The sequence below is a fragment of the Phacochoerus africanus genome, chromosome 12 (genome assembly GCF_016906955.1).
Source record: "Phacochoerus africanus isolate WHEZ1 chromosome 12, ROS_Pafr_v1, whole genome shotgun sequence".
NCBI classification, from domain to species: Eukaryota; Metazoa; Chordata; class Mammalia; order Artiodactyla; family Suidae; genus Phacochoerus; species Phacochoerus africanus.
Genome location: NC_062555.1, coordinates 29,014,725 through 29,127,500, shown reverse-complemented (window position 1 = coordinate 29,127,500; position 112,776 = coordinate 29,014,725). Strand labels below are relative to the sequence as shown.

The 112,776-nt window shown below is 58.0% G+C and overlaps 3 protein-coding genes across 4 annotated transcripts; all 3 read left to right on the top strand.

Moving 5' to 3' along the window:
* The first annotated feature begins 6,471 nt into the window (after positions 1-6,471).
* Positions 6,472-25,167, top strand: TMEM9 (transmembrane protein 9). 2 transcript variants are annotated; one of them, XM_047755012.1, is made up of 6 exons: positions 6,472-6,539; positions 12,078-12,180; positions 13,425-13,516; positions 16,800-16,908; positions 18,894-19,025; positions 24,293-25,167. In XM_047755012.1, exons 2-6 carry the CDS (start codon positions 12,115-12,117, stop codon positions 24,437-24,439), a joined length of 546 nt encoding a protein of 181 aa, XP_047610968.1. In that variant the 5' UTR covers positions 6,472-6,539; positions 12,078-12,114; the 3' UTR covers positions 24,440-25,167. The 2 variants fall into 2 exon arrangements, with proteins under 2 accessions (XP_047610968.1, XP_047610967.1); XM_047755011.1 differs by lacking the exon at positions 6,472-6,539 and adding an exon at positions 11,578-11,649.
* A 16,904-nt stretch (positions 25,168-42,071) lies between these two features.
* On the top strand, positions 42,072-42,724 carry ASCL5 (achaete-scute family bHLH transcription factor 5). Its single transcript, XM_047754501.1, has one exon. It carries the CDS (start codon positions 42,072-42,074, stop codon positions 42,606-42,608), a length of 537 nt encoding a protein of 178 aa, XP_047610457.1. The 3' UTR covers positions 42,609-42,724.
* Positions 42,725-44,049: 1,325 nt separating this feature from the next.
* CACNA1S (calcium voltage-gated channel subunit alpha1 S) lies at positions 44,050-108,917 on the top strand. The gene is given in 46 exon segments (XM_047755042.1): positions 44,050-44,353; positions 45,885-45,990; positions 60,343-60,482; positions 62,708-62,850; positions 62,967-63,119; positions 63,973-64,178; positions 65,381-65,484; positions 67,995-68,140; positions 68,556-68,637; positions 69,835-69,995; positions 73,196-73,421; positions 73,952-74,159; positions 75,382-75,502; positions 76,181-76,295; positions 77,076-77,169; positions 77,796-77,865; positions 78,420-78,552; positions 79,455-79,584; positions 80,904-80,963; positions 82,154-82,260; positions 82,681-82,768; positions 83,131-83,238; positions 85,164-85,216; positions 85,459-85,605; positions 86,006-86,171; positions 86,173-86,208; positions 86,578-86,736; positions 88,987-89,097; positions 90,012-90,066; positions 90,069-90,094; positions 95,993-96,049; positions 96,861-96,989; positions 97,193-97,258; positions 97,870-97,961; positions 98,511-98,670; positions 99,642-99,769; positions 100,979-101,075; positions 101,448-101,550; positions 102,681-102,782; positions 103,020-103,144; positions 104,548-104,676; positions 105,291-105,541; positions 107,071-107,156; positions 107,866-107,957; positions 108,144-108,284; positions 108,386-108,917. Coding segments are annotated over 46 exon segments (5,628 nt in total). The 5' UTR covers positions 44,050-44,201; the 3' UTR covers positions 108,650-108,917.
* Positions 108,918-112,776: the final 3,859 nt, after the last annotated feature.

The following is a 112,776-nucleotide window of genomic DNA, read 5'->3' as shown; positions in this document are numbered from 1 at the left end:
AAACAGCCAAGCACTTTCCCTTTCATATCATCTATGGCAGTTTGTGTGTGACAACAGCAGAATTGAGTGGCTGGGATGGAACTTGTGTGGCCTGCATAAAACTGCCCCTACCTGGCTCTCTGCAGACCCCTGGGCTAGATGAGCAGAATACTTTAAACCCCTGGCTGGTCAGTGGTTCTGGCCTTGTCGCTGCTCTGGCTCAGGTCGCCACCATGGCTCGCCAGATTGGATCCTTGGCCTGGGAAATTCCGCATGCTGCTGGTGAGGCCAAAGAAGGAATAACTAACCATCTAACTAACTAACTAACTAATCCCTGTATGTGTCCCAAATTCCTGGAAATCCCGTCTCACCTGGCCGTGGCCTCATAACTTTGTCAAGGATGACATGTGTTGACACAGAGCATGAGGAATCTCCTTGGATGTGGGTTTTTTGTGTTTGTTTTTTGCTTTTTAGGTCCGCCCCCACAGCATATGGAGGTTCCCAGGTTAGGGGTTGAATTGGAGCTGTATCTGCCAGCCTACGCCAGAGCCACAGCAACATGGGATCCAAGCCACATCTGGGACCTACCCCACAGCTCACAGCAACACTGGATCCTTAACCCACTGAGCGAGGCCAGGGATCGAACCTGAAACTTCATGGTTCTTAGTCGGATTCGTTTCCACCGCACCACAGTGGGAACTCCCCAGGATGGAGATTTTTAAGAAGAGCTTCGGGAGGGCAAGGAGGGGGACGTGTCCTCTGAGAGGAGGTGGTGGGCTTCTGAACCCTCGGCCCTCGGTGGGGCGGAGGCCAGATAGCAGGGCTAACCTGGAGGTGGAGGGTCTGACCACCACGCGTGAAGACAGCAGCTGTGAAGTGGGGGAGGGAAGCAGAAGAGCTGGGTCAGGGGAGGCCAGGCTGCGGGCGGGCGCGGGGAGAGGGCTCTGTGCTCGGCCCTTGCGAGGGTGAAATGGAGAGGCCTGTCAAGCGATCCTCTTCCCTGGCGGCCGCCTTGTCCATCAGCACCCCTAATCTCACAGGGGTTTGCACGCTCCTCCGCTGGCCCCACAACGACAGCTGACATCCATCGGTGGCCTGGACCAGCCTGGGGATGGTGCAGACAGAAAGCAAGTGAGATCAGAGAGCAGGGAATTCTCCAGGGAGCGTGAGGCTGTCACAGGTATGGAGGGCTCCCGAGGTCACCCAGACCTGCGCTCTCCAGGGAGGGCTGCATGCACCGGCTGGAGGGGCCCTTGGGGCGAGGCCTGAGCCTGTCAGCACCTGCTGGCAGCTTCTCCAAGCCCATCCTCTCTGGGTGGTTGAAGCGGGGGCCCCTGGAGCCGGACAGCCTGGGTGTGAAACCCAGCTCTTCCACTTCCTTGCTCTGGGACTTTAATCAAATCACTGAAGCTCTCTCCGCCTCGGTGTCCACGCTTGCAAAATGAGGATAAGGTCACACCTGCTCTGCAGGATTGTTGGGAATTGTGAGATGATATTTGAAGAATGCAGAGCAGAGTGGCTGGCGAGGCAAAATCCATGCATGCGGGGGCTGGAGATGCAAGTGTTGCAATCCTTTCCCCTAATTTATGTCCGCTTGCACTTATTTTAGATTCAAGCATTGAAAAGAAGCAGTTGGCAAAAAACAGCAGATACACCCCCTCTGATTTAGACCTTCAGGGGCCATGGTGGCTCCGTGTTTGGCTATAGGGCCAACTGGGTAGAACATTCGGGGAACAGGTGGGCTGGCCTTCCCACCCCCTCTGCACTGAGCTGCCTAGGACTCTGGCTAGAGGCCCGGAAGTCTGGTCCACCTGAGTCCTGGTCTCAACCCTAATATGCCCAAGAGGGTCCAGAGTCTCCAATCAGGCCTTTTGGATGTCTGGGGCTCAGAGCAGAGTGGGCCCGGAGGCCCTGGGAAGAGATGCTGACACCTGAAGCCCACCTAGCAGAGCCCTGGGGTCCCTTCACATTCCCCTGCTCCCCCCCGCCCCAGCACCGTTCAGGGAAGAACCTGGCCTGCACTGAGTAGCCGCTTCTCCTGCCTTGAGGTATCTGCCGTCGGGTCAGCAGCTGAAACCCCCAAAACCTCTCCCTCCCTCTCTCCTGATGGTGGGCAAAGCCTCCCTCATGCCAGGCTCCTTGGTACCGAGTATGTCCTGAATGTGCCAGGCACAGCACTTGGGGCGGGGGGGGAACCCTGCTGCAAAGAGGGAGAGCTGTTATGGGTGCTGATGTCCTCACATTAGGCGCTTGTCCCCTGCCTCCCTCCTGGGACTGGTTTTCAGCCTGGGGGGGGGGGGTGGCTGAAGGAGGACGCCTGTGTCCTCCTGTTGTGGCGGGCCAGCCAGCTGCAGTTGGCTGTGATGGATGGCCTCTATTAACAGCAGGCTGTAAACTGATCGAGCCCTCAGTGCCACGTGGCTCTCACCCTGCTGAATCCCACACCCAGGGACACTCCAGCCCCGAAGCTTCCTGTCCCTCAGCACGAGGACAGAGGGTCAGAGAACGCCTCTACCTGAGGAGCTGAAAGCACTTTGGAAGCAGGAAACAACTCCACGACCACCTCCGGATAGAAGGGCCCAAACCCTGGAAACTGGCTTCTCCTAGAGGGTGGAGGCGGGAGGGGGCAAGCTGGGCAGGGAAGACAGGCCAGAGCTGTGTGTCCTCGGGCAGGTCACATGCCCTGTCTGGGCCTCAGTCTCCTGCTGTGTCCAGGGGCCTCCTGCTCTAATGTGACTCACCCAGGGCTCTGACCACAGGGACAATTTACACAGTCACCCTCCCTGCCCTCCTGCCGGGACTTCCTCCCTGAGGATCCCTGCAAATAAGAAGCCCTCTGTGAGCTAGCTGCCACCGGCCTCACCTCCCACCTTCTCTAACCAGTTAGGCTGGTTTCCTTCAAGTCCAGTTATAGACTTTTTGGGGCTGCACCCAAGGCATACAGAAGTTCCCTGGCCAGGGGGCAAACCCACACCATAGCAGCGACCTGAGCCACAGCAGCAACCTGAGCTGCTGCAGTGACAATGCTGGATCATTAACCCACTGGGCTGCTAGGGAACTCCCAGAATTTTGAAAAAGGAAATTAGCTGGTGTGCCAGAGAAGGGCGTGAGAGTCCTGGGCAGGAAAAACCTCTCCCCTCCTGAGGTTTTTTTCCATGTTCCAACATTCTGTGGAATCTCTTTTACCTTAAAAGGCAGTGAGATGCATTGGGTTTGGTTCCACCCATTGAACAGGTGAGAAAACTGAGTCCAGAGAGTGGCTGTGATCTGGAGCCAGTGGATGCTCCGAGATCAGAGTCAGAGCCCCTGGCGCCCCTCGCCCTCCCCCAGGTTCTGTCCCACAGGCCCCCACCCTGGGAACATGAGCCCAAATCCTCTAAAATCTCTGATCCCTCCACTATGAGAGGAACTTGAGGTGTGTATGGAACAGTGAGTATCTCATGTGAAGTGATTACGTGTAAAAGCAGCGGATTAGTGTCGCTGTGCCACCGTGTTCCCTGGGATGGGCAGGATCCACCGGAACGGTGACCTCAGGGCCCAGTAAGTCAGGCTGGCGCCAGAGTCTGTGGCCAGTGCCCCCTGCTGTGCCCATCTAGCTTTCCAACTTGAGTGTCTGTTTCTAGCAGCTGGCGGGCAGGGAGCCAGGGCTGGAGCCTGGGACCCCCACTGGACCATGTGAGCCCCCTGCCAGTGCTCCAGCATTTGGGGGAGACCCCCAGCCCCTAGATTTCTCCTCTGAGCCAGCCAGACCCAGGCCCCGCCTGGCGGGGAGGGCCTGGGGATGCGCGGCCGCCGCAGGGCAGGGCCCGGGATTTGTCACATTTTTCCCAGGTTAATTACTTCGGGATGGAATCGGAGCTGAGCCCGTCTGGGCACGACAATCTCAGTTTTTCTCAGGTGACAGCTGCTGGCCCCGGAAAGAACTGTCCTTATTCTGGGGACGCCACCTCCTCAGGGGACCCCAGCTGTGCAGGGCGGAACCTCCCAGGCGGCGTATGGGGATTGGACGTGAGGGTGTGCGGGGCCCATGGGCGGGGCGGGACCCAGGCCTGAAAGGCGTCCCCTCGGGCGGCTCGCCCCGGCTTAGCCCCGAGCGCTGCCCTTGCCCTTTGCGTCTGCAAGGGGTAAATATGTAACCTTTCCATTTTTGCCCCGGCTTAAAGGCTCGGTGTCCAGCACAGCACTGGACACTCAGCAGGCACCTGACACCGCTGAGGATGGTGAGGCCACCGGCCCGTCTGTCTCCCAGGGGAGTCATGTTCCCAGGCTCCTTGGCACCCTCCCCCCCTCCCCCGAAAGTGAGGACGTGTCACATGTGCTGCTGGTGAAAACTCAGGCATCCAGATGGATGCATTTTTCACTTGCAAAGATAAGCCAGAACAGATTGAGGATTATTCCTGATGAAATATATCAAATACTCACCCCCGGATCTCAGCGGGAGAGAAGAGGGTGGCATCCGTGGGGGACACGTGATTGTCCCTTCCCGGGCTATGGCTTCTTTTTTTTTTTTTTTTCCTTTCAGCCACCCCAGCGGCACATGGAAGTTCCTGGACCAGAGATCGAATCCGAGCTGGAGCTGTGACCTCTGCCACACCTGTGGCAACACCAGATCACTAATCCATTGCTCCAGCCGGGGGATCGAACCAGCGCCTCTGCAGAGAGGTAAGCTGGATCATGAACTCACTGCACCACAGCAGGAACTCACTCCATCAGGTTATGACTTCTGATTTCAATTTGGTGGCTGACCTTGGGCTGACCTTTCTTGCCAAGGGGCAGACATGAGAGTTGGTTGATGGACGAACTGAGTCCCTCTTCGTGGCCCAAGGACGAGGGGAGCCCACCAGCTGCCAGTTCACCCCGCGGCCTGCCATGGGGGTGCTCTAGCTTTTGCCCTCTTACACCTGTTCTTCAGCCATCTCTCAGATTTGATGGAGTCCCCCTCTGAAGATTGCGTCTATCCCCCCCCCCCCCCCCCCCCCCGCAAATGCACCTCTGTAATCCGACAAGATTTTATGTGACAGGCCTGGGGCAAGGACACAGGTCATCTGGAAGCCTCATACCCTGATGGGGGGGAATTGACACATCCAATTTGTCGAAGTGGTAGTATTTTTTATTTTTATTTAATTTATTTATTTTGCCTGCACTTGAGGCATATGGAAGTTTCCGGGCATATGGAGTTCCCGTCGTGGCTCAGTGGTTAACAAACCCGATGAGTAACCATGAGCACGGGGGTTTCGATCCCTGGCCTTGCTCAGTGGGTTAAGGATCGGGCATTGCCGAGGGGCTGTGGTGTAGGTCTCAGAGTCAGCTTGGATCTGGTGTTGCTGTGGCTGCGGTGTAGGCCGGCAGCTACAGCTCCGATTCGACCCCTAGCCTGGGAACGTCCATATGCCACAGGTGCAGCCCTAACCCCGCCCCCCAAAAAAGAAGAAAAAAGAAAAAAAGGACCTCCTGCGCACATGAAAGCTGCAACCCCAGCACAGCTGAAGCAACGCCAAATCCTCTAACCACGCCCAGCAGATCTTCTAACCACGCCCAGCAGATCCTCTAACCACGCCCAGATGGCGATTGGACACCTCCCCCCACCCCGCCCCGCCCCGCAGGAACTCCAAGCTGGAAGGAAGTATGGACTGAAGTTAAATGTGTGAAGTCTCCACAGCCCTGCAGCTCCACTCCCAGGCCCGTGACCGGGATAGAGGAGAGCACCGGTCCCCTGAGACTTCTGCCGTCATTGCGGCTCTGCTCCCGACAGCTCCCATCAGGAAGCACCCCAAATTCTCACCTACAACAGAATGGATAGGCAAATTGTGGAATATTCTATGATGCAATGCTATTTGGCAACGCAAGTGAATGAAGTAAAAAGAATTCCCGGAGTTCCTGTCGTGGCTCAGTGGTTAAGGAATCCGACTGGGAACCATGGGGTTTCGGGTTCCATCCCTGGCCTTGCTTGGTGGGTTGGGGATCCCGCGTTGCCCTGAGCTGTGGTGTAGGTCACAGACGGCGGCTCGGATCCTGCGTTCCTGGGGCTGTGGCGTAGGCCGGCGGCTACAGCTCGGATTGGTGCAGCCCTTTTAGAAATGACAAAAAAAAAAGAATTCCCTTCAGCAGAAACTACAGGCTGTGTCTGAGGCTCTGCTCCCTCCTTGCATGTCTGCTGTGAGCATCACACACGTGGCCCCCAGGGCAGGCCTGTTCCTCCCTCCATCTCTAAGGTACACATACAACTTTATGAAAGAGGCCTTTTGAGAAGTGTGGCAGACCTCAGGCTGATCAGGACTTCCGTCTTTCCTAAATATTACAGTGGTAGTAATGACTACATGTATTTTCTCTCAAGAAGTGATCAAATGTGACCCATGTTTATTAAAGGAAAAAAAATTAAACAAGAAAATTTACTTTTAGAGTTCCTGCTGTGGCACATGGGTTAAGGATCCAACTACGGTGACTCATCGGGTTAAGAACTCGACGTGGTCTCCTTGAGGATACAGGGTCGACCCCTGGCCTCGCTCAGTGGGTTAAGGATCCGGCGTTGCCTTGATCGGCTCTTAATGTGAGCTTCCCAGGTATGTGAGTTAATATAGTCCTCTTGTTTTACGTTAAGCCTTGTGAAATTGTCATTTTTTTTGTTTGTTTGTTTGTCTTTTTGCCATTTCTTGGGCCGCTCCCATGGCATATGGAGGTTCCCAGGCTAGGGGTCGAATTGGAGCTGTAGCCACCAGCCTACACCAGAGCCACAGCAATGAGGGATCCAAGCTGCGTCTGCAACCTACACCACAGCTCACAGCAGCGCCGGATCCTTAAACCACTGAGCAAGGCCAGGGATCGAACCCGCAACCTCACGGTTCCTAGTTGGATTCGTTAACCACTGCACCACGATGGGAACTCCGAAACTGTCATTCTTTAGGCCCAAAGCAGTCATATATTGGCCACTTTATATGATGTAGCTTACTAATTTAAGCACATTTGAGTTACATTTCTAATATATATTTTGTTAGCATCTTGACTAATTCAAGTGGGCTTTTTTTTTTTTAAAAAATGAAGCTTTCTGTTTGGAGATAAGTAGATTCCTGTGTCCTGTGTCATTATAAGAAATAATACACAGAGACCCACTACACTTTTTATGCAGTTTCCTGCATTGCTAGCATCTTATGAAACAACAATACACTATCACACCTGAGATGCTAGCCTTGGAGTTCCCGTCATGGCTCAGCGGAAACGAATCTGACTAGCAGCCATGAGGATGCAGGTTCGATCCCTGGCCTCGCTCAGTGGGTTAAAGATCCAGTGTTGCCCTGAGCTGTGCAGTAGGTCGCAGACCCGGCTCAGATCTCCTGTTGCTGTGGCTGTGGTGTCGGCCAGCAGCAGCAGCTCCGAATGGACCCCCTAGCCTGGGAACTTCCCTATGCTGCAGGTGTGGCCCTAAAAAGACCAAAAACAGACAAAAAACAAAAAAAGATGTTAACCTTAATGCATTGACACCGAAATTGTCACGGAACATTTTCACCCCTGGAAGGACCCCTCAGGTTGCCTCCTACCGACACGCCCTCCTTAATACCTGGAAATCACCAATCCCTTCTCCATTTCTTTTTTTTTGGTCTTTTTGCTATTTCTTTGGGCTGCTCCCATGGCATATGGAGGTTCCCAGGCTAGGGGTCGAATCGGAGCTGTAGCCGCCGGCCTACACCAGAGCCACAGCAATGAGGGATCCAAGCTGCGTCTGCAACCTACACCGCAGCTCACAGCAACGCCGGATCCTTAACCCACTGAGCAAGGGCAGGGACCGAACCCGCAACCTCATCGTTCCTAGTCGGATTCGTTAACCACTGCGCCACGACGGGAACTCCCCTTCTCCATTTCTATAATTTGGCCATTTCAAGAGTGTTCTGTAAATGGAACCACACAGGATGCAACCCTTCGGGGGTTGCTTGTCAAGTTCAAGGTAATGGCTGGGGATCTTATGCACCTTTCCAGGGACTGGTCTGCCATCTGTACCCCCGGCTCAGAGCGATCTGTCTCCTTCCCTTCTGCCCATCTTCTAACTGGATTTTTTTTTTTTTTTTTTACTCTGAGGCTTGGACATTCTTGATATATTCCAGATACTAGTCCTTTGTTGGAGAAGTGATTTGCACATCTTTGCTTTTCGTTCCCTTAACAGAGTCTTTAGCAGAGCATACGTTTTTATTTTGATGAAGTCCAGTTTCATCATTTTTTTCTTTTTCTTGTTGGTCTTTTTAGGGCCGCACCCGAGGCATATGGAGGTTCCCAGGCTAGGGGTCGAATCGGAGCTACAGCTGCTGGCTGACACCACAGCCACAGCACGCAGGATCCAAGCATCGTCTGCGACCTACCCCACAGCTCATGGCAACACTGGATCCTTAACCTACTGAGCAAGGCCAGGGATGGAACCCCCGTCCTCATGGATGCTAGACGGGTTTGATAACCCCTGAGCCATGATGGGAACTCCCATCATTTTTTCTTTGACATATTCTGCCTTTGGGGCCAAGCTTCTGAGTGCTTTTTTTAGCCCTAGAGTCTAATAGTTTTTCTTGTAACTTTTGTTTTTCTAAAATAGTGTCGTTTTGGAGTTCCTTTTGTGGCTCAGTGGGTTAAGAACCTGACTAGTATCCCTGGCCTCGATCAGTGGGTTAAGGATCCAGCGTTGCTAGAACCTGTAGCGTAGGTCATTGATGCGGATTGGATGGGGTGATGCTGTGGCTGTGGTGTAGGCTGGCGGCTATAGCTCTGATTCGACTCCTAGCCTGGGAACTTCCATATGCCGCGGGTACAGCCCTAAAAAAATAAGAAATAAAAAATAAATAAAGACTCGTCTTGTTAGACTGGGCCCACCCAGAAAACCCAGAATCTTCTCACCATCCCAACAGCTTGCACTGAATCACTCCTACAGAAGTCCTTTTTGCCACTTAAGTTGACACATTCACAGGTTCCAGGTTTAGGATAAGCACATGCAGGGGGGTTGGGAAGACGACACATTATTCTGCCCCACACTGGCCCAGCTCAGGTAGCCCCCTCATTTCTTTCTTTCTTTCTTTCTTTCTTTCTTTCTTTCTTTCTTTCTTTCTTTCTTTCTTTCTTTCTTTTTTTCTTTCTTTCTTTTTTTATGGCCACACCTGCGGCACATGAAGTTCCTGGGCTGCAGGTCGAATCTGAAGCCGCATCAGCTATGCAGCTTGTGACAACACCGGATCCTTAACCCACTGAGAGAGGCCAGGGATGGAACCCACATCCTCACAGACACTATGTCAGGTTCTTAACCTTCTGAACCCCAAGGGAAACTCCAGCCTCCACAACCCTCAAGGCGTTCTCTCTACCACCTGGGCTGCCCTCGCCCTTGGTCTGGGTTTCTAGCACCCTGCATCGTAACTGTTTGTTGATGTGCCATTTTCCTGTGATAACTTCAAGTTTCACAACAGCAGGGACAGAGTCTGTCTTGTCCACCAATACGTCCTAGCAATTAGCACAGTGTGGGGTGCAGAGGGCCCCCAAGACATTTTAGTGAGGAAACTTCTCTATGATGCATCAGTGTATTCAATTCCATTTTGGCCACATGTCTTCTCTATAAGACACCTCGTGAAAGCAGGGTTCCCATGTGGCTTGTTTACTGTGGGCCCCTGGGAGCATCTGGACAGCACCCACTTGTGGAACTGGATTGAATAAAGAGGTTCAGACTCATCTCAATGGCACACCTCTTAAACACAGGGCATATGGAGCAGGTGTGGGAACAAGGCGCCCTGGGACAGGTAGAGCTACTTGGGAAAAGTATCTGGAAGAGAAGTGCTTGGGGCACAGACTGGAAAGAATGCAGGCTGAGAGGGTGACAACGTCCTGCCAGAGGACTGGAGGAGCAAAGCCAAATGCGGGGGATGCAGAGATGGGGCAGAGATGGCAGCCAGGTCTCAGGTGCCCGGCCGAGGCGTCCAGAGTTGATGGGACAGGGCGCTCCCAGGGTTAGAGAGCAGTGATCGACCACGTGCTGAAGACAGAATTGGAAGACGGGGATGGAAGCAGAGGACAGTGGAGTGCAGGATGCTGGCAGGGTGATGACCGCTGTCCCTGGGGGTCACTGGGATAGACTAGATGTGCAGAAAGGAGACAGCAGAGTCAGAGATAATTTGACACAGTCTGGGACCTGAGAAATGCAGGATGATGGCCAGAGAGGAACCTGGGAGGCCTGGCTTCCATTTGATGGGGAAGGTGGTGAGACAGGCCCTGGTACCTTGAGCCCTGGGTGTCAGAGGACTGTACACTGGAGGTGACCGAGACTCAGCCCCATGCTTCTGTCCCTAAGAAAATCCCCACCTTCACATGGGAGGTGGATGGGGGGGGGAGGAGGGTCTTTTTCCAGTGTCTGAACTGCCCCTTCTGCCCCAGCCTGCTCCCCAAATCAGTCACTCTAACCTCCAAAATGAGGTAAGGTCTCCATTGATAGACGCCCCCCCCCCCAGTGGTCCAGGTGCTTTGGTCACATCATACCCATTTATGGGTGTGGAAACTGAGGCTCCCTAAAGGATAAGCCAACCACCCAAATTCTCACAACTAGGAAGGGAGGAGCCAGGCTTGGTGCCCTGGCCATCCTAGCTCCAAAGCCCGTGAGCTTGTGTCACACTGTGGTCCTCCCCCCACCTCCTGCCCATCCTTCCGCCCGGCTGACTCTAATTCCGCAGGGACTCTGCAGGTGATGAGGGTACAGGGAAGGAGACACATCAGTAGGAAGGCCCAACACAAGCCCAATCATGCCCACAGGAAGTGCCCACCACTGGCCACTGGCCACTGGCCCCATGAGGGCTGCAGGCCATGTCAAGCCCCCACCTCACCCCAGGGATCCCGGAGTATGGACTGAAAGGGACCGCAGCATCCAGCCAACTCATTTCACAGACAAGGAAATGGGGACAGAACAGGGGAGGTGTCTTTTCCAGGCAACACCACTGCTTAATGGCAGAGCAGGACCAAAGCCCATGTGGCCTCACCGGGTCGAAGCCCTGAAGACTCTTTCATTTGCAGCTGTAACGAGCTCGCTCCTGCCTCTCAGCGACCCGGACAGCCCCCGCCGCCCCGCACATCCTGCCCCTACCAGACCAGCACCCAGGCAGGGGGACCAGGCTGGGCCTGCAGGGTTGCACCCTTTAGGGGCCCCTAACCGCCCCTATTCCTCCTCCTGGCGGCCGGGGTTGGGGTGGGGGGTTGGGGGGAGGTGGAGCCGCCCTCTGCAGCAAAGATCTGACACCAAATAACATTTTCACATTATGAATGAGGACAGAGCCCTTTAGTCTGCTTTTATCGTGTTGTCGTTATCGGCTTTATTGTTTACCAAGTGCTTTCTCTTTAAAAAGACAAGATTGACTAGCTTAGGCTCCCTCCGAAACCCTGGGTTTTAAATATGAGGAGGGGGCGAGCTTCGCAGTGGGGTTCTGCAGCCGCACGGAAACCAGACCCTCCCTACCGGTTTTTCGCTCGCTTGGCTGACGCTCCCTTTTCCCGTCTGGTGGGGTTGAGAAATACCTCCCTCTCCCTTGCGCGGAGCCTCGGCGCCCTCGCGGAGGCGGGCCTCGTTGCCCTGGCAACAACCAGGTAGCGCTGAGCGGCCGCTCCGGCAACCAATAGAAGCGGGAGGGGCGGGGCCAGTCGGGTCTTGTGCTGCTGCGGCGGGGATCGCAGGTTAGCGACGTGCGTTGGGGGAGGGGTGCAGGGGTCTTGGGGGTCGCGGGGGCTCTGGGATCCATCGCGACCTGGCGGTGGGGTCGAGGTTCCTGGACTCCGCGCCCCGAGTTCTCCTAGGCCCGAGCTGGAGGAACTGCGGGCGGCTATGGCGGAGGGCGGAGGGACGCGAGGCGGGGGTCTCAGGCTCGTTTCGGGTACCCAGGGCCCATGGCCCCGCCCAGGAGGTCCCGCTGCCGGGCGTTCCATGTGGGCAGTGGGAGCCCGAGGTCTAGGGTAGATGGAAGCGGTCTTCGCCGACCGGGCTAGGAAGGCTCTGGACCCCGGGCCCAGCTCCCACCGCCTTCCTGCACCGGAGCGGGGCGGTTTGGGGCTGAGTGTGCCGCGTGGCCATCCGCCCCTTCTCCGCTTCCGTATTTCTTTTCCAGGTGTGCAGTCTTGCCGGCCCCCCCAGGCCTGAGAAGCATGAAGCTCCTGTGTTTGGTGGCGGTGGTCGCGAGCCTGCTGGTTCCCCAAGCCCAAGCCAACAAGGTGTGTGGGGGGCAAGGAGCCGCCATGGGGGGAGGTGCTGCTGCTTCCCGGCCTCTCACTCCCCAGTGGGCCCTGTTGGGGGTATTCTGGCGGCCCTAGACTGCAGGCCTCCCAGAGTGCCGAGTCGGGGAGAGGGGTGGTCTGCTGCACGCTGGTCTGATTTGACCCGCCCATGCCCCAGGTAGAATTCCAGCCTGGGTTCTGTGTTTGGGGAAGTCGTCTAAGTTTTCCTTACCTTCCTTTGCTTCTGAGTGACCTAGGGGTGGTGAGCTTTGAGCAGTGTAAGAAGTGCATGGCTGTGACTGGGGGTGAGGTCTGCATGGATCCAGGATGGGGGGGGGGCTTCCCTGGAGATACTTCTTTGCCTTAGTTTCCTGTAAATGGCCAGGAGCTGCATGTGGGCAGGTCTGTGGAATTCAAGATTCTGAAGACCTTCAAGACCGCATCAGACTGAGTCTAAAGATTGGCTTCCACTTCCTCTGAGGAATTCCTAATTGGAATGGAAGTTTTGTCTTAACTGACCCTTCCCCAGAGGGAGGACTTCCAGAGGGTGTCCATGGAAACGTCCACATTTTCGGGTTCACCCCCACCTTTTCTTTCCCTGATGCTAACCTAGGAAGTTGGAGGTAGGGTTGGGGGACAAGGCTAGCCACCAAGACTGCTAGATCCAGGGACACACAGCAGTGTGAGGCCCAGGGCCGAGGACTGTCACCTCGCTTGCCCTTCCCCCAGCACCCTCTACCTGAACATGGCAGCCCTTGTAGTCAGCTTTCCCTGAGACTCATTTTCCCTGCTGGACAGTTTCTACAGGACCCTATGAGGTAGCATCCTTCCTACAGGGGTTATTCCAGCTGAACTTGGGGATGGACAAAGGTCACGATCATTCATATGGGGAGTTGTCTTTGTGGCTCAGCCATTAGCGAACCCGACTAGGATCCATGAGGATGCAGGTTCAATCCCTGGCCTCGCTCCGTGGCTAAAGGATCCAGCATTGCCGTGAGCATGGTGTAGGTTGCAGACACGGCTCGGATCCTGTATTGCTGTGGCTGTGGTGTAAGCCAAGAGCTGTAGCTCCTATTTGACCCCTAGCCTGGGAACCTCCGTATGCCTTGGGTGCAGCCCTAAAAGGCAGAAAAAAAAGATCATTCATATGGTCAGCTTGTGAAACAGAGAACCGAAAGTTGAGTCTTGCTAGAGCTTGTATCCTGGGGCCCCGGCTACCTGACCGGTGCTTTCTCTTGCAGAGTTCTGAAGATATCCGGTGCAAATGCATCTGCCCACCGTATAGGAACATCAGTGGACACATTTATAACCAGAATGTGTCACAGAAGGACTGGTAAGACATTGCCCAGACTGGCCCTTGAAGTTGTGGGTGTTGACGGGGGTTCTTGGACCTCTGCAGGTTAAGCTTACTCTCCCGTTTCCATGGAGAATCTTACAAAAGAATATTTTGTCCCTAGTCACACAACCAATTAGAAATAGGATCCAGATGTTCTGAATACCAGCTTAGGGGTTCCTGGTCCGAGGAATGGGTTTTGTACTTTTGCTTTGACTCGGGTGTTTGTTCACATCCGCAAAAGGGCACCAGAGAAGTCGGGAGAGGTGGGTATGAGGGCCACATACCGTGGGAGCTTCTGCTTACTTGACACTTTGGCAAAGCTCCATTCCACGTGTCAGTTTGGTGCCAACCTCACAACCACCTTGTAAGGCAGTGGGATGGGCTGTGGTCCCATTTTATAAGTGCAGAGACTGAGGCCCAAAGAGAATTTCAATTATACTCCTGGAGTCCCAAATTCATTTCCGAATGCCTCGCTTCACAGGAGAGAGAAACATTCAAAAAATTCATTCAGGGAAAGGAGATCAGCTTGCCCAAGGGCAGCGTCAACATGCTTTCCTGGAAGGAATGGTCTAAGGAACAGTCGTCTGAAAAGGAGAGGGCTTGGGGGCACAGGGGAGAGGGGCTGGCGCGCCGGGAGGTGCCCACCCTGTGTGGTTTGGGTGTAGGATTGGGGCCAGTGGGTGCGAGCTCCAGGCAGACAGATGTGTGAGTGAAACAGGTACTTTCCAGGCTGTTTCAGGAGCCGGGGCACCTCGTCCTTGGAAGGGTCTGAGCACAGGCGGGGTGTAGCCCAAACTGGTCACTGTGGGTAGGTTAGCCTCCCATGCGGGGGGGAGGGGGACCCAGTCAGTGTTGCCTCTGCTCTCGTGAGATCAGGATCACCAGGTGAGCTTTGAGATAAGAGTCTCCCATGATTTGGGGGTTCTTCTTGTTGTCTTCCCCAGCTTTATTGAGATACATTACAGGTAACATCGTGTAAGATTAGGGTAGACGGTGCAATGACTGACGCATGTGTGTGTTGTGGAGTCGGGTTAGTTACTAGCTCCATCGCCTTATGTAGTTACCCGGTGGGTGTGCGGTGGTGAGAACGTTACCGTCTACTCTGTTAGCAGCTTTCAGATGTGTGATGCACATTGTTAACTGCGGTCAGCACACTGTACATTAGGTCCCCTCTCCTCCAAGATTTTGATTCAGTTGGGGTGGTGGGGGGCACGGCAGCATCCTTTTTCTTTTTCTGTTTTTGTAGGGCCGCGCCCTTGGCGTATGGAGGTTCCCAGGCTAGGGGTGGAATCAGAGCTGCAGCTGCTGGCCTACACCACAGCCACAGCAGCAGGGGATCAGAGCCACATCTGTGACCTCCACCACAGCTCACGGCCATGCCGGATCCTTAACCTACTGAGTGAGGCCAGGGATCAAACCTGTGTCCTCATGGATGCTAGTCAGATTCGTTTCCTCTGAGCCACGATGGGAACTCCCAGTACCCTTTTCTTAAATAAGTGATTCTGAGGCTGTTGGTCCAGAGCAGCACTTGGGGGGTTTTTGAACTTGTCCGACTCTGAGATAGTCTGAGGGTGTGATTTCCAAGAGCCGGTCTGGTTAGTTGCAGACTCCGGATCTGGCTTGCCTGGCTTCACATCTGGCTTCACATCTGGCTTTGTGCCTCATTCCTTGTGACACAGGTTACTTAATCCTCAGTGTGTTCAGTTTGCTCATCTGTAAAATAGCAGCAGTATTTTGAGTATGAAATAAGTGTGTGCATGTGCAATGCACGCTTGTGCAACGCCCGTGCAGGTGAGCATAGTACTTGGAACAGTTCCTGGCATGGAGCCAGAGCTGCATAAACATCAGCCAATGTTACTAGTTATGTGCACGATTACGCCTGATTAGAAGCCGGCTTACATCGCAGCCCTGAATGCTCGCTTGGGCTCCCCCACAGCACTCCCTCTGTCTTTGCCAGTCCTGATGGGGTCACAGAGCCCTAATACTTGGGGTCTTGTGAGTGACCTCCTTGTACCTTGTGGTTATAGTTTAGACAGCTCAGGAAGAAGGTGATGGGTGGGCTGTCCCAGCCACACACCAGGTAACAGGGCCATATCCCACAGCATCAGCACCCCCCCCCCACCCCACCCGCACTGTCTGCATCCTGCAGCATCAGCACCCTTTCCCCGCACTGTCTACACCGGCAGCATCAGCTCGCTTTCCCTGCACTGTCTATGTCCTGCAGCATCAGCATAGTTTGCCCACACTGTCTCTGCCCTGGGGTTAGACTCAGATCTGACAGCCCAGGCACAGAGGTGGGTGGACGCAGCCCTACCCCGGCCTCTCAGGCTGTGCTTTACCGCCTTCTGAGAGGGCAGTGTTAGGGCACTGGCTGATGAATGGTTCCATTAAGGGCAGCAGATAGAAACAGCCTGGGACCTAAAACCCCCAGACCCAGTGACTGCCCAACAGGGAGGGGAGGCATCGCAGGCCGCCTGGGGCCCCTTAGGGGACAGGTGTGGCCCTACTATCTTGACCTTGGTGCCAGGCCCCACAGAGACCAGCCGCGTCCTCAGGCTTCTTCCCCATGGCCCCGCAACTTTGGGGTGAAGCCAGGGCAGCTGAGCACACAGGTCCTGTTCCCGTGTTGCAGGGCTTCTGCCATCACGTACACGTGCCTGTGAAGGACAGGAACCCTGAGACCTTCACCCTGATGGTGGGTCCCCTGAGGAGATGAGCTACAGAGATGATCCCAGAGCAGGAAAATGCCCAGCCAGAGGGGCCCTGGGGCATCTGAATGATTTCAGGGATTCGGGTCAGAGCTGGAGGGGCTGGAGGGGCTGGAGGGTCATCTGGCACCACCCCTGCAGCTTGCAGAGGAGACAGGCCAGGCGCAGGGCCTCGGCCAGGACCGCCAAGAAACAAGGACAGTGGGCTGCAGAACCAGCTGAGAGGAGGGCGGGGTCAGAGATGGTTCCGCGAGACCTGGTCACAGGAGGGGACGGTCGCGCCCGACTGGGGTGGGCAGGGTGGAGCTCGAGACTGTGGGGCTCACTTGGGTGGGTCAGGCCAGGACGGAGGGGAGGAGGGGTCCTGACTAGAGTCGCTCCCCTAAGACTTCTGCATGGACTCTGAGTAGATGAGGCACGGAGGGCGGGGGGCAGGCAGCTGAGGGCAGGACTTGGGGGCCTTGTGGGTGCAGTTTGCAAGTTTTGCAGGGTGGGGCAAGGGGGTGGAGGGTCAGGCCCTCCCCTCCTTGGGGAGCCTCCAGCCCACCTCCACAGCCCTCTCTCTGTTGCAGCAACTGCCTGCATGTGGTGGAGCCCATGCCGGTGCCCGGCCACGACGTGGAGGCCTACTGTCTGCTGTGCGAGTGCAAGTACGAGGAGCGGAGCACCACCACCATCAAGGTGCCCGGGCGCCCCGCCCCTCGCCCCGCCCCCGCCCCGCCCCCTCGCCCTGCAGGGGTGTGGCCTGTACAGCCCCGCCCTACTCCGCCGTCCTGCACCATTACTTGTGGCTTATGCGGCTGGCTCAGAGGCTGGCTTGGGCACCCACAGGGACCCTCTTCCCGCCCCCTCTTGGAGCCGCCCTCCCCTGACATCCTCCCACTTGTAGGGGAAACCTGGAAGGCGAGCTGGAGACCCCTTTCCTCCGCTTTGCCTTTTTTGCGCTCCCCTCTGTCCTGACTGTTTTGGTGCTGTGTTCCTGGCACTGTGCAGGATGCTGGGAGCTCAGGTCGCCTGCCCTCTGGAGCTTCCAGTCTGGTAAAAGCTTCCAGAGCGACACCAGACTCCCATGAGATGCTGTGCAGAGTTGCAGGCCTGGCCGGACGGGTGTCCCCCCTTTCCTTGCCCTGAGCCTTGTTCCCAGGATCTTCATGGGGTGACTTTCAGCGGAGGTGGTAGGATGGGCACCAGCATGGAGTGAGGATGGGAGGGGCCTAATCCCTCCAGCAGGGCTCGCCTGGGCCACACTCTAGCAGGTTGTCCCCCCCGTGTCCTCTAATCACGGTGAGCAGGCTGTGCTTACTGATGTCGAACAGAAGCCCTTCCTGGTCCAGCTTTTAAGCTTGTTTCTGCGTGTCCTGTGAAGAAGGGTCTGGAAAGAACTCCCAGGAATTTAGTGCCACTGCTGAACCCATGGCCCGGCTTCCTTTTCGAGGCTGTTTGGAGGGGCTTTGGTCCTCAACACTGTCCCCCCTGCCTGGGCTAAGGAGCTGGCACTCACTTGTCCCAGGGTGGTCCACACTCCCCGCCGAGGTAGAAGCGCTTGCCTGTGTCCACCCCCCCCATCCCCTCCTCGGGGGGACCAGGTGCCCAAGTCCTTAAATTCTGAGCCAGATGTTGCCTCACCCATTTGGCAGGGAAGGGGCTTCCCACCCTGAGGCCCTCATCAGACACACTTCCTAACCCCCAGGTTCCCTCAGGTCCTCCCCCCAAGACCCCTCCCCCGCCACCGGATTCCCCCCGCCACCTCCTAGGGTGCAGGAAAGAGGTCTGATCCTTTCCCCTGTCTAAAGATGCTGCAATCACGGGGGACATGGTCCTAGCTAGACTTGGCTGTGGCCTGAGCTTGTCCTACGTCACAGTCAGATCCACGCCAAGCGAGGATCAAAAGCCAGGGATGGTCAGGTTTGGGGGAGCAGAAAAGGCATTGGTGGTGTTGCCGGCAAATCTGAGTTCAAGGCACATCCACCGCTTAGTGTCCTTGGTGTGGCATCAGGGACCTCGGAGATGGACGGAGGAGCATCTTTGGCCTCAGTTACTGAGGTGTGTTTCTGGCCACCGAGGCTGAAGTCCTAGAAAATCCTACCTCAGGTGCCTGGAGGCCGCACGTGGAGGAATATCCAATTAGCCTCCTGGACGTGGCTTTTTCTGTAAAACAGAAACAACTCCTTGTAGGGCCGTCTGGGTATATAAGAGATGGGTGACATTGTCCTTCTGCCCCTGGCTGGCCTCCTGCTGATGACTGATGGAAGGGACTGTGGCCACCTGCCGGTCCCTCTCTGCCCAGGGATGGTGACATGCCTTCTCAGGACTGAAACTCCCACCCCGTCCTGCCCTCAGTCGGGTTCAGTGTTTAAATGGCCCCTGGGGGCATCTTGTGGTGTCTGGACCAGGCGTCTTCCTTCCTTGTCTGCCGTCTTTATGCTGCCAGAGAACTGATGGTTCCTGTGCGGGGGCGGGGGGGGGGGTGTGTCCCCGGGGGGGGGGCAGGGGGTCCCCTCCTTCCAGGGCAGTCAATGCACAAGGTACAGGCTGACGCTGCCCTCCCTGGCGCTCTTGCTGCGCCTGTGGTCTTCCTGGCCCAGCCGCTCGCTGTGGATAGCCGGCCCGGGGAGGAGCCGTCAGGGGTGGGTCTGCAGGGCACGCTGCATCTCTTCCGCACGCAGATTATCATCGTCATCTACCTGTCAGTGGTGGGCGCCCTCCTGCTCTACATGGCCTTCCTGATGCTGGTGGACCCGCTGATTCGAAAGCCGGACGCCTATACTGAGAGACTGCACAACGAGGAGGAGAACGAGGTACCGGCACCAGGTGCAACCCCGCCAGTCCCTCTGCCCATGCACGGAATCCTTGGGCGCCGAGCGGGGCCCGCGTCCCCCTCCCCCCTGCTCCAGGTCGCTCTCCTGTTTGGTGTCCAACACGTCACCCCTGTGTTTCCTCAGCGGGAGCTACCTTGTGCCCTCCCGGGTGCCTGGGCATGGCCTGAGTTGTCCCCCACCTGGCGGCAGGCAGCCCCGGCGCACAGGCTGGGGACTCATCTCCCTGTGACTGCTGCATTCCAAGCAGAGGGGAGGTGAGCCCGCCAGGAGCCACACCCTCAGGAGCTCGGCCCTCAGGGTCAGGTTGGCAGTGTACTTGGAGAGGCACCTGGAATGTTGGGGTTGCCCTGCAGGGGAGGCTAGGGTGGGACAGAGGAGTGGAGACAGCGTTTCGTGGGAGTGAGAGGTGGCACGCACCAGGCAGCAGGGCCCCCAGGCCAGCGGTGGTGGCAGTGTCAGGGGCTCCTGGCCCCACGCCTTGAGCCCACCCCTCAAGTAACCATATGAGCCCCACACAGCAGTGAGCAAGGAGGGTCACCCCAAAACTCCATATCTTCAGGCAGGCGGGGCTCAGCACACCTCCTGCCTTGGGGACGGGCCCCACACAGGACAGAGGGCACCGGCGCCTGCCCGCCGCAAGGATATGCTTCAGTTTATCCATGGAGGGAGGACAAAACAGCTGGACTGGATTTTCCAGTGGTATCTGGGCGTGGAGTGTCTTACCAAGTCTGGAGAGAATTTGTTGAAGAGACTGAAGGATGTTTAGTTTAAAAGAAAAAAAATCCAGCCCCCGAAGGTGCATGGTAGTTACCTTCTAGTGCCTGTAGGGGGAGCTTAGCCTCACCCGCTCTACGCACGGGGGTGAGGTGGGGGGGGGCAGAAGGACCACAGCCAGGAGTGGGGTGAGAGGGTGTGGTTGTTAAGGGAGGGAGGTTTAGCAGAGGCACAGGGAGCAAGGAGGGAAATGTGTTCCTTGGTGAGATGGTGAGTAGTCACTAGGGCACCAGGCTCAGGCTGTCAGCCCCAGGAGCATGCCACACGGTGGGCACGGCTGGGAAGGGCAGGTTCCTGCCAGGAAGAGGGTCCGGGGCTCAGCCCTCAGCTGAAGCACCTAGCTGTGAGGGGCAGGCCTGCGGGCAACCGGGGAGAGAGGGGGCCTGGCCCGTCCATGGCCCCTTGGCCCCTGTGGGGTGTGCGCCTCCAGCCCCCTGCTGACAGGCGCTTGGCCAGAGGTGGAGTAGAGCTGGGCCGGGAGGTGGTGGGGCTGGAGAGTGGGTGGTCTGTGTCCAAGAGGAAACCTTGAGTCCTACCCAGTTATTAAGGTGCGGTAATAGCAGCTCTGATGGGGGGAGCGGCCTGCTGAGTGCTGGGCGATGAGGGGAGGTGGTAATTGCAGCCCTGGCTGGGGAGTGGCTGCAGTAGCGATGATTACGTGGAGCCCGGGGGGCCGGGGGGGGGGCAGTGCGTGTGGTTCTGTGTGGCCCCCGTGTCTCTTCCTCCCTCGGGACTCAGAGCTGGGGATGCAGGGGGTCGGGTGGGTGTTAGGAGACGGTGGGGGAGCTGGATGCCTGGGGGCTCCTTCCCAGACACAAGGTGGGGACTTGCTCTTCCCTGGGTACCCCTATGTGGGGAGGAAAGTGGGGGTGGCCTCTCAGGGCTGAAGAACACAGAGAGAGAGGCATGGGGCACTGGCCGGGGCCGGGGGAGGAGCCCCTGACAGGCTAAGGCCACGGCTCTGGGCGCACAGTGGTTGTGAGGGCATTCCCCCCAAGAAGGATGGGCTCCCCCCCCACCCAGCTCTCACCCCAAGAGGAAGAAAGTCAGGCCCTGGGCCTGTGCAACTGTGTGAACTTGAGGAGAGAGCTCCCCCCACCCTAGGAGTCAGGGTCAGAGGTGAGATCCGGGGGTCATCACAGTCACATCCCTGGCTGGAGGCCCCTTGGCCCCATCCCCAGACCCGCAGCCCGGAGCTGCCACCCTGGGACCAAGGACCGAGGCAGTGGGGGGCCTCGCCCTCCCTGGGGAGGGAGATGAAAGCCTTGCAGCCTTTGAAGGCGCGCAGGCCTCGGTGGGCCGAGCGCTGGGCACCGCCTCCCCCGGGATTCCAGCAGCATTAGGACTAATCCCTGGGCTCAGACGCCCTTTGAAAGGAGGAAGCCAGCGTGTTTGCTGGGGCAGAGACGGCAAACAGGGCTGTTGGATGTTGGAGGCGTGGCGCCCTTTGAAGACGGGAGGAAGGGTTTCCATGAGGCTCTGGCTGTCTCTGCCCCTCACGCCAGGCCTGAGGAGGGGGTCCCCAGACCACAGCCCATCAGGCGGGGGTGGGGACGGAGGGGATGTGGGACAGTTCCCATGTCCCCTCTGAGCCCAGGGCAGGAGGGTGCAGAAGCTCGTGGCTGGGGTGTGGTGGTTCTGGGCTGAGGTCCCCACGCCACACCTGCCGTCCTGCTGTTGAGTTTAGTCTGAGTTCTAAGCTCAGTGTAGTTGCAGTGAAGCCTGGTGTGCAGCTTTACAAGTGTTTGCTCAGCTTTAAGAATGAGAGCTTTCTATGGGGCCCTGACCATCGGAGGAGGCAAGGCCAGGCACGGCGGGCGGCCCCTGGCAGAGTGAGACCAGAGGCTGGGATGCACGGCTCAGCTGTCCCCGGAGGCTTGAGTGCCAGGCAGGCTCGAGAGACACGGGTTCACATCCTAGCAGCGGGTGGTTGGTCTCCCGGAACCTGAATGTACGCATCACCAATGAGGGTGATGTAGCCATGAACCTGGGAATGACCCAGGTGAGGCGCCCTCAGGGCACCTGGGCAGGGGATGCTTCTCCTTATGCTGCTCTGGCCAGCGGTGTCCAGGGCTTTCCTCCTGCTCGGCGGGGGCTCCACCCATCCCACTGCCCAGGGGCTCAGCTCGGAGGGTTGGAAGTAGTGGTCCTGCAGTGGAGCCGGTCAGACGAGGCTTCTCTGGGCGTCCCTAATTCCCGTTAATCAGACTATTAGCGATGGGACTCGGAGCCTCTCAGCCGCAGCTTTGCCCCACTTAGGAGCTGTTTGTCAAGACTTTACGCAAAGGAAGAACAAGCGCTACCGCAGTGATGTGGTGCATCTCGGCCTCCCCGAATCTCACTGCCCGCGGCTCCTTCTGCAGCCAGTGCACAGGAGGAGTGGGGCCGCTTTCCCACCACCTCCAGGCCTGCACCCCTGGTCCCAGGAGGGGTAGGAGCTGGGATGGGCAGGGAGAGAAGCCCCCACCCCCACCCCCCAGACCCCAGGTAGCTTAGTCCTGAAGGGCGGCAGCTTCCCACGTGGGCCGCCTAGACGGCCATGCAGGGCTGCCTGAGCCAGAAGGAGCGGGCCTGAAAAGGGGGTGACGCCAGCACACCCCTCATCCTGCTGGAAGCTCCCAGCGCCGGCCTTCCGCTGACAGTTGCTGCTGTGAACTGAGCACTCACTGCATGCCAGGCGCCACGAAACACTAAGTGCTCAACGTCCCTGGAGGAGGTGTTCCTGCAGGCTCCATCTGGGTAGGGAAGCAGGTCCACAGGACAGGTGACATCCGGGGTCGTGCCCCGGTGGGTGTCAGATGCCGAGTCAGGTTCGTTTGATTCCACGGCCGCCTTCCCACCGTGCTGAGTTGCCAGGGAGGAAGGGGACGGAGCGCTCGTGGGCACCGCCGACTCTGACAGCCGGTGCATGAGGACTTTACGCATGTGCTCTGTTTAAGCCTGTCCTCCTCATAAAGCAAATGTTTTCACGTTGTGGGCCTCACCTGTTGGGTCAGGAAGTCACCATTGTGAGTCAGGACCAGCCCTGAGAAAATGAAATGGAGCGGAGAGAGTTGACCTGTATCATCACCTTGAGTGTCATCTGAAGCATGTTTTTTTTTTTTTTTTTAAATCTTTTTATTTTATTTTTTAATACGGCCACACACCCACAGCATATGGAGGTTCCCAGGCTAGGGGTCAAGTCGGAGCTGTAGCTGCCAGCCTATGCCACAGCCACGGCAACGCCAGATCTGAGCTGCGTTCTGCGACCTACACCACAGCTCACGGCAACACTGGATCCTTAACCCACTGAGCGAGGCCCAGGATCGAACTTGTATCCTCATGGTTACTTGTCAGGTTTGTTACCACTGAGCCACAACCTGAAGTGTTTTTAGTGTGCGTTTCTGGCCAGATCATCTGGTAAATGTAATTCCTGCTGACGGTACAGTGGAAAAAGTCTAAGAAGACTGGCTTTTTTAAATTGGAGCCTGGAGAAAGAGTCACCTCTCAGGGACATGGCTGCTGGGGGGCCCAGGCCAGGAGAAGGTGGCCCCCACAGCCCAGGTGAGAACCCGGGGGTCTCTGACTTGGTGCCCCCGCCTGACGCTGCTTCTGGCACCTGCCTTCAGGCTGTCGCTGTGGTCCTCACCAGCCCAACAGAGCAGCATCCGCCAACAGTGGGCTCCCGGGGGGCAGAGCTCCGGGCGACAGTGAGCTGCCTGCCAGCCTCCCCTCGCCTCGCCATCCTGGCAGCTGCATGGCGACAGAAGCCGTGCCAGCTCGGGGCATTAGAAGCAGAGTTGCATTTACTGGGCGGCTCTGGGCTTAGAGAGGTGTGCTAATCCCTTAAGAGGTATGTGGCAGGAGATGAGAGGCAGGGAGAGCTGCGGAGGAAATCCCCGGGCTGTGGGCCTGGCCCCCCGGCTCTAATTCCCCCCGAAGATCAGGTTCGGGTCCTGCAGGAAATGCATGGGCTCTGGAGCTTCAGAGGCAGAGAAGTGGTAATTAGGGAGCGGGCGGGAGTGGGAGGTGAATTAGCCTGAGGGGTTCCGAGAGCGGGCTCTAGGATGGGGGCGAGGGGCAAGCTCTCTGCTCTGTCCCAGCAGCTCTTCTTCCAGGCCCCAGGGTCTCCCTGCTGTCCTGGGTGGTGGCGGGCAGGGCCGGGGACATCTGCAGCCTGGTACCAGCCCTGGGAGCAGTGGGTCTATTTCCCCAGACAGCATCATTGAGCCCTGTTTGCTGACCAGAGAGGCCGGGGGCTGACCCTCCCTGTGCTCCTCTCGAGGGTCAGAAATGGACCAGACAGAGCACCCCCTTTCCAGGCTCCCGCCCCATCCTGTGAGTCTGGGGCCTGAGCCTCTAGCTGCCAGGCGCCCAGTGCCGGGTGGGCCCTGGTGTGTGTGGGGGGGCAGCCTTTGGGGTTGCTCTCCTGGCACCTTTTCGATGTCAGGTGTTTGAGACCCCGGGTTTCCTTCTTTCTCTTCCCACAACAGGACGCTCGCTCTGTGGCGGCCGCCGCCTCCTTCGGGCCCCGGGCGAACACGGTCCTGGAGCGTGTGGAGGGCGCTCAGCAGCGGTGGAAGCTGCAGGTGCAGGAGCAGCGGAAGACGGTCTTCGATCGGCACAAGATGCTCAGCTAAGTGGCCGGCGCAGCCAAGTCATGGTCAAGGCCAGGGCCGGATGGCGCTGGGGCCACCCTCCCGCTCAGTGCCACCTCTGGGTCTTCCCTTTAAAGCCCGAGGCATTTTTTCTTCTCCCTTATTTAGAAATGAGCTCAGCCAGTTAACCTGGGACGCGTGCTGGGTCCCTGGTCTCAGTTTGCCTGCTTGGGGGTTTGGGGGAGGGGGGTGCCACAGGCCAGGAGGTGGGGGGGGGGCGCTCCGACTGTCTCCTTGCTGTTCCCGTCACCACTTTCCCGGCTCCAGATCTTGGGAAGTGAGTGTGTGAGAGGAAGGCACCACCACCAGCCTCCTGCCGACACGACTCCTCAGCCCAGCTTGGCCGCATTCCAGCCCTCACCGGCTCTGCCGGCAGGGCAGATGCCACAGCCCTGCTGTGGCCCTCAGGGCACACCTGGATGCTGTTCCAGCTTCCCTTCCCTACCCTTTGCTCCTGCTGCCGCCGCTGTGGGCAGAGCCCAGGACCTTGCTCAGTTCAGGAAGCCAGAGGTGCCCCTGCCCCGGCTGGCAGCTGCTGAGCATTGGTGGGACAACAGGCCCCCGAGGCTGAGGTGGCTCTGAGCACCTGGGCCCCTGTCCTGGGTCACACTTGTCCCTGCATTTCGTTGTACCAGTGCATGCAGAGAAATGTCATCCTTCCATCACCTGTGAATCAAGGAAGCGTCATTAAATTGTCTTTATTTCTCTCACTTTGTGGGTTTCAAGAGATTTAGGGAACTGAGAGTGTTTCACAAGCGACTGGTAAGTGTGGCCCCGAGAGGGCACGAGACCTCAGCTAAGCAGTGTCCTTGACGGGACAGTGTCTGATGTCAGTATCTTATAGATAAGCCAGGGGGTACTTACTGTCAAACCCACGCGTTCCTCAAATGAAACTAGCAGGTGCTCTGGGGGTGGGGGGCACAGCAGGAGAAGCTTCAAGGCCCCCCCCCCGGGAACCCAGTGCTGTCACCCCCTTCTGTCCCAGCAGTCCAGTGAGCACTGCGTCCAGGACCCAGGCAGAAACAAGGACCTGGGGCCCAGTTGGATCTGACTGAGTTTCTGGCCCTGGGGTTTTGTCCGAATCACTGGGGTGGGAGTGGAGTCCCTGTGTGGAGCCCCAAGCCAGGGTCTTTCCACTTTGCAAAGATGTGCCCAAGTTCACAGCCGAGGGCAGGTACTGAGGGGCATGAGAGGAACAGAGATGGGGTTGACAGCGGAGAGGGGGCTGGGTTGACCGGGGGATCCGGGGCCGGCGTGAGGCAGGTGGCTTAGCAGGGGCTGCGCGGGCCGGGCGGGCCGGGCAGAGGAACCGGCACTGGCTCTGTTCCCACCCTCTCGGTTTGCCAAGCTACATGCTGCCTCGATGCTTTGGGGGGCCTGTGGGTTCCACAGTGGGGTGCTGGATGAGATGTGGCCTTTGCCCAGGTGGGCAGAAGGGCACGTTAGCTTATCAAGATAACCGAACCCCAAACTGGTGTCCAGAACTGCCAGCTACCCCTCTAAAACCACACCACCTGGGGGTAGTTTGGTGGTGTGAATTCCAGAATCTCCATCTCCCAGCCCCAGAATGTCTGCCTGGCTCTCAACTGGACCCTTTCCCCTCCCCCAGGTGCCCCAGAGCCTGTCAAAATCGGCACATCCAATAATAAACTCATCCTTGCTCAAAAATGGGCTTTTTTCTGTTTCTTTTCTCTGCATTGGTGGTGCCTCCACCCGACAGTCCCGAGGCCTTGGAGGTTGGCCGGTCTTGATTCTTCCCGAAGTCCCACCAGCAGCTAGGCCTCTGTCCCCTCCCCTCTGCCAGCAATACTGCCCAGTTCACTTCTCACGGGGTCCTGGGAGAGCTTGCTTTACTCCAAGACTCCAGGGCCCTAAGGCCTAGGTTCTCTATTGAGGTTGCTAGCCACCTGCTCCTCTGGCCTTAGACCCCAGAAGCATTGGCTGTGGTTACTGGTGGGCCCTGTGGGGCCTTGGAGGGCACTGATGGGCCCCCAGACATGGCTCCCTGGTGGGGGGGAGGGTGCCAGTCGAGGTGCCCATGGGGCCTTGTGGCCCCAGTAGGAGGCCCTGGGGGGGGGGGCATTGCCTCCCCACCCAGCTGCCATGGGTCACCGCCCTGCCCTAGGAGACAGAGGGCTGAAGAGGGCAGAGCTAGAAGGTGACTGAGGGGCAGAAGTGAGCTGCCTGGGCCTGGCTTCACTGTCCAGTGCCCAGCATGTGGTCTCCATGCCAGGTGACTCCCACAGGCCCCAGAGCCAGCAGGGTGGGTGGGCAGTGCCAGCCTTAAAGCGTGATGGCCTGGCCTCTGGACTGCTCGGCCTCCCAGGCCCTTGGTGTCCGAGCTAGTCTGCTTGTCCATGATGACACCGGGGCCCCGCCTATGGTGAGTGCTCATCAGGGGGTGCGGGGACTCCAGCTCCTGAAGGCCAGCCCTGTATCAAGTGAAGCAGGTGCAGCAGCCTGGGGCAGGTCCCCGCTCTGCCTGTCACCCCACGGACCCTGGAGGCCATGACTGCGCTGCCCTGAGCTGTGGGAGGAACCAGTTGTTACTGTGCCTGAAACACTTAAAAGCACCCTGGCTGTGTGCTGGCTGTTCTCACTGTCACAGCGTAGCCCCGCCTTGTGAGGCAAGGGTCTGGGGGCTCCACTGGGAGTCCTCCTCTGAGATGGGGGACCCTCAGGGCTCCAGAAACCCCGATCCTTTAGCCACATGCCACCTTGTAGAAGTTCTGTCCCCAGCTTCTGGGGGTGATCACTCCTGTACCCCCCACACCAGGGCCCTGGGCCTCAGACTCCTGGGACTCCTGCATGGGAAAGACTGGGGGGCGGGCACCACCTGGCCCTCTGCTCCTGCCGCCAAGGGACAGCTGCTGTGTGTCGGGGCATAGCTGGCTCCTCTCCAGATAGGACATGAAACCAGCCAATGTCCCCAGAGTGCGGCCCACATGTGCAAGGGGACTTGACGCGGTGCCTGAAAGAACGCTTTTTATTCTGGTAGTTCTGTGGTTATCCTGATGTGCCTTAGAACCAAATGCAATTAACACATAAACTGTGTGATTTTGTAGCGATTGACGTGAGGACCACGTATAAAGGGGGAAGTGGGTGCATGGAAGGGAAACTCTCAGGAAACACTGGGTACGAGGGATGTTCTGAAATGGCAGAAGTTTTGGAAGGAGTTGCATGCCAGGGGTGCTGGTTTGGGACCCCTGTGCCTGCTGGTGTCTGGGGTCCCGTCAGCCCGCTGTGGGCCACTTGAGCTCCTCTAGATTTCAGCCTCCCCAGTGGCCTAACGGGGGGACGGTACTGAGAGGGGTCTCACCCTGGCTCTGCAGGCACGATGGCACAGCGTGGCTGAGACCAGGCTCCAGATGGACCCCGGCCCGGAAACCCCGGGCTCTCCAGACCAGAAAGGGTCTCTCATGTATCGGCCAGGCTTGGCGACACTGGGCCGGATTGCCTGGTCCAGGCCCAGCGCTAACCCTTGAGCTGCATGACCTTGGGCAAATTAATCTTTTTCTTTTTTTTTCTTTACTTTACTTTTTTTTTTTTTTTTTTTTTTTTGCTTTTTAGGGCCTCACTCGCAGCAAATGATGCTCCTAGGCTAGGGGTTGAATCGGATCTGTAACTGCCGGTCTACGCCACAGCCAAGCAATGCCAGGATCTGAGCTGCCTCTTCGACTTAACACCACAGCTCACAGCAACACCGGATCCTTAACCCACTGAGCAAGGCCAGGGATCGAACCCGCAACCTCATGGTTCTTGGTCAGGTTTGTTAACCACTGAGCCACAAAGGGAATTCCCTGGGAAAATTTATCTTTGTTTCCTCATCTGAAATGTGGGAATAGGAAATCATTTCACTGAGGAGAATAAGAGCCCGTGGGTGTGGTTTTTGTCCACGTGGCAGGCACGTGTCCCCACTGCAACAGAAGGGGCACCATGGGCCCCTCACCCCAGCCCCATGCGCCTTCTGTCTTCAGGGAGGCCCCATGGAACCCAGCGTGGGGCAAGGTGACAGGGGTTGGAACTCAGATCCCCTTGCAGCTGACTCCCCCAGGCCAGCAAGCTTCACTCTTGTTCCGCAGGCTACACAGCTGCTGGCCGCGAGCCTAAACCAACCCTGCCTTCTAACCCGGCCAACCACCAAGAAGGGTGGCCTGGGTGACCTCCAAGAGCCCCTGCCCAGCCCTGGAGCTGTGTCCCTGGAGAGACCACAATCCCATTTCCCAGTTCCGCCCCAGGGGAGCCCCGTGATCCCCCACAGCGCCAATACCCAAACTGGTGTCATCAAAGCCACTGTGGAGAAGGGCCATCTCCCCTGACCACCCGCCAGGCTCCCCCGCAGGCAGACCCTTGTCTTTCTGCTCCTGCACTGTGCCCCCCTCCCAGGCACCTCCCATACCCGCATTCCCGGGCCCTTGCTGCACAGATGCCTGTTTCAGAGGCTCTCAGCTTCCTGGCCCCCACTGGGCAGCCCCAGAGAACAGCATCTCCCCTTGCCAGGGCTTGGCCGGAGCAGCTCCGGCTTGCGGGGACTCAGGAGCCAATCACAGGAGGCTGGGGTAGCCCTCTCCCCCCCAGGAGCCGATCCCAGATCACAGGAGCCCCCACCCCGCCCTCCGCCCTCCCCTTCTGGGTGTGTCGCTGTTTGAAGTCTAATCAGGTCGAGTGTACCTGGTTCCTGTGCCGGGAAGCCAGCCAGAGGCTGCCGAGGACGCCGAGGGGGCTGGTGGGTCCTCCGGCTGGTCCTCCCGTGGGCCCCAGGTCACAGTCCTGGAGCATCGGAGCATCGGGGCGGGAGGAGCAGCCCCAAAGGTGAGTGACATCATGACACCCCCAGCCTGGGGGAGCAAGGCCAGGCACATGGCTGGTCAGGGCTTAGTCACCTGCCGGCCACCTGCTGGTGGGGGACAGCACCAACCTCCAAGAGGACAGACTGGCCATGCTGCCAAGGTTACTGCCACCCACGGGAGCTTTCTGCGGACTTGCCTCTGGGTACCGCCAGCCAGGATCCAGAGGCCAACGTGTGGGTTTTCCAGGTGGAGACAGCTGGGGAGCCAACGTGGAAAGGCACTCCTTGTAAAGGGCCAGGGCAGCGGGAAGCCTGGTCCTGTGTCTGATGTGGGCGCGGGCTTGGGGGTGCAGGCCATGGCAAGGGGGGGCATGGCTCTCGAGTAGACACCCAGGGGCCAGTCCCAGCCCCTCCCTTGGGGCCGTGTGAGCACAGGCTGCTGGCTTGATGGGGTCTCTCCCATCACCTGTCCACTGGTGTCCAGTGGTATCTGCCTCGTTGCATGGCTGCGAGCATCCAGGGAGCCCAGCACAGAGCCAGGGCTGGAGAAATATTTTGGTGGTTTTTCAACCCTGCCACTTACTAGAAGCGCAAGCTTACTGAAGCTCCCTGAGGCTGCCCAAGCCTCGGTGTCCTCATGGTGCAAAGCACAGTCAGCAGTCACCTCGAGGGCATTAAATAAGTTGGGAGCACAGGGCAGGAGCTGGGGAGGAATGGCCTCCCTCCTGGTCAATTCAGCCCAGGTCTATCCCGGTCCAAAACCCACATGTCCTCCATTTAAGTCTTGTGCCTTTAGCCCACTCCCGAAGCAAGTTTCTGGACAGGAAGGTTTCATTTTTAGGACCAGGACCTCTGCATAGATGCCCCACCGCGGACGTTAGACACCCAGACGTGGCCCATGATGGCACCCGCTTCTCGGTGACCCTCTCCGATCCGTGTGGTGACATCCACACATGACCACATGCTTGGGTACCTCCCGGTGTTGGGAGCAGTGCCCTCACTTCAGGAGGCTGCTTCCTGCGCTTCTCCTGAGCGAACGCCAGGCACACAGGGGGCAGGTGAACAGCAGGCCAGAGGGCCCCTGAGGAATACACCCCCAAATCCTGAAGATTCAGGGGACAGAGAGAGACCGAGCAGAGCAGGAGAGGGCAGGGCCTCCTGTGGACAAGAAGGGACCCAGACCATTCGGGAAAGGGGCCTAGGATGCTGAGGGGCCATGGGAAGGGAGCGGGTGCTCCAGGAGGGGAGCAGCTGAAATGGGAGTTGGTCGTGCTGGGGTGAGAGGGGGACTGGGGGCCGGACAGGGCAGGGGGAGCAGGCTGCAGGCTGCAGGCTGCAGAGGCCCTCCAGCACCAGGCCACGGAGCACAGGTTTCAGAAATGCTCAGTTGCCCGTGGGAGCCACGAGGGCCAAAGGCTGCTTTAGGAGATAAGCAAGGTGATGTGTGTCCAGCATGGGTGGGGGCAGGGCTGGAGCTCAGAGAGCCCGAGGTCTCCCCCATGACGCTGCTGGCGCTTGCCCCCTGCCCCACAGCGGGAAACTGGCCCCAGAGCCCTGGTCATAGCCACGTTTCCACACAATGCACACAGAGCTGGATTCTCCCTAGAACGCGGCTGCCGCATAGTGAGACGGATGGCAGGGCCTGGGGCAGCCTGCATGCACAGGAGAGGGACCTGACCCCAGGCCTGGCTCTGCCTACCCTGTTCCTCCCTGCGACACACCAAACCGCTTCCTCGCAGGGACATGCTGACAATCCTATGAGGGCCCTGTAGGGCGATGTGAGGTCACCGCTGTCCCTCCTGCAGACCAAGGCAACGCTGTGGTTGTGTTCTCAAAGCCCCATGGACAGGAATGTCTTCCACCTGCAAAGCCCTGGACTGATGGACTGATGGACTGTTGGACTGACAGCTGGAAGGGGCTCCATCCCGCGGCCCCGGAGAGTCTCCCCACGAGACACAGAGAAGGGGTGGGGGCTTCCTTTTGCGATCAAAGAGGCAAAGCCTCTTTCCCGGTCCCCCAGCTTGGGTACCTGGGGCCCAAGCGCAGTTCTCAGTCTGAGGTCAGCAATGGGTGCAGGCAGGAGGCTGGGGAGGGGAAGGGGAGAGTGGGAGGCGGCCAGACGGACGGTCAGGCCTGGGTGGGGACAGCAGCCCGACGGGGCAGAAGCTTCTGTGCCGCCCCCTCAGCTGCGAACCCAGCTCCAGGAGACGGGTCGCACCAAGGGAGACCCAGGCACAGCATGATTCCCTGGCTGGAGCTGCTGCCCTTTGCAGAATCGCCTGGTTTATGCCACCTGTACCTTCACGGCGCCTGAGGCTGGTTTTCCTTCCTCTTCTTTTTCCTTGAAATGATACTGACTAATCCCCAAAGTTCAGAAGCCCCCTGGAGGACACGCTGTGGACAGGCAGGGACCAGAACGGGCTCTGGAGAAGGGCATTCAGATTGTAGTGTGTATCCTTCCAGCCGGGAGGCAGGCTGGACCCTGGGCTCCCATTGCCTCGCCTTCCCCAGCCCCCCTCCCTCACCCCCAGCCCCACCTCCACGAGGCATCGGAACCCCTTTGACATGCTTTATCTTATGGTGAGATTTGTTCGCCAAGTCACATTAGCACTTGTTGGTGGCTTTGGGCCAGGGGTCCAGATGTCCTGGCTCCTAAGCTGGAATTCTTCCTGCCATTTTAGGGGCTAGACGGCGGAGCAGGGTCAGGAAGGGCCTTTCTTCTGAATCTCAGGTTGACTCATCCTCTTGGGCTGTTAAGAAAGACTCATTCCTGGAGAGCCCGTTGTGGCACAGGGGAAACGAATCTGACTAGTATCCATGAGGACGCAGGTTCGATCCCTGGTCTCGCTAAGCAGATTGGCTGTCCAGCATTGCTGTGAGCTGTAGTGAATGTCGCAGATGTGGCTTGGATCCCACGTGGCTGTGGCTGTGGCTGTGGTGTAGGCTGACAGCCATATCTCTGATTCGATCCCTAGCCTGGGAAATTCCATATGCCGCAGGTGTGACCCTAAAGAGCAAAAAAAAAAAAAAAAAAAAAAAAGAAAAGAAAAAAAAGAAAGAGACATTCCTGGACAGGATGAGATGTGTCCCTAGGTGTACACACCAATTTTCTCTTGAATGCCAAGTTCAAAATTCATCTGCTCTGTGACCCTGGGAAAGGTACTTGATCTCTCTGTACCTCAGCTTTCCTCTCTGAAAAATAAGATGAATGCCCTTGCAGTGAGGATGCATGGCTCTGCATGTGTGTGTGAGTGTGTGCACATACGTGTGTTGCTGAGAATAGTGCGTGACGCTGACATACAAGTGAGCCCTGTTCTCTGTCAGCAGCGCAGAATCCCAGGCTCCTGGTGGCCTTGACCTAGCAGGTCCCAGGCTCTGGGGGTCAGCTCAGCCGGTCCCTTGGTGGTAAAGGCAAGAACAATTCCTCCCAAGGTTTGTCACAGGTCTGAGAGGACATCTGAGGAAGCATATGATTCTCTAGTTCTCGCCCTTCCAGCCCGGAGGGAGGGTGACACCTGAGTTGTGTGGTTGCTTCTGTTGTAATGGCAGCCACAGGAGTTCCCGTCGTGGCTCAGCAGTGACAAATCTGACTAGCATCCGTGAGGATGCATGTTGGATCCCTGGCCTCGCTCAGTGGGTTAAGGATCTGGCATCGTTATGGCTGTGGCATAGGCCAGCGGCTACAGCACCAATTCGACTCCTAGCCTGGGAGCCTCTATATGCCCTGGGTGCAGCCCTAAAAAGACAAAAAAAAAAAAAAAAAGCAACCGCTGAGTTATTATAAACCTTTTATACTGGCCTGAAGCCTTACAGTCCATGAAGCAATTTTACAAACATACTCCCTCGGTCATGACACTGACCCTGAGCGGACAGGATGTGCCCTGATGCCCACACATCCCAGCTCTGGGGAGTCTGGGCGGGGCCAAGATGGAGCACAGGACACTGCCCTCCACATTAGGCGGGTGATTTTTCATCCTCTTCCCCTCCCTTGGCTCTTAGCTCTCACCACGTGCAGGGAGTGAGCAGTGTTGCTCGGGAACTCCCGTGCCCAGATATGAATCCCGGCTCTGCCCGGTACCAGCTGTGTGACTTGGGACAGGTTGCTTAACCTCTCTGGACCTTCGTCTCAGCGTCTATAAAACATGGGGACGCTGAGCTCCCAGGGCCATCATGAGCGCACCCAGAGCGGAAGTGTGAGGTGCAGCCCTGCCTGGTCCCCCCTCCCCGCCCCCCCCGCCCCGGGCACAGCAGTCAGGGTGGCCCTCTGCTGAGCTCTGCCCGCCAGAGTCCCTGGGATGAGCTTGGGAGATGTTAGGTGGGTCGATCCTCACGTGGCAGGATGCGTGCTGAGTACATTCAACTGATTTAGAGAATTTGGGGAACCACTGGACACAGGCATTGGTGCTGTGTCCAGTTGCATTGTTGGGGCGGCACCTGACGACCTAGGCCTTCAGAGGCATATCCGGGGGTCTTAGCGCTTCAGGGCTTCTGGCCGATGAGGATCCACGTGACTCACATATGTTCCTGCTACTTTTCTTTTCTTTTCTTTCTTTCTTTCTTTTTTTTTTTTTTTGCTTTTTAGGATTGCACCTGCGGCATACGGAAGTTCCCAGTTTAAGGGGTGAATCGGAGCTACAGCTGCCAACCCACGCCACAGCCACAGCAACACAGGATCCGAGTCACATCTGCAACCTATGCCACAGCTCACGGCAATGCTGGATCCTTAACCCACTGAGCAAGGCCAGGGATCGAACCCACAACCTCATGGTTCCTAGTGGGATTCGTTACCGCTGAGCCATGGCGGGAACTCCTGTTCCTCTTATCCTTCCAATGACCTCTGAGGCGTCGCTGCTCCAGTTCTGAAGGCAAGGAAACTGAGGCCTGCAGATCAGCACCTGGCTTGAGGCCCCTCTGCCAGGAAGGGCAGAGCCGGGATCCAGCCTGGGAGAGTCTGGCCTAGAGCTGTGCTTCCTGCTTGTGCGGCTGCCTCTCACATGAGGCTCCTGAGCCCGTGGCATGTTCTGGGAAGCCTGATATTCCTCCTGGGGATGGGGAGGTGGGGGCAGAGGCCTCCAAAAACCTTTTCCGGTGACTCCCCAGTGTCATAAATGCCAAGGGAATTAGGAAGGAGAAGGGGAGTTCCCACCGTGGCTCAGTGGTTAACGAATCTGACTAGGAACCATGAGGTTGCGGGTTCGATCCCTGGCCTCGCTCAGTGGGTTAAGGATCCAGCGTTGCCGTGAGCTGTGGATCAGACAGCCGCAGACTCGGCTCGGATCCTACGTTGCTGTGGCTCTGGCGTAGGCCAGTGGCTACACCTCCGATTCGACTCCTAGCCTGGGAACCTCTATATGCCGTGGGTGTAGCCCAAGAAATGGCAAAAAAAGACAAAAAAAAAAAGGAAGGAGAAGGCCCTCTCCCAGTTCCGGTCCCAGGAGATCCTATAAAGTTCAGCACTCTTGCCAAAAATTGGTCACCCCTGCCAGGCCAAGAGGGTCCTCGTGCCCACCCTAGTGAGCTTCACCCCAGCTGTGGGACCCTGGGCCGCTCTCCCAGCCTCTCTGAGCCACCAATCCCTCTTCTGTGAACACGTTACACAAGGAAGGAGAGCAGGGCACCCCACAAGGCCGAGCGTCAGAGGGCTCCTGGTCCACACCAGCCTTCTTTCTCGGCGTTTGCCCTCTTTCCAAAGCCCCAGCCCAGAGCCTCTGCCTAAGAGCTCTGCACGCCTCCTGGCTCCTCTCGGGGAAGTGGCCAGAGATGGTGGCCTGGGGCAAATCCCTGCTCCCTGGTCAGATGGCAGGCGTTGTCATGGAGATTCGGAAGCCATTGGCTGTTTAGTTGGGGTTGTGGCATATATCCTCCTAAAAAAGTTACAGGCTATCAAAAAGACACCCCCCACCAGGGAGATTGTGACATTTCTTATTTTAAACAGAAAAGGCATTGGCTTATCTTGGAGATTTTAAGGTAGAAGTCCCTGAAATTTTATTCTATTTGATGTGAGAAGGCTTATTTAAAAAAAAAAAAAGTGTCTTGAGGTCCACCTGAGAATCCAGGTTCAATGCAAGCAGCTTTCTTTTCTTTTTCTTTCTCTTTTTCCTTTGGTCTTTTGAGGGCGACACCCACGGCATATGGGGGTTCCCAGGCTAGGGGTCAAATCGGATCTGTAGCTACCGGCCTATGCCACAGCCACCGCAACGCCAGATTCCAGCCGCATCTTCGACCTATACCACAGCTCACGACAATGCCAAATCCTTAACCCACTGATCGAGGCCAGGGATCCAACCTGCATCTCATGGATACTAGTTGGGCTCCTTAACCGCTGAGCCACAGTGGGAACTCCCAAACAGCTTTCTTTACCGCAGGGCTGTCTCTGCACTAGTGCTGGGGGATCCCCAGGGAGGGCATAAAGGGGCTGCTTTTCTCTGAGCATGTGACTGTGGAGCCCTTTGGGGAGAGGTTTCAGTGGCTACCTTGCCTGGAGGCGGGAATGGGTGAAGGCCCCGCATGCCAAGGCCTTGGTGGGCTAGCAAATCCTCCCCATGAGGGGCAGCGGGGAGGCTCTGGGAGAAGTCTTCCTGAAAGTGCCCATGTGCCCCATCACGCTCCATCTACTGTCGGAATCCCTGAGGGGGAGGGGACGCAGGGGGCCGTGAGTGCCCCTCCCCCACAGCCACTTCCGAGCCCTCTTCTGACCTCAGACCCCCACCTCTGGCTCCAGGCCCGGTGAAGACAGTGAGAGAAGCTAAAAAGGGCTGCAGAGGGTCCAGCCTCCTCCAAGTTCACATACCCCTGGGCTTGACCAAGACTGTCAGCTCTCCCCAGGGACATCCTATGTCAATCAACAAACATATGTGTGTGTCAAAGACAAAACACAAGACAGAAGTCCTTGCACTTACCGTTTATAACCTGCACCAGGAACGCTCTGGGAAGAGGGCTCTTAGGCTGCCTGTGGGCAGCCACGGGGGAGGACTGGGAAAAGGGGGGAGATGAGGCAGTGTAGGAGAGGGAGGCCCGGGGGTGGGCAGGCCATGCTCAGGAAACCATCAACAAGAAGTTGCAATGACGTGCCGCTTGGGGGCAGCAGTGAGAGCCTCTGGCTGTAGGCGATGACCAGGAGCTAAGAGTGGGTAGAAGGCAAATGCCAAGGGATGCAGAATTACAAGTCCAGGAGACCCCGCTGGCAACTTCCTGACCCTCTCTGTTGCAAGTTGGATTGGGGGTCATGACGTTTCTTGCACAACATCTGGCTGTGCGCGTGGCATGACTGTGAATATCACGTGGTCATAAGGCGAGGCTGGTGCAGCTGCACCACGCAGTGAGCTTCGAGGAAGAGCAGGTACCCCCACCACGCACACCTGTCCTCACTCCCGCTCCCACTCTGCTGAAAGTTAACTGGAGGGGGCAGAGCTGAGGAACCGGGTGCTGAGGGCAAGGAGGGCCCCATCCGAGAGGCCCCTTAGCTTAAAAGTGAAGAGTGTGGCCCGCAGTTGTTCTGCAGCAGCTTAAACGGACCCACAAGTTAATCCAACCTCTCTCTTCAGATCACCTCTGGGCTCACGTGGGCGGGGCAAGCCCCCAAGCTCTATTTCAGAAGCACCCTTTGAGCTAGTAAGGTGCTTAATATTAACACAATCTGCTATTTTGTGTTCAAAACAAATAACCAAATATGTTTAATCATGCACCTTTAACGTCTTTGTATATACTGAAAGTTTAAGTGCTGTGCATTGATCCACCCACTCAGGGAGGAAAGTAGTCGAGGTTGCTGAAAACCCCATGGCTCTTCGTTGGGGTCCTCCTTTACCCTGAATTTGCCAAAAGATCTGGGGGGGGGGGGACTCAGTCCCTCGCAGGGGAAGTTAGAAGGGAGTCGGGAGGCGAAACTTCAGCAACCTGTCGCTGCCATTGCGCCTCACCGCCACACGGTGCCGCTGTCGACAACGGATCCTCCCAGCAGGTAGACGACTCCAGGGATTGGATCTCCGCTGCTGGTTCGATCCGGCTGCGTTCTTTCCGCGGATCTTTGCGTGAAGCGCATCTCAGAACTCAGGGTTTCCAAATTCAGGCGAGGGGGCTCCTCACCAGGCCCCTGGTACTTGACTTAGCTGGAGTACGCCCGGCGCTCCTCTCCCAACAGCAGAAGGCCGTGGCCATCATCCTGAGAGCGTTTTCGAGGGGGCCTTTCCTTCCCGGGTTCCCACCCTTCAAACAGTGCCATCAGTTGAATCAGCAGTGAACGGCCACCCCCCCTCCCCCCCGTAGGAGCCATAATTGAATAAGACACTCGTATTAGGTTAACACAAGTCCCCATCGGAACTTTTGGTTCAAATGTGGAGCTCTAGGACAAATACTTCAGGAATAGGGGGAGGAAGAGTAGGGGTGATGAGCGTTTATGGGTTCGTGAGATCACTAACTGCGGACCTTGGGCAAGTAACTTAAACTCTACGAGCCTCAGTTTTCTCACCTGTAAAACCATATGAAATTAGCACCCACCTCGCAAGAATGGTGTAGGAATTAAATGTGATGATTCAAGTAAAGGACTTGGCAAGGTGCCTGGCACATCAGGAATAATAACGACTGGAGTTCCTGTCATGGCGCAGCGGAAAGGAATCTGACTAGGAACCATGAGGTTTCGGGTTTGATCCCTGGCCTTGCTTAGTGGGTTAAGGATCCGGTGTTGCCTTGAGCTGTGGTGTAGGTCGCAGACATAGGTTGGATCTGGTGTTGCTGCACCTGTGCCGTAGGCTGGCAGCTACAGCTCCTATTGGACCCCTAACCTGGGAACCTCCATATGCCAGGGATACGGCCCTAAAAAGACAAAAGACAAAAAAAAAGGAGAATATTGATAGCGTTATCTCACTACTATGTTTCGGGGTTTTTTTTGTTGTTGTTTTTGGTGTTTTTTTGGGGGTGGGGTTTATACTTCCATACTCAAGATGTATGGAAGTTCCCAGGACTGCGACCTATGCCACAGCTGCAGAAACGCTGGATCCTTTAACCCACTGCAGAGGGCCAGGCATTGAACCTGTACCTCCCCAGTGACCCAAGCCACTGCAGTCAGATTCTTTTTTTTTTTTTTTTTTGTCTTTTTGCTATTTCTTGGGCCGCTCCCGCGGCATATGGAGGTTCCCAGGCTAGGAGTTGAATCGGAGCTGTAGCCACCGGCTTACGCCAGAGCCACAGCAATGCGGGATCCGAGCCGCGTCTGCAACCTACACCACAGCTCACGGCAACGCCGGATTGTTAACCCACTGAGCAAGGGCAGGGACCGAACCCGCAACCTCATGGTTCCTAGTCGGATTCATTAACCACTGCGCCACGACGGGAACTCTGCAGTCAGATTCTTAACCCACTATGCCACAGCGGGAACTCCTCACTACCATGTTTTTTGCTTTTGTTTTGTTTTGCTTTGCTTTTTAGGGCTGCACCTTTGGTACATGGAGGTTCCCAGGCCAGGGGCCCAATCAGAGCTGTAGCTGCCAGTCTACGTGACAGCCACAGCAATGCAGGATCCGAGCCTCGTCTGTGACCTATACCACAGCTCACAGCAACGCCGGATCCTTAACCCACTGAGTGAGGCCAGGGATCGAACCTTCATCCTCATGGATGCTAGTCAAATTTGTTAACTACTGAGACAGGAACTCCCCTCACTGCTATGTTTTGTTCACGGCTCCATCCCAGTGCCTGGACCAATCCCATGCACAGGTGGCTTTGGTACATACCTGCTTTCACGCTCCCAGACTGTAATCTACTACAAAGCCCTTCCTCTCCACTCTGGGGTGGAGCATCCACAGAAGAGGAAGCAGGTGAAAATTCACCTGCAGCTGTGTCCTGACCTGAGCTCCCTGCCAGGTGATCAGTCCTTTCCTGGCAGGAAAGAGAGAACTAGTTCAAGAAATAACATGGTCAAGCTGTGAGGTTTCTTGCTTGTGTGACTTTTCTGAATCGTCTTATGAAAACCATAAATAGCATATGAGAAAAATCAATAGGTATTGTATATAGAATAGACACAAATAGATCTTATGTAATATTTATTAAAATGGTCATTTGAGGAATTCCCATCATGGTGCAGCAGAAACGAATCCGACTAGGAACTATGAGGTTGCAGGTTCGATCCCTGGCCTTGCTCCGTGGGTTAGGGATCCAGCATTGCCGTGATCTGTGGTGCAGGCTGCAGATGCGGCTCAGATCCTGCATTGCTGTGGCTGTGGTGTAGGCCGGCAGCTACAGCTCTGATTAGATCCCTAGCCTGAGAACCTCCAAGTGCCATGGGAGCGGCTCTCAAAAGCCAAAAAAAAAAAAAAAAAATTGTCATACGATGTTAATGCACTTCTGACCTCTCAAATTATATTTAAATAATTAAGTCAAATATGAATAGACAGGGATCATGTGGGCGAGGACAGTCTGAATGTCACATTTTTATAAAACAAGAGCAGTGACAGCAAATAATTTGGGGCACGTGTTACATGCTTAGCACTGAGCAAGGGACTGAGTGGCTTTATTTGGAATAAAAAGAAAGCCCTCCCCTCTGGTGGCTTCAGTCTTCTGGTTGAAGCCTCCAAATGCGTAGCATCAAAAGCCCATGTTGGGGGCTGGAGAGAGAGCTCAGGCAGCCAGCACGGCAGGATGGCGGGAAATTCAGGGACCTCAGGACCTGACCTCTCTATGAGCCAAGGTGTGAGGTCAGGAGCAAGCAGAGTGTCAGGAGAGACTGGTCCTGACCAAGCCCCGGGGCCATTTGGAAGAGATTTTCTAGAACCTTCTCTTGAAGGAAACTTCCTTGCAATAGGGAACCCTTGGAGTCTGCAGAGCGGGAGAGGGCTAGGTGACTCTGTCCTGAGGCCTCACACGCAGGCTCCCCGCTCCCTCTTTTGAGAGCAAGTGCCTAGGAATCTTGTGTTTTTCCAGTTTCTCTTTGGCAAAGAGTAACCAGGAACAGACTTGGGACCAGCAGGTGCAGGAGCCTTTCTCGAGAATCACATCTGCATGTCACCGACCTTCCCCCATTGGGACAGAGCCTGCCCCTTTCTGTCCCCTAGGGGGCCTGGCCTGGCACCCGAGGCCCCACTGCCCCATCATTCCACATGGGCTGTGGAGTCCGCTCACTCAGTGAACCCTGACAACTCCCGCTGTGGGGCGGGGGGGGGTGTCACCATAGCAGGGCCGTGTGGCACCTGCTAAGACGGCATCCTCAGGACACTGTGGACACAGGGAGGCGAGTGGGTCAGAGAGGTGCCCAGAGCAAACAACAACTAAGTGGACCCTGATAACCACGGGTGTGGGGCTGGCCCTTAGAGTCAACCCAGGCTCATTCTTTCTCTTCTTTTTCGGCCACCCCTTGGCACATGGAGTTCCTGGGCCAGGGATCAGATCTGAGCCTCGGTTGTGCCCTAACACTGCTGCTGCGGCAATACCGGATCCTTTAACTCACTGTGCCGGGCCAGGGATCGAACTCGCGTCCTGGCACTGCAGAGACGCCCACGATCCTGCTGTGCCACAGCGGGAACTCCCCATTATTTTCCTGGCGTCTGGGCAAGGCTGCATGAAGTCCTACCCCCACAAGCCCAGCTTTCTGCCTCATCCTCCCTCTCAGTTCTTCAACACGTATTAGTGCAGAATCTATGTCCTGCCAGGCTCCGGGCATTACAAAGGATGGACAGGCACTTGAGTTGAGTGGCAGGAAGGAGAAACCCAGGGAGGGGGCCTGAGAGGGCTCTTTCTGGCCCCAGAGCCTGGGGTCTGAGGTTACCCTCTCTGTGGGCAGAGAGCTTTGAAGGTCCTGAACACAAGGGGTTCCTAGGAACAAAAGATGCATTGCCTTCGATAAAGGGTCGACACCTTTGCTGACTTGTGGCTGTCACGGAGATTGATTTCTTTGCTTTTTTTGTTTTTTTGTCTTTTGTCTTTTTGGGGCCGCACACGTGGCATATGGAGGTTCCCAGGCTATGGTCTATTGGAGCTCCAGCTGCCTGCCTACACCACAGCCTCAGCAACGCCAGATCCGAGCTGTGTCTGCGACCTACACCACAGCTCACTGGCAACGCCAGATCCCTAGCCCACTGAGCAAGGCCAGGGATCAAACCCGCAACCTCATGGTTCCTAGTGGGATTCGTTTCCACTGCATCAGGACAGGAACTCCTGTCATGGAGATTTCTACTTCTCACTCAGCAAGCAGGCAGGGGAGCCTCCAGATGTGAGGTCCTGGAATGCGTGAGTGACAGACTCGGTTGCCTCACTCTCCAAAGCAAGGCCACTGCCCGGCATTTTTAATAAGACAGGCCCTGGAGGAGGTTTCTTTGGGTATATTTTCTTCTCATTTGATCCTCACACATTATTATTAACCTCCTGGGAGGGATGCTTTCATTATCTCCATATGTGGAAACTGGGGGCATGGCTCAAGAGGTCAGCCAAGCATTAAGGGGTGAGCTCTGGGTTTGAATCCCGCTCGGCAGGAGTGGATCCTCTTCAGCAGCCGCCCCCCCCCCATGATGTTTACAATTGTGTGGGGAGTGGGGGGCAGAATGGAGCCTTTCCTAATTGATACCTTCACTCTCCTCTTTAGCAGGCCAGGATCCCAAGGGCCGCGAGGACCAGGACCCAGGCGCGGGCCCCGCTGGAGCCACGGGCTTGGTGCCCCGGGAAGGCTCGCGATGGCTCGCGTTAGGGGGACCTCGGCCGCCTCCCCGCAGAGCGAAAAGAAGCCCTGACCAGTCCCGGCGCCCGGAGCTGCGGTTGGCGATGTGACTCGCTCGCGGTCAGGGCGCGCAGACCCCGAGTGGGGGCGATTGGGGGGGGGTCGCTCCGGGTCCGGCTCCGCGCGGCGTCATGAACGACGACTTCGGCCGGGCGCTGGTGGACCGCCGGCCCGCGGCGCCCCCTGGCTGCCTGCCGCTGGGCATCAGGCCCCCTCCCCGGCCCGCGCCCCTACCCCGCGCCGAGCCGCTGGGCGCGGTGCCCTTCCTGCTGTACCCGGGCGCCCCCGAGCCGCCCTACTGCGACGCCTACGCGGGCGTGTTCCCCTGCACGCCCTTCCCCGGCGCCCTGGGCGTCTGTGACTACCCCTTCGAGCCCGCCTTCATCCAGAAGCGCAACGAGCGCGAGCGCCAGCGCGTCCGCTGCGTCAACGAGGGCTACGCGCGCCTCCGCGGCCACCTCCCTGGCGCCCTGGCCGAGAAGCGACTCAGCAAGGTGGAGACCCTGCGCGCGGCCATCCGCTACATCAAGTACCTGCAGGAGCTGCTGAGCGCTGCCCCCGACGGCCCCCGTGAGCCCCCGGCGCCCCCGGCCCGGGAGCCCGACTCTTCCGAGCCCACCTGCTGCTCCTCCTCGCCCCTCTTTGAGTCGGAGGAATGCAGCCACTGACCGAGCTGGCGCTCCGCCGGGCACGGGGTGCGAGGGCCCCCTGCCCTGAGGCGATTCCTTGTCTGCAACACCCTCCTTCTGCCACCGCCACCCCGTCCCCGTCCCTTTCAGCTGGAGTGGCAGTGCAGGGCGGGGGGCGGGGCGAGGGCACGACAGAGGCCAGAGTGGCCAGAGCGGCCGGCGGGGTGGGGAAGCTCGGTGCGTGCTGCTGCGCCCGGTCCAGCCTGGGCCCTGGCTTGGCGTCAGCCCAGTTCCTGTTGTCCCAGTTCCTGTAGTGTACACCGGCTGTGAGGGCCTTGCTCCGTCCTTGGGGGCCACGGGCTCAGCCCTGCGCCTGCGAGTCCCCAGGAAGCGGGCCTGCTTTGGTGCGGACGTCATGCCCCGGCTCTCCGGGAGATGGCCTCCAATACCAGCGTCCTCTTTGGGAGCTTGCTTGCCACCCCCCGCCCCCAGAGGAGCCTGGAGGGTGAGGTGCAGGCCAGGGACAGCGTGCATTCAGCCCAGATCCAGCCAGAGACTCCGGAGGAGGCAGAACGAGTGCGCCAATGGTGCTCTCTCTCCTGCTTCCTTCATGGAGGATGTTATCACCCCAATACCCACCCCCAGTGTGGCCTTTTCCTCCCCCCACCCGGGCTAGGAAAGGACTGCGTCCCCCTCACCCCCAGACTACTCTGTGGGCGTGGGGACCACATGGACATATTGGCGCTGTGTTTGCACCAAGGGGCTGAATAAAGACAGGTGTGGAGTTTTGTGATTCCTGGGTCCCTGTCCACCCTCCCTTCCCCCTGCGCCCCTTTTTCATGCCGACACTGCCTAGAGTACTTGCCTCCAGCGGGTATGGGGTGTTCTGTTAGCTCCTGCATTCAACTAACATTTACGGAGAGCTTAGAGCATGCCAGCAGAAGGGCTGGGAGGGGACAGAGTCCCAGAGTTAGACACCTGCCCCTTGCACAGTTGGGAGTGGGGGAAAAAGGGCCCGTGAGGGGCTGCACCCTAGGTGTGCAGACTCAGGGAACTCCCACTCAATGCATGGGGTGGGGCGGTCAGGGTGGGAGGGTCTCCACCTGGTGGCTACAGGTAGAGATGAGAGGATGAGCTGGGGACGCCTACAGAGCTGGGCCACCAGCTCCTTTTCTGGACAGTGTCCTGGGGGTGTGAGTGGGGAATGATTAATCTTGCCAGCAAGAAGACAGCCTGAAGCTTCAGGCTCCATGTCGCTTTGTGAACTCTCAAGCGCCCCACCCTTGAACCTCACATCCTGTCTCCCTCTGTCCCAACCCAGGCCCATGTGTGAGTCCCCCCCACCCCCAGCCTCCTTGGGGACACTCTGGGATGTCACTGGCTGGGCTGGGGAGGATGACAGCTGCCTGGCCGCAGGAGCTCAGGCTGGGCAGCAGGGAGCCAGCGGAGGCTAATTTTACTCCCTGGGAGCAGGGAGCACGCTCCCCGCCCCGCCCGGCTGGCTCAGCAGGGCAGTCTCCCCAGCGGGCTCAGCCGCCCAGTCCCCAAGGCGGGGGCACCGGACGGACGGACGGGACGCAGGGAGGAGAGGGCAGTGGTGGGTGAGCCGAGAGAGCGAGCCTGCTGGGAACCATGGAGCCATCTTCACCCCAGGACGAGGGCCAGAGGAAGAAACAGCCTAAGAAGCCTCTTCCCGAGGTCCTGCCCAGGCCACCCCGGGCCTTGTTCTGCCTGACCCTTGAGAACCCAGTGCGGAAGGCCTGCATAAGCATCGTGGAATGGAAGTATCCTTTAGGGCTGCGGGGCCACGGGGAGAGAGAGTGTGTCCTGGGGGTGTCGGGGGTGGGGGGAGAGTGGTCCCAGGTCTCAGTCTTTGGGGCCAGGAGGTGGCCGAGACAGAGTCAGGAGCCTGGGGAAGGAAGTCCTCCACGGAGGTGGTGGAACTGATGGGGCTTCCAGGGGCTGAGGGTGAGGCCCAGGCCCTGGGAGCCGCCTGTGCAGAGTCTCTGGAAGGTGCTGGATGTTTCAATGGGCTGCTGGAAGCTGAGCCCAGTCCCCAAGTCATGGGCTCCATGCAGCTCCCTGTGATGTGGGAGGGGGGGGGGAACAGTGAGCCTGTGGGAAAATCCCTTCCACCGCCCCTCCCACACGGGAGGGGGTGAGAGTCAAGTGAGGTGGGGAGGGGTCTCAGCGGGGGAGGAGAGATGAGTTTGAACCAAACTCTGCCGTGAACAGCAGGCCCGGCTGGGCCTTACCGCCCCCGGGCCCAGGGACCAGAATTCCATTCTGTGCAGACATTTGCTCTGAGAGGAAGAATGATGGAAATTTCTGGCTTATTTGGGGAAGGGAGGAAGGAGAGGGGCCAAGGGCCTCTCCAGTGGGTCTGAGAGAGCAGGCAGGAATATTTGAAATATTTCTGAAGGGTTTTGGAAGACCGGGCTCCCACCAGCTGTTCCCTTGAAGAAACAGAACATGGGAACTGGGGGACCAGGACTGGGCTGGAAAGTAGGGGTCAGAGTTGGTGCTGCTCCCCGCACTGGGCGTGGCCCCAGGTCCTCCTGCTGTCCCCTCATCTTCATCTCTTGCCTACATCTTCTCTCCTCTCCCGAGGCCCCTCTCTTCAAACCCGAGAGGAAGGTGGCTGGGAAGAGAATGGAGTTTACCCTCAAGCTGTCTACACAGAGTGCCCTGCAACCACTCACAGACAGCCCCCCGCTTCTCCCCCTCAGCTCCCTGACACCAGCCTTGCAATGGTCAGCGCCCTGGGGGCTGTGCTGCTCACCAGCAAATCCAGGGAGCCAGGGGGTGCCCCTGGAAACGGCGGACAGAGGCCTATGTGTGTGGCTGCTTGGCTCTGGGGGCGCTGATGCCAGGTTCCCATGCCCTCCTCGGGCTGTGCAGTCCTGCCCCGTGGGTGCTCACTCAGCCCTCAGCAGCTCAGGGGCCTCCCATACTGTTTCTCCAAGGGACCTTTGGTTGTCTGGCCATGGCTCCTCGGGGATGGGGAGAGTAGCAGTGGGCTGGGGAGGGGGCCATGGGGGGGGCAGGTGCTGAGAAGGGAGGGTTAGGACCCCCTGGCCCTTGAAGCTGAGCAGCCCCCAGCCAGGACCCAGAGCTTCGTGGTCCCAGAGCATCTCAGTGGGTGCTCCCTGTTCTGGATGAGAGGGAGGCTGGCCCGATTTGTGCCCTGCAGGACGGCACTGTGGGCCCGTCAGCCTGGCCCTGTGGTCGGTCCAGACAGACTCCCAGCGCACTCTTCCCCTTAACCCCTCAATCCCACGCCTCCCTCGAGGGTGCTCCTTAACCCTTTGCCAGACCCTTCGAGACCATCATCTTACTCACCATCTTTGCCAACTGTGTGGCCCTGGCCGTGTATCTGCCCATGCCCGAGGATGACAATAACGCCCTGAACCTTGGCCTGGTAAGAGGGGTCTGCCCTGCCGGCCTGCTATGCCCGCTGGGTGAGGCTCGAGCTTCAGCCCCCAGATGATACAAGCCCGTGTCCCCACCGCCTGCAGAGCTGATGCAAAGCTTTGCAGGGTAAACCTGCCTGGGCTGGGTTCTGTCATCTCAGCAGTCAGCACTGAGCGAGGAAGCGCGGCCATCCTGTCCACAGCCCCTAAAGCAGTCCCATTTGACAGATGCGGACAGTGAGGCTTAGTCAGATCGGTTCTGGGGGCTGAACGCCGCCGTCTCTTCCTTGGTGATAATCGGGAAGATGCTGTTTGCCACGGAGCTTGCCTTTCGAGTTGAGTTTGCTGGAGGCATCTCCGAGAGCACGTGGGTTATAACCATGTCTCACCTCGTGGCCAAGACCACATCCGATGCCACAGCTGGAAGGGCTTTTCCAGAATCAGGTGGCCCTGCCCCTCCCATCTCATGCCGCTTTGTGGATGAGAAAATGAGGGCTGCAGGAGATAAAAGACGTGCTTACCTGAGAGCTAGAGAATGATAAAGTGCTTGATATGTATTAAGGGCTTATTAGATGCCAAGTTTTGTCCTAATATTTCTTTTAGACACATATCATCTATATTGTCTATTAGACCCATTTCAAGACAAAGAAACTGAGGCTCGGGGAGTCTGGGTACCCTGTCCAGAGCCTCCCCACTTTCACATCTTCTGCTAAGGCCTCAGACACAGGCCCTGGGTTTTCGGACCTGGCCTGGATCCGCTGTGCTGCCTGTGTGGACACAGCACCAGGGCTCCTGGGAAGCTCCTGGAGACGTGGTCCCAGGCTCTCGGCGGGGACAGGGAGGGCAGGACGGTGGCCCTGGCACTTGTGCAGACTTTTCCTGCACTCGCTCTGCGGGGTGGGGAGAAAGGGGGCCCATCAGGGAGCGTCCCGGGCCTAAAAGATGGCCTTTACCTCTGCCTCTGCTTTCTGCTGCTTTCCATGGAAATCTGTTTTGAGTTGGTGAGAGGCTGGGGGTCTAATCGTGGGCTTGGCTCCACCTGGAAAAGCTAGAGTGGAAACCCTCCCCACACACACACCTAGGGGGCTTGGGCCCTGCAAGGCAAGGCTGGCTCACTTCCCTCTGCTCTGGGGTCCAGGAGGCCTTGGGTCCACCCCACCCTTCAGGAGCTCACATCAGGGGGGGGGGGGCTTGGATCCATTTCAGCCCCTTAAGAAATTAAAGACATTGGGAAGAAACTACCTTCCTGGAGGATGTTGAAGTCCTACCTTAGCGGGTGTGTTTCCATCTTGAAACAAAATGGCTGCCCTAAAATGCTCGGTGCTGCGCGCTTGCCTTTAGCCTGTGGGCTGAGTTACAGAGCCGGGGGAAAGTTGTAGAGCTTGTTGAGATAGGGTGATGAGCTCCTGGTGGAGATAAACTGGTCCGGAAGCCTGCCCAAAGCAACGACCTTCACGTCGAAGTCAGAGCTGGGCAGGCTATGGCTAGTCAGTGAGGGACCCTTTGCTGTGAAGCCCAGAGAGGGCAGGCGATGCTCAAGGTCACACAGCCCGCTCCCACTTGCCAAGTTCATCTCCACAAAAGCCAACAAGAGGGACGTGGGGGCAGTTAGAACAGGAGGAAGGAGATGGGGGTCTTTCTTCCTCGCCCAACTGGCCGCTTTGTGGGCATCTGAGAAAGGTCAGGGGACCCACCCCCAGGCACCCAACATAACTGTGGCGAGGAGAAGGGAGGCCCAAGCTTACACTCTTCAAGAACGTTCTTTCTTATTCATTTAACAAATATTGATTGAGGGCCTATTACCTCACTGGCACATTCAGGGGACACACTCGTGAACCAGACGTAGCCCCGACCCCCTTCCCTGAAGAGTCTGATTCAATCAAATGAGTGGTGACAGTGCAAGTGGGCAAGGTTTGGGGGCCTGGGGACAGGGTCCTGGAGGGGAACTGAGCGAGACATGGGGGCAGGGAGGCTTCCCAGAGCACCGCGTGCTTGACGTGAGCCTAGAGGTGAGGGCAGATGTGCTCTGCATGGTCCCCCAGGGGCCCACGCTCGCTCGGGGGTCACGCTCTATGGTCATGGTATTGAAACATCTTTTTTTTTTTGTCTTGCTTTTCAGGGCTTCACCCACAGCATGTGGAAGTTCCAAGGCTGGGGGTCAAATTGGATCTACAGGCGCCAGCCTACACCACAGCCACAGCCACGCCAGATCCCAGCCACATCTTCAACCTACACCACAGCCCGTGGTAACGCTGGATCCTTAACCCACTGAGCGAGGCCAGGGATCGAACCCACATCCTCATGGATCCTAGGCGGGTTTGTTAACCACAGAGCCATGATGGGAACTCCCGTGGTAGTGAAACAGCTGATCCTTTCATCTTTAGTCCATGATCTGTAAGCAAAGTCCAACAGGGACCACGTGCTTGGACCAGGAGCTTGGTGCCACGGCTCACTCACGTCCTGCCTTCTGCCCCCTGCCCAGCCCTCTCCGGCACCCTGGGGCCCTGGGCCACCTGGCAGGGAGGGTCAGGCTGGCCCATGTGCTCTTTGATGTCAGGACAGCTGTCCCCACCCTGGGCTGACAGTACCACCGCCCATTCAGAGGTGGCTCTGCAGAGTCCAGCCCCCCCCCCCCATCCAGGGGCTCGGTGTTACTTCTGGAGCAGGTACGGTCTGAGGACTGGGCGTGAAGTGGAGGCTGCAGTAGCCCCGAGGGAAGAGGGTTCCAGACTGTGGGTGTGCGGAGGGCTAGGGGTAGGACAGGGACATGAACTGGGATTTGGAGGGTCTCTCGGCCGCCACGTAGGGCGAGGGTTGGGGTGGGGGCGGGATGGGAAGCAGAGAGGTGGTGAGTAGGCCCCGAGAGTGTCCAGTGGAACCGCGGCCTCGGGTGAAGATGGAGATGTGGGTGCCCCCAGGGGACCCATGCACTGGGAGCCTGAAAGGTGGGGACGGAGCGTGGGGGAGGGGAGGAAGAAGACAAGGATGACACTCGGGTTCCAGAGTGGGGGATGGCGTAGGTGGTGGTATGACTTACCTGCTGAGACAGGCATCCCTGGGGAAGGAATAGGCTGGGCTGGGAGCAGGGACAGAGTGCGGTCGCCCAGCGGCACAGGTGAACTTGCAGGTCTGAGTGTCAGATGATGGAAGTTTCCTTGCTTTGAGTGACTCCAACCTCGCTGGGGTGAGGGAGGGGTGGTCTGGGGCAAGAAAGACTTCCCACGGTGGCCTCGTGTGCAGATCCACGGTCTGGGGTGCAGAGCCGTGGCCTTGTGTGCAGACCCAAGGCTGGCACCCCCCGCTCCTTGGAGGGACACCTGACACCTGTCCTGGGAACAAACTCCCCTGGACGGCCGGGCCCCCTGGGGGCTTTCTCTCCTGCTCCCTTCCTCCCTGCTCAGTGCTCACTGAGGCCGATGGACTGAGCAGCAGGGGCTCCCTGACTCTGCCTACTCTGTGTCAGTGGGAAGCCCAGGGTCAGAACACAAGGGGAAACTGAGGCTCAGCAAGGGCCAGGCATCCTGGGAGATGTCATGGGTCAGAGGACGGCTGTGTCATCCTGGTGGCGGGGACGTGGACCCTGAATCAGCTGGGCTGGAGAAGCAGAGGGTGGCTCAGAAAGTGGGTTCTGGAGCTACAGCTGTGTGATCTTGGGCCAGTTACTTAACTTCTCTGTGCCCTCTGTTCCCTCATTTGTATGATGCGGCTAACAGTAAACTTGAGAGAATTTCCTAGATGAGTTGAGACCTTGTTCAGTTGTGCTGCCTGATCTAGTGACACAGGGGAACTTTACGGTGCGGGTGACACAGTGTCTCGGCGAGGGGGCCCCAGCCGCAAAGTCCCGGTCACAGAGACCCTAGGTTGTGCTAGAGTCAAAGGAGTAACCCCTAACAGCTATGACCGGAGGGTTATTTCAGACAAAAGAATTCCTCTTCTTCCCACTCACCATCTGTCCCCAATTTCACAACCCCCCCCCTTTTTTTTTTTTTTTGTCTATTTGCCTTTTCTAGGGCCGCTCCTGCAGCATATGGAGATTCCCAGGCTAGGGGTCCAATTGGAGCTGTAGCCGCCGGCCTACACCAGAGCCACAGCAAGGTGGGATCCGAGCCGCATCTGCAACCTACACCACAGCTCATGGCAACGCCGGATCCTTAACCCACTGAGCAAGGCCAGGGATTGAACCCACAACCTCATGGTTCCTAGTCGGATTCCTTAACCACTGAGCCATAACGGGAACTCCTCACAAACCCTTCTTTTCTCCTTCCAACCTCCGACTTTGCAGAATGGCTTTCCTGGACCCCTGCCCCCATCCCCCAGCCAATCATCATCATCTTCATCATCTTCATCCCCATCTGTTGGGCACCTGCCGTGTGGCAGCACGACTCTGATGCTTCCCATACCTTTTCGCATTTAGGGCTCCTCACAGCCCCCCGGGCAGCACAGTTACGTTTCTCATTTTCACAGATGGCAAAGCTCAGGCACAGTGAGGTTAAGTCACTGGACATGCCCACTGGGCTCCGTGGGCAGACCTGCACCCCTGCTGGGGCACTGGATGTGGCTCCCTGGACATCAGAAGGGGACACAGGAGATGCGTGGTTTCTGCTTCCCTGGGGAGTGGTTCAGGGGGAGTCCCAGGCCAGCAAGTCCCAGCCCCCCACTGTGGCCCCGCTCCCCCAAACCCCACCCCCGATTATGGAGCACGTGGAGGCCAGAATGGACCTCGGAAGTCCAACAGTGCCTCTAGGCTGGACCCCGCTGGTCCAAGAGAGGAGGCTGCTTTAGGCCTGTGGGATTGGTGCCTGCAGCCCATCCAGCATCCTCCCAGCGGAGCGGAGGCAGGGGGACACAGGTCACGGAGGGGCAACCCTTTGTCCGAGAAGCAGGAAGATGGACTAGACTCTGAGCTGCCACTGAGGTCAGAGAAAGGGCTGTGAGATGTTCGAGGGTGGCCAGAAGCCGAGACCAGAAGGCAGGGCACTGGCCCCCAGTCCAGCCCAGGACCCTGCAAGGCGAGCTGCGGCCCGGAAGGCCCATCTGCTCCCTGAGGCCTGAGGGAGCTCTGCTCCCAGGGGTTCCCCTGCCTGAATTAAAGGAGACCTTTGGGAGGGTCTCCATTCTAGCCTGGGCCCGCCTGGCTAGAATAGTTACCAGTTGTTGGGAAGGGCTAGAAATGATTGTTTTAGCTGCCTTATCTGTCCCTGTGCTCTCCAACATAAAGTAAAAACAGACTCTGGTTAAAATATAAAAGGAACAGGAGTTCCCGTCATGGCACAGTGGTTAACGAATCGAACTAGGAACCATGAGGTTGCGGGTTCTATCCCTGACCTTTCTCAGTGGGTTAAGGATCCGGCGTTGCCGTGAGCTGTGGTGTAGGTTGCAGACGCGGCTCAGATCCTGAGTGGCTGTGGCTGTGGTGTAGGCCGGTGGCTACAGCTCCGATTCGACCCCTGGGCTGGGAACCTCTATATGCCGTGGGTACAGCCCTAGAAAAGGCAAAAAGACCAAAAAAAAAATATATATATATAGAAGAAACATATGTCAAAAGTTTATTCACGAGTTCCCATCGTGGTTCAGTGGAAACAAATCTGACAGACATCCGTGAGGACGCAGGTTCGATCCCTGACCTCACGCAGTGGGCTAAGGATCCGGCATCGCCGTGAGCTGTGGTGTAGGTCACAGATGTGGCTTGGATCTGGCATTGCTTTGGCTTCAGCGTAGGGCGGTGGCTACAGCTCTGATTAGACCCCCTAGCCTGAGAACCTCCATATGCTGCAGGTGCAGCCCTCAAAAGGCCAAAAAAAAAAAAAAAAAAAGGTGTATTCAAGGCATAAGAGAACAAGGACAGTAGGGCTGGTTCAAAGAGAATTCAAGAAATAGGTGTCTGTGATCTTGGAGAAATACTGATAGGCCCGGGTTGCCAGGTGAGACACAAAGCTGGACGGTCCTACAGGGAACAGAAGTGTGTTCGCTGGGGCGGTCTTTGTACAAGACAGAATCCTGAGTCAAACAAAGCTCCAGCCCTCAGGCCAGTGGCTTTCAGGTGGGCGAGCGGAGGGCCATTTGGCAATGTCTGGACGTTGGAGGGGGGAGCCTGTGTCCTGAGTGGGCACAGGTGCTGCTGTCCGGTGGGCGGGGACCAGGGACCACACTGCGAGTACACGGGACAGCACCCTGCCACCAACAAAGAACCATCTACCCGAAACTTGGGGTGGGGATGGGGCCAAGGCTGAGAAACCTGCCCTAGACAGCAAGACTCCTGGGCCAGGCCTGTTACAAGAGGCTCCAATAAGACGTGACAAGAGCACGGCGCCCTCGCTGTGACTGATTTCCAAGTTCTGGGTGATTTTTGGTAACACGGGTCATGGAGGCCTTGGTGCTGCGAGCACGGGGCAAGGCTGCAGGACTGGACGGGTCAGTGGCCCCTCCTGGGTCGCCTCCCCTCCCCCCAAGCGCTCCTGCCCTCAGCCCCGCGGCCCCTGCACATTCCTGGGGCTCCGGTTGCTGCCGCCTAAGCCTCTGGCATCCAGGGCTGCCGTCTTTTTATAGGGTTCGGAATGTGCCTGCTGCGGCTGCAGCCCACTCCGCCTCTCCTCGGAAGGACCCCACCTCCGGCCTGGCCCTTCAGGGACCCAGACCTGCAGGGCTCCAGCATCCAAGCCGAGGCCACCAGACAACGGTCTGGTGAAACAGAGGGAAAGCCTGGCTTCTAGGCCAGCTCAAAGCCTACCCCGTCCCACCATGGGGCTGCTGCATTCCCCTCCTTCATCTGCACCCCTCACCCCAGGCACAGGTTGGACCCCAAGAGAGTGCACGAGCCAAGGCTTCACAGATGCCCTGGGGCCCTTGGCCCAAGCTGTTGGGTCTTGGGCCTTCAATCAGCCAAAGCGGCTCCGACCTGGACCTTGGCCCGAAGTGTCCTGAGTCTGTGAGCCTCCGCACCCTACTTTGTGCCCCTCCTCTGTACCCGATCGAGTACCAGGCTGCCCTCCAGGACGCTCATGTTGGAGGGCGTCCAGCCTGGTGCCCAGCCTGGCTGATAGGTGGTCCTTCTGCTTCCTCTCTGCCCTCCCAGAGCCCCTGGGAGCCAGGCCTGGGGCTGGGGCAAGATCAGGGGAGCCCATCCAGTTGTCCCCGCGTGCCCTTTCTGCCCTCCTGGCACGGCTCTGCTTTAGCTGTGCGACCCTGGAGAAATTACTGAACCCTCTGTGCTTCAGTTCCTTGTCTGTAAAGGGAGGCTCCCTGTGAGGATTCAGTGCGTGTCTGTGGCTAGAACAGTGCCTGGCACACAAGTGGGTGCTTAATGAACTGGAGCTGTTGTTACTACGATTACCCAAGATGGTACCGTTTCCCTCCCTCTTCCCGGTGGCGGGGGGTCGGGGGTGCCCCACTTTCCCCTCGCCTGTCACCACCCCCCTCAGTTACTCTCAGCCCTGCTGGCTCCCTTGTGTAGACAGCCCAGGCGCACCTGATCCCGCCCCCCCCACCAAGCTGACTCTCCACGTGGGAAGGGGAGGGGGAGGCAGGATGGCGGGGAGACCTGTGGAGACCCGTCCATTTGGGGGAGAGTTCATCAGAATAAATACAGCCACTTCCCTCACTCCCGTGTGTCACTTTCCAAACCTGGAGGCTGAGGAAATCATGGAGATGGATGCCAGGGCCCTGGACACATGTGGGCAGTCCAGCCACAGGATGCCACTGACTGCGGGGCAGATGGGCTGGGTCTCACCCCTCCCTGCCGTCCCTGAGCCCCAGCTCCCTCAGGTACAAAAATAGCAGAGCAGGAAGGACCCTCCACCCACCCCCGAGGTGCCCAAGAAATACCACTGTTTTTCCTAGAAATATTTTTTGTGGGTTCTGAGCCCGCATCCCTCTGGGCTGGAGGGACCGTCAGTGGTGGGTGACACCTGCACTCTGGGCATTGCTGCCCTACGTGGTGCCCAGGCCCGGGGCTCAGGCAGGACCAGGAGCAGGACTGTAGGCCCCCGTCCACCGTGGTCCAGGCCATATTGTTCCAGTTCCTGGGCTCTGCTGGGCCACCAACCCCATCTCTGTGTGAAGCTGAGGAAGCAGGAAGCCTTGGCAAGGCTGGAGCCTGATTTCTCGGGGGTTGCCAGGGCCCCTCCCAGACCCTGCCCCCTCCTCAGGGGGCTATGACGAAGCAGGACCAAGGCAGAGCTACCCTCGTGACCCTTGAACCCTGGGGTGACTCTGTTTTGCTGGTGAGAGGGCCCCTCTCTTCAATCCCTCCTTCTAATAATGGTTGGACTTTAGGAAACAAGTGTTTGGGGCCCGTCCCACCGAGTCCTGCACAGTCACTGAGGTTGTAAAAGCATCACAAAGCAGCAGCAGGGAGTTCCCGTTGTGGCTCAGTGGGTTATGAACCCCACTAGTATCCATGAGGATGTGGGTTTGATCCCTGGCCTTGCTCACTGGGTTAAGGATCTGGCATTGCTGTGGCTCTGGTGTAGACCAGCAGCTGCAGCTCCGATTGGACCCCTAGCCTGGGAACCTCTGTATGCCGCAGGTGTGGCCCTAAAAAGACAAAAAAAGTAAAGCAGCAGTGGCCGGCTCTGCGCACTGGCTGTGAGGACCCCCCGGTGCCCCCCCCCGTCCCCCCCAGCCCGAGTTCCCTACAAGCACTGGCTTCCCTCCCCCTCAGTCAAATCCAGTTTGGTTCATTGAAGCGGATGTGCCTTCAAGAGTTAACTAGGAGTCAGATGCCCTAACCCCCCAGCCCAGTGCCTTGACCCGAGGCTGGGAGGGGGCGCAGCCCCGTGACTGCAGTAGCCGGGGCTCCCCTGAAGCCCACCCCTGATCAGCCTACTGGGGTCTTTCTGTGGCCTCGGCAGGTCCCAGCCCTCCAAGGGGCTGCCAGGCCAGCCTCCTTCAGGCCTTAGTGCCAGGGGTGGCTGTGTGGTTAGACAGGAAGACTCCGATGAGCAGGGGAGCCCAGCCCGCTCCCACCGTTTCCGCCCAGAGCCTGGGGCCTGCAGGGCCAGGATGGACTCTGGACATAGAGACCATGGGAGGATGGGGGAGAGGCGTGGTCCAAGCCTGCTCTTTTCAGCCCAGGACTTTGGGAGGATCTGGCTTCCACGCCCCCAGGAGCAGGTGCAAGGCCTATAGGTCAGGGCTAACCATGGGCCCCAGTGAGAGGCCTGTCTGGGGCCGGATGTTTGGTAATCAGGCACCTTCCTTGCAGGGAGCTGGCATCGGAGCCCTCCCCTCACAGTCAGGCAGGCTCATGGCCCCCCACAAAAATCAGGAAGCCCAAGGCACTGTCTCCCTGGCTCTGGTGTCAGAGCCTGGAGTCTCCCATCTCTCTTCAGGAATAGTGATCATGAGATGGCACCTGCCTTTGAAGTGAGCAGTGGCAGAGATTGTATTCTCCTTTGTTTGTTCATTCAACTAAGTTTTTCTTTTATTTATTTAAATTTTTTTTTGTCTTTTTAGGGCCACACCCACAGCATATAGAGGTTCCTAGGCTAAGGGTCGAATCGGAGCTGTAGCCACCGGCCTACACCACAGCCACAGCAACATGGGATCCAAGCCTTGTCTGTGACCTACACCACAGTTCACGGCAACGCCGGATCCTTAACCCACTGAGCGAGGCCAGGGATCGAACCTGCGTCCTCATGGATACGAGTCAGATTCGTTTCCACTGAACCACGATAGGGATGCCAACAAACTCAAGCACCTACTGTGTGCCAGGCAGTACTGTGTTCTTTTTTCTTTCTTTCTTTCTTTTTTTGTCTTTTTGCCTTTTCTAGAGCTGCCAGATCCTTAACCCACTGAGCAACGCCAGGGATCGAACCCGCAACCCTGTAATTCCTAGTCGGATTCATTAACCACTGAGCCATGACGGGAACTCCTCCAGTACTGTGTTCTTTAGAGCAGAGCTCTGCAGATGATCTGTGAGGAAAGACCAGTTTGTTACTTTTAAATCTCAGCCAGGTGAGGACTGACCCCATTGCAGCAGGCGATGGGTGGGCAGGGGGGCACTGCCTATGCCAAGGGGGCCTCGCCCTGTGGCTTTCATGAGCCCAGGCTGGTCTCTGCTCCACCGTGTGCCAGAGGTTGGGACACGTCGCTCTGATGGTTTCCAAATGCTCCTTCTCAGGGTCTGCACATTTCTCATCTCAGTGTGACAACAGTGGACCAGGGGCACTATACCCGTGTGGCCATGTGTTCGAGACGCAGGTGACACTGCAAAAGCTCTGGACTGTGCAGTCAGGTCAGGGCAGCAGTCAAAGAGGGAGACGGGGTGTGGCCAACGGTGACACCTGCTGACAAAACTGAAGCAGGGAAGAAAACCTATGGGGGAGGGGAGGAGGGTCCAGAGGGTCTTGGTGATAAAGTGACATTGGAGTTGGGGTTGAAAGAAAGAAGACAATAGCTGTGGGGCTGGCTGGGAAGGACATTCCCGGCAGAGGGAACAGCAAGGGTGAAGCCCTGAGCCCTAGGTGTATTTAGTGGGGTGTCGGGGAGCCACGCCCAGGGAGACCCAGAATTTCCTGGCGTGTGTTGGGGGGGGGTCCCAACCACAAAACCTCCCCTCATGCACCACCATGGGAACTCTAAAAAGCTACCTGAGGGTGACCCTTGCCTCCTCCCCAAATCCCTTTGCTGATTGGGGGTGTCACCTCTTCTGCCTGGCAGAGAAACCATGGGGGCCCCTCGCTGGGCCTCATGGTCTCAGGCAGGCTGCAGTTTGAGGGAGCAGGACCATTATGGGTTGGCGGGGCCCAGGATGATCTTGCCTCGTGGGGTCAGAGGGATTTGTGCAGATGAGAGGGCTGCATGGATCATGGGCCTTGGGGACAGTCCAGGCAGAGGGGCCGCTGTGAACAGGGACACAGGGACACCGGGAGAGCCAGGACATCACTTGGGACCATCAGTAGGCAGGCCAGGGGGTCAGGGAGTCGTGTGGCCCCAGACAGGGTTTGGGCCAGGCTGTGGTAGGGTCTGTACAGAGCAGGGGCCGAGGTGGCAGGGGAGCAGACAGCGAGTTTGGGGGCAAGTGGTGCGGGGTGCAGAATCCAGAGGGATGTAGTGGACATTAGGGCACAGAAAGGCCTGGACTCGAAGGGTGGCGGGGCCCGGACAGAGCAATGAGGGAAGACAGGCTGGGACTTCTGAGCCTCAGAGGGGTCGGGCGAGGCAGACACCCCCACAGGACAGCCTCCCCCCGACCCCCGGGCGACTCTGCAGGGAGCAGCTGTCATCTCAGTTTTACAGATGATATTCATGGACACTTTGGAGCTGCCCAAGGAAACAGAGCTGCCGAGAGAACCGTTACACCCTAAGCCTCCTGTGTCCACCTGCGGGTGGGGGGCAGCCAGAGGAAGGGGGGGGGGTTTCAAGTTCATGGCTTGGATCTTGGAGGGATGCCAGGGGCTGCCCAGAGCATCCAGGGCAGGACTTGGTAAACCCCCTAGTGTAGACAGCACAGGCTGCACCTGAGGTGACACGGATGGCACCATTCCTATGATGACGCAGGAAGGGACACACCCCTGCCTCTCCTGAGGGCGGGCGCGGGCCACGGGCACACCCAGGGCTCCCACAGCAGGTGCTCTAACCCCAGGTGCTCCAGGGTGGGTGGGGGAGCTTGGGGGCCCCCGGAACCGGAGTGACCCCATCTGTAGCCCAGGGCCCTTGACAACTCCCTGGGGGCCAGGCAGCAGCGGGACAGGCAGTGGCAGGTGCAGGCAGCCCTCCCGGGCACAGGGCTGGCCGCCGGGGCTGTGAGCTCTGCAACTATTTTGGGCCCTGTTTTCCCTCCCCCCACCCCCATTTCTGCTGCCTCGCGCCGGGGTGGCAGCCACTTGAACACTTAAATGCTGACTTGACTCCCCTGCTCCTTTACCTTAAAGCTGTGTCTGACTCTCAGAAAGCCTGCCCTGTAGGGGAATGGACCCCCCACCCCACTCCCAATAGGGAGCTTCCTGGACCCCCCTTAGCAGTGCCTTTCCACAGAGCCATTGACCCCCAGTTCCCACCTAGTGTCAGGTCAGGCACAGTCCCTGCGTGGGCCACTTCGTAGACCGTGCGGCTTTGCATTTAATCCTGCATGATTGTTTTCTTTTTCCTTTTAGGGCCACACTCGCAGCATATGGCAGTGCCCAGGCTAGGGGTCGAATTGGATCTACAGCAGCCGGCCTACACCATGGCCATGCAGCGGGGGATCTGAGCCACGTCTGTGACCTAGGCCATAGCTTGTGGCAACGCTGGATCCTTAACCCACTGAGTGAGGCCAGGGATCAAACCTGCATCTTCATGGATACTAGTCAGGTTTTTAACCTGCCGAGCCACAATGGGAATGTCATATCCCATATGATCGTTTTCTGGAAGGAGAAAGTTTGGGATGGAATTAGGGGCATGGTTAGGGAAAAGCAGGCTTCGTTTGCATATGCCTCTGTTTTCCTCTCTGTCTAGAAGCAGAAATTCAGGAAAATTCTCTGCAGACCAAGCTGGGAGTTTTTGGGGTCCTCATCCCTATTAATGAGTTATTTTGGACCTGGTTCCTTTCTTCCCAAACCTATCTGCTTAGACAGAAAAATAGGAGTTCCTGTCGTGGCTCAGTGGAAATGAGTCTGACTAGTATCCATGAGGTTGCGGGTTCGATCCCTGGCTTCACTCAGTGGGATGAGGATCCGGTGTTGCTGTGAGCTATGGTGTAGGTCGCAGACGTGGATCAGATCTGGCATTGCTATGGCTGTGGTGCAGGCTGGCAGCTACAGCTCCGATTCTACCCCCAGCCTGGGAACCTCCAGATGCTGCGGGTGCGGCCCTAAAGACAGAAACAAAAACAAAACAAAATAAAAAAAGAGAAGTAAAAAAAAAACAACCAAAAAAAAGAGAAGCAAAAGTTGAGTCCCTTCCAAATCACTAGCGGGGTGGCCCAGATAAGTAGCGGCTTTGCAGTTTGCAGGGCGCTGGCAGAGAGGCCTGGGGTGGGTGTGGGTGACTGATGGTGACACAGCTGTGGGTGTGGGGCCCAGATGTTCTCGCAGCTCAGCTCCGGAGGACGTGGTTCTGTTCTCTGTATGTGCTCTTGGCCGCAGCCCCTTCTGGGGCCGGCTGGCATAGGGAGGCCTGGCTGGGGCAGGCAGCACAGCGCTCCTGGAAGCTGCGAGCCTGGCTTGATGGCTGCAAGGACAGCGGCATCAGCCTGAAGCCCTGGCAGAGTGACCTGCTTCTTTAGAAATAGCTCTCTCTCCTGGGCCCAGAGGAGAAGGAAGGGTGACCGGGCCAGGGACAGGGTGACCAAGAGAGTTGGGTCACAGCAAACAGCCTGGAGGAGTTGGCAAGGGTGGGGGAGGGGGACTGAGCAAAACCCTTGACCTCTGACCTGCAGGGCATCCTCCACGCCACGTACCCCAACTTCCCCCACCCTGTGTGATCGTGCTGTGCCCTTTAAATGGCTGGCTGCAGGCCGCCGGTGTGGTGGGTGGTTGGGCTGGGCAGGGGAGGTTACAGAAAAATGAATGAAAGCTAAGACCCTGACCAGCCAGGAGGGCAACCTGGAGTCCTGAAGGACCCCCTCCCCCCATCAGGCCTCAGGACAAGGGAGAAAAAAGATGCCCAACAGGAACCCCCTGGGGCCTTCACTTTGGGGACTGCCCAGACCGCTCACTGATTCGTTCAATTCTAGGCCCAGGAAGCAGAGTCATGAGAAAATGAATACTGGGAGTTCCCGTTGTGGTTCAGCAGGTTATGAACCTGACTGGTATCCATGAGGATGTGGGTTTGATCCCTGGCCTCACTCAGTGGGTAAAGGATCCAGCGTTCTGTGAGCTGTGGTGTAGGTCACAGAGGCAGCTGGCATCTGGTGTTGCTGTGGCTGTGGTGTAGGCCAGCAGCTGCAGCTCCAATTCAACCCCTAGCCTGGGAACTTTCATGTGCCACAGGTGCGGCCCTAAGAAAAAGCAAAAAAAGAAAAGAAAAGAAAATGAACAACCCCCCCCCACACATGAAATCTATATTCTAGTGGGCGAGCTAGAGCTTGAACCAGAGGGAGCTCCCTGGCAATACCGTGGGCTAAGGACCTGGTATTGTCACTATTGTGGCACAGGTTCCATTCCTGGCCCAGGAACTTCCACATGCCCCAGGTATGGCCCCAAACACACAAACAAAAGACCCAGCTAGAAACAGGTAGGACACTTTGGCCAGGGATAAGCTAAGAACAAGTGGAAAGAGGAATAGAAAAGGTCAGAGGTCACTTCCGTGTTGGGACCACTGGTAAAGGGAGGGGCTGGCAACAGGGGCCGGGCATCCAGGCAGGGGTCGCCAGGAGCAGAGGCTGTGGGGTGTGGCCCGAGGAGCAGGGGGCAGCTGAGCGATGACCACCTCACCCGCAGGAGAAGCTGGAGTACTTCTTCCTCATCGTCTTCTCCATCGAGGCCGCCATGAAGATCATTGCCTACGGCTTCCTGTTCCACCAGGATGCCTACCTGCGCAGCGGCTGGAACGTGCTGGACTTCATCATCGTCTTCCTAGGGTGAGGCCCGGGTGGGGGTCGGTGGGTCCCGAGGCAGGAGGGGACCCAGCGTGGTGCAGGCCACGGCCCCACGTGGAGTCACTGGGGGCGGGGCAACCCGCAGGTGCAGCAGGGGGAGGGGGAGGGCACAGCGGGCACAGCCTCCCCCGCCCAGGCACCGCCAGTGTCCTATTCTTGTGTGTGTGTGTGTGTGTGTGTGTGTGTGTGTTTGCCATTTCTTGGGCCGCTCCTACAGCACATGGAGGTTCCTAGGCTAGGGGTCCAATCGGAGCTGTAGCCACCAACCTCCGCCACGGCCACAGCAACGCCGGATCTAAGCCGCGTCTGCAACCTACACCACAGCTCACAGCAAGGCTGGATCGTCAACCCACTGAGCAAGGGCAGGGATCGAACCTGCAACTTCATGGTTCCTGGTCGGATTCGTTAACCACTGCGCCACAACGGGAACTCCGAGTGTCCTATTCTGCTCTCATCACACGGAATTGCAAATGCCTGCGTGGTTCCAGGGCCTGGCCGTTTCCGGGGGCTCATATGTTTCTCAGCCTTGACTATCACCTACGCTCAGATTCCGTGGACCTGTATTGAGCACCTGTTGTTTGCATCCTTTTTTTTTTTTTTGTCTTTTTGCCATTTCTTGGGCCACTCCCGCGGCATATGGAGGTTCCCAAGCTAGGGATCTAATCAGAGCTGTAGCCGCCGGCCTATACCAGAGCCACAGCAACTCGGGATCTGAGCCACGTCTGCAACCTACACCACAGCTCATGGCAACGCCAGATGCTTAACCCACTGAGCAAGGCCAGGGATCGAACCGGCAACCTCATGGTTCCTAGTCGGATTCGTCAACCACTGAGCCATGACAGAAACTCCCTGTTGTTTGCATCCTTGAGAACAGGTGTTTAGTAACCTGTAGGAGCCTGTTCGGTGGCCATAACCAGATGCCACAGACTAGGATCTAAAACCACAACAGTGTACTTCCTGGCAGTTCTGGAGGCTGGGGGTCCAAGGTCAAGGTGTTGCCAGGTCTAGTTTCTTGGGAGGGTCCTGTCCTTGGCTTACCGATGGCTGCCTTCTCGCTGTGTCCCTAAGCAGTCCTTCCTCCATCCACACGCACCCCTGGTGTCTCTGTATGCATCGAATTTCATCTTCCTCTAAGGACACCAGTCAGATTGAATTAGAGCTCACTTTAACTGGCTCCTTCTCACTTCATTTCCTCTTTAAAAGTCCTGTCTCCAAATACGGCCGCATTCTGTGGTCCCAGAAGTGAGGGCTTCAGCACATGAATTGGGCGGTGGGGGGGGGGAGTCCATGACTGAGCCCATAACGTCGTGTTGAATAATCACCACCTAATTATAGCAGCAGCGTTTATCAGGCACTGACTCTGTGCTGTGCCTGCAACATCTCATCTGATTCTTCCAACAATCCTCTTATGTTCTCCATTTAAGGACGCTAAGGCTCAGAGAAGTCTAGCACCTCACCCAAGGTCACACAGCTAGCCAGTGGCAGTGCCAGGACATAAACCAAGGCCCCCTTGCTGCCCTTGATTCAGTAAAATTAAGTTGTCATCTGCTAATTGTCCAGTGCTGCTTTAGGCATAACAGGGAAAAGAGGAGAATTCTGGGAATCAGCCTCTGCCCTGATGGACGGACTGCCCTGGCTGGAGGCCAAGGCCAGTGTGTATAGATCAAGTGCACACAGGGCACCGTTGTCTCACACGCAGTGCAGCTCAGGGGCAGGGCTGGGGGGGGGTAGTTCCTAAGAAGGACTTGAGATGACTTCAAAGGATAATGGCCATTTGAGTCAATTGGGAGCCAGGAACACAAGGGGCTTTGTCAGAAGAGCAGTGTGGCGGGGGGGGGGGGGGGGGGGGAGTGGCTGAGGGAGACCAGCCCACCAAGTGCACCTGCCACTGGGGAGCTGTATGCAGCCTGCAGGCCTGACCGGGGGTGCCTGAGGCTCACGTCCCTGCACCCTCTCCGGCCCCAGGGTGGACATCACATATGGACCCACCACCTTTCTCACTGCCCAGAACATGGCCTCAGGATCTTTTCTAAAATCCCCAGACAGGGGTCCCCACATCAGAGCCAGTGCATCATCCGTGCCCCCTACCGCCCCAGCCTGGTCTTCCCACAGGTCCCTTGTGCATGGAGGGGACCCAGGGTCCTCGACCCCTGGCGCAGTGGCTTAGCTGCCCGCTGGCCCTCTGGCCTCCCTCTCGTCCACTGTAGGGTCTTCACTGTGATCCTGGAGCAGGTCAACCTCATCCAGAGCAACACAGCCCCGCTGAGCAGCAAAGGCGCTGGCTTGGACGTCAAGGCACTGAGAGCTTTCCGCGTGCTCAGACCCCTCCGACTGGTGTCCGGGGTGCCCAGTGCGTGGCAGGCCCCTCCCCCCTCCCCCCCTCCCCACCCCAGGTTTTGGCCCCTCTCTCTGGGAGGGCCAGGAGACCCAGAGGGGAGATGAGCCCTCCCTGCCCTTCCCCCACAGGCCTGCAGGTGGTCCTCAACTCCATCTTCAAGGCCATGCTGCCGCTGTTCCACATCGCCCTGCTTGTGCTCTTCATGGTCATTATCTATGCCATCATCGGGCTGGAGCTCTTCAAGGGCAAGATGCATAAGACCTGCTATTTCATTGGAACGGGTGAGCTGCCTGGGCTGGGCTCCAGGAGGGCTCCTGGGGTGTCTCCAAGGGGGTCCACCCCAGCCACCAGAAGCCCCCAGGATCAGGCGGTTGTTCCCACACCCGCGGACCTGGGGACAAAGGAGATTGGGGGGAAACTCCTGTCCAGGGTCCACGGTCAAGGGGAGTGAGCAGCAGGGGCCGGGGCAAAGTTTGCTCTGAGGCACCCCTGCCCCAGATAAGGGCACTGTCTGGGCTCTCTGGCCACCCGTGGATTAAGATGCAGGCGGTTTGGGATCCGCCGGAATTGCCATTTGCACTTGCCTGGGAGAAAAGGGACCCAGGATGTCATCCAAATGGCAGGATTTTAGGGACAATAAGAGCATCATGCAGGGGTTCCCTGGATGCTAAGGCAGACCTGCCCCGAAGCTGGACGTCTGTCCAGCACATCCCAGCCCCAGGGGTGCCCTGGTTTCAGTATCCTGGATGGACGCTGGAGCGACGGCAGAGGCCCCGCCCACAACTCCGCCCACAGCTCCGCCCAGCCAGGCGCTGCCTCCTTTTCCAAAGCTCTGTGGGTTCAATCACACCTGCTTCAGGAGCTGCGGTTCTAAAAGCCGCGCCTCCTGAGAGGCCCAGGGTCCGAGCTACTGCCCGCTGGCTGTACCCTAACCATACCCCTATCCGCAGCCGTGGCCGTGTCCTCACCGCAGCCTACTGTCATCTATACCACGCTCTCCCGCAGTGCTGTCGGGTCTGCCGGGGGCATCTTAGGCCCATCATTCCCGCTTCAAACTGTTGTCCAGACCCTTCCTCCACCCACCCCCCCTACCAGGCTTTGCCCGGGGCTCACCTGCCCTCCGCCCACCCACAGATATCGTGGCTACTGTGGAGAACGAGAAGCCGTCGCCCTGCGCCCGGACGGGCTCGGGACGCCCCTGTACCATCAACGGCAGTGAGTGCCGGGGCGGCTGGCCGGGCCCCAACCACGGCATCACCCACTTCGACAACTTCGGCTTCTCCATGCTCACCGTGTACCAGTGTATCACCATGGAGGGCTGGACCGACGTCCTCTACTGGGTGGGTCTGGGGCTTGCCAGGAGCGGGCGGGCCTGCCGTCCCAGGCTGAGGGTCTGCTGCTTCCCCTCCCCACCCCCCTACCCCCCATCTTCTGGGCGGGGCCCCAAGGTACCACCTGCCGAGCGCAGCCCGGAGATTGGGTGGGGATGGACGCCAGGCGCTCCCTGGGTTCTGGTCTCAATTCCTAACTTCTCCCTAAGCTTGGCTCTGGGTGGCTCACTCCTCCTGGCCCAGAGTCTCAGATTTCCTGAGGGAGGAAGGGCCCTCTGAGTCTCTTCTTGCTGCTGGACCAGACTGCTTCCCCGTAAAAATACTATTGGACATCAGGTTCCCCATCTATACCATAAAAATACTAGCTGCATCATAGGGTAGTTATGATGGTTAGTGCGGGATTAACTGAGTTACCGCAGTAACACACTCAATGCTGCAGAAGCTCTCTTCCTGGTGAAGGTTACTTATTTGGTGTTACTAAGAGTTTGGTGGCATTTCTTATTTGCTCCGCCAACAATGGAAGGCATGAATCCCACTTTCCAGATAAGGAAACTGAGGCTCAGAGAGGTTCAGTAACTCGGCCACTGTTGGACGGATGAGAGACAGAGCCAAGAATCAACCTTTAATCCACCTGGCTGAAATCTGAGGCTCCAGCCACAGGGGAGACACTGCCCTCGGGGGAATTTTGTAAACCTGCCAAATGCTTTGCAAATATGAAGGAATTAGCATGACCAGTTCTCATCATGCTAATGACGGGATGATGATACTAATTAAATATTTCCAAGGGCTGTGGGGGGGGGGTGTTATCTCACCTGTGACCAGCCTGTGAGGCACCAGCTCATATCCTCACCCCAGGAGGCAGAGGGGACAGTGCTCAGAGAGGCCGAGCGCGACTTGGTCACAGAGGTGGTTCCTGAAGGAGCCGGCCAAGCGCAGACCGTGGCTTTTTAGTGTTTCTTCTACTTTGAAAAATCTCGCCTGTAAAGGAGCCGACTGGAGGCTTGGTCTTCAGGACAGGGCAGGACAGGGAGCCAGGACGGAGGAAGGGAGCCACCAGCAAGGCTGCTGTCCCAGGTCCTCTGGCTAGAAGAGGCTCCCTCCTGGGACCAGAGGGCCTCTTTCCTTGCCTCTGGGGTCAGGTGCGGTGAGGGGCTGGTTTGAGAAGGGGTTCCTTGTGTTGGGGGTGGGACTCACACCTGCATCTGGACCAGGTCAACGATGCCATTGGAAACGAGTGGCCCTGGATCTACTTTGTCACCCTCATCCTGCTGGGCTCCTTCTTCATCCTCAACCTGGTGCTGGGCGTCCTGAGCGGGTAAGGGGCTCAGAGGCAGCTGGGAGAGGGAAGAAGAGGGGGAGGGGGAGATGTGGCTTAGAACCCCACTCCTCCCTGGGTCCCCTTTAGCCCAGGACATGCTCCCCGTTAGCAAGGAGGAGAGCAGGAGCCCCCCCCCCCACTCATCCCTTTTCTCTCTTCTCCCCAAGGCTTTTCCCATCCTCTCTTCCTTCCATCCCCTGCATGAAGCCCCCAGGATCCCAGCCTCCTGTTCCTGCACGGGCTGGGCTGGGCTAGGGCTCAGCCCTGAGCCTGGCCTTTGGGTTGAGCACACATTCTCATGAGCAAGAGGGCCCAAGTTTAAACCCTTGCATTACTGCTTGGTGGCTATGTGACCTGTGCCTCATTACCTAACCTTTCTGGGTCTTATCTGTCACATAGGAATAATTCAGTTCCTGTTTCGCAGGGAGGATTACATGAATTAATATCTATAAAGCACTTTGAACAGGGTCCAGCACATCATAGGCACTAAATACTCATGGTCGTCATTACTAAGAGCCGTTCTTCCTGTGACGGCTCCGCCCCAGCCGCAGCGGGCAGCCTGGAGTGGCCATCAGCCCCCTTCCGCCTTGCCATCATCCACTCCAGAATCCCAAGCGCTGGACACACAATCCAGGGGTCTGGGGACTTGGATGGGAAGAACTTGATCTTTATTTGTATTAACTCTCACTGAAATTTGCCTTTTCCTTTCATGAAGAATGCAGGCAGCAAGCCACAGTGGCAGCAGCACTGCCAGCGACTTGTCCCAATACGAATGACAATTGTTGCAAAGAACACTGCTTTGAAATTGTGATAGTTATTAGACTTGCGACTACATCTTGCTAATTAATGAATTAACAAAGAAGCACATACAGGAGTTCCCGTTGTGGCTCAGTGGCTTAAAACCCGACACAGTGTCCTTGAGACACAGGTTTAATCCCTGGTCTTGCTCAGTGGGTTAAGGATCTGGTGTGGCTGTGGCTGTGGCTGTGGCTGCAGAATAGGCCTGCAGCTCCTATTCAACCCCTAGCCCAAGAACTTCCATATGCTGCAGGTGCGGCTATAAATGGGGTTGGTAGATGCAAACTATTGCATTTATTTATTTATTTATTTTTTGTCTTTTTGCCTTTTCTAGGGCTGCTCCGGCGGCATACGGAGGTTCCCAGGCTAGGGGTGGAATCAGAGCTGTAACCACTGGCCTACTCCAGAGCCACAGCAACATGGGATCCAAGCTGCGTCTGCAACCTACACCACAGCTCACGGCAACACCGGATCCTTAACCCACTGAGCAAGGCCAGGGACCAAACCCGCAACCTCATGGTTCCTGATCAGATTTGTTAACCATTGCACCACAGCAGGAACTCCACAAACTATTGCCTTTAGAATGGATATGCAATGAGATCCCGCTGTACAGCACAGGGAGCTATATCCAATCTCTTGTAATGGAACATGATGGATGAAAAATATCATGAGAAAAGGAATGTATATATGTGTATAACTGGGTTAGCTGCTATACAGCAGAGATTGACAGAATGTTGTAAATCAACTTTAATAAAATTTAAAAAAAAAAGAAAAAGAAAGAAGCAAATATAGGAGTCCTCTTTGTGGTGAAGCAGAAATGAATCTGAACAGGCTCCATGAGGAAGCATGTTCCATCCCTGGCCTCGCTCAGTGGGTTAAGGATCTGGAATTGCCATGAGCTATGGGGTAGGTCGCAGATGTGGCTCGGATCCCACGTGGCTGTGGCTGTGGGGTAAGCCGGCAGCTATAGCTCCGATTCAACCCCTAGCCTCTGCTGCAGGTGTGGCCCTAAAAAGCAGAAAAAAATTTTTTTTAAAAGAAGCGTATATATTATCACAATTTCTTTGTATTTCAATAGCCACACTTTCCTGAAATCCATTCCTTTGTCAGGCTGTGGTTTTATTTTGAGCATCTTACAACATAGGCTTCCTGGGACCACCAAAGGGGCCAGGGCACAAAATGGTGAAGAGCAGACCTGGCCCCTGCCCCAGGGAGCCCTGCCCAGCTGGATCCCCATCCACCCTGCTTGGGTGCCCAGGGCCGCCTCTGCTGCTGTGAAGGCTCGCTGACCCATGGGGGACCTTGTGTTCCTTTCCTTGCTGCTGGTTGCTTCTAGACCCAGGAGCATTCCCCCAGGCCTTCAGTCTGGAAGTAGAACTCAAATCCCCAGGCAGCCGAACAGGTCGGGGCAACAGGGGAGGGCAGAGGTCCCAGGACCGATTCTGAAAGCAATGGATGGTGTGTCACTAAGCCCATGTCCAATGTCACCCAAAACAAGGAAGGAGAAATGAGCCGGGATGAGAAGAGATGCAGGAGTGGCCTGGGTCCCAGAGGGCAGGGCTGATGAGGGGGACAGGGGCTATCCCTCAGCCACCTCAAAGGGTCCCTGGACCCCAGGTGACAGCCGGGCCAGAGGGAGGTGCACGTCTAGCCTGGAATGAGCCCCCTCGTCTCAGAAGCATCACTCTCCCCACCCGCTCTTCCTGCAGAGAGTTCACCAAGGAGCGGGAGAAGGCCAAGTCCAGGGGAACCTTCCAGAAGTTGAGGGAGAAGCAGCAGCTGGAGGAGGACCTCCGGGGCTACCTGAGCTGGGTCACACAGGGCGAAGTCATGGATGTGGACGACCTGAGAGAAGGTGGCTACTGCGGGTCACGGACAGCACCCCCCCCCCACCAGAGCTGCCCTGGCACTTGGCACCCGGAGAGGCACTTCCCCATCTGACCCTCCCCCTGTGTCCTGGGTTCCTGGGGAAGTGACAACATCACCACTTCGCAGATGAGATAGTCCTGGCCTTAGAGGGTGTGCCTGACACCTGGCGATGGGGGCGCCATCTGGGCACAAGGCCCTCCCAGAATGCAAAGGACCAAATTTCTGAGCTGTCCCTTGTAACCCTCCCTCCCAGCAGATGCAGGGGACCTGGAGCTCAGGAAAGCGCAGAGGGAGGGGTTCAGGCCCACCAGGCCCACAGTCACAGGTGGGCCCTTTCCAGGTGTGTCCAGCCCAGAGGGACCCAGAAGCCTGGCCAACTGTATGTACCTCTCTGTCCCCAGGGAAGCTGACTTCAGATGAAGGTGGCTCCGACACCGAGAGCCTCTATGAAATCGCGGGCTTGAACAAAATCATCCAGTTTGTGTGAGTACCAGCCCAGCTCCCGCTCCTCCCAGCCCCCAGCTCCCCAAGACTTAGAGTTAAAGCGGCCACCTTCCCCTAGGTGGCTTTGGGTCACTTTCCCTTGGTGCAATCAGAGGGCACTCAGCAGCTGCCCTATTTAGACTCTGCATAAGGCAGGAACTGGGAGCCGGGGGTGGGGTGAGATGGGGTGGGGTGGGGGTGATTAGTCCTGAAAACTTCTGCTCCGGAGGGGGAGGCTGGGGCTATAGAGAAGCAGCAGAAGCATCTCAGGCAGGGGGCTGCAGACAGGATGGATGCTAGAAGCGCGGGTGCCTTTGTCTCAAGAGGACCATGTGTTCATTGATGGGCTGCTTCCTTTTGCAAATTCATACCTCATGGTGGTTTTGAAAGACCCAACAATAAATACATCAAAGAAAAGATGAGGGCCCCTCCCCTGCTGCCCTTCCTAGAGGTAACCATGGTAACAGATTCGAATCCCTCCAAGGCCTCTTCTATGCTTTCATCTCTCTTACACGGGCTCACACATGGGTGTGCACACAAACACACACCCTAGGTTTTTTTGGTTTTGTTTCCGCTTTTTGCATGGTGGGGTTTCTCATTTAACCATGGTCACTTTGATGCCAAAAATAGTGCCCAACACACACACAGGGCTTGGTGGATAATTGAAAACGATCCACGTATAAACTAGTAACTGACATTTTTATTGTAAAATGATCTATGGATGGCAACTTTATACACACATAAACCTCTTTTTTAAGACTTTCTCAGGAGTTCCCGTCGTGGCTCAGTGGTTAAGGAATCCGACTAGGAACCATGAGGTTGTGGGTTCAATCCCTGGCCTTGTTCAATGGGTTAAGGATCTGGTGTTGCCATGAGCTGTGGTGTAAGTTGCAGACGGGGCTCAGATCCTGGGGGGCTGTGGCTGTGGTGGAGGCTGGCAGCTGTAGCTCTGATTCAGCCCCTAGCCTGGGAACTTCCATATGCCGTGGGTGTGGCCCTAAAAAGACAAAAGACAAAAAGAAAAGACAAAAAGAAATCAGTCTGCCTCTGCAGCTCGCCTTGTTGGCTCCTCTGAGTGGCCAGAGGAGGGAGTGGGTGGGCAGGCTAAGTGTGGCTGGAGTCGGCCCCCCTGCAAGCAACCTTGGGAAGGTGGGGGCCCCAGGTAACCTTGGCCCCATCCCCCCACCTCCTCCGCAGCCGCCACTGGAGGCAGTGGAACCGCATCTTCCGCTGGAAGTGCCACGAGGTGGTGAAGTCCAGGGTCTTCTACTGGCTGGTCATCCTCATCGTGGCCCTGAACACCCTGTCCATCGCCTCGGAGCACCACCACCAGCCTCTCTGGTTGACCCACTTGCAAGGTGAGACATGCGGTGGATGCCCAGCCGGGGGCACCTCAGGTTTTGAAGAAGAGGTCAGTAGATACTGACATTGTTTTCTAGAAATTCTAGGCAGTGGGACTCTCCCCCTCATGACATTACTGGGGACTGGGGACAAGGACACCACCACTTGGGGACCAGGAGCTTGCTTGCCAGGAGTCTGGGCAAATGATTCCAGTTACAGACCCTGGATGCACAGATTACCGGCAATTGAGCACTTTGTGCATCCAAGTTCAAGTTCTACTTCAGAAACAGCGGTAATCTGCCAACTATTTATTGCACATATGCTCTATGTAAGGCCGAGAAAAGAACCTGAGATACACAGAGAGGAACGTACGGCTCTTGCCCTCGGAGGCTTTGTTAGCCAGAGAAGAAAACAGACTCTACTTACTGGTATCAGGTCGATAGAAGCAGGGCTGTGATGGAGGGGAAGAGTTCCCACTGTGGCACAACAGGATCGGCAGTGTCACTGCAGCACCAGGACGAAGGTCCGATCCCCAGCCGGGCACAGGGGGTTAAAGGATCTGGCGTTGCCGCAGCTGTGGCAAAAATCATAACTGCAGCTTGGATCTGATCCCTGAACCGGGAGCTCCATGTGCTGTGAGGCGACTAAAAATGAAAAAAAAAAAAAAAAGAAAAAAGAAAAAAAGAAAAGGAAATTCCCGTTGTGACTCAGCGGAAAGGAATTTGACTAGTATCCACGAGGACACAGGTTCGATCCCTTGCCTCACTCAAGTGGGTTAAGGAACCGGCATGGCCATGAGCTGTGGTGTAGGTCACAGATGTGGCTTGGATCTTGCATTGCTGTGGCTGTGGTGTAGGCCAGCAGTTGTAGCTCCGATTCAACCCCTCGCCTGGAAACTTCCATATGCTGCAGGTGCGGCCCTAAAAAGACAACAACAACAAAAAAATGATGGAGGAGAGGTTGGAACTCTGTGAATTTTAAAGACTGGGTAGACAAGCCCCACCCTTGTCAAGGGTGGAGGGAATTCCCATGGAAAGAGCAGCAGATGCAAAGATGTGGGGACATAGGGCAGGGCACTGAACCCAGGAGCCACAGAACTTGGTGTGTGACTGAGAGCCGGCGGCTGTGTTTGCTCACACACTTCGGTGAAGTGTCAGGACTTTAAACTGCAGCCACTGGGAAGCTGAGGAAGAGTTAGAAGCAGGAACGGAATATGATCAGACTCAAGTTCTTGTGGACCGTGTGGGAGGTTGATCAGTCAGCGGGTCCCTGTAGCAGGGGATCCTTGCATGGGGAGCTCCGGATGGTGACCAGGAGTAAAGAAACCTGTCCCCTGTCCCTCCAAGCACTGCCTAAGCCATGATAGCAGAATTCCAAAGAGAGAAAAGGAGGTCTCTGGTGGCAGAAATGAAGAAGCAACTTGGAGCTGCAGCAGGGGCTCGTGAGCTGACCTCCAAGAACATTCTAGATCTAGACCCCAAAGGAGGGCTGAACACCCACACAGAACAGGAGACAGGGCCCAGGATCTGCAGAGGTGGGGCTGGGCTGACCACCACACAGAGCCTGGGCTAGAGGAGTGGGGGCTGCCCCAGGTGAGGATATAACAATCTCGCTGCTCATGTCCGGGGACAGCTGGGGAGCTTCTCCCTCTGGTGGCTCTGGAGGAAGGAAAAGCATCTCAAAGGAAACATCAAAATCCAGTCTCTGCCTGTGCAGGTGTGGGGTCCAGCTTGCACATCCCTTGTGGTACAGGGATCCTAAAGGCAGGACCAAGGAACATCAAAGCCTCGGGGGACACAAGTGAAACCCCAAGGGCACCCAGTGGAAGCGAATGTGACCCACCCTTTAAGGCCACTTTCCCACCAAGGCAGACAGAATTCCTCCAGGGAAAAGTGTCTCCCAAAGATGGGCTTGCAAAAGAACTGCCAACCAGATAAAGGGCAGGGCCACTCTAAGAAGAGTGACCAGCATGACCAACAGGAGCTAGTGACCCCAAGGGCCTGAGAGTAGAACAGCAAGGAAGACTCTATGTTTAACATGATGGCAGAGATTAAAAGAAGGAAAAGAGCTAGAAAAGAAGACTGTGTTTTTCTATGAGAAGGAGATAGGAAACTACAGATCAAATCCAGGCATCTATGTATCCATCCATCTATTCGTCCTTCCATTATCCATCCACCCATCCATCCATCTATCCATTATCCATCCATCCACCCATCCATCCATTCATTATCCATTCATCCATCCACCCATTATCCATCCATCCACCCATCATCCATCCACCCATCCATCCACCCATTCATCCATCCTTCCATCATCCATCCATCCACCCATCATCCATCCATCCATTATTCATCCATCCACCCATCCACCCATCTATCCATTATCCATCCATCCACCCATCCATCCATTCATTCCTTGTAACCAATCTTCTTGAGAGCCCCCGAATGTGTCAAGTATTGCCAATGCATTGTCCACGACTGAATGTGGGCAAGATGTGAACACTGCCCACTGAGAGGAGTCAGAGATGAGTTTGAGTTTCCTGATCCACACAGATAAATGGATTGTAGTTCCCCTTGCTGAGATGGGGAAGGCTGTCAGTGACCAGGTATTTGGGGTGGAAGGAAGATGGCCAGTTCCCATCAGCTTAGTCTTGGGCATGTTCATTGAAGGTGCCTTTGAGACATCCCAATGAGATGTTGAGAAGGCAGAAGGAAAGTAGGTCTGGGACTCAGTGGCGAGGTCTGGGTTGAAGAATTAAAATCTAGAGTATTGGTAGGCATGACCAATGATACTAGACATCACTAGCTCCCCAAAGGACAGCGTGTACTCATATACACAGCCAAGTCCAGCACTCAGGGGGAGCTAGGGGGTACACCTGCAAAGGGGGCACAGGAGAAGTCCAGAAGGATGTGGTGTCCGGGAAGCCAAGGAAAGAATATTTGAAAAAGCAAGAGGCTGCTCACCAGTGCCCATGCTTCTAGGAGGATCCCAGGGAAACAAGGTTAAGATGCTGGCGGGATGGTGGGTGGGGAGAGGAGGGGTGTGTTTGCCGAAGACAGGGTGGTTTAGCTTCTCAGAAACCTAGATTGTCCCTTCAATGGTGAAAATTCACCAGGTTTTACTGGATTTGGAGGGTAGGTTGCCTTGGAAACGTGGGGAGGGGGTCGGGGCAGGACGGGGAGGGAGGGTGGCACTGAGCCGCGTGGCCACCCCGCAGACGTGGCCAACCGGGTGCTGCTGTCCCTGTTCACGGTGGAGATGCTGATGAAGATGTACGGGCTGGGCCTGCGCCAGTACTTCATGTCCATCTTCAATCGCTTCGACTGCTTCGTCGTGTGCAGCGGCATCCTGGAGATCCTGCTGGTGGAGTCGGGTGTCATGACGCCCCTGGGCATCTCGGTGCTGCGCTGCATCCGCCTCCTCAGGATCTTCAAGATCACCAAGTGAGCGCCCCGTGCCCCCGCTCTGCCCCGCCCCCTAGAGGTCACCTCCGGCTCAGCAAGAGGAGGGACCTTCCTCTTCCAGCTTCTCTCTACTGCTCTCCTACCTCTTGCCATGGGCTATGGCCATGGTTCAACGAGGGGGTGTGGAAAAGAGGGAGGAGGAGGAGGAAGATGAGACTGGGAGAGGGAGGGAGGGAGGAAAGGAAGATGAAGTGGGGGAGGAGAAGTAGGGGGAGCAGAGAAGGGGGTATGGGATCATCGCCTGAGCTGGGCTGCGCTGGGCACGGGAGCTCAGGATGCACAGCCAAGAATGCTCCTTCCCCTCGTGGGGTTTGTAGTCTCGTGGCAGCAGAAGCTAAACTGCCCTCATCCTACTAAACAGAATGAAATGAGCTATGAGCTATGGCGAAGGAAGCTGGGCACCCCCTGAGATCCAGGCAGCCCCTTCCCCTGCGTCCCACAGCCCCAGCCTCCCTCCCTGCAGCCCCCCAGCCTCAGGAACCCCGGTGGGGGCCGCCCCCCTCCTGCAGGTACTGGACGTCTCTGAGCAACCTGGTGGCGTCCTTGCTCAACTCCATCCGCTCCATCGCCTCCCTGCTGCTGCTGCTCTTCCTCTTCATCATCATCTGTGCCCTGCTGGGCATGCAGCTCTTCGGGGGCAGGTACGACTTTGAGGACACAGAGGTGCGGCGCAGCAACTTCGACAACTTCCCGCAGGCCCTCATCAGCGTCTTCCAGGTAGGCTGTGCCAGAGGGCCAGAGCCTGCTTCTCCCCCCTCTGAGATCAAGGCAGGCACCACCTCCTCCAGGAAGCCTTCTCTGATCCAATGTCCCTCTCCGCAACCCCCCTTCCCCACCACCGCATCCCCTGTCTGTCTCCTGCCTGTCTGTCTCCTCCAGGCTCCAGAGCCTGGGTGCTGTGCCCAGTGTGTCCTATTTGTCCTCATCCCTGCCCCAGCAGAGTGCTGGCCCACAGTAGGACAACAGTGCATGAGTGAAGGGGTTGGTGGGTGGCAGCTTTCTCTTCCATGTGCTGACGGTATCTCTGAGCCCAAGGTCACAAGGTGGCCCGTCCCTCCCCACAGTGAAAGCCCCAGAGGGACACACAAAGCACATCCTGCAGAGACACAGCTCAGCCAGTGCTCACTAACGCCACCTAAGGGAATGCGCCTGGACTTCCCAGGCACTTAGGGCCATAGCCGCCTCCCTGGGGAGCTGCCCCAAGCTAGAGACGCTCCTCTTGTCACAGCCACTGCTCAGGGGACCCTCCTCTAATTGCCAGCGGGAAGGGCACTCTGCCAAAAGGCTGGCCTGCCACCTGGCACACCCTCTGTCTTCCACCCAACCCCAGCTGCTCGGACTTGGTGTCTTTCAAGGCACCTGACCGTTCATGTTCTTTGTGGCAGCTGGAGGGGCTGGAGGGACAGGGGGTGCCACGGGAGCAGCACAGTTAAGCCTGGGCATTAGGAACAGAGTGTGGGGAAGCCGTGACCCCACCACCAAACCCCTCGGCCCAGAAGAACCAGCAGCGAGGTTTTTGATGAAGTTGAGGAGAACAGGGACTTTCACCCTGTGCGGGGATGACGACGAGAGGACAGGTCTGGGGGCAGCTGCAGAGGTGGGAGGGGACTTTCAGACAAGGCGGACCTGAAGTTGCCATTGTGGCTCAGTGGTTAACAAATCTGACTGGTATCCATGAGGTTGTGGGTTCAATCCCTGGCCTTGCTCAGTGGGTTGGGGATCCGGCGTTGCCAGGGGCTGTAGTGTAGGTCACAGATGTGGCTTGGATCCCGTGTTGCTATGGCTGTGGTATAGGCTGGTAGCTACAGCTCTGATTTGATCTCTACCCTGGGAACCTCCATATGCCACGGGTGTGGCCCTAAAGAGACAAAAAAAAAAAAAAAAGCCAAGGCAGTCCCCAGAGAAGATGCTCTAGTCCCTCTGTGCCTCGTCCCGGCAGGTGCTGACAGGGGAGGACTGGAACTCGGTCATGTACAATGGCATCATGGCCTATGGCGGCCCATCCTACCCCGGCGTGCTCGTTTGCATCTATTTCATCATCCTCTTCGTCTGCGGCAACTGTATCCCCCTCCCCCCACCGGACAGAAGCAGGGAGCAGGCAGAGCCTGGGGAGGGGGCTGGGCTTACAGTGGGGGGCAGGGTGCCCAGGCCCCCGTGGGGGTGCACTGGTGCTCACTGGGTGGGGAGATAGGACTGGCAGGTAGCTTCATGGGTACGGCTGCAGGATGGTGCTTCCAGCAGGGAAGCACAGGTGATGAGGGATGAATCGGTCCCAAGAAGAAGCAGACCTGGAACAGGAAGGACGGGCTCTGCTGAGGAGCCATGAACGTGGTGGGACAGTCAGGGCCAGAGGTTGGGGGCAGGCAGCAAGAACCCAGGGACCCAGGGGGTTTGAGCGTGGGCAGGTGCAGGGGCGGGGGAGACGGGACATGAGAGCTGGCCATGCCCCTGGGGACTGATGCCTGCAGGGAAGGGAGGGACGAACCCTGCCCTGAGCCTGTGTGACTCCCCTCCCCTTGCGGGGCCCACTACCCCCACAGCCAGCACAGGAGCTGGGGTCACTCCTGGGCCGGAAAGGAACAGTGTTCAAAGGCCACAGTGGATGGGGGCCCATCATGGGCCCCCTGCAGGCTGCCTGCCCTAAGGTCCCACCCCCAGGCCTGTGCCCTCCCGCGGGGCAGCTCTGTCAGAGGGACCCAAAGACCCCACCACCCGAGCTCCTTAGCAGGCGGCCCCAGACATCCTGCTCAACGTCTTCCTGGCCATCGCGGTGGACAACCTGGCGGAAGCGGAGAGCCTGACTTCTGCCCAGAAGGCCAAGGCCGAGGAGCGCAGGCGCAGGAAGATGTCCAAGTGAGCCAGGCACCGCCCAGTGGGCGGGACCTGCGGGGCACTGGGCGGGGCCTCCCTGGGGGCAGGCGACCAAGTCCCCTGGGGTGGCTGGAGGGCAGGATGAGCGGGAACCGGGATCCAGGGTCCCTCCGGCCAGTCCTGCTGCAGAGTCGCTGCCCTTCCTGGATGGGGTCCCTTCCTTGTGCTGAGCCCCAGGCTCCAGGGAGTTTGAAGGTTAACCCTTCGCAGCCTGGGACACTCCCCCTGGGAGGCGAGGCAGGGTGGGTTTTCCAGACAGTGTTTCTCAAACTCTAACTGTGAAGGAACCGCCAGGAGATCGTATGAAAATACTGACTTGGATTCAGGGGGTCTGGGGCGGGGAAGGGTCTGCATTTCCAACCCGCTCCCAGTCGGAGCCGCACGGAGAGGTTCTAGGCACAGGCCTGCTTCCCCCAGTGTCTTTCCAGGGGGAGGAAGAAGGAGAGAGAGGCCTGCCCTGGGGTCCAGACCTTTCCTGAGAGTGGAGCCCTCTCTTGAACCAAACCAGGCTGCCCATGTCTCAGGAACCAGGTCAAAGTCGGCTCCGCCCACTCACCGCCCACTGGCGCTGGCTGTGGCTGACTTGGGGCCTTGCCCAGCCTGCTGTCCTGCTCCCCCATCTGCCTTGCTCCTCCCTTCACGGCCCCACCCACTTTCCCAGCCCATGGGCCAGATCTGCTGAGGGCATTATCAGGCGGAGCTGGTCCCCCAGAACCTTCTAGCTGGGGTTCCACTCTGGGCCTCCTTGGTCTGCTAACTCAGGGGGCTCCCTGACAAGTCAGAGGAAGAGAAGACGATGATGGCCAAGAAGCTCGAGCAGAAACCCAAGGGGGAGGGCATCCCCACCACTGCCAAGGTGAGCCCTTAGGTGCTGGGGGTGGGGCTGCAGAGGGCTGTGTGCCTGGGTACCAGCCAGGTGACGGCAGCTCTGCTCCATCCGGGGAGAGTCAGTGGCCACAGGGAGTCCTTTGCACTGAGAGCCACAGATACCCTAATCCAGGAACCAGACTTGCTCTGAGTCCCAGCTTCCCACCCAAGTCAGGTGTCCCCTGCCCCCTTGACACCCCTGTTCCAAGGAGAGGAAGCAGAGCTCAGGTGGACCGGGTCCTGGCCTGGGGACCAGAAACAATCAGGGGTGGCAGATGCACAGGCTCAGAGGGCTGGGGTTCTGGCCTGGACCAAATATAGGCAGGGGTGGCAGGTGCATGGGCTCAGAGGGCCAGGATTCTGGCCTGGGGACCAGAAACAAGCAGGGGTGGCAGGTGCACAGGCTCAGAGGGCCAGGGTCCGGGCAGCTCAGGAAGCCTGTCTGATCTTTCTGGCCCTGGCTTCTCCTTTGTAAGACGGGATGGACCTTAACAGCACCTGTCTTCCAGGCTAAGGGAGGCTTAGGTGAGCCGGCACCTGCATGGCCCTCCAGCCCACGTTCAGCACTGGGAACAGCAGCTTTGGTTTTCATCTTCCTCGTGTTCTTTCCTACAGCTGAAGATCGATGAGTTTGAATCCAACGTCAATGAGGTGAAAGACCCCTACCCCTCGGCCGACTTCCCCGGTGAGAGTCCTGGCACAGGGGTGGCACGTGCTGGGGGACTTCTCCCAGGATGGAATCCCTCTGTGGCCCCCACTGGAACAGCTTCTGTACTGAGGACCCGGTTTTAAAGGAGCACAGACACTTGCAGGCATATGTATCTTCCAGTCCAGTGCCACCGGCCACATGGAGCAGATCATAGGTGGGGGGTGGGGCTGGGGCTGGGGCTCAGGAGGGACAGAGGCCCGCCTGGTGACAAGGAGGATCAGGGCAGAGCCAGGCCCAGAGGCAGCCCTCATCCTAAGCAGGGCCCCTCCTCCTCCAGCTTGTGAGCATCTGAGGGGGTGGGTCCAGCCCTGAGACCATGCCACGCCAAGGCTCCTGACCTTGCTCCTGGCCCAACCTTTAGGGGTTCTGAGCCTGGCAGTTGTCTGGACAGCCCAGATCTGTGTGCCACAGGAAAGGGAGGTGCCTGGGTGCGACTCTGCTGGTGCCCTGGTGCGCCGGCGCCCTGTGATGCTTGCTGGCTGCTGGGGCTTCATGGAAAGACACCCCAATTTCTCTCTCTCCTCCCCCAGGGGATGATGAGGAAGATGAGCCTGAGATCCCAATCAGCCCCCGACCACGTCCCCTGGCTGAGCTGCAGCTGAAAGAGAAGGCCGTGCCCATTCCAGAAGCCAGCGCCTTCTTCATCTTCAGCCCCACCAACAAGTGGGTGGCCCCTTGGCAGTGGTGCTGGGTGGGCAGTGGAGCTCTCAGAGAGGGCTGCTTCCTGCTTTGAGAAGCCCCTTCTCCCGACTCTCTGGGCCTACAATTCAACTATGAGAAAGTCTTTCCTTTAGCTTAAGATCTCATGCCCCATTTAAAATGCTTGTATGTCCAGGGGGGAGGAATGCTTTCAGCCTCATCAGTTACTACACCTAAGAGGGTTACATATGGCTGTTCCTTTCTGAGAGTCATTTTAGGCAGGACTAGGCAGTGAGAGCTGCTGGAGCTGTAGTTCTTACTAGCTTCACATTTTACATCTTTAAAATACAGACTATGGGAGTTCCTGTCTTGGCACAGTGGTTAACGAATCCGGCTAGGAACCATGAGGTTGAGGGTTCGATCCCTGGCCTTGCTCAGTGGGTTAAGGATCCGGCATTGCCGTGAGCTGTGGTGTAACAGATGCGGCTCGGATCCTGCGTTGCTCTGGCTCTGGCATAGGCTGGCAGCTACAGCTCTGATCAGACCCCTAGCCTGGGAACCTCCATATGCTGCGGGAGCGGCCCAAGAAATGACAAATAGACAAAAAATTTAAAAAAATAAAGTACAGACTATGGTCCTCACGGCTCTCATCTGTCTGCCTCATGGGTGGAGGTGGACCGTCCATCCTGCTGTTCTGGTGGAAACCATGGGAGGGGGTGGAGTATTGGGAGAGGGTCTGGTCAGGGGGTGGGACGGGGACTGCAGGGACAGAATGTGGGGCCGGGCCCTGCACGTCCAGCCAGAGACCATCTGGATACAGCCTCTCCTCCTCCACTGACCGGGAGGGAGGTATCCAGGGATGGAGGCTGGTGGTGAATGGCTGGATGCCCACCTCCTGACTCCCCCCCACACCCCCGCCTCTACAGGATCCGTGTCCTGTGTCACCGCATCGTCAATGCCACCTGGTTCACCAACTTCATCCTGCTCTTCATCCTGCTCAGCAGCGCCGCGCTGGCCGCCGAGGACCCCATCCGGGCTGAGTCCATGAGGAACCAGGTGACAGAGGCTAGCCCAACACCTTCCCAACTCCAGGCCTCAGTCCCCTGCACTCCCCACTCGGATGCCCAGAGTTCAGCTGTATCCCCATCCAGGATAAGCGTCAGAGTTGCTTAGAGTTTAAATCCCTGGAGGGCCAAGACTGCCCAACCCACACTTCTGAACAGTGTTGTCACAACACAACAGCATAGACAGGCTCTTGTTGCTGGGTTTTAGAGGTGATGACAGTGGTAATGGTGATAGTGGTGGTGATGATGGTGGTGATAGTGGTGATGATGGTGATGGTGGTGATGATGGTGATGATGATGACGGTAGTGTGGTGCTGATGATGGTGGTTGGTGATGATGGTGGTGATAGTGGTGATGATGGTGATGGTGGTGATGATGATGATGGGGGTGATGATGGTAGTGATGGTGGGGGTGCTGATAGTGGTGATGATAGTGGTGGTGATGGTAATGGAGGTGATGGTGCTGATAATGAAGATGGTGATGGTGATGACAGTGGTGCTGCTGATGGTGGTGGTGATGATGGTGGTGATAGTGGTGATGATGGTGATGGTGGTGATGATGGTGACAATGACAGCAGTGTGGTGCTGATGAAGGTGATGGTGATGATGGTGGTGATGATGATGGTGGTGGTGGTGATGATGGTGGTGATCGTGGTGATGATGGTGATGGTGGTGATGATGGTGACAATGACGGTAGTGTGGTGCTGATGAAGGTGATGGTGATGATGGTGGTGATAGTGGTGATGATGGTGGTGATAGTGGTGATGATGGTGATGGTGGTGATGATGGTGACAATGATGGTAGTGTGGTGCTGATGAAGGTAGTGGTGATGATGGTGGTGATGATGGTGATGATAGTCATGGTGATGGTGATGGAGGTGGTGGTGCTGCTGATGAGGATGGTGATGATGATGGTGATACTGGTGATGATGATGATGGGGGTTATGATGGTAGTGATGGTGGGGGTGCTGATGATAGTGGTGATGATAGTGGCGGTGATGGTAATGGAGGTGATGGTGCTGATAATGAAGATGGGGATGATAGTGGTGATGATGATGGTGATGGTGGGGGTGGTGCTGGTGCTGGTGATGATGATGGGGATACTGATGATGATGATGATGGGGATTATGTTGGTGGTGGTGATGTGGGTAGTGACAATGGTGATGATGATGGTGATTGAGGTGGTGGTCATGGTGACGATGGTGATGGTGGCAGCAATGATGAGGTGCCAATGGTGATGGTGGTGACGCCGAGGAAGATAACGATGCTCTCATTGCTCTGCCTCTTCTCACTGACCCCTGCCCTGTCACCAGATCCTTGGGTATTTTGACATCGCCTTCACCTCTGTCTTCACTGTGGAGATTGTCCTCAAGGTGAGTGACAGCTGTGAGATCACTGGGTGAGGGGCATCTCCAGGCCAGAGACCCAGACCTGCTTACACAGCTGCCTTCCCTTAGGGGCTGAATTGCAGGGAGGAAGGAAAAGCAGGAGGTGGCTGAGGGCAGCAGGGAAGGACCCACAGGACCCAGGAGACCGGGTGCTTTCAGCTCACAAGCTGGAGTATAGGGGCCAGCGGGGGGCTGGGTGGAGGCACATGGTCCCATCCTTCTCGGCTGTGTGCCTCTCCACAGAGCGCCCTCTGTGCCCGGAAGCCTTAGGCACTGTCTTCCACAGTGACCACACAGTCGCCTAAGAGTCGACCCAGGAGCTGTGATTTGTTCCCAGACCTTTGTTATCAGAGACTGCAAGGCGACCCCCAGGGTCCCAGAGAAGGGACCTGGTGGGGTTTCTGGCAGCTCTGCCCACTGGTGGCCCTCCCATCCCTCATCTGCAGCTCATCACCTGGGTCACACCGTCATGGTGGAGATGGGGGCAGAGGCCTCCCATCTGTGACTGACACCGTAGCCCCAGCCTTCACCTCCACGAGCCAGGAGGGGAGGGGGAGCCTTGTGGGGGGCAGTGGGCCCAGGACAGGCTGCAGCATGAAATCAAGACAGTCTCTCCTTTCAGGGCCGCCATTACTAAAGGAGTTGAGCAGAGGGAGATGGTGGCTTCCCTAAGGTCCAGGAGGACTTCCCAGAGGTGGTGACATTAGAGTTAGGCCTTGACGTTGGACAAGACTTTCCTAGGCAGAGAGCAGGGGCAGGGCAGGGCAGGGGGACAAAACCATGGCAAATGCATTGAACGGTGATGTGGGGGAGGAGACAGTGGCCCCTCCGACCTGGGATACAGCAGGTGTGCAAAAGATGTGGGCTCCTCTTTTTTTTTTTTTGTCTTTTTGCCTTTTCTAGGGCCACTCCCATGGCATATGGAGGTCCCCAGGCTAGGGGTCGAATCGGAGCTGTAGCCACCGGCCTATGCCAGAGCCACAGCAACTTGGGATCTGAGCCGTGTCTGTGAACGACACCACAGCTCACGGCAATGCCGGATCATTAACCACTGAGCAAGGCCAGGGATCGAACCTGCAACCTCATGGTTCCTAGTCGGATTTGTTAACCACTGCGCCACAAGGGGAACTCCGAGGTGGGTTCCTCTTGACCCAGGACCCTGCCTGTCTCCCCAGATGACAGCCTACGGGGCCTTCCTGCATAAGGGCTCCTTCTGCCGCAACTACTTCAACATCTTGGACCTGGTGGTGGTGGCTGTGTCCCTCATCTCCATGGGCCTTGAGTGAGCAGGGGCCGGGGCCAGAGCGGGACCCCACCTGCTGTTGGCTGGTGGGCACAGAGATGCAGGGGAGGGTCTCCCAGGGCCACTGAGGGGGTCGGGGGTCCTTGGCTTGTCACTGACTGGACTGAAGTGACAAGGCTGAGTGGGCAGAGCGTGTGCTGGAGACCAGGAGGAGATGCAGAGAGGGGGGGTGGTCCTCCCCCTGCCAGGGGGCCCCAGCCCTGGTGCCTGGGTGCCCCAAGTCTGTGGCAGCCCTAGGGGAAGCCCTAATGGTGCCCCAACCAGTCCAGCCCAGGGGCAGGTGGCCCCTCCATCCTGGGACAGAGCGCACCCAGCATTAACAGGAGGGACGGGAGGTGGCGCTGGTGTGCAGAGCTGGGGGCAGGAGGCGGCCCTCAGCCCCACCCTGGCTGCCCCCAGGTCCAGCACCATCTCCGTGGTGAAAATACTGAGGGTGCTGAGGGTGCTCCGACCGCTCCGGGCCATCAACAGAGCCAAAGGGCTGAAGGTGACCCCAGGGAGGAATGGGGAAGGGAGGACCCCGGGAGGACCAGGAGGATCCTGGGGAGGGACATGCCCTGAAGGACCCCAGGGAGGGACATGCCCTGCAGGACCCCAGGGAGGGACAGGGATGGAGGACCCTGGGGCGGGGATGGGGCCGGCAGGCCTGACTCCAGACATGCAGCCCAAGCATTGTTGGGACCATTCCATCCCTTTTGTGTCCAAGGAGGTGGCTGAGGCTGGGCAGCAGTGCCCCCACAAGCCACCTCTGCCCCCACAAGCTGGGTGCCCCCCCCCCCCGCCCCCGGCCCTCTGGGCTGGGATGGCCCTGGAGGGCGGGAAGGTTGCTGACCGGGCTTCCCTCCCCAGCACGTGGTGCAGTGTGTGTTCGTGGCCATCCGCACCATCGGAAACATCGTCCTGGTCACCACCCTCCTGCAGTTCATGTTCGCGTGCATCGGCGTCCAGCTCTTCAAGGTGAGCCCCGCCTGCTGCTCCAGGGCCAGCTCTCGGCCAAGGTGGCAGCCAGTCCATACTCCCCACAAGCCAAAGGGGCCCCGCATCTTGAAGGCAGCCGTCCAAGCTTAAGGCTCAGCTCTCCCGAGTCTGAGTTCGGCTCCTAGGTGACACCCCGCCTCCCCCTTCCCCGGGCTCTGCCAGCATCATCACCAGGGGTACCTGCTGCCTCGCTGGCCCTCCCGGATGAAGGCCCACCTACCAGGCCTGCCGCACCCTCCCTGCTACCACCCACCGCCCCTCCAGTCCTGTCTAATGCCGCCCTGCCCCCGCCACCCCGGGCCTCGGCACTGCACATGCGCATACCCACCGCTGTGTCTGGCGTGGGTCGCATCCACACCGAGCCTCCGCAGGGGGGTGTCCATCACCTCCCAGTCAGGAGCTCCCCTCTGGCTCTCACTTTCTGGGGAGAACCTGTCTCCTCGTTCCCATCTGGGGGTCAACCCCACGGGCGGTCTTCCCCCACGGAGCCCACCCCTGGATGCCTCTGGCTTTTAGATCACCTGTGGGACACAGACACGGGCACCTGGGGACACGTCCATTCATGACACTTCCTTCTAGGGCCTGGTGTTCTCCCGCCCCAAAGCACCATCTTTTAAATCAGGATTACGTACCTTGATCATTCTCGACCTGCAAACAGCCCCTTACATTCCCTCACTCATCTAGCAAAACACTCCGGAGACTTTTCTTGGTCCTAGGCCTCTACTAGGGCTTGCGGGGCCAAAAAGCAAAGCCCACAAGGCCCTCCCTGTGGGCAGGGGTGAGCATTCAGGGTGGGGCTCCCAGAGGACCCTCAGGGGGCCCAGTCCTGTTGGTCACTGTCCTGGAGGTGGGGAGCACCCAGACCGAGATAGCTTAGCCTCAAAACCTAGCACGTCTAGCGTTCTGCATGTGGCCGTATCCCCAGCTCCAGCCAGCGGCCCCCCCACCCTGACCCCAACCCCACTTCCACAGGCTGGGGGCCCTGAGACCACCTCAACCCCCAACTCCCTCTGTGCATTTGTTTGTCATTACCGGACCCCCAGTTCCTGCTCAGATACCAAACACGGTAATGCCCTTGTCACGTGCCTCTGTGTTATATCAGGAGGTTAACCCTGCTGTCCACGCTGGAGCCAGTGTTTGCTTTCAAGCGCCCAGAAACTGGCCTGCCTGCTTCTCCCCAGTGTCCCCTTCCAACCATTCGATCTGGAACATTAAGGGTGAGGTGGTAGGACAGGAGCCTGCAGGGAGGGGCGGCTGCGCTGTCAGCCGGTCCTGTGTCCTGGGCTCAGACATCTTCCTCTCCGGGCCTTTGCAGGAAAGATTCCAACTTAATTTAGCTACATTGAGACCTAACAATCAACTCCCTTTGTTCAAATTCTGCGGGTGCCCAGTATGGGATGGAGATCAAAGGAGAAGCCACCCGGGCTGAAATCAGCAGAGGGATCAGAGCCCCCTACCCAGCCCTGGGGTGTGGGGGGGGGGGGCCTGCTGGGACGCCTGCTCCATTTCCAGATGAGAGATAAGCTGTGTCATCTGGGCCCAACTGGGGTCCATCCCTGGGCCACCCCGGGGGCCTGAGAAGGAAGGTGGGGGAGGAGGACACTCCCTATTCTTGCTCTGTGGGGGGGAGACCCCGCAGTGGGGGACAAGGCCGGGGCTCCAGATGGGGGAGGGGAGCCCCAGCTGCACACGTATTTTCCCTCCACAGGCCCAGCCTGGGGCTCCCAGCAAAGCTCGTATCTAAGAAGCTGGCACCCAGCCTCCCAGCTGTCTGCCTGGCAGGGAGAGAGAACAGTGACCTGTAGGGAATTGCCCCCTCGGTTCGGAAGACCTAGGCCCTCCCTTCCACCCGATCCTTCAATTCTGTTTCCATGACAAACTGTCTCCCTCTTTCCTGGATGCAGGGGAAGTTCTTCAGCTGCAACGACTTGTCCAAGATGACGGAGGAGGAGTGCAAGTGTGTGTGGGGGGGGGCTCTGGGGCGGGGGGCAGGCGGCCCTTCCGCTGGGGGAACTGGGGGACCTGAGCCCCTGGGCCCAGAGGGGTGCTCACAGAGGTCCCCTGCCTTGGGCACTGAGGGGAGGGTCCCTGGTCCCGATCTCCCCTGCTCCCGCACGCTCACCGCCCTAGCCTAGAGGACGTGGTGGCGGATGCGCATGCGCACAGCACGGTGACCTGGCCTCCCCACCCCCACCTCAGGGGCTACTACTATGTGTACAAGGACGGGGACCCCACGCAGATGGAGCTGCGGGCCCGCCAGTGGATACACAACGACTTCCACTTCGACAACGTGCTCTCGGCGATGATGTCACTCTTCACAGTGTCCACCTTCGAGGGGTGGCCTGAGTGAGTGAGGGCGGGGCCCGGCCCACACGGCCACGGGCCGGGCCGTGCCCGCGGGCCGCCTGGTCTACTGCACCCCGGGGTGCCAGCGAGCTGCGCCGGCTCCCACAAGCCGCGCAGGGCTGCTGTGCTCACCTCACCCCAGAGACAGCCTGACCGGGGCTCCCACGGCTGTGGCCCTCTGCCCACGGGGGGCCCAGCCAAGTGATGGGGAGCATCAGGCATCCTCGGAGGATGGCTGGCAGGCCCCTTCCAGGCTCCAATGCAGCCTTTCCTCACGTGGTCCTAACTTCCCCATCATGTGAGGGTCCAGAAGGCCCCCTGGGTCCCCAAGCCTGCCCTTCCCGGCCTGGCTCTGCCTCATCACACACCTCCCCCCCCTCCACCCCCCCGCTCGCCCCAGGCTGCTGTACAAGGCCATAGACTCTTACGAGGAGGACAAGGGCCCCGTGTACAACCACCGCGTGGAGATGGCCATCTTCTTCATTATCTACATCATCCTCATCGCCTTCTTCATGATGAACATCTTCGTGGGCTTTGTCATCGTCACCTTCCAGGAGCAGGGCGAGAACCGAGTATAAGAACTGCGAGCTGAACAAGAACCAGGTGCCCGGCCACCTGCTCCAGGCCTCCCGCCTGCAACCACGGCTCTGGCCAGGGAACAGGGGCCCTTGGGCTGGGGGGTGGGGGGGTGACCCCGGGCCCTCCCCCTAGACGCCCAGATCCCATTCCAACCCATCTCTGCCCCGGGCGGTGCACTCGGGGTCAGGGGGAGCCCTCGGGACACCCAGGGCCCAGGGCTGGGTGGGGGCTGAGCTGGAAATGGACCGTGATTGGCTCCGGGGGCACCCTCTTCCCTCCACAGCCCACAGGGGCCCCTGGCCTGTGGAAGGCAGGGTCTCCCAGCCCGGGGAGGAGGGAGGGGCGGGGGAGAGGGCCCTGGGGTGCTGACTGGCCTGTCCTGTCGTGTCTCAGCGCCAGTGTGTGCAGTACGCCCTGAAGGCCCGCCCCCTCCGGTGCTACATCCCCAAAAACCCTTACCAGTACCAGGTGTGGTACGTGGTCACCTCCTCCTACTTCGAATACCTCATGTTCGCCCTCATCATGCTCAATACCATCTGCCTGGGCATGCAGGTAAGGGCCCTGGGACCAGCGCCGACGGGCCCAGGACCCAAGCAGGGCAGGGGAGGCGGCTCCCGACTGGGGGCCCCAGCACACTCTTCCTGGCACCTGCTCTGTGCCAGTAACCATGGTGAGGTGCCCTACAGGTGGAAGAGGTGAACTAGACGCAGGCCCTGGTGCCAGGGGCTCAACACTTTCTTTCTTTTTCTTTCTTTTTTTTTTTTTTTGTCTTTTTCCCTTTTCTAGGGCCGCTCCCGTGGCATATGGAGGTTCCCAGGCTAGGGGTTTAGTCGGAGCTGTAGCCACCGGCCTACGCCAGAGCCACAGCAATGTGGGATCCGAGCCACATCTGCGACCTATACCACAGCTCACAGCAACGCTGGATCCTTAACCCACTGAGCAAGGCCAGGGATCGAACCTGCAACTCATGGTTCCTAGTCGGATTCGTCAACCACTGAGCCACGACAGGAACTCCGGGGCTCAACACTTTCTTAAGGAGGTCACCCACGCACACACATGGTTGTGGCCATCCTAGAACCAGGAGAAGTCCAGGCAGAAGAACGGGGCCGTGTGGGAGAGATGAAGTGGCTGCTCTGTTTTCCTCCTGCTGTTGCAAATCTGGAGGGTGGCGTTGATTGGAATGTTGACTCCGGTCCTGAGAAAAATGGGTTTCATGTTTACAGAACAGGTGTCTCTGAGATGAGCACCCTTTATACACAAGGTTATAATCAGCAGCATTGGGGAGTTCCCGTCGTGGCGCAGTGGTTAACGAATCCAACTAGGAACCATGAGGTTGCGGGTTCGATCCCTGGCCTTATTCAGTGGGTTGGGGATCCGGCGTTGCCATGAGCTGAGGTGTGGGTCGCAGATGCAGCTTGGATCCCACGTTGCTGTGGCTGTGGTGTAGGCCAGTGGCTACAGCTCTGATTTGATCCCTAGCCTGGGAACCTCCCTATGCCACGGGAGTGGCCCAAGAAATGGCAAAAAGACCAAAAAAAAAAAAGTCAGCAGCATAGTTATCCAGCCTTAATTAAGCATCTGACCATGCACACCCTGTATAAATAGAATTGCACCGCGAGGCTCCCTGGCTCTGGAATCCCAGGTTCTCCCAACGACACAACTACACGTTGCCAGGTGGGGAGGATCTGTAAAGGGAGCCATGGAACCAGCAGGCCCAGGGTGGACAGAGGCTTACAAGCCGCAGCTCAAGTTCAAGCCCGAGCTGGGCAGCAGAGTCCAGCAGTTCTGCCAAGACAGAGTAGGGTGAGGCAGCTGGCAGAGCCTCTACCTTGGGAGGTTTTGTGGAAGGAGTGGGGTTTTGTCAGCTTTCTTTAAAAGAGGATGAGAGGGGAGTTCCCATCGTGGCTCAGTGGAAACAAATCTGACTAGCATATGTGAGGATGCAGGTTCGATCCCTGGCTTCAATCAGTGGGTTAAGGATCGGGCATTGCGGTGGCTGTGGTGTAGGCCAGCAGCTACAGCTCCGATTTGACCCCTAGCTCGGGACCCTCCATATGCTGTGGGGGTAGCCCTAAAAAGACCAAAAAAAAAAAAAAAAGATAAGAGGGCATTCCCCTCATGGCTCAGCAGGTTAAGAACCCAATATAGTGTCCATGAGGATGTGGGTTCTATCCCTGGCCTCACTCAAGGGGTTCAGGATCCCGCATTGCCATGAGCTGCGATGTAGACTGGCAACTGTAGCTGCGATTCAGCCCTTGGCCTGGGAACTTCCATATGCCATGGGCACGACCCTAAAAAAGATAAAAAAAAAAAAAAGATGATGAGGGATTCCTGGGAAAGGTTATAGGGACACAGATTTCAGGAGGGTGACAGGGGGCAGGTGGATGGGGCTAAGGCCATTGCTTAGGGCTGCCTCTCAGTCTCCAGGCCACACGCAGGCACGTGGGCCTGGTTATCTCAGGCCCCACCTGCAGGCAATGGTGGTCCCAGCCTGGAACCAGAGCTCTTCCCTCCTGGTCCTGCGACAAATGGCTCCATAAACTCCTATAAGCCTGTCCCTGAGCCCCGCTAGGGGCCTCCCTCCTGGCTTCCAGAAATAGACTTGTGCGTGTATGGCTAACCCTGCTCACAGATGGGGGTCACCCCCCACCCCCAACTTGGGGTCCTTCGGAGGAGAGGGTATGGCCATCGGACCTGGTAGGATTCCAGACGTGGCCAGAGCAGGCTTCGTTTTCTGAGATTAAAGAAGGGAGGACAGGGGCCCAGGAAGAAGGGTCCCAGCCCGTCCTGTGCCCCCCACAGCACTACAACCAGTCGGAGCAGATGGACCACATCTCAGACATCCTCAACGTGGCCTTCACCATCATCTTCACGCTGGAGATGATCCTCAAGCTCATGGCATTCAAGGCCAGGGTGAGTCCCGGGGCTCCGGAGGAGCAGGTGCGGCCGGCAGGGTGGGGCTTTCCCACAGAGCCCTCCACAGCCTCCTCCTACAGGACTGCTGCTCCCAACCTGCTCACCGCCAACACCCCACCTCCCAGCCTGCCGCCCCTACCTTCAGCCATGCAGGCTGCCAGAACTGGCCACCGCCCCTTCTTTGAGCCTGGCTTATGTCCCTGCCTTCCCTAAGCTTCTGAAGAGCAGCCCTGGGGGCTGGGGGCTGGGCAGGGTGTCATGCTATGCCCTCAGTTTTTTTTTTTTTTTTTTTGCTATTTCTTGGGCCGCTCCCGAGGCATATGGAGGTTCCCAGGCTAGGGGTCGAATCGGAGCTGTAGCCACCGGCCTACGCCAGAGCCACAGCAACACGGGATCCGAGCCGCGTCTGCAACCTACACCACAGCTCACGGCAACGCCGGATCATTAACCCACTGAGCAAGGGCAGGGACCGAACCCGCAACCTCATGGTTCCTAGTCGGATTCGTTAACCACTGCGCCACGACGGGAACTCCTATGCCCTCAGTTCTCAAGTCCACTCCCTTGTGTTGGGTCTGCCTATGATCCCCAGGCCCGGCTTCCAGGGGGTGGGGGATAAAAGACTCCCTCGTATGGACCAGGACCCTGACTCCTAACTCCCAGTTACACTGCCCTCCCCTGGGACCCCTTTATGCCCTGGAGGAAGGGGAGCCCCTGGAGCATCCATGGGAAGTGGTCTCACGGCCCACCCCTACAGGCCCAGCCCTTCTGCATCCTCAGACATGGACCACTGCCCTCAGCTGTCAGGGGAGCTGCTTCCCCAACAGCTCACCCTGGGGACCCCTCCCCTCGTGGCTATTTTGGGGACCCCCAGCCCCTCCCCCACAGCTCATCCTAGGCCCCCCTCCCTTCAGGGCTATTTTGGGGACCCCTGGAACGTGTTTGACTTCCTGATTGTCATCGGCAGCATCATGACGTCATCCTCAGTGAGATCGACGTGAGTACCGAGTGGGAGGAGCCATCGCTGGGGTGAAGGGCTTGTTCAGGGCACAGACACTTGTGGGGTACCCCCTGCCTCTCTAGCCCAGCACCCTGGGTTATAAGGGCTGTGGTCCTGCAGAGCAGACACCTCAGATGTATGCCAGCACCATGGTGGAGGGGAGAGGTCCTCTCTGCTTGGGGCAGTCAGGGAAGGCTTCCTGGAGGTGGTGCCATCTGAGAGGGACCTGCTGGGTGGGGCAGTCAGGGAAGGCTTCCTGGAGGTGGCGCCATCTGAGGGGGAACCTGCTGGGTGGGGCAGTCAGGGAAGGCTTCCTGGAGGTGGCGCCATCTGAGGGGGGATCTGCAGGAAAGGGAGGTGGAGAGGGGAATGAGCACCACAGGTGGGGCTGCTGCAGGAGGGGCCCAGGAGGGGAGACGGATAACAGAAGGTTCAAGCACGTGAGGCTGAAAAGGAGTTAAGGGGACACAGGTTGAGAGGCAAGTGGAGGGGCTTGGTCCTTGTGTAGCTGGCGGGGGCGGAGGTGGGTGGGTCACTGGCGGCCTTTGAACAGGGCGGTGGAAGGACTGAAGCTACCCTTCTGATACGTTTATCTGGAGGTGAGCTGCAGGAGGTGAGAAAGACGGTGACAGGGTTAGGGAGAGCGGTCACCCATCGACTCTGCAATACTACTGAGTGCCTCCTGTGTCTGCTAGAGATGTGCCGTGAACGAGAGTGTGGGGTGGAAGCAGTAAAGACAAACCCACCCTGTGGCAGGTGGGGCCAGTAGGTGTGAGGAAGAAAAGTCCAGCAGGTGGAGACTTGGGGGGAAGGGGTGGGGGTGGTGTTCGGCTGGTGCAGAGGGCAGCCCCTGCAGGAAGCATGTTCGGTGGCAGCGGAGGGGGGGGGTCACCCCGCAGCAGGAGGGGAGCCACAGCCCCAAGGGGCGTGGAAACGTGTGGGCCAAGTGGAAACGTGTGGGCCAAGTGGAAATGTGTGGGCCAAGTGTGAGGACCAGTGGGAGGCCTGGCAGCCGGGGTGGAAACTCAGGGCAGGGCCAGATGGTGCGTATGATCTTAGATTCTGTTCCGAGGGAGCTGAGAACCTGCTGTGACTTGAGTCCCCAGAGGACTCCCTCCAGCGGCTGTGTTGAGAGGAAGCTGCAGGGGACACTAGGGTGACCAGGGGAGAGTGGTCAGGAGGCACTGTGATGACCCGGCAGGGATGGCGGTGCCCAGGCACGAGCTGCACAGGGGAGAAGTGACTGGCAGGCTAGATCTGCTTGGAGCACAGAACTGACAATATTAGCCGATGAACTTGATTCAGGGTGAGAGGAAAAAAAAATCAATGTTGATGAGAAGGATTTTGCCCAAGAAAACAAGCTTCCATCTAGTGAGATGTGGAGACTCCGGGAGGAGCAGTTGTGGAGCAGAAAGGCGGGGTCCCGCTTGGGGCATGGCACTTTAGGATGCTGTCACCCTGCAACTTACTGATGGTGCCCTAGTCACAAACCCGTGGCCTTGCTGGCTTGAACTTTGGGGGGCAAAGGGAGACCCCGAGCAGGCTTGGATCTGAGAGCCTGCAGCACAGAGGCTGCGCCCGGCTGGAGATTCGCCTCCGACTCCTAGAGTGAACTGGCACTTGGAGTCGAGGCAGCAGGTGAGGTCACCTCCAGAGAGATGGCGGTGGCGGGCAGCCTGGGGCTGCTCCAGTATTTAGGGGCTGGGGAGGGAGGAGGGGAGGGATGGGCCACTGACGCAGGGGGATGGAGAGAGGGTCACAGAATCAGGAGCCCAGTGCATGCGGGAAACCAAGAGAAGACAAAACGGGCAGACAGGAGCTGAGCGTCTGCTCCATTCGGGCATCGGGGCCAACGTGCCCTGGAATCTCGGGGCAGCACGCCCGGCTGAGTGGGTTTAGGAGAGGCAGGGCAGGGTGCCGTCTGGACCAGTCTCTCTGGCTATTGTGTGACAAAGAGAAACAGCCTAGCAGTTAGGGGAGAGTGTGGAGCCAAGGAGAGTTTTCCTGAAAATGGGCAGAAGTGCAGTACTCCTGGCAGGTGGAACTAGGATGCAGTGAGGATGTAAGACCCTGTTGTGGGGCGGGGGGGGGGGTTCCTGTTCCCAGAACCGTAGTCACCCCGGCAGGGTCATGGGCTGGACGTGGGTGGGAGCGTGTGCACCCCCCAGGCTCGAGGGGGTGGGGGGCAGGCAGCGAGATGAGTTGAGGGCCACAGGGGCCTCCGGGAAGGAAGCCAGCGCGTCCAGGACACTCAGTGTCTCAAAGGGAAGAAGGACTAGGGGGCATCCCCAGGATTCTGCTCTGGCACTGAGGATCGGGTGCTGATGTGCGAGTGGGGACGGGCTGCCTATCGTTGGGAACGCAGCCCAGGAGCTGAGGGTCACCGCCTCCAGCACGTGGCAGCCACTCCATAAACAAAACCAGGGTGGGGCCAGTTGGTGCCCAGTGTGGAGATGCCGCCGGAGTTCAATCCAAGCAAGGCCATGGGTTTGTGACTAGGGTGCCATCAGTGAGGTGCGGGGTGACAGATGGCGACCGTGGGGCTGGCACCAGTTTCAAGGACAGAGGGTGACTCGAAGGCCAGGGAACAGCTTCACGGGAGTCTGGAGGGAGGTGGTGACTGCAGGTGGTTCATTTTAGGGAAACGGAAGCTGTAGGTGGGGCCAGTACAGAGGAGCAATTCAAAAATCATGAAGAAGAGGAGTTCCCATCGTGGCGCAGTGGAAAACACATCCGACTAGGAACCATGAGGTTGTGGGTTCAATCCCTGGCCTCGCTCGGTGGCTTAAAGAGCCGGCGTTGCCGTAAGCTGTGGTGTAGGTTGCAGACGCAGTTCAGATCCTTTCTTGCTGTGGCTGTGGTGTAGGCCCGTGGCTACAGCTCCAATTCGACCCCTAGCCTGGGAACCTCCGTATGCTGCAGGTGTGGCCTAAAAGGTGAAAAAAAAAAAAAATGAAGAGATCATAGAGGAAGCTATTAGGGTTTCATAGGAGGCAGGAAAGGACATGACTCAGAACACTGGAAAAAGATGCATGTAAGACCGAGGCAGTGAGAAATATGAAGTGGGGAGGGGGCAGGGCATGGGGAGGGGGCAGGGGGGCGTCCATCCTGGGTGTCAGAGAGCAGGCAGAATCCTTGTGGGAGGCAGGACGGTGGGTGTGACACCACTCTGAGGGACAGCCACCGTGATGAATCCACTGCAGGAAGAGAATGGGTGGCCGAATGGCCAGGAGGCAGGGGCCAGGGTGACTGCTCAGTTTCTCCCTGGAGTCACACTTGGCAGCCCTGGAGTCTGGGACAAAGGATCAGATTCCAGCATCACTGTGGGCTTGAGGGCTGGCATGCTGGGTCTCTCAGTACAAGTTCCCAGTGCATGGGGCCCAGGAGCCGGACTGGGAGGGGACAAGGTCCAAGAGCTGGACCAGGAGGGGAAGAGGCCCAGGAGCTGGACAAGAGGGACAGGGGCCCAGGAGCTGGACCAGAAGGGGAAGAGGCCCAGGGGCTGGACCAGGAGGGACGGGGGCCCAGGGGCTGGACCAGGAGGGATAGGGAGGTGGGGAGCAGAAATGAGGTCCGGAGTGGGAAGAAAAGCAGCAGGGCACCAGGGGAAGTTTCTGCCAAAGGTCCACATTAAAGATCCCAAGGATGGAGCCCTCCAGGGTAGCCTCCTGAGGATCTGAAGCTGAGGTGGCTGCTGGTTGAAGGAGAGGAGCAGGGGAAATCAAAGGCAGCTTTCCCCCAGGGCTGAGCACCTGCCAGCTGCATCCCGGGAGAGGGTGGGAAAGAGCAGCATCCTTCCCAGCCTCTGACAGAGGCCGTGGTAGGTCTGCCCAGGGGGCTCAGGACAGGACCAGCTCCCAAAGCCAAGGCTCCCCGATGAGCCAAGGCTGAAACCTCCTGGTGGGGGAGGGGAAGGAGAAGGCCAAGGATGAGGGAACAGTGAGGGACAAGTCTGGAGGCTGTGAGGAAGGGGCCCCTGCTCCTTAAAGGCAGAGCCTGGCAGGGAGCGGTGACTTCTGACTGTCAGGGGCAGGCCTGGCTGGGGGTCTTGTTCACCCCGTGTGCAGGGACAGACAGAGCTCCATCTGTGCCTAAGCAGGCCTGAGGATGGCAGAGCCGATGGGGATGGGGTTCTGGGCAGATCGGGGTGCCCTGCCTGTCTCTGTGTGTGCATCTTTCATGCTCAGGTTTCGCTGGGAACCAGCACATAAAGCCCAGGGGTTCAAGGCAGCGTTTCTTGCCAGCACAGTCACAGCCCAAATGACAAACAGTTACTCCCTGGGGTTTGAGGTCCATGTAGGGGGGGCCAGGACAAATCAGAGCAGTTTCTTCGGTGGAGGAGGGCTGGAGGGCACTGTCGGCCACCAGTTGAATTTTAGGGACAGCAGGTGTCCCTTACCAGTACCGTTTGCTTGAAGTCACGTTAAGACTTTGAATTTAAATACTGATTTTTGGTGTTTCCTTTGTGGTGCAGCAGAAACGAATCCTACTAGGAACCATGAGGTTGTGGGTTTGATCCTTGGCCTTGCTTAGTGGGGGTTAAGGATCCAGCATTGCCATGAGCTGGGGTGTAGGTCGCAGACTTGGTTCAGATCCCGTGTTGCTGTGGCTGTGGTGTAGGCCGGTGGCTACAGCTCTGATTCTACCCCTAGCCTGGAAACCTCCATATGCTGCGGGTGCGGCCCTAAAAAGCAAATAAATAAATAAATACTGATTTGTATCGTTGTCATATATCCAGGGAACAGCCTAGGGCAGCACTGTCTGTTAGCATTTCCAGCGATGAGAGCAATGATCCACTTTGTCTGGTGCAGTAGCCACAAGCCACACATGTCTGTTGGTCACTTGAAATGTGGCCAGTGCCACTGAGATGAATTTCCAAGTGTGTGTGATTTTCACTGCAATCCAAATAGCCACGTGTGCCTGGTGGTACCCTGCTGGCAGCACAGGCCTGGAACACGGCTTGTCACCCCCTGCTGCACAGGGCTTGTCACCCCTGGCTGCACGGTTAAATCGCCTGGAGTTCACTTACACCTCGAAGCCAGGTCCAGCCTCCAGGGGCCAACTTAATCAGCCGGGGTGGGGACCCAGCAAAGGCGTATATATTTTTAAAACGCTGTGTGTGATGCTAATAGCAGCCTGGGTTGAGATGCAGTGGTCCTGGTAAAGGCTGCCCGGGAGAGTGTTGCTTGGTGGGGAAACCAGCGTTCTGGGAAGCAGCCTCCTCCCCACAAAGACCTAGAAGATACAACTATGCCTACCCCATCCCAGGACTCCAGAAACAGGGCTTCTTCTGAAATGGGGCTGAGGGAGAAGCTCAGAGTAAACAGGGAAAAGGGCTCCCACACACTCCTGTCTGCCCTTTAGAAGCCCCCGGGTTGGAAGCCTTGGTCCTCCTCCCAGGCGGAGGCAGAGATGCTTCCATCAGCTGGGGTTCTCAGACACCTTCACAGGGCCTCTGCCCCTGGAGGATGGGTCCTCCGTAAGAGCCTGAGGGGCACAAGGGCGCTGGCCAGCACCCCTGGACTTGGGGCGGTGGGTGTGGCTCCCCCTGTGACAATGAGTGGTAGGTCCCCTTGTGCCCCACCCCCACCCCAGCATCACAGGCCCCAGACACTTAGGCTGCATCTTGGAGGGACCTGTCCGATTTCGGTCCTCCCTCCTCTTCTGCTCCCCTGCCCCCAGCCTGTCGCCTCCCTGTCCCCAGCTTCATCCTCACACCCACCCGCCCCTGCCCCTACCCTGACCGGCAGCCTTGGGGTCTTCGCCCCCCTGCCTCTCTGCCTTGTTCTCCTCTTTAACTCTTCTGTGGTCTGTCCTTTCTGACGCCTCTCCTCACCTCCCACCGTTTCCTCCTCCTCCCCTCTCTCCCCCCTCCCCTCCTCTCTCTCTCCACAGACTTTCCTGGCCTCCAGCGGGGGACTGTATTGCCTGGGTGGCGGCTGCGGGAACGTTGTAATTCCAGGCTGCATGAGCCTGCCCTGCTGGCCCGCCAGCTCTGCCCTGCAGCGTGCATGCGCCGGCCTGGCCGCTGGACTGCATGGGGCGGATGCACTCAGGGTCCCCTTTCCCCGAGCAGGCCCCAGAGGGTCCGGGTTGGGGTGGGAGGGGTCTGTGCCACTAGAATGTGCATGGATGCAACAGCTTTCTTGGAGCCCTTGGAAATGGGGCCTCTGTTGGTGGGAACATCCAAAGAAAACCGGATGGTTCAGACCCTTAGTGACAGGTCGCCAACACCAAGCCTGGGGACACAGGAAGCCGGGCAGGGGTCTCTCCCCAGCCAGAGTCATCCGGTGTCTAAGGCTGGCCCAGGCGCAGAGGCCGGTGGGCTGGGACAGCCATGTGCCGGGCGGTGTAGGGCGGGGAGGGCCATTGGATTGATGGCCACTGAGAGCTGAGCTTTGGGAGACTGTGCACTGGGGGGGACCCCGGGGAGCTCCCGGGGTCCTCAGCTGAGTGGCCGCTTGCGGAGGAGGCGAGATGAGGCAGGAGCCCCAGAAGGGCAGGTGCTGGGCCTGGCTGCCGCCTCCCCCCCAGGGCGGAACGCCTGTCCATTCACCTGCACTGCTTGGTGCTCAGGCCCCGCCCCCGTCTCCAGCTGAGCAACCCCGGGGCCCTGAGCCCAGGGAGGGTCAGCAGGGGCCACGGGGAGGCTGGAAGTGCCCCCACCACGACCTGTCCCCCACACACTGCCCCTCCCGCTCGCCTGCCTCCACCCCTGCCCCCTACCCCCGCCCCGGACTTACCCTGGGGCTGCGCCCCGCAGGACCCCGACGAGAGTGCCCGCATCTCCAGCGCCTTCTTCCGCCTGTTCCGGGTCATGAGGCTGATCAAGCTGCTGAGCCGCGCGGAGGGCGTGCGCACGCTGCTCTGGACCTTCATCAAGTCCTTCCAGGTGGGCGACCCCGCCCACACCAGGCGCCCCGCCCACCAGGCGCCCCGCCCACCGACCCCTCCCCGGTCTGCTGTGGCCCTGGACGCTCTGTAGACTTCAGTGCAGTCCAGGGAGCAGACTGGGGCGCGTGGTCCCTGTGAGCTAAGGGAGGGCAGGGCTGCAGGGCTGGAGGTGACCCTAAGCCTGCGTCCCCACTCCCGCAGGCCCTGCCCTACGTGGCTCTGCTCATCGTCATGCTCTTCTTCATCTATGCTGTTATCGGCATGCAGGTGAGGAGCCAGAGCAGAGGAAGCAGGTTGTCCCCAGCGTTAGCTGGGCAGCGTTAGGCAGAAGCAGCCCAGCAAGGACCAGCAGGCGGCCCGACAAGGGCCAGATTGGCCTCCAAGCCCCTTCTAGAAGCTCCGGTGGTCTTAGGCCACTTTTCTTCTCCTACTCAGCTCTCGGTTGGGAAAACTGGTCCCCCCCCCCCCCCGCCCAAACTCCCCCTCCCCCGATTCTTTGGCTTGAGGGGAAGAACTTCACCCAACCTCAAAAATACAGGTGACCTCGAACAACACAAGTTTGAACTGCCTGGGTCCACTTCTACTTGAATTTTAATAAACACGTGCTACGGCACCGCATGGCTGGTTGAAGCCGCGGATGGGGAATCGCAAATATAGAGGGCCCAGAGGCTGACTCTAAAATTATGCCCTTGGATTGCTCAAGGGTCAGCCAGCCCAGTTACTTGGCTTAAGGTCTGACATGGCCTGAAGTGGAGGTGCTTGGAGGAGGCTGGGGTGGCGGGGAGGGGGTGTGGGGGGGCAGTGGGGAGTAGGTCAGGTGAGAGATGAGATGGGGGAGGCCTACCCACGGCCGAAGTCGGGCTCTTTGTGGTTTGCAGATGTTTGGGAAGATCGCCATGGTGGATGGAACCCAGATAAACCGGAACAACAATTTCCAGACCTTCCCCCAGGCCGTGCTGCTGCTCTTCAGGCACGAGGCACCTACCCCTGATCCCCGCTGCCCTGATCCCCCTGGCCTGGCCCTGCTCTGATCTGCAGGAGACAGGCTGGCTTCCTGCTGGGTCCTGCAGCTCGAAAGGCCCAAGACTCTGCTGTCCTTTTGCAGGGCAGCTGTGCTTAGCACTGTACAGCCAGCACCACTCTTTAAGTCATTGTGTCCTGGGCCCTTCCCAGGAGCCAGCCAGTCCTGAGTAGGGTCTTGCAGACCCGCTGGCTTGTTGCACTGAGGTGGGGAACAGGTGGAATGTCCCTGGGCGGGAGGGTGAGGCCCTGGGTCACAGCTCCCTGGGTCAGCGCTCTTCCTTCCCCACCTGTGACTTGAGTCTTGTGCTGATTTTGCCTCTTTTCTTTGCTCAGCTCCTGCCTGAGGTGCCCCCGAGAGGGGTAGAGCTGGAGGTGGGGGCAAGGGACAGGGGGGAAGCATGTGAATCCTGGGTCCCACGCCCTGCTCCCAGTGGATGGGCTGCTGGCCTCCTGTGGGGCCACCAAGTGAGAGGCCAAGGGAGCCTGTGCCTTCCAGGTGCGCCACGGGTGAGGCGTGGCAGGAGATCCTGCTGGCCTGCAGGTACGGGCAGCTGTGCGACCCCGAGTCAGACTACCTCCCTGGGGAGGAGTATACCTGCGGCACCGACTTCGCCTACTACTACTTCATCAGCTTCTACATGCTCTGTGCCTTCCTGGTGAGCGCATGTGCGGGCCGGGCGGGCAGCCCAGGTGAGCCCAGATCCGCGGAGATGCACCTGCTGAGGCAGGAGGAGGAGGGACTGAGCACCTGGACACAGGAGACTGGGGCTCTGGCTAGAGTGTCCCTGTCCTGGTCATCCTAGGTGTGGCTTCATTTTCTGAGTGCTTCTGCAGGCTCCAGAGGCATTGCTAAAACGGTTTCCTTTTTTTTTTTTTTTTTGGTTTGCAATTAGTAAGCAAAAACATTTAGTGAGGTTCTGCCCTAGATCGGTAGGGGCTTCCAGTAAATCGGCTTGCTACACCCCCTTCCTTGAGAGAGAGGTTGCCGCCTGTGAGGAGGGTGAGCCTCTGGAAACCAGATCCCACAGGAGGTCACAGGGGTTGGAAGCAGAGCAGCAGGTGCCTTTGACAGGGCTGCTGTCTGTGCACGGGGGAGGCAGAGTTCCCCAGCGGCCCCAGCCCTCGCCCCTCCATTCCTTTTCTTTCCTGTGTTCATTCCACTAAAACCATGTTTGAGCATCTGATGTGTCTGAGGCCCTGGGCTCAGTGCAGGGGACAGAAATATGACGAGGACACAGCCCTGGCCCTGAAGGGGGTCACTGGGTGCCAGGGGTCCAGGTGCATGAAACCTTGCATTTCAGAGGCACACCCGCCAATATAGAGCAGGCAGGAGGAGCAGGGGCAGTGTTCAGTGGGGACTGGTGTGGCTCTGGGGTGTGGGTGAAAGCCCGGGATTGGGGTTTAAAGGATGAGCCCAAGAGTCCCAACAGAGATAGGACCTGGACTGGATCAGAGAGAACCAGGCTGCCCTCATGTGGATGCCATTGTCCAGAAGGGCCAGAGGCCCCGGCAGGGGCTGTGCAGGGAGAAGCCAGGACCCCCCATACTCATGGACACACCCAGCCCCCGCCCTGTCCCCGTGCCACCTGCCTTTCTGTGCTGGAAGCCCCCCGTTCTCCTCCTGCAGATCATCAACCTCTTTGTGGCTGTGATCATGGACAATTTTGACTACCTCACCCGGGACTGGTCCATCCTGGGCCCACATCACCTGGACGAGTTCAAGGCCATCTGGGCAGAGTACGACCCTGAAGCTAAGTGAGTCCAGTCCGCAGGCTCTGTGCTGGGCCCTCCCTCAACCACCCGCCGCTCTGTTCTAGACCCTGTCTGGGTGTCCGGGTGTCCGGGTGTCCGGGTGTCCGGGTGTCCTGCAGGAAGTCACTCTCCTGTCTCACAGGAAGAGCAGGCTTTCCTCCCTTTATGGCCCGAGGCCCCAGATCAGAGGATGGGAGTTTCTCAGGCCAGGGGGGCACCCCCCAGCCCCCAAGCACAGAAGCCCCCTTGCCTTTATTGGGAAGTGGCCATCCAGCTTCACTTGGACACTTCCAGGAGCAGGGAACTCACTCCTTTGCCAGGCACTCTAGGCCTGGCTACTCAGCGTGTGGTCCACTGGCCAAGCAGCTGAGCCCCCGGAGCCACCCCAGACTGAGCGAATCAGAACTCGCATTGCCCTTAACCAGACCCCTGGTGCATCTGTCTGCCCTTTAACCCTGGGGAGCACAGCGGCCTTAAGTTCTTCCCAAGAACATGATACGCTCACCTCTGATGACCGTTTCCCAGGTGTCAGGTGCTGTGCCAACCACGACACACGTTAGCTCACACTCCTTAAAACTCTTGACACCACCTCCCGTCTCCACCAGTCTCTGGATGTGGGTTTCCACCTCCCTTGATTCATACCCTCTACTTCTATTAATACAACCCAAGAGCCTCCCGTCAGCTTGACTAAAACTCAAGGAAGGCTCCAGTGTGGGAAAAATGAAATCCAGGTTCTAGGCTCAGAGGTTCCTTATCTGAAGGGTCTCTGGCCTCTTATCACCCCCACCCCCCAAAAAAGAGAGCCTATTCCTGGTGGAAATACTGTTCCTTCTTTTAAAAGGAAACTTGGTGGGAGTTCTCGCTGTAGCACAGTGGGTTAAGACTCTGACTGCAGCGGCTTAGGTCACTGCAGAGGTGCATGTTTAATCCCCGGTGCAGCACAGTGGGTTAAAGGATCCAGTGTTGATACAACTGCAGCTCGGATGCAGTCCCTGGCTTGGGAACTTCCATATGCCACAAGTGCAGCAATAAAAATAATAATAATAAAAAATTTAAAAATAAAAAGGAAAGTTGGGGAGTTCCCTGGTGGCTCAGTGGGTTAAGGACATGGCAAAAAGAAAAGGGGGAAACGTGGGAAGAGATCCCTGGCTCCCCTTGATTCTCTGAGCAGGAAGGGCTGCCAGGTACACCAGTCTGGGTGCCCTCCCACAGGGGCAGAATCAAACACCTGGACGTGGTGACCCTGCTGAGAAGGATCCAGCCCCCTCTGGGCTTTGGGAAGTTTTGTCCACACCGGGTGGCATGTAAGGTAACGGGGAGCTGCCAGTGGGGGTGCCCTGCCCCCACCCAGAAGGAGGCACAAGTGTCCTGGGGCTGGGAAGCTGGCGAGGCCAGGTCGAATGAGTCATTTCAGAGCAGTGGTCTCCTGGGGGCCCACATCCATCCCTGGGACCCGAAGTCTAGGTAGTGTCCCCCCACTCACCTTCCCCTCCCCTCCTAGGGGACACCCTGGTTGGTCAGCACCCCAGCCCTCCTGTCCCCGCCCCCTCCTGGGGGACACTTGGTCTGTCAGCCTCCCCCAGCCCTCCTGTCCCCTCCCCTGCTGGCCCTCAGACCAGGTAAGGATGACCGCCTGGCTTGGTGGTCCCAGCGCAGCAGTGAGCCCCCCTCTCCCACACAGCGGCTAGTGGGCATGAATATGCCCCTGAACAGCGATGGCTCGGTCACCTTCAACGCCACCCTCTTCGCCCTGGTCCGAACGGCGCTCAAGATCAAGACGGAAGGTGAGGGCCTTTCACGGGGGCTGAGTTTTTAGCAGATTCTACCAGGTTCTCTGAGATAAAGTTTGGAATCAAGAGTCGTGGCTCAGTGGTTAACGAATCCGACTAGGAACCATGAGGTTGTGGGTTCCATCCCTGGCCTTGCTCAGTGAGTTAAGGATCCAGCATTGCCGTGAGCTGGGGTGTAGGCCAGCTCGGATCCCGAATTGCTGTGGCTGTGGTGTAGGCCAGCGGCTACAGCTCCGATTCGATCCCTAGCCTTGGAACCTGCATATGCCACAGGAGAGGCCCAAGAAATGGCAAAAAGACAAAAAAAAAAAGTCATGGGGGAGTTTCCTTGGGGTGCAGAAGGTTAAGGATTTGGCATAGTCACTGCAGTGTTTCGGTTTGCTGCTGTAGCGCAGGTTCGATCCCTGGCCTAGGAACTTCCACATGGCCAGGAAAAAAAAGTCACAGGGAGGAGCAGAGAGAGGACACAGGCTATGGTCGCCAAGCCCTCATGCCCTCATGACTCAGAAGGAGCCCGAAAATTCTGCAGGGCCAAGGTCACCAGAGATCTGTTCCCACACAGCTGTGTCTGATCAGGGCCGGAGAGTGAGCGCGCAGGTGTGGGGCCCCCGGGTGCAGCTCTGGACCAGAGCTGCTGGGCAGCTGTTGGGCTCCCGCTTGGCCCCCTCAACCCTGAACTTGCAGGTGCCCACCTGCCAGCCAGGCAGCGGGGTGGGAGGGGGAGAGTCAAATGGGGCTGCCCCTGAGCCCTCATGCAGGTACCAGCCGCATGAGAACCCCCTGCAGGTCGTGGGGACCATGGCAGGCATTGAGGAGGCCAGGTCAGGGCGGACAGAGGCGGCACAGCTGGAGGGCTCCCTGGTGGAGGCGGGCAGACCAGAGGCATGGGGGGGGGGTCAAAGGCTGCTGGGGAGAGGGACAACAGGAAGAGACAGTGGCCTGTGGGATCACTGTGTGACCCAAGGTCAGCTCCCTGCAAAGCCAGTGCCCACAGAGCAGCTGCCACGAGGGAAAACCCGCCAGCATGTGCTGAGTGAGAGGTCAGGAGTGCTAGGTGGCTTTGTCAAGCGCCATCGGCTCAGCTGGAGTGACTTCAGGCTGCTCCGCCTGTCCCTTGCCGGCAGGTAACTTTGAGCAGGCCAACGAGGAGCTGAGGGCCATTATCAAGAAGATCTGGAAGAGAACCAGCATGAAGCTCCTGGACCAGGTCATCCCGCCAATTGGAGGTGGGTACGGCATGGGGAGTCCCGGTCTAGAGGCAGCCGAAGAAGGGGGCCGGGTGCCTCCAGGGTGCCCCTTGGGAGTCTGCTTGGTACACCCCCCCAGGCAGCCTCAGGTGCAAACTGCCCGCCGGCCCATTTGGCAAGAGGAGGCTGGCCTGGGGCGCCCGGTCCCGGCCTCATGTGGTCCCCATATGGACCCCGGCATCTGATGCCCACTGGCCCCTCTTGGCCCCTCTGCAGATGACGAAGTGACAGTGGGGAAGTTCTACGCCACGTTTCTCATCCAGGAGCACTTCCGGAAGTTCATGAGGCGCCAGGAGGAGTATTATGGGTATCGGCCCAAGAAGGACACCGTGCAGATCCAGGTAAGCCCGGATCCAGCCCCCAGCTCCAAGGAGCTCCAGCTGCTCCCTGTCTGTGTTCTTGGGGGCCAGGGGTGAAGGCCAGAGGGTGGGAGGGGCCAGGACGAGGGGTGTCAGGTGACAACCCTGGATGGCCCACCACCATAGACGCTCCAGCCTCATGGGAAGAACTGGAAAAACCTTCCATCCCTAGATGATACGAGGGAGAAGCTGGGGTGGGATCAGAGCAGTGGGCCGCAAGGAAGGCAGATTTGCCGGGGGAGGGGAGGTCCTTGAAATGACCCATTGGGTGTGCAAAGAAATGCAGAACTCTCTGTTATCCTGCTTGTTTTTATATGATGCATAATGCACCTGATGGATGCATTGAAAAAAGTATATAATGTATTTGGGCTGTGTGTTCCACAACTTATTTCAATTTTTGCTTTATAGCAATCTCACAAGTGTAAACGTTGCACGTATAACACAAAAACCTTCTTTTCTGGGAAGTTCCTGTTATGGCTCAGGGGTAATGAGCCTGGCCAGTATCCATGAGGACGCAGGTTCAATCCCTGGTCTCGCTCAGTGGGTTGAGGATTCGGTGTTGCCGTGAACTGTGGTGTAGGTTGCAGACATGGATTGGATATGGCGTTGCTGTGACTGTGGTGTAGTCTGGCAGCTGCAGCTCCAATTCAACCCCTAGTCTGGGACTTCCATATGCCTGTGGTGTGGCCCTAAAAAAGCAAAAATAAATAAATAAATAAATTCTGAACCTTTTGAGAGTCATTCCCAGTGTTCCATCAACCCAGACCACCTTAGCCTGTATTTCCTGCAAACCATGATGCATACGCATGAAGCAGCCATGAAAATCAGGAAACCTATGCACTGCTGCCACAGAATCCTCAGCCCCATGCAAGTGTCACCAGTGGTCCCATAATGTCCTTTGTGGCAAAAGGGCCCAGCGCTGACAGATTGGGGGCGTGCATCTTGGACAGGAATGTCCCAGAAGTGATGCTGTGTTCTCATTGCAGACTGTCAGGTGACACCAGTCTTGTTTTGTCCTGCCACCAATAACAGCAAGTTTGGTTAGCTCAAAAAATGGTACTTAGGTCACGTGCAGTCAAAAGAGGGCCTTTGTTCAGAAGATGGTACTGAGTGAAAGGATGTCCCAACCCAGAGGCCTGGGCAGCTGCAAAATCCCCCGTGACGCCCAGAGAAGATGCCTCTCGGGAGCCATGGTGGTTGGACTGTCCCCGAGGCCAGAGCCGGAGCCCCGGCACACTGAATTAGAAGGAGGTGGTGGGGCTGGAGCTGGGCCTTCTGGAGGCTCTGGTTGCTGAGTTAGAAACCAGTGTGGACTCACTCGTGGAAAGCAGTCTCTTCTGCCCTCTTGGCCTGGAGGAGTCACTGAGTCCCTTCTCTGTCCCCAGGCTGGACTGCGGACCATTGAGGAGGAGGCAGCCCCTGAGATCCGCCGCACCATCTCAGGAGACCTGACCGCGGAGGAGGAGCTGGAGAGGGCCATGGTAGAGGCCGCAATGGAGGAAGGGATATTCCGGGTGAGCAAGGCCATGGCATCCCTGGGACCTGTGTGTTCTAGGCACAGGGGCAGTGAGGAGGCTGGGAGCCCAGCCTCGCGGAGGGGAGGCTGAAGATGCCCGCCGCCCACATCAGGGCTCAGCATCCACGACCCACCTGCTTGAGGGAGGGGAGTCCCATAGCGTGCCCTTCCCACCTTCCTGTGCCAGCCTGCCCCCTCCCCGCCCCAAACCCCAAGTGACATCCATCCATCAGATGCCCCGCCTGCCTCCCATCACACTGGCCTCAACCCTTAGCTCTGTCTCTGTTCCTTGTGACACCTTAGACCTGGAGTTCCTTCACGACCCCCTAGTTAAACCTCCTTGGGTTATTGGTGAGGAAATTGTGCCCTCAGTAAGTTACCCTCAGAGCTGAGACTAAAGCCAGCCCTCCAGACCATTTGGGGTTCTGTCACCCTGCATGTCCCATCCGGATGGCTGGTCTCCCCTACGGTCCCTTTGGTGTCCCCTGTCCACCCCATGAGACTCCCACAGCCTGGTCCATTCTCCTCTGACCTGTTGCCAGTGCATCATCCAGGGTGGCAGGCCCCGCACCCTGGCCCTGCTCTCAGCCCCTCCCTCTGCTCCTCCCCCAGCGGACTGGAGGCCTGTTTGGCCAGGTGGACAACTTCCTGGACAGAACCAACTCTCTGCCCCCCCACATGGCCAACCAGAGGCCCCTCCAGTTTACTGAAATCGAGATGGAGGAGCTGGAGTCCCCCGTCTTCTTGGAGGACTTTCCTCAGCATCCAAGCACCAACCCCCTTGCTCGTGCCAACACCAACAACGCCAACGCCAACGTTGCCAGTGGCAACATCAGCCATAGCAACAGCCAGGCATTTACCAGGTAGTGGTGGCAACTGTCAGCCTGGGCTGTAGGGGCAGGCATGGTTAGTGGGTTCTGGGCCTCTGGGGGGCACCGCAAAATGTGGAGGGTGTGCTTTGCTTGCCTTTGTGCCCTTTCGGACCCAGCCTGAGCCTTGAGTCTAGCCTGGAAGGCAGAGATGCCTGTGGCCAGCAGGGGGCAGCCTCGGGACAGCACTGGCTGCAGCACCTGGCAGTTCTGTCCTCTTAGCAGGTGTGGGAAGGAACACACTGGGTTAGGAGAGGAAGGGTACTTTGTGCAAACACCTGAACAGTTAAGGCACAAATGTTGGATCTGGGTTCCAGGCAGCCCCAGTCTCGCCAACCCCAGGCTATAGACTGAATATGGACCATGATGACACAAGTGTCGGGAGAAACGGGATCAGCCAAGGGTCTCAGCGACTGTAGCCTCTGGGGTGGGCTCCAAGCTGAGCTTCTGTTCTGGACAGGAGGCCTGAGGACTAGGGGTCCCTCTGGCCTGGTGAGGCTGGGTCCCCCCCCCCGACCCCATTAGGAACAGGTGGGACACAGTAGGGGCCAGGGGAGTCAGTACTTCCCAGGTGGGGCTGCTATACCCCCTTCCAGCCAAAGACCCCTGGAATTCAGCCCACAAGCCTTGAAGGGTACCTGCACTGTGGGGTCACACAGACCCGGGCTCTGCCCTTAACGTCTTCTTGAGGGATGTGTCACATGATCCAACGACAGCCAAGTAACCTCAGAGTTGGTCCTGCAAAGGCAGAGGGCATCCATCACCATGGGCCCAGGACACAACCACTTAGGAACATTGAGGGGGCTTCCAGAACCATGGACTCGGGGTGGGACACCCCACGGCCAGACCTTAGAGCTCCAGGTGACCCCACACACAGCCAGGTTAAGACGCAGTGTCCTGGAGTTCCCTTTGTAGTCTCCTATGTAGAACCGGATGTAGTCTTGGTGAGGATGTGGGTTCCATCCCTAGCCTCGCTCAGTGGGTTAAGGATCTGGAGTTGTTATGGCTGTGGCGTAGGTTCCAATTCGACCCCTAGCCTGGAAACTTACATATGCCCTAAAAAGCAGGAAAAAAAAAAAAAGAGTTCCCATCATGGCTCAGCGGTTAACAAATCTGACTAGCATCCATGAGGACGCAAGTTCAATCCCTGGCCTTACTCATTGGGTTAAGGATCCAGCATTGCCGTGAGCTGGGGTGTAGGTCGCAGATGTGGCTCAGATCCTGCATTGCAGTGGCTGTGGTGTAGGCCAGAGCTGCAGCTCTGATTCGACCCCTAGCCTGGGAACCTCCATATGCTGTGGGTGTGGCCCTAAAAAGACAAAAAAAAAAAAGTGTCTTCAAGAGTGTGAGGCGCATCTGGGCAGGTTTGGGAGGGGCAGAGGGAAGACTGGCCGGATGGGTGGGTATCGAGCAGAGGATGCAGGTCTAAGAGAGGAGGCCGGAGGGGGGAAGGGTGTTGGGGCCACAGAGGGCAGGGTGGCAGGGGGCCAGCAGCCCCACTCAGTGCCCTGCTTCTTTTCTAGCGTCTGCTATGAAGAAGAGTTCCCAGGAGAGACAGAGACACCTGCTGCCAGAGGAGGAGCTTTCAGCCAGCCCCGGGGAGCCCTGGGTCAGTGTCTCCTGTGCTCCCAAGGGGCTGGCCCCGTCCCAGAGAGACCAGGGAGCCCTGCTCCTGTGTACAGCTGGGGAGCCTGTTCAGCAGAGCTGGGAGCCTGTGGTCATGGGAACCAGCGCCTCACCCAGGCGAGGACGGGGGTGCCAACTGAGCAAGGTCCTCACCCGGGGCTGGGGGTGTCACCTAGAGACTGAGCGAGGTCCCTAACCAGGCAGAGGGGGGTGCCACCTAGGGACTGAGGCTGTAGCGAAGGGACGTGCACTGCAAAAGAGCCCTCCCCGCACAGCCAAAGGACCACCCTGGGCACACTGGCACCCGGCTCTGCCCTTCGGCAGACAACCTGGCAGTCTCCCAGTAGGTCCCAGACTGCTGTGTGTGATAATGGGAGCCCTGGGGGTGCCTGTCCTGCTTCCCAGCACACACACACATACATGCATGCGCAGACACACACACACACAGGCACAGACACACACACACACACACACACACACACATAGGCACACACAGAACAGCTTGGCCAATGCTGGTCAGACTCTGGCCTTGATCCCCCCCAAACCCTCAAGAATAGACCCTGGATTGGCTGGGTTTCTAGGACCCCAGGGGTCTCAGGGTGGGGCTGGCTGGCCCAGGAAAGCTCTGTGGACCCAGGGCTGGCCGGGGCCAGGAGTCAGCAGCCGTCTTGCCCTCCCCCGCCTGCCCACAGGACCCCGCAGCACCTCCCATGTGGACAGGCCACAGGGACAGCTGGCCCAGAGACCCATGCCCGGAGCCCAGGCACCTCCCGCCCCCCGTCAGGTAACTGGGCAGAGGCGGGAGTCAGGTCCACGCAGAGGCCTGGAGGGGCTGGTTCAGTGTCTGCAGCAGATGGCACAGGACTGGGACCTCTGCTCCCTGGGGTCCTGGCTGGGGCTCCTTCTGAGGAGGTGGGGCTCCTGAACCCCACATCCCTGAGGGAACTTTGCTTCTGTGCATTTGGAACAGCACACAGGGGCCAAGACTCCAGTGCCCAAGGCGAGGAGCCGCATGCCAGTCTCCCTGCCTGAGGAAGCGCCCCCCAGAAGTAGGACCGATGACGGAACCCCCCAGAACCCCGCTCCAGCCATGGCCCTGCTGATCCGAGAGGTGACAGGGGAGGGCTGGAACCGGGCTGCACCCCAGGGTGGCCTGGGGCGGCGGAGGTTGGGGATGGGCTCCCCACAACCCCACCCACCTCCTCCCCATAGGCTCTGGTTCGAGGGGGCCTGGACACCTTGGCAGCCGATGCTAATTTCGTCACGGCCACGGGCCAGGCCCTGGCGGAGGCCTGCCAAATGGAGCCGGAGGAAGTGGAGGTGGCAGCAACAGAGCTTCTGAGGGGCCGGGACCAGGGATGCCAGGCCTCGGAGGGCGTGGCCCATGCCCACGGGCCCGCGGTGCCCTGGTCCTCCCTGGACAGCCTGGACCAGCTCCAGGGCTCGCGGGAGACACTCATTCCCCGCAGGCTGTGAAGCCTGTGGTCCGCATGGGCTCAGAATCCGTGAGACCAGGTGGGGGGCTGGGGTGGGGAGGGGGAGCCCAGCACAGAAGCCCCCCAACCCCACCAGCTAAGGGGACAGGCCGGGGGTTGGGGGGGTCAGGAACCACCTCAAGTCAGGAGGGAGCCTGACAGCCCCTCCCCCACCAGCCAGAGGCCTGATTGGGTGGAGCTTCTGGTGCCACTGGAAGGGGCCCGGGCAGTGCCAACAGGATATTAAAGTCTCCAGGCCTGTGACAGGACACCTGCCTCTGTTTGTCTCCTTTGGGGGGGGGGTCCTTCTATACTCTCTCTCCCCTCCCGACTCCTGCAGAGGGGCTTCTGGATTGTCCTGCAGGAGGCGGAGAGGGCCCATTGCAGAGAGCGAGGTTTCTCCTGAATGCCCACGGCTGGCTCCACCAACCAGTCCTGCAGCCTCGACTGGACTCCACTCCCAGCCTTGGAGAGCAAGGCACCAATGTCCACCTCCCCTCCCCACACCAGGGAGCAATGAGTGACAGGGGCTGCTGGCCATGGAGTCCCCCTGCATGCCACCCACGCCGGGCTCAGGATGCCCTATTGGCAAAGCACCTTTGCACACAGTCCACTCCATTCTCCCTCCAGCCCGCGATGGGGGTTTAGATATCACATTAAGGAGGCAGCATCAGCATCAGCACAGAGAGGTGGTGAGACGGGCCGTGTCACTTCGCCCAAGAGGGGCAGAGTCAGTCCTCCCCTCCGCAGCGCCCCCAGGTGGGCTCCTGGCCACCCCAGACTTGGACTCGCATCCCCGCGGTGCCCTGCAGAGATCAGGCCCATCAGAGCAGCCACATCCGCTGTCTCCGTCCCCAAACCTCAACACCTGCCACCTGCCACACTCCACCCTCAGCGAGACCAGGTCCCCTCCTGCACAGCTGAGGTCCCTGCTTCAGCGTCTGTCTCCAAACTGAGGACAGCCTGCCTTGCATCTCGCCCCCTTCCCTTGACCCAGGGGGGCCGTTTCTCCTCTTCCAGCCCCTGTCCTGCCCCCTCCTCACCCGCCTTCCTCCATCGGCTCTCCACAGGGTGTTTTTTTGTTTGTTGTCTCTTTTTTTTTAGGGTCGCACCAGTGGCACGTGGAGGTTCCCAGGCTTGGGGTCTAATCAGAGCTGTAGCTGCTGGCCTACACCACAGCCACAGCAATGCCAGCTCCAAGCTGCATCTGCAACCTACATCACAGTTCATGGCAATGCCGGATCCTTAACCCACTGAGCGAGGCCAGGGATCGAACCCACGTCCTCATGGATGCTAGTCGGGTTCGTTAACCACCGAGCCACAATGGGAACTCCCCAATAGGGTGTTTTCACCAAACAGCATGACCCGGAAGCCTGCTGTCCACCCACCCACCCACCCACCCACCCGGTCTACCTGCCATCTGCCTGTCATCTATGTGCCATCTATCTTCCTGCCATCGTCTGTCTAGTTTGTCCCTGAGGACTGAGCCTCTCGCCAGGGCCATCTCCCTTCCCCATCCCACGTCTCGTCTGCCTCCTGCCCCATCCCTTTGCTGAAACAGCGGCACCCAGGCTCTGAGGCCCCACAGTCCTCAGCTCGCTGGGTTTCTAGGCAATGTGAGGTACCATTTGCCTCTCCCTGCAGGGCCTGCGTGCCATGCCTGGGATCGCCAGGGTCCCTCCCCTTCCCCATGCTCTCCCCATCCCATAACCTCCCCGGCCCTTCCCCCCCAGGATTCTGTACGCCCCCCTTCCTGCTGGGTGAGCCCCTGGATGCTCCCATCAGCCTCCCACCTTAGTCTGAGGATCCCAAGCCCATCTCTTCCAAACCCTGGATCTGTGCAAGTTCCGCTGCTCCTGGGCAGCTCCACAAATGTCCCGCTTGTGCCCTGAGTCGACCTCACTGTCATCATTGTCCCCAAACCCTGCCACCCCTCGTGCTGCTGACCCCTCGTGCTGCTGACCTCAGCTCGCTGGGTTTCTAGGCAATGTGAGGTACCATCTCAGTTCAAACCGAGAGTCAGTGTTGCTCGGACTCCTACCCTCCCCCTCTGTGCCTCATGGATCCCCTCCCAAGCATTCCTCAGACCTGTCCCCTTCCTGGTGACTTCCCTGACAGCCCTCCTCCCTGCCCTGTCTGTTGTGACAGCCTCTGAATGAGCTCCCAGCCTCTCTCTTCCTCTCGTCCTGAGCCTCATCCTTATAGATGGAGAAACCTACTGTCTCATCCCCTCACTTAAAACCCTTAAGGCTCCAGCCTCAGAATGTCACACAGGATGCTTGCCTGGGCCAATAAGTGGCTCCAGATCCAGCAGGCCCCCGATCCCAGCCCCCTGCCCTCACCTTTGAGCACCTCTTGCTGCTCCCACGGGGAAAATTCCAGAACACTCAACCTGGAAGACCCCTCATCATCTTCCACCTTTCGGCCTCACCACTGCTTCCTGCAGAAAGCGACCCCAAACACCCCCAAATGCTGCAGCCAGACCCAGTGACAGGCACACGGTTCCCCTTCGAGGCCGGGTCATAACTGCCCTGTAACAGCAGTTACTTTACACCTGCCTGAGGCCAAGTTCCACGAAAGCAGGACCAGGTCCACCAGGTCGGTGCTTAACCCCTGCAGGAAAATGCTGAGAAGTGTGGCCCCCGCCTGGGGACGCCCCATCCGGTGTCACCTGCTCAGGGCTGCAGCCTTGCCGTCCTCACCGTCCAGGCCCCGGGAAAGAGGGGGTGGTGGGTGGGAAGAATCTGCCTCCAGGGGCGGAGGCTGACTCCTGGGCTCCACCCACACGCAGCTGCTCACTTCCCCGGCTCCACTGCTGCAGAAAATAATCCACTGTACAGGATGGCTGAAAGCCTAGATAATGTGGTATATACTGAATGCACTTTATAAACATGAAACGTCTGCAAGAGGATATTTCCATTTACAGGTGGGACTGGAGCCCCTTGTATCCATCCAAGATCTACGGGATAGCAACTACCTGGCAGGCCCTGTGCCAAGTGCTCTGCATATATTAATTTTTTACTCCTTTTTTTTTTGTATTTTTGCCTTTTCTAGGGCCGCACCCGTGGCACATGGAGGTTCCCAGGCTAGGGGTCTAATCAGAGCTGTAGCCGCTGGCCTACACCACATCCGCAGCAATGCGGGACCCAAGCCGCGTCTGTGACCTACGCCACAGCTCATGGCAACGCCGGATCCTTAACCCACTGAGCGAGGTAATCGAACCTGAGACCTCATGGTTCCTAGTTGGATTTGTTAACCACTGAGCCCTGACGGGAACTCCTCCAATTATTTACTCCTCTTAATAAGCAGAAAGTTTCATCCTCATTTTGCAGATAGAACATGGAGAGGGTGAGTAACTTGTCCCGGGCCCCACAGCTGGAAAGAGGGCCGAGATGGATTCGGCTCAGGCACTGTAACATATGGCTCCACGGCCCTAACGGCTGCACCATCTGGCAGGTCTGTGGGGGGCCTCCCAGCATGAGTGACGGGTCTATGTGTGCACACCGGCTCTAAGGAGCCTTCCTGCCCACATCTCCCCCCCTGCCCTTTCAGAAAGTTCAGGAAGTTTCCTCTGCAACACACAGGACATTGTAATTTATCAGAATGTACAAAATCTTGCCTCTCCCCAGCTCCCCTTCAAATAATCTGTGAGCTAGGAGTTCCCATCGTGGCACAGCAGTTAACAAACTCGACTAGTATCCGTGAGGATGTGGGTTTGATCCCCGGCCTTGCTCAGTGGGTTAAGGATCTGGTGTTGCCATGAGCTGTGGTGTAGGTCGCAGGTGTGTCTCAGATCCTGCGTTGCTGTGGCTGTGGTGGAGGCTGGCAGCTGTAGCTCTGATTCGACCCCTAGCTTGGGAACTTCCATATATGCCCAGGGTGCAGCCCTAAAAAAAGACCAAAAATAAAAATAAAAATAAAAATAATCTGTGAGCTGCCAGGATTATTTACTCAAATAAGGCACAAAAGGAGCACAGTGGGGAAGGCTGAGGGCAGGTGGGGGGAAGCAGGGATGGACACTGAGAGGGGGTGAGCCGGCGGGCCCCCTCCTCTCACATGGACCACCCAAAAGAGTGTCCCCAGAGGGGCTGTTGGCCACCTTCTGTCGCCTGGGGCTACTGGCCAGGG

What these genes read in the sequence shown, in the direction of transcription:
- TMEM9 (XM_047755012.1), top strand. Translation starts at nt 12,115, where the DNA reads ATGAAGCTCCTGTGTTTGGTGGCGGTGGTCGCGAGCCTGCTGGTTCCC. An exon ending in CCCAAGCCCAAGCCAACAAG is followed by an intron (nt 12,181 to 13,424) that starts GTGTGTGGGGGG and finishes TTTCTCTTGCAG; the next exon opens with AGTTCTGAAGATATCCGGTG. An exon ending in AATGTGTCACAGAAGGACTG is followed by an intron (nt 13,517 to 16,799) that starts GTAAGACATTGC and finishes TCTCTGTTGCAG; the next exon opens with CAACTGCCTGCATGTGGTGG.
- ASCL5 (XM_047754501.1), top strand. Translation starts at nt 42,072, where the DNA reads ATGAACGACGACTTCGGCCGGGCGCTGGTGGACCGCCGGCCCGCGGCG.